Raw genomic sequence first — 132,169 nt, forward strand, 5'->3', positions numbered from 1 at the left:
AAGTTGGACATGTAGATTCTTTAGCTTTGAAATCCACTAGTAATTTAAATAAATAACACTCTCATATTTGAAAATAAATCAAACAAAACATAAACTACCTGGAAATTTGATCAACTATGCAATACAGAGTAGTTCAAATTAACTTCCATGTTTTATAATAACTTTATTTCTCACCACATTAGATATATTGTACTCACATTAGAAAAAATATTGAAGTTTGAACCACACATGATCAAGGAAATGAAAATAGGCATAACGCCATGATCTACAAATGACCAGAGGACCAACTACTATCCAAAATCCCACCATATATCCAAATGTCATACCCACATAAAATAAGTTTAATCCATGCCTATCACTCCCTTTGCCATTCTGAATATAGCTTTTGTCATTGGAGCTGCAACTGATGGATAGTGGTGGGCCACAAAGATTGTTGCCAATAAAGTTGGACGCATCAAAGGTTTGCAACTGAGTTCCTGTTGGAATTTTTCCATTCAAACCATTATAAGACAAGTCTAGCATGCTTAGAAAGCTCAAATTTGAAATAGTTGGAGGGATTTCACCAGAAAGTTCATTCCCTGAAAAATCAATGGACAACAATGATCCCATATTACCAATGTTTTGTGGAATGTGACCACTAAGTTGGTTGTGGGACAAGTTCAAAAACATCAAACCATTTAAATCTGTGACTTCTCTGGGTATTTCTCCTACTAATTTGTTATTTGACAAATCAATGCTTGTTACCAACCCGAGAAAGTTTTTGTATTCATCTCCTCTTCCTTTCAACCAAAGACGAACACTGATTACAATATAATCTGAATATACAAATGTATAGTTTCTAGCAGAAAAATAGATAAGAGCAGTTGTACTTTTGTTCATCTGGGTCATGGTCTTCAAACTATTAAAACAAGTAGGTATGTTTCCAGTCAGATTATTTTGTGCAAGGTCTAACACTTGAAGAAGACTCATATCACATATTTTATTAGGAATGTGACCCGAAAATCTATTTGATCGAAGGATAAGAACCTTCATATCTAAAAATCTTTCTCCAACCCAAGTTGGAATTGTTCCTGAAAAATTATTTTCTCCAAGATCCAACAAAATCAATTTATTGGTCTTTTTCAAAATTGTAGGAAATGTTCCCGAGAGCAAGTTTTTACGGATGCTTAATGATTCTAGCTCTATTAAGGAACTCATGGATTGGGGAATGTTTCCAACAAAATTATTATTTTGTAAATTTACATCCAATAGATATGGCCAGATGTCCCAACAATCTGGTATCTCCCCTGATAAGTTATTCGATGCAAGATTGAGAAATTCTAATTTCATTGGCTTCTCTTTACCTTTACATAAAAAATCATCCATGGATTTGGAGAATGAATTGCTTGAAAGGTCCAAAAATCCCACACCATTTGAAAGTGAAGGAAATTTGCCACTTAACTTATTTGCACTTAGATCAACAGCAATTATAGATATTGGATTCTTTAAAGTAGTCTGAAGCTCACCATGGATATGATTATGAGAGAGATTTAGAAAAGAAGCTTCAGAAAATGTTTTCCAAAACCAATAGGGAATAGAATCCAAAATTCCCGTGTTAGGCATCGCTAAATAATTAAGTTTGTCTTGAGATTGAATCCATGAAGGAAATTTAGGACCTAATTGCCAAGAACTCATATCCAAATAAGTAAGTTGAAAAGTAGGATACCATTTTGAACCCACTTTTAAAGTCAAATTGTTTTCTGGTGCAGAAAACTTATACAAACTCGTAAGATTCGTGAGATGATCCTCTGTGACAACTCCTTCAAAACAATTATAATCAATATCAAGACTTGATAATTTAGAGAGTGATCTAAGACTTTCAAATGGATTTCCACCAAGTTGATTTGAGGACAAAATAAGTACTCTCAATGATGAAAGTTCTCCAAGTGATTTTGTATGTTTTCCATCACCTTTGTTGCCACAATAATCTAGTGTTACATTGCCTGAAAGTTGATTGTGTGATAAATCAAGTCGAACTAGAGAAGTCAACTTTCCTAAAGAAGTTGGAATTGAACCTTCAAGTTTATTGTGTGATAGATCAAGTATGACCAAAGAAGTCACCTTTCCTAAAGAAGTTGGAATTGGACCTTCAAGTTGATTGTATGACAGATCAAGTATAACTAGAGAAGTCATATTTCCTAAGGCATCATAAATATTTCCTTGTAAGTTGTTGCTTGATAGGTCCAAAAACTTGAGATGAGGAAAACTACTATAAAACCAATGAGGTATAGAAGATGAGAATGAATTTGAGTGCAAATCAAGATATTCAAGAAGTGTGAGATTTCGAAGACCATCAGGAATTGGACCTTCAAAGTAGTTAAAAGATGAAACGAGAGAAACAAGTTTCTTCAATCCAAACACCCACTTTGGAACAAACGAGATTCCAGAATGATAAGAAACCTCAGAAAGATCCAAAGTGAGGAGAGACGAGAAGTTAAGAAATGATTGTTGATTGTAGTGGGGAAGTGTACATCTCGACAAATCTAGGTGCACTAAAGAAGAAAGAGCTGGGAGGGAGTGAAGCAAGTGAAATGATTGGGATAGGTTTGCACCTCCTAAATTAAGATATTCAAGCTTTGTAAGACTTGACAACCAGTCAACATTTCCAATAAACAAAGTTTTGTCAATAGAATAACCACTATGAAGATTAAGGTAGAGCAAGTTGGAGAGATTTCCAATTTGAGAGGGAATAGTTCCATTGGCAACATCGCTTAGGTCTAGATACACCAAATTGGAAAGATTACCAATCTGGGGAGGAATGTTGCCCATGAATCTAGAAAAAGAGAGGTCCAAGTGAATTAAGGTGGTCATTGAGCCAAGAAAAGAAGGAATTGGCATACTTGCTTTAAGTGACCAAATGTTGCTCAATGTAAGATAACGAATTTTGGAAAGACTTGATAGCCAATTAATATTTTCAAGAAACAGATATTCTTCATCAGATCCAGTGAGGTGGAGGTGGAGCAAATTGGAGAGACTCCCTATCTGGGGAGGAATTGTTCCGTTGGCAACATAAGATAGGTCAAGATAGACCAAATTGGAGAGATTTCCAATCTGAGAAGGAATATTCCCCATGAATCCAGCATCAGAAAGATTGAGGTGAGTTAAAGAAGTCATTGTTGCAATGAAGGAAGGAATTGGAGTACTTGGAAAATGATTGCCGCTAAGATCCAAGTAATTCAAATGCTTCAAATCAACCAAACAAGGATTTATCTCTCCACCAAATGCTAGTTTATGATAGTCTTCCCATGCTTCTTCGTATGCTTCTAAATGCAATATATAAGGAAGGTTGTCATCGACATCAGGACGTGGAGTGGTGAGGTGAAGCTCTGCAACATGAGATGTAAAGTTGTTGCACACAACTCCATCCCACTCGCAGCAATTGGGATTCACAGAGGCATTCCAAGAAGAAAGCCTATTTGAAGGATCTGTGAGATCATGCTTCAACTTCAACAGTGTCTCTCTCTCACTTCCAATGCACACCGTCTCTCTGCACACACCAAAACTTGACATAAAAAGCGAATAAACAAACACAACCATAAAAAAGGCGGAAGTCATTTTTAACCAGCTATTGTAAAGAAACGAGTGCTTTTTCATTACAAAGAAGTGGTTATGGGTTATGCATACATACTAATACCCTATTTATAGAGAGAGCTGCACCACCTTTTCATAGTTGCTCTATCCGTCTATCAATTTTAATTTCTATGCTAATTTTATAAAATCAAATTCACCTCTCAATATCACTTTCATATTTTATCTTCTTTTTTTTTAGACCTTACAAAAGATCAGTGTTCCTCCTCTTCATCCCCAGCCAAAAAGTTTAAATAGTACTAAAGAAATAAACGATAATCAGATATTTAAATAAACGGTTAACTTTTATTTAACCAAAAATTATTTTTACAATTAAATAACTCTTTAAATCACTTTTAATGTTCTACTTTTTGTTGCTTTATTTCTTCTGACTGAAAGCCAATAATTACTTTTTAAAATTAGTATTCAAATCCATTTTAAAAACGCTCTTCATAAATAGTGAAGTTCTCACTAAATATCTTAACCTATTTATCTGACTGTCTCTATTGTTGGCTCCACCTTCGTTTTCTCTTTGTTTTCTAATCAAGTTCGGAGATGTATAATAATCCAACTTATTGTTTGACATAGTCTTAGCCTTTTCACTCTCATACTCACTAATTCATATATTATGGTAGGAAAGAACAATAAATATACAAGTCATCAAAATATATAACTTAAAAAGATTTTTTCTTCCTTATATTGCTCGACAAAATTATTATTTTTTCTATTTTAAGTGGAATGTTACAGTTTTTTCTTTCACATAATATTAATTAATTATTACGGAGACCTAAAAGAGTGTAAAATACTTGTATAAATTTTACATTTATGGGTTAGTGTGGTTTTTCTTTTTTAAAAAGTTTGGACATATTTTTCACACAAAAATAAAATAGAACATGGAAAAAGTGTTGAATATTTTGAAAAATATTATCCGTCTCCCATCCTTATACTTCATAATCCTCACTTTTAAAACTTTAATTTATTCAGAAAAAGGTAGAATATTATTACAATTTTCTACATGAAAGGAGAAGATCTCTTAACTTTTGTTTGAGTCGTGTAGAAAAAGAATTTTTGTGTAATGTTAAAGACAATGATACTTAATATTAATATTGATGGTGTTCTACCGTGCATTATTACGTGTCACACAAAAAATTTAACATGTGACAACAAAAGTTTTTGCAGAAAATATATTAAAAAATAAAAAAATGGAGATCTAGTTGATTATTTTTTTTTTAAAGTTAGAACATGATTAAAAAATTTTAAAAACAGGAACCAACTTAAAATCGTCTGACCAAAATACAGACAAAACGAATAATTAAACATTTATATTTATAGTAAAATTTGTTGTCATTGCGATTCTTACAAAATTTGATCTCTAATTTTACAAGTTAGTTCCGATTGGATTAAGATTTTAATGATTAGTTTGTAGATAAAGATAACGAAAGGATTTATGTCTCATGTAATTGTAAAAACATGATTCAGTAAATTATACTTGAAAATTTTATAGGAGTAAAAGAAAAAGAATCTAATAAACTTATATTTTGTATTAAATTTTTCATGAACAATAATTAAAAGTAAAAAAATAATTATTTGAGTAATTAAATCCCAAAGAAAGAGACCTAAGTTAGTAATTTTGCTTAAAAATTAGCTAAGATTCTCGATAGTTTTAGATCCTTTATTTAGTTAATTAGAGTTCTTGTGTAACTTTCTTTAAGTACTTAGATAAATAAACTTGGAAATAAAAAAAGTTTTGGGGTACAGAAAAAATGCTTTGGGATGCTTTGAAATTGTGTTATTTTTAATGTTTGGATCAATTAAAATCTTAAAACTGAATTTTTTTGGAAGAATACAAGAGCATGAAGCTACGACATCATTGCAAAAATTAATGTATCGTCTCATCTTAAAATTGTGTTAAATTCTTTTAGAATTCCCTTCAATCACGGAACTGAAACAAATAAAAGTATTGCAGATGAATGACATCATATTGAAAGAAAGAAATAAAAACAAAGTATTGCAAAGACTTAATTAAACTTAGTCTTTCATAGAAACATATTCTTTTTAAAACTATCAATTTAAAGGAGCAGAAGCAACGTAATTTTAGGTGCTAAAAAAAGTATGAAAGGATTGTTTGAATTGTAAGTCTACACAAAATGTTGGCATTTAAAAGTCTATGTCTTTTTGTCATTTGGTTTTCAATATTCTTCTTCCACTCCTTTTCTTGCTTTTCATTCTTTTCATTTGAAGGAATGATTTTGTTTATCGTATTTAAACAGACACCAAAAGTTATATTTAATTAAAGTAATGTTTTATTAACTCTTTTCTACACTTTATATGTGTTTTTAGTTTACATGGGTTTCTTATTCCTCGTCCATATTATAAGTTAGAAAATTAAGCACACTAAAGAAAGAAAAAAATAGAAGTATTCCAACCCATTTTATGAGTTATGAAATTGGGACATGGTGAGAAAAGGAAATGCAGACAATCAAATCAAAAGACTTTTAAAGTCTTATTCATTGTATGGGTTACAAAATTACACACCACACATAAATCATAAAATCAAACCTATTTTAAAGATCCACTTATTTATTTTCGTCATGTAATCTATTATATGAAAATGTTCAAAGAAATAAACGAGAATCATATATTTAAACAAGTTAACTTTTTTCAATCAAAATAATTTTGCAATTAACTAACTTCTTAAATCACTTTTGATGTTATTATTTTATTTGGCTTGATTTCTTCTAATTAATTGACAACAAAGAATTATTTTATAAAATTAATATTGAAATATATTTTAAAGAATCTTTATAAACAGTCACACTAAATGTATTATCGCTGCCCACATTTCTAAAGGTCTCTATTTTTGTTTCTTTCTTTTTTTGCCTTTTTTTTTATTTATAAAATTTGAAAGAGCTTGACTATAAATATCTAATTCATTGTTTGACTCGGTCTTAGCCATTCACTTCACACTCACTCACTCCAATATCAGGCCAAGCCATGAAGCTTTTTTTTTTTCTTATGTGCTGGAATATTCTATGCTGTAGCAAACAAGAAGAAAAATACAAGTCATAAAAAACCCTAACTTGTAAAGATTTTTTTTTTTCTTTTATGCAACTTTTTGTTTTCACTATCAATTATTTGAAAAAGTTATTGGCGTAAAGTGTTGGAAATATCTAATATAATTTATAAAATATATAATTAAAATATTATCTTATAATTATTTATATTCTTTTTAGAATTTTAATTTATGGGTAAATATTATTTATGGTTAATGATTATATTTTTTATTACGAATTAATATTTTATTTAATCAAATTTATTACAATTATTTTGTATTTTTATCTATATTATCTTTTAAGACATTAATGTTCATAAAAAGTTCAGAGATCTTTCACTACACTCGAATTATTGTTGTTTTTTGGGTGAGAAGCACATGTCATGTTTAGACATTGTTGTTTTCTCTAAGCATGTGTCTCATTTACTTGTTATATTTTATTGTTGGGTCTGATTAATATCCTTTCATTCATATACATGTTAGTATTATTATTACTCTAATAATTATTATTACATTATTCATATTTTTATTATTATTAGTTTTATTTGTTTAATCATTTTCTAACATTATTAGAGAGAAAAACTTATTCATTTCTAACATTAAAGACAATATAGAACATTTTCTAACATTATTAGAGAGAAAAACTTATTCATTTCTAACATTAAAGACAATATAGAACAGAAAACCGAAAATATTTTTTTTATATGAAATAATGTGTATTATAGTTATAATTAAATCAGTCTCAACTAAGTCTAAAAAATTATATATAATTGTTTTTATTTACATTGATAACAATAAATGAAACTATGGATAAATTAAATTATGGCTCTGTGATTTTGTTTGTTGTGATGTCTAAAGATAATGTTTTTTCTATTACATTAATCTATACTTTAATATCTTCTACTCTTACAATGGATAAATAGAGATGTTCTAGATCATGAATATATTTCAAGTGTTTTGCATGAAAAACAATTATAAAATAATTTGCCGTACTAAAACTACTATTGAGTTATGAAACTATGTATTTGCAAGAAAAAACGTTTATCTTTATATATATATATATATATATATATGACTGGTAATAATATTTTTATAAGATTTATTAACTTAAAAATATTGTTTATGACATTGAAATTAAAATGAATTATTTTAATTGACATCATGCTTATGATAATGTGTGTGCTAAAAAAAAAAATCATTTTAAAAATTGAGGGGATAGTGAAGTAAAATTAAACTTATCTTCTAAAAGTTATCTGTTCTTTTAATATGAATATCTCATTTTTATGAATTTAGAAACTTTCTTGCTGCTCAACAAGGTTATGAAGTAGTTTTTTTATTACAATGAATTATTATTTCTAAACATGTGATTTGGTTGATAAATGATATATTTGTGATGATTTGTTTGAGTTAGTACCTTTATCTTGTAATAAAATATTTAGTAATTTTTCTTTGATCATTACAAACATAAGTTGTGATATATGATATACTATTATTAGAAATGTTGAGAAGTTTGGTTAGAGATTATTCAAATTATATAATTTTGAGGTACACAATTAATTAAAAAGGAAAGTGATGAATATATGTCTTTAGAAATGAGAATAAATGTCTTTATAAATGAGATTTTGTGTGAAACTCATAATATTATTTCTTAAGTAACATGTGTATAGTACTAATCTAATGGTACTGTGAAAGAAAAAAAATGTTTCAATATGGTTAATGTTATTCTACAAGTTCTAGCATGCTTAAAATGATATAAGATGAAACTTTATATTTTGTTTGTCATATCCTCAAATATTTGTCCTTACAAAAGGTTGTGATAAAACTCTTATGAGTTAAAAAAAAAAAAAGGAACCAGATTTAAAATATTTCAAAGTGTGAAGATATCTTGCAATGGTTAATATACCTCTTAATAAAAATAAATAAAATCTATTTGTTATATATTTTAAAGTGGATGAAAATATATCTCTAGTACTATTTTGTCATCTAGTAATAATATTTTTTGTGATTCTTCTAGTTATGACAATATGTTCAATTTATAGAGATTATTGAAGGATATACTAATGTAAATTACATATTGATTCTTGTGACACAAAATCAATTACTAGTTATGGTTATGTTTTAATCTTGGATAGAGGTCCACTACAGTGAAAATATGTTTAAAAGAAACTATTGCTCTGTCATAATCTATTATGTAAGCATCAATTATTTCTATTTTTAATATATTTGATAATCAAATTGTTATATTTAAAGTTTATATTAAAAATATCAATGAAAAAAATTGACATATAAGAATGGGAGACAAAGTTTAAATATTTTTCATTCTTTGAAGATGTACTAAAGAAATAAACCAGAATCATATATTTAAATATACAGTTAACTTTTATTTAACCAAAATAATTTTTACAATTAACTAACTCCCTAAATCACTTTTAATTTTATATTTTTTGTAGCTTGATTTCTTCTGACTGAAAGCCAAGAATTACTTGAATCCAATTTACAAACTCTCTTCATAAATAGTGAAGGCCTTTGACTCTCATACTCACTAATTCATATATTATGGTTTCTTTTTCAAATTTTATTTACTTATATGCGCTAAGAAAGAGGAATAAATTAATATACAAGTCATCAAAATATCTAACTTACAAATATATATATATATATATATATATATATATATATATATATATATATATATATATTATTTTTTATTTATTTTAATTATTTGGTTTGTCATGAAACTCATTCACATTTCAATTATATTTTTCATCTTATCATAACATTTATGTAATTATGTTAAAAATATGTATGTTAATTAAAATTTTTTATGTCTCACATTTGAATATTTCTATTATTTTTTAATATTTTTATTTAATGTATATTTTTCTTTCACATGAAAATGTTTAATACTCTCAATTTAAGTATTTAATGGCACAAACATTTCGTTTACTAGGTAATATAAAAAAAATCATTTACTTATTATTCTTATTATTAGTTTTTGTTTCATTTGAATAACTTTTCTATTTCACTAAAAAAAGTTTTGTTATTTCTCAACCACTGAGTATATATGTTAATATTTGAAAAGTTTTTTTAGATTTCTAAGATATTTTTCAACTTATCATACCCTTAATTATACATTTGTTTTCCTTTGTGCGATTTTTTTCAATAGTCTCTCAAGTTGTTTGTAAACATTTGTTAATTTTTTAATATTTTTATTTCTTGTTTATTTTCATTATGTAGAATACTATTTCGATATATTTTATCTAATTACTTTTTTTTTTATTTTTTAACTCATTATCAATTATACTGTAATTTTTTCACTATAATTGTATAAATAACTTTTATTTACTACAATATAAAAATTTAATGTAATTGTCATTAATATTTTTTTATCACCATCCAACATAATTGACGTTCAAAAGATACAATATCTATGTTAAAATTTTATTATTATGATTATTATTTGTTCTTTGTATCATTTTGATTAAGTAATGTATTATAACATTTATTAGTGTATAAAAAAGAGATTCATTAGAATTTAAAAGATTGAAGTAAACAAACATTTAAAATATATTTTAATTTGAATTATTTTTTTCCTTTTATATTTTCTTAAAAATATTTTTAAATTTATCAACTAGGTTTCATTAATCTTTGCAAATTTAATAAATGTGTTGGTTCTCATGGAATTTTATTTGGTATTATAATCTAAAATGTAAAAAATTATAATTTATTTTAAAATTTTATTATGATTATTATTTGTTCTTTGTATCATTTTGATCAAATGATGTATTATAACTTTTATTAGTGTATAAAAAAGAGATTCATTAGAATTTAAAAGATTGAAGTAAACAAACATTTAAAATATATTTTAATTTGAATATTTGTTTTTCGTTTATATTTTTAATTTTTTTTTTAAATATTATCAACTAGGTTTCATTAATGTTTGTAAATTTAATAAATGTGTTGGTTCTCATGGGATTTTATTTGGTATTATAATCTAAAATGTAAACAATTATAATTTATTTTAAACTTTTATTATGATTATTATTTGTTCTTTGTATCATTTTGATCAAATGATGTATTATAACTTTTATTAGTGTATAAAAAAAAAATTTATTAAAATTTAAAAGATTGAAGTAAACAAACATTTAAAATATATTTTAATTTAAATATTTGTTTTTCTTTTATTTTTTAAAAAATATTTTAAAATTTTATCAATTATGTTCATAATATTTGCAAATTTAATAATTATTTTAGTTCTCATGAAATTTTATTTGGTATTATAATATAAAATGTAAACAATTATAATTTATTTTAAAATATTTGATATCGAAGAAACAACCATCATTCTAATATCGAATATTTGATAATATTATGTTTCCTTTATCATAATTTTATATTATTTTATAAAAATTAATTAAAATTAATATTGAAGTAGTAAGAAAATGAGTATGGGTATGGGTACAAGATTATACCAGTTACTCGGTGGGATGAAGATGGGTCAAAAGTTTAATACCCGTTGGGTTTGGGTATGGGGATGGGGATGAATTTTTTTTCCGGGGATGGGTATGGGATAGCGAAACTCGTACCCGCCCCGCCCCGTTGTCATCCCTAATCAGGACTCTCCAAAAATTTTTTATTTCATTTTTTTATATATTTTAAAATTATATTTATATATTTATATATTATTTATATTAATTTTCTTAAATATTTTCTTAAAACCTCATGTATATATAGTTCATTCTCTCTTTTTTTTTTTCTTTTGTACTTCTATTAATTTTTCATCTCTCCTTTCCTTTTTTTTTAATTTTCATCTTTAATCTCTTTAATTTTTTAAAATAAAATTACACTACAGTGAGATTGATGAGTTAAAAAACATTTTGAATTAATTAATATTTTTTTGAATAAATTTATTTTACATTTTTTTAATAATTTTCTTCTGGTATGTGATAAATTTGTTTAGTGTGTATCATGGGACAATGATAAATTTCTTTTTCTAAATAGGTGAGAGTTGTTAAATTAATATTAGAAAAATTATAATAAAAAAATAAAAGAATTTTTTTGTGTTGATTAAACTTAAGAAATTTCACGAGAATCCAAGAATTAAAGGCACTAAAAAACAATTATATGAAGTTTTAAAATTATATGTAATGAATTTGAAAAAAAAAATCTAATTTGGAACCTCTAAATTTTTTTCTAAGTTTCGCCACTGCACGTGTCAGTGTCCTATCGCACAATACCAAATGTCATACCAAAGACTTGACATGTGATAATAAATATTTTTACAAAAAATTATATTAAGGAATTAAAAGCAAATTAAGAAAAAAACTACATATATTGATACTACAAGAATTTATAATTTTAATTGGGGTTTATTATCTGGGGTTATAATAACCTCCACTAAAATATATACATAATTGGGGTTTTTTAAACCCTCACTAAGTATAAGGGGTTTTATGACTAATCCCGTTAAAATTATTCTCTTTATTTTGTAATTTTTAAGATTTTTATTTGGGTAAGATTTTTCTCTTTGTGCAGAGACTTTTTCTCTTTCTCGGAGGCTCAAGTAACTATTTTTGCTCTGGAAGAAGGAAGAAGGAAGAAGGTGTTTGCTGGTAGGAAGAAGAAAGAGGCTCATGCTCTTCGCTTAAGGTAAACTGTGGCTTTCAATTTCATTTTCGTTTTTCTGGTTCCTTCTCTTTCGATTTCAATTTCAATTTCGTTTCTTTGCTTATCGTTCGTGTCCAAGGAGGTTGTGGCTTGTGTCTCATGAGGAAGACGTTCTCTCTTTCGAGTCCATCGTTCTCTTTGAAATTAGGTAGTAAACACATATCTCCCTACTTTCAATTTCGTCATTGTTTCGATTTCATTTCCACTGCTTTCAATTTCATCGTTGTTTCGATTTCATTTTCACGACTTTCAATTTCGTCGTTCTTTTGATCCCCATGCTTTTATTTTCGTCTCAATTAATTATGTCTTCTGATCTCAGCGTGTCTCTCACTGTTCTCACCATGAACAAGTTCATTTATTTATAGCAATGTCATAATAATATAAGCTTAACTTTGGGTATTAAAGGGACTTTTCGAAACCCCAAACATTAATGGGGGTTTTCGAACCTCAAGCATTAACGGAATTTTCGAACCCCATGCATTAACAGGGGTTTTCGAACCCCGAGCATTAATGGGGGTTTTTGAACTCCATGCATTAACGGGGGTTTTTGAAATCCCCGGTAAGTTACGCTATTTATAGGAGTTGTTAAAAATCTCCGGTAATCTGTTAGTTACGCTTGTTCTTCTAGGAGAATTGCAAACCCCTGGTAAAATTATTAGTAGGGGTTAAAACCCTAGAAATGTTAAATATAACCCCCCACTAAAAATAATTATTTTTTAGTGTGATGATAGCATGTCCTTAATGTCATGTCATTGGTAATTTTTTTAAAGAATCTAATCAAGACTATTTTTAAAATTTGAGATTTATTTGAAATTTTTTTTTAAAAACAAGACTAACTTGAAATGTTTCAACTAAATTAAAAACCAAATGAGTAATTAAACTTTTTTATTTATAATAACATTTTTATAATGTTGTCTTATAAAATATTATTATTCAAAATTTTAATAACAATTTGAAAATATGTCTCCCTTTTAAAAAATATATATTATTAAAGATTTATAGTAATATTTTGTTAGTTACTTTTTTACTAAAAAGATATTACTAAAGATTTATTTACATTTTGAAAAATGTTGTATTTTCATTAAATAAATATTATCAAAATCATTAGTACCATAGAATATGCTTTAACATTTGATATAATATTACTAAATTATATTAATAAACACAAGTTATAATTTATTAATATTTTTTTATTGTTACTAAACATCGTATATTTTATTCAAAGTAAAAATAATTTATAGCAATTTGTTTTCTTACACGCACTTCACAGATATTTTGTAATGCTCTATTTAATAATTAAACTCAATTAAATGAAAATGTCACACAATATAATATAATGAGCGAAGATTCAAAGTATGACGTCACTTCACATAATTATCCAGAAATGCTAGAAGAAACCAAGGCACACCACAATGCCAAATATAAACAAAATACAAGAACCTGACAGTAGTTATTAGAGTACTAAAGGACAAAATAGTATATGGGCTATTACCAGTGCAGTAAGGGCTTTTGACCCCGGTTGTTTTTGTTATTCTACCTCGGTTTTAGAACCGATACATATTAGGGTGAGGCCAAAAGGTATGACTTTTGGCCTCGGGTGTTAACCGAAGCCATAAAGTGCTTTTTCTGCCTCGGGTAACGTAAGAACCGAGGCCATAGGGGACATTTTTTTGGAACACCACTGCAGTTGTGGTAAGTCGTTCGAGAGCACGATGGAAATCGGCAATATCCAAATTGAATCGGAACAAGAACATAGTTTTCGTCCTCCTCCACACTTCCCTTAACCACACAGGTTGAATCTCCATTCACAATCTCCTCCACACTTCTCGAACACGGTCCTGAAGGAGTATCAGATCGCACTCACCTTCGCCACCGATTACAACGAACTCGACCAACCCACCAATGGCATCTTCCGCCCCGTCTGGAACCTTGCGCAGGTAACACCGGAAGCCATCAAGTGGTTCAAGGAAAAGGCCGGAAGCATGGACGTGGAGGTGGAAGTGTTCATCTCCATCGGCAACCGCAGCAACCGTCACCCCTTCAAATCCCTCGACAGAGAAGCATGGATTGTCAACGCCACCGACTCACTCACGCGCCTTATCCAGGAGGTGAACCTCCAAGTGGACGACATCGACGTGCAGTACGAGGAAATCGAGCCCCCTAGTTTTAGCCCCTCTTCCACTTTGCATTTCAACCAGCCTTTTCAACAAACCCTAAAATGGAGGTGCAGCGAACCAGCGGCGGCAGCAAACCAGCGGCGGCAGCAAACCAGCGGCGGAAGCAAACCAGGGCGGTAGCGAACCAGCGAACAACGAACCAGTGACGGTGGAGGGGTAGGTTGCAGAACCAGTGACGGTGGAGGGGTAGGTTGCAGGGAGAGAGAAGAGAGAAATAGAGTTATTGAGAGAAATGGAGACTGCGGCGGGGAAGAAGAAAAAGAAAAAAGGGCACGCATTTTGGCACCGTTTATCAATCACCCAAGGCAAAATATGTGAGTTTTTGGCTTCGATTCTCCGCAATCGTGGCATATGCTAGTTTTTGGCACCAATTTTTTATCAACCGAAGCATAACACCGTTTTTGGCTTCGGGTGTTCTGTGAACCGAGGCATAAAAGTTGGGTAGAATTGCAAAATTGCTACCGCGCCATTATATGCTTCGGTTTTTTTGATAACCGAGGCATATAAGGCAAGTTAAAAACAATAATCTGCACTAGTGTATAGCCCTGTGAGAAAGCCCAAAATAGAAGAATCCAACCCAGGTGGGCTACGCAGCGAAACCATTACCTCCCTGTTGACCACGAGTGTTCCTCGCATCTGCTCATATCAATAAATTGATGATCATCGCAAAAAGAGGAAACCACACATACAGGACATACAACAAACAACAGAAGGGTAAGCTAGAGCTGAAAAATAGTTTATCATGCAGTTACATACAATTTCATAGTTCAGGATACATAGGTCAACCCATCATGTTAAGACTTGCAAACAATACACTAAGACTCAGACACTACTCATCTGGATACATATAATTTAGTCAGATTCAGCGGATGCTTGCACTTGCGATGGATTCCCTGCTCTACCGAGCTGCTCACCCCCGACCTAAGTGTTACGATGTCTCAACCCCCACACACAAGGTTAGCCCTTAATGGGTTTCAGGCCTCCTACTACTCTCACCACAAGAGTCAGTCCGCTCTATGTGAGACTAACTGACTCCTTAGAGTGTCAGGATGCAACCTTACCTTGAATCCTTACTAAATTATATAGATGGGGCACCACCATGAACTCCCACTAACATGGATCACTAAGGCACCACCATAAAGTCTCACCTAGAGACTCATGGAATTACGTCCTAACCAAACCAATAACATGTTTCATCCATTAATATAGAATCATATTCCACCAACCAAGTAATATTTGTCATGCATATAAGTCTTATACCAACCTTTATAACCAATCCTCATTCATATTCCATGTCAAATCCATACCAACTCATCATTCTCAATCCATGAAATCAACCATACATGTAGCATGCCCAAATCATATTAAACTCATCCATCGCAGACTATAGATTATCTCATTCATACATAATCACCCAAATTCATACTTTAAAAGCAAGATCAACACAAAAATAGAGCCAACATTTGAGAACAGAGAAACAACAGAGCAAGCCACATTCTCGCCCAGCTTCTCGCTCAAGCAAAAAGGTCTCGCTCAGGCGAGCTCCTTTCGCCTAGGTGAGAGCTCGATAATCAGGAACAATAGCCATCTGCACTAACTCACTTAGGCGATATCTCCTCGCTTGAGCGAGGCATTCTCTCACTCAAAACGAAGATGGCTCGCCTGAGCGATAGCTCGTGCAAAAGGCTTGGGCGAGTCTCTGCCAGTCTCGCTTAGGCGAGACCATCTCGCTTGGGCGAGATTATCAGTTCTCGCCCTTGTTCGTACCTGCAGCAGCCACATTTTTACATCCCAACAATGACACAAGGCATTCCACAATTCAATAACCAACACACAAGCCATAAATCATGAAATATCATCAAAGCAAGCATAAAACAGAGATTTAGCAAAAGCCTAACTTCCCTTACCTGGAAAGTGTTAGCTAAGAGCTTCGACACCCGAACCGTGAAGAACAGTAGCTCAAGGAGTAGCTTCGAGAGCTGAAAAACAGTGGAACTAGTTCAAAATGATCTCACTAAGAAAAACCCTAGTTGGAACCACAAAGAAGAAACTGAATGGAGAAGGAGCATGAGTTGGAACTGACTTACGTGGAGTAGAAAATCTGGTTTGAGCTAGCTTGAAAAGGGCTAAGGGCTAAACCCTAGCAGAGCGTTCTGAAAGGAAGAGGGAGCGCATGAGAAAGGCTTTTTTGCAAAGTGAGAGCTGAATGGGAGACCTGGGCTGCTTTAAGGGTCTTGGCACCCTATGGACTAACCTCTAGGCCTAACAGTGTGGCAGCCCTTAAACATTAGGGCACTAAAATAAAACTGGGCCTTACATATTCTAAGCTTGATAATAATTTTGTAACGAAATTGAAAGGGCGCTTCTCTCTGCACCTCCAAGCCTTCTTCTGTACCCCCAAAATTTACTATTATACCTTTCATTAATTTATAGGTGAAAGTGGGTGAAAACGCTGGAAGAGCAGTAAATGAAATTTACTGCGTCGTCAACTTCTCTGCACCCCCAAATTATTTCATACGTATTTCTTCCCGTTCTGTGTTTCTTCTCCATTCTCATTGTGCCTTCATTTTAATTTTTCTCCGTTTCATTCTCTCGTGGTGGTCCCTATCCGAGGTTTAATTTTATCTGCTTCATTCTCTCGTGGTGGTCCCTGGTTCGAGGTTTGTGTCACTTTCATTCATTTTATTTTTGAAAGCTCTCTTCTTTATTCTCTGTCATTGTCCTTCTGTGCTTGAAGGTTCTGTGCTTGAAGGTGGTACTGTGAGTTCCCTGTGCTTGAAGTCCTCCATTCTCTCCTCTTATCTTCTCTCCAAGTTAGCCTTCGGAGTTGGAATGTTAATATTAGTTTTACTTTATTTTCCTGTTTATTCTGTGAAACGAAATTCATATTCCGTTCTAAAAAGTATGAAACTGATTCCAAATTTCGTTTCAAAAAAAACATGGAAACTTTATGAAATGGATTCTGGAATCTGTTTCACACCTTTTTGAAACGGATCACGTATTTCGTCTTTTGGAAAAATTTAAAAATTTGTGAAACAGAATACGAATTCCGTTTCAGAAAAGTATGTAACAGATTACAGAATCTGTTTCATAAAGTTTCCATTTTTTTTTGAAACGAAATTTGGAATCCGTTTCATACTTTTCTGAAATGGAATTCGTATTTCGTTTCACAAATTTTTAAATTTTTTCAGGAAACGGAATACGTGATCCGTTTCAAAAAAGTATGAAACGGATTTCAAAAGCCATTTCATCAAGTTTCATGTGTTTTTTCCCAAACGGATTTTGGGATCCGTTTCATATATTTCTGAAACGGATCAGGTATTCCGTTTGTGTAATTTTTAAATGCAGTTTTTGAAATTTCTAAATGAAGGGTTCTTATGTTTTATTAATCTTTTGTTTTCGTTATGAAATAGAATAATGTTGTTTATGTGTTTATGTGCGTGTTGACTGTGGATTTAGTGTGTTGGTATTGAATGTGGATTTAGTGTGTAGGTGAGTGACTGCAGTGGTGTGAGTGAGTGTATATTGTGTGATTGGTGAATTTTTTAATGTGAATCATGCAATTAGTTTTGAATATCACCATGCAATCAGTTTTCAATTTGAGTTTTTGAATGTGAATTGATTAAACGTTGTATTCCGTTTCATAACACAAAATAATTTCATACCCATTTTCGCACAGATGGAATGATTACAAAACATATATATAAATAGATACAGATATAGGTTCATTGAAAAAACTTAACTGGAAGAAGAGTGCATGGATTAACTGCAGGAAGGGTGGCTCTCAATGTCGTCACGGACTCGGGTTGGTGCTTGCGAGTTGGTGCTTGCTGCTGCTGCTCGATCGTCTCCAAGAAATGAAGGCAAAGAAGGAGGTAAAGAAGGAGGGAGGAGGAAGCGGATAAAAGAGAACCTCTTTTAAATGTGTTTTTTAGGTCAAAGAATCAAAGAATCTTTAGGGGTGCAGAGATTCGCTAGCTGTGCAGGGGTGCAGGGAGTGTAGTGCAGGTAAGAATTTTTTTAATGCTTTTTCTCTTTTTTGATTTAACTTTTAGTTTGGACAAAATTGGAAATAAAAAAAGTTTTGGGGTACAGGAAAAATGCTTTGGGATGCTTTGAAATTGTGTTATTTTTAATGTTTGGATCAATTAAAATCTTAAAACTGAAATTTTTTGGAAGAATACAAGAGCATGAAGCTACGACATCATTGCAAAAATTAATGTATCGTCTCATCTTAAAATTGTGTTAAATTCTTTTAGAATTCCCTTCAATCACGGAACTGAAACAAATAAAAGTATTGCAGATGAATGACATCATATTGAAAGAAAGAAATAAAAACAAAGTATTGCAAAGACTTAATTAAACTTAGTCTTTCATAGAAACATATTCTTTTTAAAAGTATCAATTTAAAGGAGGAGAAGCAACGTAAACGTAATTTAGGTGCTAAAAAAGTATGAAAGGATTGTTTGAATTGTAAGTCTACACAAAATGTTGGCATTCAAAAGTCTTTGTCTTTTTGTCATTTGGTTTTCAATATTCTTCTTCCACTCCTTTTCTTGCTTTTCATTCTTTTCATTTGAAGGAATGATTTTGTTTATCGTATTTAAACAGACACCAAAAGTTATATTTAATTAAAGTAATGTTTTATTAACTCTTTTCTACACTTTATATGTGTTTTTAGTTTACATGGGTTTCTTATTCCTCGTCCATATTATAAGTTAGAAAATTAAGCACACTAAAAACAATAGAAAGAAGAAAAAAAATGAAGTAGTCCAACCCATTTTATGAGTTATGAAATTGGGACATGGTGAGAAAAGGAAATGCAGACAATCAAATCAAAAGACTTTTAAAGTCTTATTCATTTTATGGATTACAAAATTACGACACCAACCATAAGTCATAAAATCTAAACTATTTTAAAGATCCAGCTATTTATTTTCCTCATCTAATCAATTATTTAAAAATGTGTGAAAGAAATAAACGACAATCATATATTTAAACAAGTTAACTTTGTTCGATCAATTTTTTTTTATCGACAATTATTAGTTATTAATTTTTGTTAGCGAGATAGTTCAACTCAAAACCTCTCGCACTGATTAAAACAATTTTATAATTAACTAATTTCTTAAATCACTTTTGATGTTATTATTTTTAGTGGCGGATCTTGATCAGAAGTGTCGGAGGGGCCAAAGTAATATAATTTTGAGATTATTAGATTCGATCATTAGTATAATGCTTCAAAAAATGACTTCTCTAACTGAACATTTTTTATCATTAGTATAATGCTTCAAAATATGTGAAGAAGTAGAATCTATCTTTTTTTAGTCAATAATTTCCTTTTCATCATTCTTAAACGATTAATTTATTCTCTCATTCTTTATTAATATACATTTTTTGTAAATAATACTAAAAAATAATTGATCATAATCTAATAAAAAATTGACACATAATTATTAAAAAATATATATATTCATTATTATTAATACATAATACACTATTATTTTTTTTTATTTTTATAAAAAAAAGAATATACAAAAAGCTCATGAGATAAAAAATAATATTTTCATTATTAAGTAAGACAAGAGACGGGAAAGGAAGATGATAAATGAGAAATATAATGAGTTTATGTCTAACTTTTTTTTCTTTAAAAACAAAAGGAAGACATATGAGAATGATAGATTATTACAATTTGTGAAAAACTAAAAAGACAATGAAAAGGAAAATAAAAATTATGTTAATAAGTATTTTGTTTAATTACTCTTTTGATTCATGTTTTCGTTTAAAAATGTTAAATTGGTCCTCTAATTTTTTTTAGTCTCAATTTAGTCTTTTGAAAAACTGATGTAATTCGGTCTTTTACAATAGATCTCGTTAAATACCTCGAAACAAATAAATTATCTTTTCATTAAAATTGAGATTCTTAATATGGATGATTTGCTGATGATTTACTTTGTAAGTGTAATTAACTAATGTCAATTTTTAAATAAAAACAGGAACAAAAAAAAAAATTAAACCTGAATATTTTTATTTTTTATTATATTTAATTTTATATTTTATTATGTTTTTACATTAAATGTTATGTTTAAATAAAAGAAATAAAACACTTAAATTTTATTAATTTCTAATATATGTTACTTACAATTTAAAATTTAATAAATTTCAAATATATTTTTATATTATATTATATTATATTATATATATATATATATATATATATATATATATATATATATATATATATATATATATATATATATATATATATATATATAATTAAAATTTTGGGGGCCAGGTCCTACCAAAAAACTCCGCCTCTGATTACTTTATTTAACTTGATTTCTTCTAATTAAAAAGACAACAAAAAATTATTGTTTAAAATTAATACTAAAATCTATATATTTTAAAGACTCTTTATAAACAGTCAATTCTTTTTATCAATTTGAAAGAGCTTGACTATACTAAATATCCGATTCAGTGTTTGACTCAGTCTTAGCCATCACATTTGAACTTTTTTTCTTATGTTAAGCTGTAGCAAAGGAGAATAAATATACAAGTCACAAAAAACCCTAACTTGTGAAGATTTTTTTTTCTTCTTTTATGCAACTTTTTGTTTTCATTATCAATTGTTTTGATAAAGTTAATTGCGTAAAGTGCATGTGTAAATTTTACATTTGTGGTTTACTATGATTATTCTTTTTAAAAGTTTCTATCTATTTTTCACAGATGTTCCATTTCACGCAAAAAATAAAATATAACGACCTTCAGAAAGAGTGTTTTTTTTTCTTTCAAAAAATATTATTTGTCCCTCATCGCCATAATCTCCATTTTAAAAACTTTAATTATCAAACTTTTATTACGTAAAAAAACATTTCATACAATTTTCTATTTGAAAGGAGAAGACCCTCCAATTTTATTTGTGTTGGGTAACAAGATAAAATATTTGAATTTTAATTTGATGATATACGGAGACATGAATAAGTGTCAGATGAAAGTGTGGAAGAAAGAAATAAACTCTGATCTTACATTTAATATATATATATATATATATATATATATATATATATATATATATAGTTGAAATTAAATTTAATCAGAATGGTTTTAGCGTTAATTATTTTAATATTCTACTTCCCAATACTTTTTTGGCGTTCCAAGACGAAATCTTGTGTTAAAGTAAATAACAAAAGTTCTGCATCATTAACTTAATTCTAGCTTTTATTTAATCCAATCTCAATAGATAATTTGTTAAAAAAAAAAAAAAACTAACTTCTATATGTTATTCAAAATAAAGATAATTGACAGTAAATTTGTTACACGCCCTTTACAGAGTTTCTAAGCTTGATAATCTACTGGGGTTTGATAATTTTGTAACAAAAATGAAATTGTGTTATTTTTAATGTTTGGATAAATTAAAATCTTAAAGTTGAAATTTTTTTGGAGAATACAAGAGCATGCAGCTAAGATATCATTACAAAAATGAAGTTATTGTCTGATATTAAAATTGTGTTAAATTCTTTTAGAACTCTCTTCAATCACGGAACTGATTGCTCCCTGAAACAAATAAGAATAATGCAGATGAATGATATCAGATTGAAAGAAGAAGGAATTAGGATAGGAATAAATAGAAATTAAGGAAATCAAGACTAAATTTATTGGATTTTATTTAATTATTAATGGTTAGTGATTTTTAAATTTACTTAGCATAAAAATACAGTATTATTCTATTTTAGGCAATTTCTTTAGATTCTTTTCTTAGGATTTCTCTCTAAACTTATTGTAATATCTATGAGAGGGAAACAACTATTCCATACTAGGAAGGTCATCAACATATATAAACTCTCTTGTATTAAAATTGGATTGAATCTATTATGGTTCTATGTACTGCTACTATTTTATCTATGATATTGTTGTTATTCATTCTTAATGATTTGGTTTGTGCACTTATGTTTGGATGAATTGATAATTCATCTTATTTAACTGATTTGAATCGAGTTGGAAAGCTGATCTTCAATCTAAAGTCCAACTAACTCATCTAATTTGTTTAAATGCTAAGAATATATTTAAATGTTTTATTTGAGTTAAAAGTCTTGCACTTAAAACAAAGGTTTATGCATCAATGTTTGAAAGATCAATATTGTGCTTGAGATCCTTATGGTCTAAACCTAATGAATTGATTTAGATCTATTTAGAACTTTTAGTAGCAATGAATGATTGATCTGTTATTTGATAAAGCCGTAAAAGTATAATTGATGAAGATAGATGATTTTCAATATCAATATTTATCGGTTTAAATACCTTTTTGGTCCCAATTTTCGTGAGTTTTGTTTCCTTTAGTCCTATTTTGTTGAAATGTTTAAAATGGTCTTAATTTTTGTAATTTGTGTTCAATTTGGTCCTTTTTGTAGACGCTGTTTAAATCGTTAACGGAAGTGAACAATAACTGCCACGTGTCACTATGTGATTTTTTAATTTTTTTTTTTGTTTTTAATTTTTTTTAATTTTAAAAAGTTGTCCACGTACCAAATCAGGATTGCCACACGTAACAGTATCTCGTGACTTATATTTAATTTGGTCTCAATTTTCATTAATTTTGTTCAATTTAGTCCTAATAATTAAATATATAAATTTTGACTGTATTATTTTTTTTCTCCTAAAATATAAATTTGGTCCCAACCTCATTATTCTATTATGTTTGATATTGATTAAAGTATTATTTGTTTTACTTTATATTTGACTCTATTTTGATAAAGTATGAATTTAAATTGTATGTAATCGGAGGTTTTGCTATAAAGATTTAAATGTGTGATATTTGATTTAGAATGAATGGTCAATTACATTGAAGTTTATTTATTATGATTATCCACTATAGAGATAATTTTAAATCGATACTTAATCAAATTCAAATAGTGAGTCTGGTTGTATAATATCACTACTTGTGCTATATAATTGCACTATGTGTCATACAAATTATTATCTGATAATTGTTTCACTTACTTGTTAGAGATTTCAAATACATATATATGTCATCCTCATTTGTGATAGAAGTATGTATGACAGTGAATGCAACATTTTAAGGATTGGAGAGTGATATAGCTATTGATGTGGGAAAAAGTAATAAGCGTGAAAGCACAGTCCGTTCAATTCAGAACACACTCTACATTGTGTTTTCTTTTATTTGTCTCTTCTGCACCTTTTTTTTTCTTTTCCTTTACTTTTTCACTTCTTTTGTCGTTTGTACAGAGTCTCACTTTGTTTTGTTTTACGATAAAAAAAGTATTAAAATAAGTTAAATTAAATTTCATAGACAGAGAACGAAGTTATAAATGCCACACCCAACCTTTCCATTGGGAAAGAAAGTACCCTTAAAATTCTCCTTTGAAAAAATATGCTTATAGAAAATTGGAAAAAAATATGTTTCCGTGTGTGTCTAAATGGAAGTACTAAAATTTTAATGTTAAAGTTGAACTGATTCAATCTCAATATATTATCATTTCACTTCCAAAAATAGATAAGACCTAATTAGTAATTTATTTTCTGTATTTAAACTTTTGATTTATTTTGATCTATATATATTTTTAAACTCAATTGGACTCTTATTTCTCTTAAAAATGTAACATCTTTTATTAAAACTGGTATTAACATTATTTGAAAGATGTTAGGTGCCTAAATTTAAGTTATTTCTATTTTTGAACCCCTTCGATTTTTTATTTTATTTTTGATAATTGATGCCTTTTGAATGATTCCGATTTTGACATATTTTCAAACAAAGTTAACATTAATTTGATAGAAAGATCATATTGAGTGTTTAAAAAAAATAACAGTAACTCAATTGAGTAAAAAGAATTATAGAAATCAAAATAAATAAATGACTTATGAAAATCAAGTTACTAATTAAATCAATAAATTAAAATAAAGGAAATATGAATAGAAATAGAAAAGGTGGAAGAGAATTAAAATGGAACAGTTCTTCATCACACCGTCTTTGTATATGAAACTAAATCTTCTTTTACAGCAGAAATCTTGGTTCTGCATATTAAACTCTCTCTATTATATATACTCCGGGCGCAATGCCTTCTTTCTCCATTCTAAACATGTTCACTCTTTTATATCAGTAATTCACTTTAAATTTCCATATCAACAGAGTTCGTAGATTATGAAAAGTCTACACTCATTTTTGTTGGAAGCTTTGTTTTTTGTTTGAACTTTGTTTACTTGAAAAGTCTTCCCATTCAAAGTCTTTGGATAGGTTGTTATGTTGTCTTTCCAATTCAATTTTAAGTTGAACAATACAGTATCATGAAAAATGATCATATTAAAGAAAACATTTTAATCCTTTATTATTAAACATTATTATCCTGCATCTGCTTCCTTTCCATTACTACTTTTCTTTACTCTCTACCTCTTTCATGAATCACTTTTCTTTTATAAGCTTTTATTTATGGCATTCAACATTTACCTTTTAACAATGAAAACTGAAACTAACAATACCAATTAATGAAAGCAGTACTCCTCCGATTAATCCAATGTATGAGAATTTTTTACATATCTTTGATCAAAAGTCTATCAAATGCAGAGCAGACAATTTTGCATATTCAAGATAGACCTTCATACCAGAGTCTCATTTTTCTCCTGTTTATATGTAAAATGTTAAAATAAAATGGACTAAATTTAAAAAGTGAAGAGATAAAGTTAAAAATGCTACGTCCAAAACTAAATGTTCACCAAGAATTTGAATCTTGCTGTTGAGAAAGAAAGTAGTCTTTTATAATGCCTTTGAATCTTGATATTGAGAAAGAAATTATAACCATCTATAAATTTGAATACGAATGCCTTTGAGTATCTAAAACCCAAGCAACTCATTAAATATATTGCTTCAATTCTTTTCAACAAGAGTTCTACATGGTTCAAATTAAGTTCACACTGTCTAGATTTTCTAACAACAGATTGCAATTTGTTAAATTAGCTAGAATTTATCCATAATAAGTTGAACATGTAGATTCTTTAGCTTTGAAATCCAGTAGTAATTTAAATAAATAACACTCTCATATTTGAAAATAAATCAAACAAAACAGAAATTACCTGAAAATTTGATCAACTATGCAATACAGAGTAGTTCAAATTAACTTCCATGTTTTATAATAACTTTATTTTTCACCACATTAGATATATTGTACTCACATTAGAAAAAATATTGAAGTTTGAACCACACATGATCAAGGAAATGAAAATAGGCATAACGCCATGATCTACAAATGACCAGAGGACCAACTACTATCCAAAATCCCACCATATATCCAAATGTCATACCCACATAAAATAAGTTTAATCCATGCCTATCACTCCCTTTGCCATTCTGAATATAGCTTTTGTCATTGGAGCTGCAACTGATGGGTAGTGGTGGGCCACAAAGATTGTTGCCAATAAAGTTGGACGCATCAAAGGTTTGCAACTGAGTTCCTGTTGGAATTTTTCCATTCAAACCATTATAAGACAAGTCTAGCATGCTTAGAAAGCTCAAATTTGAAATAGTTGGAGGGATTTCACCAGAAAGTTCATTCCTTGAAAAATCAATGGACAACAATGATCCCATATTACCAATGTTTTGTGGAACGTGACCACTAAGTTGGTTGTGGGACAAGTTCAAAAACATCAAACCATTTAAATCTGTGACTTCTCTGGGTATTTCTCCTACTAATTTGTTATTTGACAAATCAATGCTTGTTACCAACCCGAGAAAGTTTTTGTATTCATCTCCTCTTCCTTTCAACCAAAGACGAACACTGATTACAATATAATCTGAATATAGAAATGTATAGTTTATAGCAGAAAAATAGATAAGAGCAGTTGTACTTTTGTTCATTTGGGTCATGGTCTTCAAACTATTAAAACAAGTAGGTATGTTTCCAGTCAGATTATTTTGTGCAAGGTCTAACACTTGAAGAAGACTCATATCACATATTTCATTAGGAATATGACCCGAAAATCTATTTGATCGAAGGATAAGAACCTTCATATGTAAAAAACTTTCTCCAACCCAAGTTGGAATTGTTCCTGAAAAATTATTTTCTCCAAGATCCAACAAAATCAATTTATTGGTCTTTTTCAAAATTGTAGGAAATGTTCCCGAGAGCAAGTTTTTACGGATGCTTAATGATTCTAGCTCTATTAAGGAACTCATGGATTGGGGAATGTTTCCAACAAAATTATTATTTTGTAAATTTACATACAATAGATATGGCCAGATGTCCCAACAATCTGGTATCTCCCCTGATAAGTTATTCGATGCAAGATTGAGAAATTCTAATTTCATTGGCTTCTCTTTACCTTTACATAAAAAATCATCCATGGATTTGGAGAATGAATTGCTTGCAAGGTCTAACACTTGAAGAAGACTCATATCACATATTTCATTAGGAATATGACCCGAAAATCTATTTGATCGAAGGATAAGAACCTTCATATCTAAAAAACTTTCTCCAACCCAAGTTGGAATTGTTCCTGAAAAATTATTTTCTCCAAGATCCAACAAAATCAATTTATTGGTCTTTTTCAAAATTGTAGGAAATGTTCCCGAGAGCAAGTTTTTACGGATGCTTAATGATTCTAGCTCTATTAAGGAACTCATGGATTGGGGGATGTTTCCAACAAAATTATTATTTTGTAAATTTACATACAATAGATATGGCCAGATGTCCCAACAATCTGGTATCTCCCCTGATAAGTTATTCGATGCAAGCTTGAGAAATTCTAATTTCATTGGCTTCTCTTTACCTTTACATAAAAAATCATCCATGGATTTGGAGAATGAATTGCTTGAAAGGTCCAAAAATCCCACATCATTTGAAAGTGAAGGAAATTTGCCACTTAACTTATTTGCACTTAGATCAACAGTAATTATAGATACTGGATTCTTTAAAGTAGTCTGAAGCTCACCATGGATATGATTATGAGAGAGATTTAGAAAAGAAGCTTGAGATAATGTTTTCCAAAACGAATAGGGAATAGAATCTAAAATTCTCGTGTTAGACATCGCTAAATAATCAAGTTTGTCTTGTGATTGAATCCATGAAGGAAAGTTGGGACCTAATTGCCAAGAGCTCATATCCAAATAACTAAGTTGAAAAGTAGGATGCCAGTTGGGACCCACTTTTAAAGTCAAATTGTTTCTTGTTGCAAAAAGGTCAGTCAAACTCGTAAGATTCGTGAGATGATCTTCTGTGACAACTCCTTCAAAACGATTATAACCAATATCAAGACTTGATAATTTAGAGAGTGATCTAAGACTTTCAAATGGATTTCCACCAAGTTGATTTGACGACAAAATAAGTACTCTCAATGATGAAAGTTCTCCAAGTGATTTTGTATGTTTTCCATCACCTTTGTTGCCACAATAATCTAGTGTTACATTGCCTGAAAGTTGATTGTGTGATAAATCAAGTCGAACTAGAGAAGTCAACTTTCCTAAAGAAGTTGGAATTGAACCTTCAAGTTTATTGTGTGATAGATCAAGTATGACCAAAGAAGTCACCTTTCCTAAAGAAGTTGGAATTGGACCTTCAAGTTTATTGTATGACAGATCAAGTGTAACTAGAGAAGTCATATTTCCTAAGGCATCAGAAATATTTTCTTGTAAGTTGTTCCTTGATAGGTGCAAGAACTTGAGATGAGGAAAACTACTATAAAACCAATGAGGTATAGAAGATGAAAATGAAGTTTCCTTCAAATCAAGATTTTCAAGAAGTGTGAGGTTTCGAAGACCATCAGGAATTGGACCTTCAAAGTAGTTAAAAGTTGAAACAAGAGAAACAAGTTTCTTTAGTCCAAACACCCACTTTAGAACAAATGAAATTTTTGAATTATAAGAAATGTCAGAAAGATCAAGAGTGAGGAGAGACGAGGAGTTAAGAAATGATGGTTGATTGGAGTAAGGAAGTGTGCATCCTGACAAATGTAGGTGCAACAAAGAAGAAAGAGGTTGGAGGGTGTGAAGCAAGTGAAATGATTGGGATAGGTTTGCACCTCCTAAATCAAGATATTCAAGCTTAGTAAGACTTGACAACCAGTCAACATTTCCAATAAACAAACTTTTGTCAATAGAATCACCACTTCGAAGATCCAGGTAGAGCAAGTTGGAGAGATTTCCAATTTGAGAGGGAAGTGTTCCATTGGCAGCACCGCTTAGGTCTAGATACGCCAAATTGGAAAGATTTCCAATCTGAAGAGGAATGTTGCCCATGAATCCAGAATTAGAGAGGTCCAAGTGAATTAAGGTGGTGATTGTTCCAACAAAAGAAGGAATTGGCATACTTCTTTCAAATGACCAAGTGTTGCTCAAGTCAAGATAACGAAGTTTGGACAGACTTGATAGCCAATCAACATTTTCATGACTTCCAAAATAAAGATAACTGAGATCAAGATAGAGCAAATTGGAGAGATTTCCAATCTGAGAAGGAATATTCCCCATGAATCCAGCATCAGAAAGATTGAGGTGAGTTAAAGAAGTCATTGTTGCAATGAAGGAAGGAATTGGAGTACCTGGAAAATGATTGCCGCTAAGATCCAAGTAATTCAACTGCTTCAAATCAACCAAACAAGGATTTATCTCTCCACCAAAGGCCCGTCTCCTATACTCTTTTAATGCCTCTTCATAAATATCTACATCCAATTGATAAGGAATGCTCTTATAAAAAGAGAAAGAAGGACGTGGAGTGGTGAGGTGAAGCTCTGCAACATGAGATGTAATGTTGTTGCACACAACTCCATCCCACTCGCAGCAATTGGGATTGACAGAGGCATTCCAAGAAGAAAGCCTATTTGAAGGATCTGTGAGATGATGCTTCAACTTCAACAGTGTCTCTCTCTCACTTCCAATGCACACCGTCTCTCTGCACACACCAAAACTTGACATCAAAAGCGAATTAACAAACACAACAATAAAAAAGGAGGAAGTCATTTTTAAACGAGCTATTGTAAAGAAGCAACTGTTTTTTCATTAGAAAGAAGTGGTTATGGGTTATGCTTACATACTAAATACCCTATTTATAGAGAGAGCTGCATCGCCTTTTCATACTTGCGCTATCTGTCTATCAATTTTAATTTCTATGCTAATTTTATAAAATCAAATTCACCTCTCAATATCACTTTCATATTTTATCAGCGTTCCTCCTCTTCATCCCCAGCCAAAAAGTTTAAATAGTACTAAAGAAATAAACGATAATCAGATATTTAAATAAATGGTTAACTTTTATTTAACCAAAAATTATTTTTACAATTAAATAACTCTTTAAATCACTTTTAATGTTCTACTTTTTTTGCTTTATTTCTTCTGACTGAAAGCCAATAATTACTTTTTAAAATTAGTATTCAAATCCATTTTAAAAACGCTCGTCATAAATAGTGAAGTTCTCACTAAATATCTTAACCTATTTATCTGACTGTCTCTATTGTTGGCTGCACCTTCTTTTTCTCTTTGTTTTCTAATCAAGTTCGGAGATGTATAATAATCCAACTTATTGTTTGACATAGTCTTAGCCTTTTCACTCTCATACTCACTAATTCATATATTATGGTAGGAAAGAACAATAAATATACAAGTCATCAAAATATCTAACTTAAAAAGATTTTTTCTTCTTATATTGCTCGACAAAATTATTATTTTTTCTATTTTAAGTGGAATGTTACAGTTTTTTCTTTCACATAATATTAATTAATTATTAGGGAGACGTAAAAGAGTGTAAAATACTTGTATAAATTATACATTTATGGGTTAGTGTGGTTTTTCTTTTTTTAAAAGTTTGGACATATTTTTCACACAAAATAAAATAGAACGATCGAAAAAGTGTTGAATTTTTTGAAAAATATTATCCGTCTCTCATCCTTATACTTCATAATCCTCACTTTTAAAACTTTAATTTATTAAGAAAAAATTGATAGAATATTTAATACAATTTTCTACATGAAAGGAGAAGATCTTTCAAGTTTTGTTTGAGTTGTGTAAAAAAAGATTTTTTGTGTAATGTTAAAAGATAATAAAAAATTGATAGAATATTTAATACAATTTTGTACATGAAAGGAGAAGATCTCTCCAGTTTTGTTTGAGTTGTGTAAAAAAAGATTTTTTGTGTAATGTTAAAAGATAATAATACTTGAGATTGACACTGTCATTTTGTCGTGCACTACAATGTGTCATAAAAAATTTTGACATATAGCAACAAAAACTTTTACAAGAAAAATATTAAAATTAATGGAGATTTAATTGAAATACTTTTTAAAAATTATGACAAAATTGAAAGTTTTTTTAAAAATAGCACCAACTTAAAACTTCCGACCAAAGTAAAGACAAAACAAATAATTAAACATTTATATTTATAATAAAATTTGTTATCATTGCGAATTTTACAAAATTTGACCTCTAATTTTACAAGTTGGTTCCCATTGGATTAAGATTTTAATGATTAGTTTGTAGATTTAGATAACGAAAGGATTTATGTCTCATGCAATTGTAAAAACATAATTAAGTAAATTACACTTGAAAATTTTATAGGAGTAAAAGAGAAAGAATCTAATCAAACTTATATTTTGTATTAAATTTGTCATGAACAATAATTAAAAGTAAAAAAAGAAGAAGAATTATTTGAGTAATTAAATCCCAAAGAAAGAGACCTAAGTTAGTAAGTTTGCCTTAAGATTAGCTAAGATTCTTGATAGTTTTAGATCCCTTTATTTAGTTAATTAGAGTTCTTGTGTAACTTTCTTTAAGTACTTAGATAAATAAACTTTGCCTTTATTTGGGCTCAAACATATTTTTATTAACCATTATTCAGTTATACGCTATCTATTTAACAATTTAAATTTTATACACTAAAATGTTAAAATCAAATGTACTTTTCAAAATGAGTAACATCTTTATCTTTTGTATATTCTTTTTAAAAGTATCTATTTAAAGGACGAGAAGCAACGTAAACGTAATTTAGGTGCTAAAAAAGTATGAAAGGATTGTTTGAATTGTAAGTCTACACAAAATGTTGGCATTCAAAAGTCTTTGTCTTTTTGTCATTTGGTTTTCAATATTCTTCTTCCACTCCTTTTCTTGTTTTTCATTCTTTTCATTTTCGTAGGTATTATGCGGTTTATTTCAATTAGGACATTTTCATTTGGTTTTCATTTGTTTATCGTATTTAAACAGACACCAAAAGTTATATTTAATTAAAGTAATGTTTTATTAACTCTTTTCTACACTTTATATGTGTTTTTAGTTTACATGGATTTCTTATTCCTCGTCCATATTATAAGTTAGAAAATTAAGCACACTAAAGAAAGAAAAAAAATAGAAGTATTCCAACCCATTTTATGAGTTATGAAATTAGGACATCGTGACAAGGAAATTCTGAAAATGAAATCAAAAGACTTTTAAAGTCCTATCCATTATATGGGTTACAAAATTACACACCACACATAAATCATAAAATCAAACCTATTTTAAAGATCCACTTATTTATTTTCGTCATGTAATCTATTATATGAAAATGTACAAAGAAATAAACGAGAATCATATATTTTTTTAAATACATAATGTTTAATGTTTTTCTAAATTTGGTGAAAGTATAAAATGTCTTTAAATGTAATTTTTTCAACTTTTTTACATTTGTTCCTATTTCTATTATTCCATTCGGCACTTTCACTTGCTATACGTCCCGGTCTCGTGCGAACTGCAGTCTTCAGCTCCTTTCAAATGGTTTTGGGGCGTTCAAATAATTTGGGGTTTATCTCCGGAAGACACTTTCATATTTAAAGGCGGTATTATAGTTCAAATAGTTTTCTTCTCAGCTTCCTAACTTTCTTTGCAGTGAATCATGTCAGATCGAAATAAATAAATAAAAGCAAAGTAGTGGAAAGACTTAGGTAAAGTCGGTCTTTCACAGTAATCCATGGGTTAGAAAATTAATCACACTAATTGAATAAATTATTATAGCGCAGACACTTTAAGTTGTTAATTAATCTTTGTTGTTCTGTCCTTTCTATGGGTTAGAAAATTTGGTCAAGAAAGGGGAAAAAATTAAATTTGGTACGAACACTTTAAGCTGCTGATTTCTCTAGTACTGTATATTTTATATATGGATTAGAAAATTAGAGATAGAAACATAGAAAGAAGCGTAAAATATTTGTTTAAACTGTAGATTTATGGTCTGTCGTAATTTTTCAATGTTTGATTTTATTGTGTGTTGTTGGTAGGGATTGAATTTGACACGTTCCCTATTTTCATCAATTACCACTATACAAAATATAAGGTAATGTTTGAATCCGGATTAAGTTCTTATTTTATGATTTAATTAAATTTTAATTATTTTATAAATTTAATTATTGTTTATTAATTTTTTATTAACAAAATATTTAATTAAGTATTCAATTTTCTTTTATCTTATTCAAGGCTTTTGTTTTTTGCTTTGTAGTTAATACGGTGATCATCTATGAAGCATCGGTATTTCAATTTAGAATTTAGATTACGTATATGTATTTGACAAGTGTTCGTATTTAATACTTTTCAATATTTTAAGTTATTTTACTAATACTTATCAATCAAACATATTATTTATAAAGGAACAATAATTTTATGATGAAAATAATTTATAATTTTTTATGTTGACAATTTTAATACCTATGATTTTAATTTGGATGTATGTGATCACAATAACATATATATTTATCATTTTTTAAAATATTATTATACAATTCTCAATATGCATATCTCACGTATCGTATTCTAATATTTTGTAAATAAATATATCGGTATGTCAGATACATGTCGTATCTGATACACGTATCACATCTATGCATAATAGGTGATCATTAGCGATAGAGATGTCAAAATGGGTTTCAACCCGTGAGCCAACCCGGCTCACCACGGGTTCAAGTCGGTTTGGGTTGAGAAAAATTCAACTTTTTCAAAAGTGGGTTGAACTCAACCCGACTCACTTAATCCACGGATTAAACGGGTTCGAGCCGAGTTGAAGATGGGTTGACCCACTTAACCCACCACCATTTTTTTACAATTTTTTTTAATTTTTTTTTAATTTTTTTAATTTTTTTAATAATTATTTACTACTCCTATTATATTTGTTCACAATTTCATATTTTTAAATGCTAGAATGTTGCTTAATTATATTTGAATAGTTTGAATGTTTAATTAATTTGATTATCAAGTTATATATATGTTGATACTTTAATCTTTAACTATAATCTTTATAGTAAATTACTCAAGTAACCGTCTTATAAACGATTTTTTTCTAAATTAGCATGAAAAAAATGTATAGTTTTTTTATTTATATTTTGTTGAATAGCATGACAGAAAATTTGTAATATTAACCATGCTTTCTTAGACTAATGGATACTTTCTTGGAAATAATTCTTCATATATTGGTGGTGAGTATAATCAAAACATTGGTTCTTGATTTTACTATGATTGTCATCCTATGGGTTACTTAAAAATTTATTTAAATATTTGAATACTAAAAAATAATAATTTTTTTAGGTGGGTTGGTGAGCCAATCCACTTAACCCACCAACCCGTGGTGGGTTGAGCCGGGTTCCAAAATTTCCGGCTAACCAGAAAGTGAGCCGGGTTGGGTTCACTCATTTTCAATCCGGCTCGTGGTGAGCCAACCCGTGTGAACCGAGTTGACTCACTTTGACATGTCTAATTAGCGAGATCACTAGTTCTCTTTACGCTCCTTTCCATTTTAAAAGTGAGTTAACCACAAGTTAAAAAATATCGAAGGAATATTAAACAAATAAAAATAAAATAAAACAGAAGTATTCCATTAAACCATATATTAATAAAGATTCAATTGAGAATGCCTAGATATATAAAATTTATATAATTCTGAATTTATCATTCTCACTGTCATATATTTTGAAAAAAAAAGAAGCTAAATTATTACTGAAGGTTGTTAATATTAACAAATTAAATTATTAGTGAAAGATTTTTACTGATAAAAATAAATCTGCAGGGTAAATATAAATTTATCAATTAATTTTATTGATGAATTTTAAAATTTAAATTATTGAAAAATATTTTTTCCGATAATAAACCTGTTGGTAGAATTTGTATCATCGAAAGATATTTTGATCAGTAACATATCCCACAGTCAATTGCATGTTTTATTATCCTTAATATCCATGTTTATTTTTGTGACATTTGTCCCGTATGATAATTTTTTGGTCATTTTGAAATAGAAATTTTATCCATTTCGATTTCTTTCTTTTCTTTCTTACAACTATTTGTTGAGAGACAAATGATGGAATTGACATGCTGGAGCAAGAATTTCAAAAAGAGTTATTTGGCCTCTGTTCTAATGCATTTTCTCTGCCACAAAGTTGACCAAAAACCAGAGAAGAATCGTATTTCTTTTTAGAAGCCTACAGATAAGTGTTTATTTGACGTTGTTTAGATTTTTCCTTTCCTTATTTTCATGCTAATTTGATTATTTATAGAGACATATGAATACGTGTGAAAGAAATAAATTCTGATCATACATATGTAGTTGAAATTATATTTAATCAAAACAAATTTTAGATTTTATTCTTTTAATACTTTTCAACTTTGGCTTTCCTCGCAGAAAGCTTGTGAAAGTAAACAACAAAAGCTCTACATTTTTAACTTAATTTTACTTTCTATCTTATGCACTCTCAATACAATTAATTTTAAAGTATAACTTCTATATATTATTCAAAAAGAAATAGTTTACAACAAATTTGTTTTCTAGACTACAGTAACAGACTTTACAAACTTTTCCAAGCTTGATCCCAACATTTTATAGACCTAGAAAGAAAAATAATATTTGAAGACTTTGGTATGAATATTTTGAAATACAAATATATATATATATATATATATATATATATATATATATATATATATATTTATTTATATATATATATATATATATATATATATATATTATAATGATATAGTTTGTTACATATGCATATTTCCCTTCTCATAAATACACACAAGAAAAATTATATGTGAAAAGGGGTTCAATCACTCTTAACAAAATTTAAATTGTGTTTTTTTTTAATGTTTGGATAAATTAGAAACTTGAAATAAATAAATAAAAACAAAGTAGTGGAAAGACTTAATTAAATTTGGTCTTTGGTCTTTCATAATAATCGGACTATTATGTGCTTGTAACACTTAAAATTTTAAGTTGTTGATTATGGATTAGAAAATTGTTTCACTCATGACACAAGAAAATATAAAAAATAAACTAGTCCAAAAAATTTAAATTGTCGATTATGATAAACAATTTTGTAACAAAATGTTTAAAAATATTGGCGAAGTCAAATAAGTAAATTATTTGTTGTGGATTTTGAAATGTAAACATTTGATTTCTAAAGTCTTTGTCAGAAAAAAAAAATTAATGAAGAATATTTATTTGTATTATTAAATTATATTATGCTCACAAAAATCATCAGAAATTAATACAATAGAATTAATCATGAATATGCCATAACCAACACTATAAAAAATATATAACATCCAATTTTAAAAACAAAAAACAATTATTATAATGATTAATTTAGATACCAATTTATAAATTTAAAATTATTGATATTTAAAATAATTTTTAGGCTTAAATATATATTTGGTCCTGTTTTCGTTGTTTTTATTCAATCTAATCCTCATTTTCGTTTTGCGTTCAATTAAGTTTTCATTTTTCTCAAATTTTGATCAATTGAATCTTTTTGACTAACGTGTTTAAATAATTAACGTTTTTGAACAGTACATACAATGTGTCAGTTCCTAGTTTTATTGTGTTATTAAATTTAATTTAATTTTAATATACTAACATTTACGAAAATATAATCCTTATTCACTAAATAAAACTCATCAACAATATTGGAACATAATACTAAGTTTAACAATCATGACAATATTAACGGATTAAATGTGACTTCAAGTCTTTCAAACAACAAAGTACTACGTAGTTCAAATTAAATTCATATGCTCTATTTTTACAAAAATAGAAGATTATAATTTGTTTATCTAATGATAAAATTAATTAGAACTTATCTACAATAATTTCAACATGCATCTACTAACATAATTTACACAACACAGTATAAAAGTGATGTGAAAATTTGATCAACTACAAATGCAGTGTAAAATTTCATGTTTTTATTACAATTTAATTTTCATTATACTAAATAATGTACTTGCATAAAAAAATAGATCGAAGCTTGAACCACACATGGTCAAGGAAATGAAAATAAGTATAGCGCCATGATCTACAAATGAACAAAGGACCAATCACTGCCCAAAATCCCACAACAAACCCAAATGTCATACTTACAAAAAACCAATTTACCCCATTCCTATCACTACCATTGTCATTATGATGAAAATGGTCCATTTTTGCATTGGAGCTACAATTGATGGGTAGTGGTGGGTCACATAGATAGTTGCCAATAAAATTGGAAGCATCAAAGGTTTGCACTTGAGTTCCGGTTGGAATTTTTCCCTTCAAATGATTATAAGACAAGTTCCGGTTGAAAGGGACTTAATTGAAGTATTTTTTTTTTAAAATTGAGATGTAATTGACATTTTTTTTAAACCGGGTACCTATTTGACACACTAACTCTAAACTGGATACTATACAAGTAATTATACAAAAAAATAATGTTGAAAGTGAAGGTAAAGGAAATTGGAGAGATTCCGAGATTGAGAAGGAATTGGCATACCACTGACATATTTTTTGTTGGAATCCAAGTAAATCAAAGGCTCCCCATTACGCCAACAAGGATCTTTGTGTTCTTCACTCAAGCTCTTATCGGAGAGAGAATGTGAAGTGCTGAGGTCAAGCGCTTCAACGTGGGATGTGATGTAGTTGCAGAGAACTCTATCCCACTCACAACAATCGGGATTGGCAGAAGTATTCCAAGAAGAAAGCCTATTTGAAGGATCTATGAGATGATGCTTCAACTTCAACAATGTATCTCTCTCACTTTCAATACACACCGTCTCTCTGCACATACTAAGAGAAAACCAACAAAGATGAACAAACACAACCATTAAAATGGAGGAATTCATCATCACACAACCTCTCAATACTCCTTATTCATTATGCATATAGAACTTCTTATATTTATACTGTTGCAGAGTCTTATTTTTTCTCCATATACAACTTTAGTCTTCAATACGCGTTGTGCGTGTCTCTCTCTATCCTTACTCTCTTTCCTTTTTCCTTTTGTTTTTGTCTTTTCCATTAATTTCTCATTAATTTCTAGATAATAATACTTTAACTTACTATTCTCATCATCCTTAGATCATCACATCACATCATTACAAAAAATTAAAATAAATAATCTAAGAGTGATGAAAATGATGAATTAAAAATTGGTCAAAAAAAAGTGGGTTAAAATATTATTTTCCTTAATTTCTAAAGCCATGCCAATAACACGTTACATGGAAAATGCAACTGATTAAAAAGGAGATTTTAACTATGATGAGAAATTTCCTTTAACAACTGTTATTAATGGAGTCATGGGCGAAATCTGTGATCTTCAACAACTTCTATTATCGTCGTACTATATCTGTTGGTTAATTATCTGTTGCTTTAATATTATTTATAATCAAATCATAAAATCTACTTAATCATAATGCTGTTGACATGAATGTTTGTTTTCTTCACAGCTTTCTAATTTTGTTTGCAGTGAATCATATCAGAACCGAATAAATAAATAGAAGCAAAGTAGTGGTCTTTCACAGTAATCCATATGGGTTAGAAAATTAATCACACTAGTTGCATAAATTATTATATCATAGACACTTTAAATTGTTCATGAGTCTTTGTTGGTATGTCCTTTCTATGGGTTAGAAAATTTGGTCAAGTAAAGGGGAAAAAAATAATTTGGTACAAACACTTTTAAGTTCTATATATTTTATATATGGGTTAGAAAATTAGAGAAAGACGTACAAAGAAGCAAGCGTAAAGTATATTTTTTTAAACTGTAGATTTATTCTGTCATAGTGTTTCAATGTTTGATTTTGTTGCGTCCTGCTAGGGATTGAAAGAAAAAGATGTTTGAGACGTTCCGACTTTCATCAATTACCATTATACAAAATATAAGGTCAAATTACTCAAGATGCCTTCGGATTAAGTTCATATTTTATGACTTAATTAAATTTTAATTATTTTATAAATTTGTTTTAATTGAAGTTTTATTAAAGGAATTTATTTATTTAAGTGTTCAATTTTCTTTTTTATTTTATTTAAATATCTTCCTTTTTTTATTTGTTGTCAATGAGATGATTGTGATCTTAATTTCAGTTTTTTTCTTCATTTGAGCAATCAACTCACTTTTTTTTTTCTCTAACCATTTTAAACATAATGAATCAATATAAGAATCACTTTAAATCTTTTTAAATCGTGTAATACCACATCTAGTAAAAAAATTAAAAATAAAGAAAAAAATACTAAATCATACTATAAATAATGATAGAGTATTTTAGATTAAAAAAAAATGTTTATAAGATATGAGAGAACAAAGAAGGTAAGGCAGAGTCATGTTAATTTTTTCTTATATTTATTTTAATCAACTTATGTGTGATTTATCGTACTTATATTTATTTTGAATTATATATTATTTTATTTATTTTTAATTGTTATCATCTTTATTTTATTTATCTCATACATTCATTTTATTTATTTTATATAATTTATTTCTAAATATGTATTAGTCTGTCTATTTATTTTATTTAATATATTCTTATTTATAAATTAATCTTACTTATTTATTTTACTTTTATTACATACAGATTTTATTTATTTATTTTATTTAAATTATATTTAGTTATTCCAAATTTTGTTTATTTATTTTATTTAATGTTTTTTATTATATAGCAATCCTATTTATTTATTTTATGTATAGTTATGCATTTGTCTTGTGTATTTACTTACATTCATTTATTTTTAGTTATCTGTTAATCTACATATTTATTTTATTTTATTTATCTTCTATTATAAAATATTTATGTTTATTTATTTTTAGTTACATATTAAGCTTATTTATTTATTTTATTTATAATTATGTTATTTAATGCATTCCAGTTAAGCACTCATCATCTTCGTTAATTTATAATTACGTTATTTTTTTATCTTTAGTTATACACTAATTATTTTTATTAATTTATTTTTTTGTTATTATATTTGTTTATGATATTTTAATTCATATTTAATTATTTATTTAAATATTATTTTTCAAATTACTTTCTTTAATTCTTATTTTATTTTATATTTTAAACATCGTTCTTTTGTAACTCAAAAATATACATAAAATAATAAAATTAAAGTTGAAAGAGTGAATTTGTAAGTTATTCCTCGACGATACTCTTTTGAGTTAAAGACTAAGGAGAATGTAAGAACTCCAGGTCATAATAAAACTAAAGTAAAAAGTAGGAGTTTATGATGCACAAATATGATACGTGTTCGATATGTCCATAAGTTTGTTTTCAATAATAGGACATGATATGTTATAGATACATGATATATGAATCTTGAAAAATGAACAATGATTCTTAAAAACATAATAAATATATGATCATTATTATGTGAATCCAAAATAAAACTATATATACTAAAGTTGTCAACATAAAAAATATAAATTATTGTTATCATAACATACCATTAAAAGAAAATTCTTAAATAATAACCAATTTTAGTAACAAAAAATATGTTAGAGACCAATTTAGAAGCCAACTATTTTAGTAGCCAAAACCTAATTGCTAATGTTAGTGACTAATTTAGAAACCACTTATTTTGGTAGTTAAAATCTTGGTAGCTAATGTTAGTAACCAATTTATAAATCAATTCATAATAAAAACTATTTTAATTATCAATTTAAAGACAAATTTTATGTTTTTGGAACTATTTTAGTTGCTAATAATTTTTAGTTTTTAAATTGGTATCTAAATCAGTCATTATATAGTGACTACTTATTTTTTTCTACTAAAATTAGTCATTATTAAAAAAATTTATTGTAATGTACTACAACTTTATAAATTGAATACTTTATTGACAAATATCGATAAAATATCATAAAGTATCAAGCATGATACGTGTAGGACACAGATACATAATCCAGATTGAAGTGTGGATACATCATAGGTAGGAGTTAATTAACTAACACAAACTGTCTTTGAGTACAATTTTGTTTTTAATTTTTGCATCCGGTGGTTGGATGGTGCTAATTTTTTAATATAGTTTTATTTTGTTTTGAAATAGGTAAAAAGTAACACACTAGACGTCTTTGAATATAGTTTGTGATTTCTAATCAAAGATATGTATATTACATCAGTTACGTTGATGTAATATGTGAAAGACATATTATGAGTTATAAAACAATCCATCTAATACCTGAAACTGAAAAGTCAAAATTAATTAGACACTTGGGAGATGAAAAAGAATAATGATGACCTCGTTGAAAAGAAGATTATGCAAATGTGACAAAACAAAAAAGCTCACGGATGGAAAACGAAAGAGATCAAACAGTTTTGGGTTGTGGATTTTGGATTACATTGGTTCACCACAACTGGTTTAATATCGTATTCTAATAGGTCTATTTTGCACTAATATATAAAATTAAAATTGTGTTCGTTTAGGATTCGATGTTTGTCGAAGTTGTTTCAAAAGTTATAGAAGAAATATATAATACTTACTCTAACGTAAATATGTTTACATAATTGTTGTTGAATTTTATTTCTTGCTTTATGCTCTATCTTAAATTGTTTTTTTTTTTCTAAGGTACTTTCTGTTTAAATTGGGCTAAAATATAGTGTTTGTTTATTTGCGTGTTTACTTTGATTTATATGGTAGTATTTTCGTTGAACATCTTAATGCTCATTTTATTTAAAATACATGTATTTCTATTGTCATTTGTGTGACAAGGTTTATGCATTTACCTTGATTTTTCTGGTAGTATTTTTCATTGAGTTGCTTATGTGCTCACTTTGTTTTAACTAAGGTTGAATAAAATTGTGAGAAACATTAATAGAATACTAATGAAAAACATAATTCCAGAACTGCATAGAGATATTTGATTAAAAAATTAAGGCAAGAGTAACACTTAAAATAATCCATAACTTTGTACAGATATATAGCAGAAAGGAGAACAAAACAGAAAAATAGAAAAGAAACAGAAACACACGCTATGTCTAAAAGATGCGCTTAAAGCATGATAAGAAAAATAGAAACATTCGCTGAGCGTGAAGAAGATCCACTTTTAATCTGCAGAAACAATATCTTCATAATTTTAACACACAGTACAAACAAAACAAAAATCAAAGAAAGGAAAAATGGTCAAAAAGACTCATCAACCTAAATACAATACTAATCAATTAGAATCATTTTAAGTTATGCTAACAATTACCACAAAATAATTCTTATTCATTAAATAGAATACTAATGTTTTAATATAATATTAAGATAAGCATCTGATGTTGGTTCTTGTATTTTCTACCAGAGTGTCAAGTAGTTCAATTTAAATCCATATTCTTTAACGTTTTCCAATAGAGGATTACAATTTTTAACCTTATAACTTCTGTCACAAAATTAACTACAATTTATCTATAATAAATTTAATGTAAATTTTTTCGTTGACATACATATCAGAATTTACATAACCTTTCAAATCTCAAAAATCAAACAAAAACATAAATGAACCAGAAATAAAAGCAACCAAGCTCTCTCATGACAACTTTATTTTTCAACATTATTATACAGTGATATTTCATGCATCAGAAAATAGATTGAAGTTTGAACCTCACATTATCAAGAAAATGAAAATAGGTATGACGCCATGATCTTGAAATGAACAAAGGACCAATTACTATCCAAAATCCCATGACAAAACCAATTGTCATACTGATATAAAACCAATTCACCTCATGCCTATCACTTCCTTTGCCATTGTGATCAAAATTATCAGTAGTTGCATTGGAGGTGCAGTTGATGAGTAGTGGTGGGCCACAGAGATTGTTGCCAATAAAATTGGAGGCAGCAAAGGTTTGCAATTGAGTTCCTGTTGGAATTTTTCCCTTCAAATGATTATAAGATAAGTCTAGCGTGCTCAGAAAGTTCAAATTTGAAAGAGTTTGAGGGATTTCACCAAAAAGTTGATTTCTTGAGAAATCGATGGACAATAATGATCTCATATCACCAATGCTTTGAGGAATATGACCAATTAGTTGGTTGTGAGACAAGTTCAAAAATTCCAATCCAATTAAATTTGTGATTTCTTTTGGTATTTCACCCACTAATTGGTTATTCGACAAATCAATACTCGTTACCAATCCCAGAATGTTTCTGTACTCGTCTTCTCTTCCTTTCAACCAAAGGAGCACACTGATTATACTATCATATGAATACTCAGATGTATAATTAACAGCATTAGAATAGATAAGAGGATTTGTATTCATATGTGTCATGGCCTTCAAGTTATTGAAACAAGTAGGTATGTTTCCAATCAAATTGTTTTGTGCAAGGTCCAAAACCTGAAGAGAACTCATATCGCATATTTTTTGAGGAATGTAACCCAAAAATCTATTTGATCGAAGGATAAGAACTTTCATGTTTATAAGACGTTCTCCAATCCAAGATGGAATTGTTCCTGAAAAATTATTTTCCCCAAGATCTAAACAAGTCAATTTACTTGTATTCTTCAAAATGTTAGGAAATGTTCCAGAGAGTGAGTTGTTACGGAGGCTTAAAGAATTCAGCTCTACCAAGGAACCTATGGATGGGGGCAAGTTCCCAACAAAATTATTGTTTCGTAAATTTATATCCACCAGATATGGCCAAATTCCCCAACAATCGGGTATTTCTCCTGACAAATTACTTGATGCAAGATGGAGAAATGATAATTTCATTGACCAATGTTGTTTTTGGCATAAAAAATCATCCATGGATTGTGAGAATGAATTGCTCGAAAGATCTAGTGATCCCACAATATTTGAAAGAAAGGGTAATTTGCCACTTAAATTATTTGCACTTAAATCAACAACAATGACAGATATTGGATTTCTTAACGTAGCCTCAAGCTCACCATAGATATGATTATGAGAAAGGTTTAGAAAAGAAAGTTGAGAAAATGTTTCCCAAAACCCAGTGGGAAAAGAACCTAAAATCCCTGTGTTAGACATTGCTAAATAACGAAGTTTGTTTTGTGACTGAATCCATGATGGAAAGTTAGGACCTAATTGCCAAGAGTTCATATCCAAACGGGTAAGTTGAAAAGTAGGATGCCAACTTGGATCCACTGTTAAAGTTAAATTGTTTCTTGATGCACGAAATTCAATCAAGCTGGTAAGATTTGCAAGATGATCTTCTGTGACAACTCCTTCAAAATGATTGTGACTAATGTCAAGGTATGACAATTTAGAAAGTGATCTTAGACTTTCAAATGGATGTCCACTAAATTGATTTTGGAATAGACCAAGAAATCTCAATGATGAAAGTTTTCCAAATGATCTTGGAAGTTCACCACTAATTTTGTTCTCTTGCAAATATAGTGTGACAATACTTTTAAAACCATTGAATTGATCTGTCAAATGGCCTGAAAGTTGAGAACCTCTGACTTTAAGTGTTGTGAGTCCATGAGAAATACAAGGAGTAAGAATATCCAAAATTTCATTAGCTTGTTGGTTTAGTTTGAGATATGAGAAATCTATCTTCCTTAAGTTGCAGAGATTACTTAAAGAAGTTGGAAGTGGACCTTCAAGTTGATTGTGTGACAAATCAAGTTCAACCAAAGAAGTCATATTTCCCAAGGCATCAGAAATAGTATCATGCCACTTGTTATCCCTTAAGTACAAGAACATGAGATGACGAAAATTACCATAAAACCAATCAGGTATAGATGAGAATGAATTACCAGACAAGTCTAGATTTTCAAGAAGTGTGAGGTTTTGAAAACCATTGGGAATTGGGCCTTCAAATTCGTTATAACTTAAAGTAAGAGAAACAAGTTTCTTTAGTCCAAACACCCACTCTGGGACAAAAGAACTTAAAGGATAATAGTTCGTTTGAGAAAGATCAAGAGTTAGGAGAGATGAGTTAAGAAAGGATGGTTGATTATAATGAGGAAGTGTACATAATCTTAAATGTAGATTTGTCAAAGAAGGAAGAGTTTCGAGAGTGTGAAGCCAATCAACTGTTTGGTCTAGTTTTGCCCCTTCCAAATGAAGATATTTAAGTTTTGAAAGATTTGATAGCCAATCAATATTTTCAATAAACACATTCGTAAGGCCAAGGTAAATCAAATTGGAAAGATTTCCCACCTGAGAAGGAATTGTTCCGCCGGCGACATAACTCAAATCAAGAATGAGCAAATTAGAGAGATTCCCGATCTGAGGAGGAATGTCCCACATGAATCCAGCACGAGAAAGGTTGAGATAAGTTAAAGAAGTCATTTTTGTAATGAAGGAAGGAATTGGGGTATTTTGAAAATCATTGCCGCTGAGATCCAAGTAATTCAAATGCTTCAAATCAACCAAACAAGGATTTATCTCTCCACCAAATTGAGATGCAGTAAACTCTTCTTTTGCTTGTACATAAGCTTCATTGAATGCATAACCAAAGCCCTCATCGAAAGTAGGAAGTGGAGTATAAAGGTGAAGCTCTGCAACGTGAGATGTAATGTTGTTGCAGACAACTCCATCCCATTGGCAACAATTGGGATTTGAAGTAGCATTCCAAGAAGAAAGCCTGTTTGTAAGATCTGTGAGATCATCCTTCAACTTCAACAATGTCTCTCTCTCACTTCCAATGCACATGGTCTCTCTGCAAACACCCAAAGTTGACAAAAAAAGTGAAAGCCAACAAAGGTGAACAAACACTATATTCAAAATGGAGGAATTCATCCTCACACAAAGTCTTTTAATAGAAATAAATGTTTTTTTATCAGAGAGAAGTGGTTATTGGTTAAGCATGCTGAATAGCCTATATATGGTGATGCAGTGTCTTCTTATATTTTCGTTATCTCTCTAACAATGTACTTCTCTATACTAAATTTACAAAAAGAAATTGACATTTGTAATGAGTAGAATAGTAATATTTTGACAATTAAATATTAATAATTTTTTCTTATAATCTGAAATGATTTTTTTTAATATTTGTGAAATATAAAAAAATATAAAAAAATAAAAAACCATTTAAAAAATATCAGATTATAAAAAAAAGTTATCAAAAATTTAGTTATTAAAATTTATTTTTCTAACATATTTATTTCAAAATTTGTCTACTTAATTAACAAGGAACAAACTTTAGATGCTAAAAACCAATTAAAAGGACTAAAAAGAAGTGTGAAAGGCCTTCAAATTCTACGTCCACACACAATGTTCACATTCAAAAGTATTTGCCTTGGGTCTGCATTTGGTTTGAAGACTTAAAGTCTTAAGATTTTTTAAGAAAGAGATATTACTTGAGTTATGCTATTCAAGAAAGAGATATATGTCTTCACATCGGTGATAATTTTTTCTTATAATATGAGATGTTATTTTTTAAATGATTTTTGAATACTAAAAAGAAAATAAATAAAAAACTACTTAAAAAATAACACTTAAAATTATAAAAAAATTATTAAAATTTAATAATCAAAAAATATTTTTCATTCCCATTACTCCCCGAAGCTCGGTGAGCGGTGAAGTATCAATTAAGTTTTAATTAAAAAAACCTATTAAGCATTTTTTTTCTTTTTTTTTTTGGCTTAAAAGTTTTATTGTACTTATCGTCAACGAAATGATATGGATGTTATCTTCGTTTTTTCTATCTTCTACTCGTCTGCTATTTAAAGGGTCCTCCCTAAAATAATGTTTTATTACATTTTAAAGATATCATAGGAAAAAAAAATACTTTGAGGGATTGAACCTGTATAGATAGCATAGAAGAAGACATGTGATTTTATCACTGTCACTATTTGTATTATGGAAAGACGATCTATTATTCACCCTGATTTTATATAATTCTAAATTATAAATGTTTGGTAGCTTAAAAATATGATTGACAAAACTAAACATGTTTACATTATACTTTTATATGAATTAATTTTTTATTAATAAAATATGTTTTGAGAGTATTTCTAAATTAAGTAAATGTTTACACGAAAAAATGTGAATTAATATTAAAAGTTGAAAATAAGAATTTGAGGTTTTAAAAAATGTTACTTTTAATAGGGTTACCAAACACTAATAACAGAGCACACAAGCTTTTTTCAAAATAAAATAAAATAGAAAATAGCTTAAACAAGTAAAACATTGTCTTCTTCTTTTTTCCTCAATGATAAAAATAAGTGGATTAAAATTTACATGAACTTATAACTCGATCCATTTTTATGGGTTGGAAAATTAAGCACATTAATGACATAAAAAGGAAACATTTTGAAGTTACTCCAAAGACTTTGATCTTTCAAGTCCTACCCTTTTATGAGTTAAAAAGTTAGGTCATCCATCACAAACAAGTAGGAAAAAACAATCAATGCTAAAAGACTTAGTCATGGATCATTAAAGTCTTAGGCATTCTTTATGTGGGTTTGAAAATTAGAACACCACACACAAAAAAGATAAAGGCAAAACTATTTCAAAGATTGAGTTATTGATTTTCTTCATGTAATCCATTATATGAAAATGTATGAAAGAAATAAATAAGGACCATATATTTAAATAAATAGTTAACTTTTATTTAAGAAACTTAATTTTTCAATTAACTAACTCCTTAAATAATTTCTAATTTTCTTTTATTTTTAACTTGATTTATCCTAACTAAAAGCCAAGAATTTTCTAAATTATTATTGAAATTCATTTAAAATACTCCCTTCATAAATAGTCAATTCCTCACTAAATGTATCATCTCTACCTATATTTCTAGACGACTCTGTTTTTTGGGCTCCACTTTCTTTTTTTTCTTTGTATTTGTTAATTTTCTATTAAATTTGTAAGGACTTAGTCAAGTTTTGAGGTCTAATTATTAATCGACTCTCACACTCACCTATTTATATATTTGGGCCACCCGGTGAGTTGGGCCACCTGGTGAGGTGTGGTACGGTTCATTGTATATTAGTCACTTAGTGAGTAAATTTACTCTGCGACATTTATTAGTAAGTCTAAAAAATTTGAATTCAATTCGACTCCATTACGAATTATTGAGTTAAATGGATTAACTCACTTAATTAAAAAAATTATAAATTTTTTTCTTCAAACTAACATTTTCTTTAATATGTAACCAAAATCCAAAAAAGTCCAAACCTATTTTAAAAATTTACTATTTTTAATTTAGAATAAAAATAAATCATTCATCCCGGAAAATAAATCATAGTTATACCTTACTATCTTAGGAAAAAAATGACTAATAAGAAATAAAGGTAGAATGAATGAAGTGTCATGAACATGGATCTCTCTTCTCCAAAATTTCAAAAAAAAGTTTGCTTGCATTTTGAACTGGACACTTAAGTTAAGAGTGAGGTGGGTTTTTTTTTTTTTTTTTATGTTCTCAACCGGGCTCACCGCGTGTTCAACCCGAGTAAGCCGAATTGGACCGAATTGGTGAGACGGATTGTTTTAACCCAATCCAGCTCAAACACGTAATGGACCGAATTGGCTTATGGGTTTAATTCATTTTGATAACTCTACTTATTTATATATCATTGTTAGACCAAGTCATTACATTTGAAGTTTTTTTTTTCCCAAATATAGTTTACTTATATAATGGAATATTCTAAACAGTAGGAAACTAGAATAAATATACAAGTCATCAAAATATTTATACATATATTTTTTTTTCTGTAATACAATATTGCTTGAAAACGATTATTATTTCGTCTATTTTAATTTTGAATTAAAGGTTGAAAATATTAGTATTCTTCACATAAAATTAATAATTTGGGATACTAAAACAAAAGTGTAAAATATTGGTGTAAATTTTACATTTATGATTTACCATTTTCCTTTTAAAAGTTTGATCCGATTTTCATATATGGTGTTGATAAGTGTTTAGAATAACTAAATTTTTCATTTGAAATTGACATTTATCATGTATCAAGTGGTGTTCTTTGTGTATAAATAAAAACATCCTTAAGCTTAAAATACAAAATGAGGTATTGAGAAATAGAGTTTTATTAATTGTAATGATACTTTGTTATTTTGCAGTGAATATAAGAAAACTAACAAGTATGCATATAAGTCAAAGTCACTTGTGTTGAGCCATGAAAATAAAAAAGATAGGACATATTTTAATTTTTTGGTTTAGTACAACAAATGGAGCTGAATTTCATGAAAAAATTTTATTTGCAAGGAAACCTGGAACACAAATCTATGAGAAGAGAATCTTGCACATTAAAACAAGGATTCATTCTATCAAGAGTTGAAAAATCACACTATTTATTTTCTTCTCATATTTCTAACTTTCTTTGCAAGTTACAAATATGATGCTCTGAATCATATCAAATCCAAATAAATAAATAAAAGAAAAGAAGTGGAAATACTTAGGTAAAGTTGTGTTTCACACTAATCCATGGGTTAGAAAATTAATTACATAATTGCCTAAGCTATTATAGCATAGACACTTTAAATTGTTAATTAGTTGTTTTTCTATCCTTTCCATGGGTTAGAAAATTTGGTCAAGAAAAGGGGAAAAATTAAATTTAGTAGAAAGAATTTGTTGCATATTAACATCAATTATTTCATAACAGAGATCAAGACGAATCATAATAAAATCGTGATATTTGGATTATTATATTCTTACGCTCAAGTAAAGAATATAGTTTTTGGTTTGTGACAAGTACAAAGAGAGTCAGACAGAAGTATAAAATATTTGTTTAAACTGTAGATTTATGGTCTGTCATAATTATTCTATGTTTGATTTTGTTGTGTGGTGGTAGGCATTGAAAGACAAAGTGTTTGACAGGTTCCCATTTTTATCAATTACCACTGTATATACAAAATGGAAGGTGAAATTATTCAAGAGATCACTCCGGATTAAGTTGTTATTTTACGACTTAATTAAATTTTAACTATTTTATAAAGTAAAACATTTTTTAATTGAAATTTTTATTAAAAGAATTTATTTAATTAAGTATTTATTTTTACTTTTTTTTATTTAGATATCCTGTTTTCTAAATATAAGGATCACTTAAGTTTTTTCTAAATCATGTAATACGACATTTAGTAAAAATATAAATAAAAAATTGAATAATTAATCGCTTTGAGTTTTTTTAAATCATATAATATCACATTTAGTAAAAAATAAATAAAAAAAAGACATTGAATCATTATGGATGTTGCAGTATTTTGTAACATATTTGCTGTTTAAATGCTCTATCAGCGGTAGAGTTAGGTTGTTTCTGAGATCTCCGCAGTATGAACTAGCAAGTGAAGTTTCCTTTGTGAAACCATCACATTTCTTCTTTTTTATGTGTAAGGTGACTGCACGTTTGGAAGATGTGTGACTTATGGACGAGACTATCGTCTATATATCATAATATATCAGTTTTCAGTTTGAATTCGGTATGAATAAAAATTACAACAAAGTGTGACTCTGTACGTGGCTGGTCATTATATAGTACATTTGAAATAAAGAGAACAATATTATTTTTAAAGATACAAAAGATCAATGATAATGAAGTGTTCAGTCTAACTCAATTTAAATCATGATTTTAGATAATATATAAAAATTCTAAAGATTTTTTTATATTCTTATTATTGTTTATGTCTAATCACATGTTTATAATAATCGTTATTTGGTAAGTGTCTCTAGTCCATTATTTTAATCATTTTATATTATTTAATTGATGTATATATATTTGTATTAGTTCTAGTTCTTAATTTTAATATTTTATTATTTTTATTTGGTTGATAATAAGTATAACTACACCTATATATATATATATTTAAAAATGTAATAATTATTAAATTCTAATTTCTTATAATAATTATAAAATTCATATATATAGTATGATTCCTTACTATATGCGCACATGTTGATGTGAAAGTCTTGTGGGTAATTCCTGCAACATGGAGTGGAAAGACTTAGGTTTGGTCTTTCACAGTAATCCATGGGTTAGAAAATTAATCATACTAATTGCATAAATTATTATATCATAGACACTTTAAATTGTTAATGAGTCTTTATTGTTCTCTCCTTTCTATGGATTAGAAAATTTGGTCAAGTAAAGGGAAAAAAAAAATTGGTACAAACACTTTAAGTTCTGTATATTTTATATATGGGTTAGAAAACTAGAGAAAGACGTACAAAGAAGCCTAAATTTTTTTTTTTTTTAACTGAGTATGTATATCTAAAAAAAGACCCCATTAAATCAGATCACATTCTTCCTAATACTAATATTTCAAATGTTTTAACGTGTCCTCCAAGTATTTTAAACAAAAGTATATTATACGTAGTTCAAATTAAATTCATATACTTGAATTTTTTTAATTAAATTATAATTTCTTGATCTAATAACCCAAATGAAAAATTTAACTAGAATTTATCTACAATAAGTTCAACATATGTAGTATTTTAGTTGACATCTACTAAGATAATTTACACAACACTATCAAATTTGAAAAATAAAAATCAAACAAGACATAAATAATATGAGAAATGGTTTGAAAATTTTATCAACTGGCAATGTAGTGTAAATAGAATTAATTTCCATGTTTTATTACAATTTATTTTTCATTATACTATATAGAGTACTTGCATCAAAAAAGAGATTGAAGTTTAAACCAAACATGGTTAAGGAAATGAAAATAGGTATAACACCATGATCTACAATGAGCAAAGGACCAATCACTATCCAAAATCCCACAACAAATCCAAATGTCATACTCACAAAAGACCAGTTTATCCCATGTTTATCACTACCTTTTTCGATGTGATCAAAATTATCAACTTTTGTATTGGAGCTGCAATTGATGGGTAGTGGTGAGTCGCATAGATCATTCCCAATGAAGTCGGAGGCATCAAACGTTTGCAATTGAGTTCCTGTTGGAATTTTCCCCTTTAAATGATTATAAGACAAATTTAGCAAACTTAGAAAGCTCAAATCTGAAATGGTTTGAGGGATTTCACCAGAAAGTTGATTCTTTGAGAAATCGATGGACAATAACGATCCCATGTTACCGATGCTTCTTGGAATATGACCAATTAGTTGGTTGTGGGACAAGTTCAAAAATATCAAACCATTTAAATATGTTATTTCAATTGGTACTTCTCCGGTCAATTGATTATTTGACAAATCAATACTTGTTACCAATCCCAGAATGTTTTTGTGCTCAACTATTCTTCCCTTTAGCAAAAGAAGCACACCAACGGTACCAATAACGGAAGAATAATCTGTCAATGTCGGTGAATATTCTATAATAGAATTTGTACTTTTATTCATTAGTGTCATGGCACTAAATTTATTGAAACAAGTAGGTATACCACCGGATAAATTATTTTGTGCAAGGTCTAAAACTTGAAGGAGACTCATTTTGCATATTTCATTTGGGATATGACCAGAAAAAATGTTTGAACTTAGGCAAAGGATTCTCATATTTAAGAACTTTTCTCCAACCCACTTTGGAATAGTTCCTACGAGTTTATTTCCTCTCATGTCCAAAAGTGTCAATAATTCATTCTCCATCAAACTTGTAGGAAACGTTCCTGAGAGTGAATTGTTACCAAGTTGTAAAAACTCCATTGATTCCAAGGCACCCATGGATGGAGGTAAGTTACCGACAAAATTGTTGCTCTGCAAATTTATATACACTAAATTTGGCCAAAACATCCAACAATTAGGTATTTCTCCCCACAAATTATTAGAAGCAAGATTGAGAAACCACATTATATTATCATCATTATTACATAAAAATTTATCCATGGATTTGTAGAATGAATTGCTTGAAAGATCTAAAAAGGCCACGCCACGTGAAATAGGGGGCAATTGACCACACAAGTTATTTGCACTTAGATCAACAACATCCATAGATATTGGAATCGTTAATGTAGCCCCAAGGTTACCATGGATGTAATTGTGAGATAGGTTCACAAAAGAAACTTGAGAAAATGTTTCCCAAAACCAAGATGGAATAGAATCTAAAATCCCTGTATTAGACATAGATAAATGGTGAAGGTTGCTTTGTGAGTGAATCCATGATGGAAAGTTGGGACCTAATTTCCCGGTGCTCATATCTAAGTCAGTAAGTTGAAAAGTGGGATTCCAATTGGGATCTACTTTTAAAGTCAAATAGTTTCCTGATGCATAAAACTCACTCAAGCTTGTAAGATTTGAAAGATGATCTTCCATGACCACTCCTTCAAAACGATTATCACCAATATCAAGGAATGACAATTCGGAGAGCGATCTAAGATTTTCAAATGGATTTTCACTAAGTTGATTATTGGATAGAGTAAGATATCTCAACGATGAAAGTTTTCCAATTGATCTTGGAATTTTTCCACCAATTTTGTTGCTACAAAAATTTATTGTGATAATACTTTTATAAACCTCAAATTGATTTGTCAGACTTGAAAGTCTATTGTACGAGAGATCAAGTACAATCAAAGAAGTCACATTTCTTGAAAATGTTAGAATTGGACCTTCAAGTTCATTGTGTGACAAATCAAGTGTAAACAAAGGGGGGCTTCTCCCTGCACCTCCAAAGAAAACTCCTGTACCCCCAAAACGTATTTTATTTCCAACGTTGCCCTTGGTTAAAAATAATTTTACTGTCTCTTTTTTCAATTTCACCGCACTGCACCCCCAAATACCTGCACCCCTCACAGCCCTCACGTCAGCTGCACCCCCAAAACCCCTCCACCGCACCCCAATAAAAAGCAGATTCCCTCTGCACTGCACCACGTCTTTGGGAATCTTTGACCTAGCCTCCTTCTCCCCTTCTCCCCCACACTGCAGCAAGCTCCCTTCTCCCCTTCTCCCCCGCAAGCCTCCTTCTCCCCTTCTCCCCTTCTCCCCCGCAAGCCTCCTTCTCCCCTTCTCCCCCACCTGCAGCGCAAGCCTCATTCTCCCTCTTCTCCCACAAACCATTCTCCCCACGCCATCCTTTTGTCCTTTTGTCCTCCACACACAATTCTTCTCCCCACCGTGGACAACCATCTTTCAGCCTTTCCCGCGGCGGCTTCTCAATTTTTGCAGGTAAGTTATACTGCTTTTTTAATATTAGACATCATATATTTTTATTTTAATGCATATGTAAATTTTAATTTTAATTGATTTTATACGTAGGTTAGGTTTGTATACGTAGGTTTTTGTTAAAACTGGAAACGTGTGTTGCGTTGAGGAAGGGGTGTAATCCGTTTCGGAAACTTTTTTTTTTTTTCATATTGTGTAATCCGTTTTTCGGTTTTTTTTTCCTGAAACGGATTGTGTAATCCGTTTCAGTCTTTTATTTATTTTTTTTTTCCTGAAACGGATTGTGTAATCCGTTTCAGTCTTTTATTTTTATTTTTTTTCCTGAAACGGATTGTGTAATCCGTTTCAGTCATTTTTTTTTTCCTGAAACGGATTGTGTAATCCGTTTCAGTCTTTTATTTTTTTTTCCTGAAACGGATTGTGTAATCCGTTTCAGTCTTTTTTTTTTTTCCTGAAACGGATTGTGTAATCCGTTTCATTGTTTTTTTTTTCTTTTTTTCCTGAAACGGATTGTGTAATCCGTTTCAGTATTTTTTTTTTTAAACGGATTGTGTAATCCGTTTCTTTGTTTTTATTATTTTTTTTTTTGTAACGGATTGTGTAATCCGTTTCTTTGTTTTTTCTGTGCTTTTAAATTTTTTTTTCACAACGAATGTGAGATCCGTTTCCCCTTTTTATTTATTATGTATTAACTTGTATTTAATTTTATTACAGATATGGTTAGGACCAGAGGAAATATATCTAGACGTGGTTCAAATGATGCACCTGAGAGTTCTAGACAGGGTGCGGCACGAAAGAGACCGACAGCATCGGCTCGTAGAAGGGGTCAGCATGAGGCTAATCTTGTTGAGGATGACATTGTTGAGAATGAGGTTCCTGACGTTCCTCGGGAGGACGAGCAGGTCATTGATAACGATGGTGGAGGATTTCCTGGTGGGCCGTATGATACATCTTTATTGACGCAGTACCAGGATCATGTTGCACGCATGATATGGGATGGCCAGGTGAGTAAGAAGTTTTTATATAGGTTTAATTTTTTGTTGTTGTTAAGTATTTTTATTGTTGTTTGTTTCTTGTGATAGGATCGAGTTGTGAAAGTGGTCTCCCATATTAAAAAAGTTAAGAAATTAGGACGTCCTCACCCTGCTGTTGCACCTTTTGTGTTAGCTTCGGGATTATCGCCTTTGTGCGACATATTATATGAATATATGGACCTTGGGTTAGTATTGGGTTTCGTGGAGAGATGGCATCCCGAGACTAACAGTTTTCATTTACCCATTGGGGAGATGACCATCACTTTGGATGACGTATCGTCACTTCTCCATCTTTCCATTAGTGGAAACTTTTGCTCCACTGAAAATCTGGAATATGAAGATTCTGTTCAGATTTTGACGACACTTCTCGGTGTTGACCGGGCCATGGCATGTGTGGAGCTGAATCAAAGTCGGGGTGCATAGGTCCGACTGAGCTGGTTGAGAGACTTGTATCACAGCTGTTGTGAAAACGAGCTATGGGAGTTTGCTGCACGTGCATATCTTTTGCACCTTGTAGGATGCACCATATTTGCTAACAAAAGCGCCACGTATGTTCGTACACATTATCTGGACCTATTTAGAGATCTTTCCACATGTCGTACATATGGTTGGGGAGTTGCTGCTCTTGTCCACTTATATGAGCAGCTAGGAGATGCCAGCTTTGCAAATACAAAGCAATTAGCTGGATATCTACCTCTTCTGCAGGTACCCATTTATATAACATTTTATTCTTTATTTCACTTGTTTTTAGTTTTATATGATAATGGTTAAATGAAATATTATTTGATACAGGCTTGGATATACGAGCACTTCCCTACATTGGGAAGGAAGCAAGTACGGGATACATATGTGGAGACCGAACCCCGTGCTCTACGTTATGTCACTGGACGCGCCATTTCCGCTATAGCTGATGTTAGAGTCCAGTTGGATGGCTTGACATATGATGGGATGATTTGGAACCCATATGTAGCACACAGAGCTGCACGACAACTGGTAACACATAGCATGTTTTCTGGCTTCCTGAGGGTTGGGACCGTCGTACAACGTCATTTGCCTGAGCGTGTGTTGCGACAATTTGGGTTCATCCAGCCTATTCCACGACCGCCTAGTTCGGTTCCCATGATGGACTTTGAGGCTATTGATGATCGGTGGAAAAAGCACGAGCAGTTTGTTGTACATCAAGTGGTCCAAGCACCAGCTCCCTTTTCATGTTCGGATGGATATTTGCAGTGGTTTAGGAGAGTCTCCCATCCATACATTTTACGTGGAGCTGAGGCCGACCGACCCAGCCTTGTGCTTGTGCCCCGACTTCGTCGGAATTTGCCAGATGACATAACAATTCAGAGGACGTCACCGTCATCATCTTCCAGTGGTTTATTGGTATGTCACACATTTACTTGTTAATATTATTAGTAACTATTAATATTTGACATTAATTTGTTATTATGACAGGGTCTCGTGAAACGCATTGTAGGTGGTCTTCAGCGAATGATAGACTGCAGAGATGTTACTGAGGGCACAGTTGCCTGGGATCGCACTCATAAGTTATTTAATGTTAGCAATGAGGCCAAAATATATCCGTCCCTTGGCCAAAGGAGTTAGAATTTTATATATTGGTAAAATAATTACAAACTACAACAGTGAAATACTTAAATACAATCAACAAATATCAGTCTTCCATAAGATCTACATAACTACGATCCACTATGTGTAAATCTAGGAATGCTTGCATCCTATCTCTATAAAATGATGCCCACCCTTTTGCCTTTGGGTAACAATTGCTAGATGATATGATATCCACTGTCGGTAATGGACAGCCTTCTTGTAGACGAACCTGTAAATACGCAATTAGTCAATAGAGAAATAAAGTTATTTATAAAAATAATATACATATATATATATATATATATAAACATATATACCTGAACAAAATGAGAATTGTAAACATGTCCGATACAAATTAGTCGATGTTGACTTTGCGAAGTAGGTGGGGATGTACGAAGTGGGAATATAGTCAAATTCTGAACTGATGACAAGCACACGAGAATTACATTATACCGATTAGCAATCGCATACCCCATGTCTGGTATAGTCATCCACTTGTCTCGATTAGCCTGTATATAATTAATTAGATTATAATAAAACAAAATCATAAAAAACTTGTAATACATAAATTTGAACAGTGGTGTATAGAAGTTGTACCCCTGATGGTGATTGAACTAGCAAAGACTTTCTCAGTTCTTCCAGACGATCATAGCCTCCAACTAACGTTGCATATTCATCTCGCCATTGGCTAAGTTCTTTGTATAGATCATGTCTAATTAGAGGCCACGACTCCTCACCCATACCCAACAATGCAGCAATGCATCTATATCCACAATGACCGTCCGCCACAACATCGACAACATCGAGTATATATGGATGAAAAACAGGATTGAACTGTTCTAGCATGGGTATTACTTTCTCTTCAATTACACGTTTGCTCTTCGCCTTGTTTTCTGTTTTTGCAACAAATGTGTCTTGTCTTGAGGACTCTATGAAGGCGTCCACATGCTCAAAATAGGAGGGATCACGTTTGGTTGACTTCTTTGATCTATGACTCTTAGCTGCACCTTTCGTCTTAACTTTACTCGGTGGTGGTAACATCGATGTCATGCAAGGGCTAACTATGTCAAGTAATTTATGTTTTATGGTCACTTTTCCTGCAATATCAACTTCTTTGAAAAGATTAAGCAGTAGATCAACCTCCCTCTGAATAGATAATTGCCCTTCAGATTGTGAAGACGAGACATTGGAGAAGCTCAACCTAGTCCACATGACATGAATTTCTTGGAGAGGAATAATCCCAGGATCATATCGTGCTAATTCACACGCACATGGTAGACCATAAGTTTGTCTGAGAATGCAGCCACAACGACTACTATCGAATCCAATCTTCTTTACTCTTTCCAACTCTGGAGCAAGGAGTTCTAAGGCACATCTAGAAATATTACCCACTAATCTTCTATAACTCAATGCCTTGTAAGAGTCACTGATCAGATTTATACTTCTTTCAAAAGACGCCTTAATTTCGTTGTGTTGCAAGATAATAACGTTGTGAATTCCATCCCAACACGAACAAAGGTCTCCCATACTACTTCCAAGAACTTTCTTCAGACTCCAGTGAGCAGACTCAACCCTAGTACAATTTATACAAGGAAATCATATAAACCATTAATAAAAAAAAATTAATTAATAGCAAAATACAAACATACCTGTTTGATGTTGTATTCCCCAAATGCATAACTTTGTTCGTCCATGCCTTCACAAAGAATTTCTTATAAGGAATGATCCACGAGTCGTTAACATATTCAAAGAATACAGGCCATGGCTGGCAAACAAGCTGAAGACGATGAACACACTCGTTGAACTTTAATTCATCTTCACAGTCCATGACATTCTCCCAGGCTTGAAGTACAACATCCCATGCGTCAACAGAATTTACTAACATTTTGCACTTTGCCTGCACATTTTTTTGAATGTGGAAACGGCATAGAAGATGATAACACTGAGGGAACACCATGCCAACAGCATTCATTAGAGCAAGATCCCTATCAGTTACAATGACTTGTGGACCACCCTCGGACGTCATAAACAGACCTCTTAGCCTTTCAAGAGCCCAAATGAAGTTATTTTGCTTCTCACTAGATAAAAATGCAAAAGCGGCTGAGAAAGTTAATCCTGTTGAGGTCACACCAACAATCTCAAGTAATGGCAACCGATATTTGTTGGTTTTATAGGTACTATCCATTAAGAACACAATATTGAATGAATTTAACAACTTGACAGCATCAGGATGGGTCCAGAACAAATCGCTAACCACATCTGATTCATCAACACATCTACTAAAATGGATGTAGTGATCACGTTCCAACATCAACATTAACTGTTGTAACTCAGTTCTAGAACCTCTTATTGAACGTTTGTACCTATATCTTGCATTATACACTTGCTTCATGGTTGTAACATTAAACTCATCTTTTTCTTTCAGGGTGAGAAGTATATTTGCAGGTTTGACTTGACTTTTAGTCATATCAACAAGCAATGAGTGTTCAGTAGACTTCAACCTACCAGCATAGGGGTGACCAACTAGAGTACATGACACATCGTGATTATGGTAACCACATTTTACGTTCAACACCCATCCCTCCCCTTGAGAGATGGGTCTCCCTCTCAATCTAAATGGACAATCACATTTTCTTGTCCCAGATAGACTCGGTTCTGCATCAGACTTGTATTTTCTATATTTTCCACCTCTTTCACAACCTAATAATACATGGGTTTTTCTTCCTGGTTGTCCATTATATTTATCTGATCTTAAAATAATGACAACAAATCCAAGATTATAAGCAACCCCTCTAACCCACTTAATCAAATCTTCACGTGTTGGGAAAATATCATCGGTTGTAAAATGAGATGTATAATCTTGTTCGCAGATATCATGAACAAAATCAGAAAAGTCTGACATGAGACTACAATTTACTTGAGAATCCGCTTGAGAATCCAAAAAACTCAAATAACTAAATTCATGATCTTCCATGATGAACTACAATAAAAATAAAGTATTTTAATACGTAAATTACTCACATAAGAATATTAAAAATAAATGCAATTAAAAGAAATGCATAAAGAATGAAAGACGAATCACATAAGAGAAAAACACTGAATGCAACATGTATTAAAATTGGAAAATGCTCATATTCATATCTGATTGCATAATTTAGGTTATAACTGATTGCATAATTTAGATTACAAAATTCACCCGTATAAATTCACTCAGATTAAAAATTCACCAATAACACAACATACATGTATCAACATTCAATACAGTTTCCATTTCATATATTTCTCAAAAGGATTCGGAAACGGCATACACTTTCCATATCAAATCCATTTCAAAAATTTGTGAAAAAGAATCCTCTCTTAAATTAACAACTTAGAGCATCCCACAACGAACATTTAAAACGGATTACACAATCCGTTTCAGAGTATAATGAGACGGATTGTGTAATCCGTTTCATAAAAAAATTTGCAAATATGGCTGATGGGGAAGTAGGATTATATGGCTGGATCTAACATGTTTCGTCAATATTAGACTCTTATGTAATATTATTCTGCTATATTGAGTACTGGGGAACAAAAAATATGTCATTTAATTTACCAGAATCATGCGGACGAGAGCCTATAGTTTCTGGAAAATGGGCAAGAGGAGGCTGTTCTTGATAGACTACACTTACGTATGCTCCGGGGGTCTTTCTTAGAAGGATCTTACTCATGCGTACTTACTAGTATATTAAGACAGTTGTCTACTCCCATCCTAAGGAAATTAAAAGCTCTTTATTCCATGATTTATGTTAAAAGCTTTCTGTTAAAACTGTAAATTCACTTGTGCCACACCTTAGCTAGAACCGGAACAGTTGTCTTTGCGAGGTGGTATATATGGGCCCTAGATGTGACGCGGTAAGGCCCAAGGGGCAGTAAGTCGACACTGTGGGACACCTGAGACCGAAGTAAAGACAGATGAACTTGAACTCTGGACTAAGGTAATGTTGTAAAGTTTAAATTTTGTTAAAATCAAAATTAATTTTGCTAGCTGAAAGTTTGACTGGATACATCAAACACTGCGCGTATCTTAGACTATATTGCTTGTAGTGGGCATATAGTTTTGAGGTATATTCTAGAGGAGTGCCTCGGCACTTGGGGTCGAAAGATCCCCTTGGCTCGCAGTTGGTGCTTACACGAAGGTCAAATGATTAGTTAGTCGGTTAATTAAAAACAAAACAAAAAATTATAAAACTCAACAAAATCCCCATGTATTCTATTAATAGCTATGAATACTATTATTTGATAGTCTTTTGTTGAATATGCATGTTATATTTGTCCATATCCTGCTACTGAACTAGATGAAGGCGATGATACTAGGATTTTAAATTAATTGTTTGCACTCACTCTCCTCTGCTCTTCTCTCCCTCTCTTCTTTACCCTTCTACTCCCTTCTCATCATGTTGAACTCCCTCCTCTCTAAGCTTTCTTTCAAATCATCCCAACCGGGATCCTCATCGCTCCAAGAGCACCAACCCAGATCTACCTCAAACGTTTTCGATGAAGAATTTTGCTTCGAAAACCACAATCAGGAGCTTGACGATTGGCAGCTCCCAAAAATCTCAAACAATGAGATTTACAAACTCGATGGTAGTTGGTTTAAACAAGCCGATTACATCATCAAAACAACTGAAAAACAAATCCCTCTTACTTCTGAGGAAGAAGAGTTCCATCTTTTAGATGAACAAACCCTTAGGAATCAAGCCAAAAAATACAACTATCTCCACATAGGCTGTATTCAAGTAGCTATAAAACCTCTAGGAATAGAAGGTTTAGATTCCTCTATCTTATGCTGTCTTAGGGATATCCGTCACTACAGATTCGATCAATCCCTCATAGGCACCATAGAATCATCCTTAGCTAAAGGACCAATCTTTTTCAATTGTTTTCCCAATCGGACTATTAGTCTTAAAGATAGAAACATCCGAGATGCACTCTATCTCCAAATCCAAACTAAGGGTCTCCAAATGAAACCTGGATCAATCCCCTTAGCCTTGATCTATAGAATTCAATATAAGGTCATGAATTCTATTAGTTCCAAAGTTTACAAATCTCCGGAAATAGGTTCAACCACCCTTTTTCTTACTGACTTTAGTAAGGCTAACGTAGTGGTTCCCACTTCCGTCAGTTGGGATGAAGTATCCCTTCCTGAATCCTGGACTGTGACCAAATCAGTTACATCCGCTCCTAGACCAACCCCTGAGATTAGGGAAATCAATCAAGACCCAGCTGGTGAAGTTACTATAACCTTTAATAGGAGTAGTTCCTTTACAACCACTAGGTCATTAGGATCCAACTCTGTTAGATCTGCAAACTTTAGGACGGCTAGAAGATCTTTCTCTTATGTCCCTTCATCTGTTCGTCTCGCTGGGATTGAAACTGTTTCTCAAATCCCTCGAACCATCTATTCCAATCTGGAGGATGAACCTAAAACAGAAATTCACTCTCCAACCCAATCTGAAATGCAATATGGTTATCATGAATAGGTACACCATAGACAAGCCTACCCTTCAACGTGAATTCTTTTCTGAGGAATGGACAGCTCAGAGAAATTGGTTCGTTGAAAATTTTAAGGGTCAAAAAACTAAAATCGTAGAACTTTTCTACAAATTCCTTAAAGACGTCCAATGTCATGTCTGTTTCTTTGATTGGTTTAATGTTTATTTGTTAACAAATAATATTGAACCTCCTTGGAACATTACAATCTCTCAGGATTCTGAGATCAACACAATCACTGTCTGGCATAGGAAAAATGGTGAGTTAGTTAAGTCTAGACTCCCTCCTTCCAGTAGTTTTTTCATCCCAGGTTTAGGAGATAAATATCTTGCATCTCCTTTCAAATACAAATCTGATGACACCGTAGGCGCCCAAGACATCAAGGCCCTTATGGAACAAAACAACTACACTAACCAATATCTCCAGACCATAGGAGAAAAGCTTAGTGAAGTCAAACCTATCCCTGAAACTAAAACTAAGGACTCCTCTGAATCTGATCCCTTAGCTCAAACTCAGGTTAAACCTTTATTTAAACCTTCCAATCTAACTGAACAAACTAGGCAGAAACTTAGACTTGTTCACCTTGACTGGAAAAAATCTATAGGAGAATCCATCAGTTCTAGAACAGAATCTAGACTTCCTCCTGTAATCGAAGACACTCCACCTGGCAGTAGTACTAGACCAGTTACTCGGAGTACTTCTCAAAAAGAACAAAATCTTAGGATTAACAAATTAGGAACATCTTCCGTAGGTTCAGATGCGGAAAGCCAACCTAATTCTGATTCTAAATCTGTTCTGAGTCTTAATCCTGTAATCAACAAGGCAGCTAATTGGAAGCAGCCTTCCAAACTCTACTACAATCGTGCTACAGCTCCAGACTTGTTACTGGAAGAAAAGAATGGTCAAAGTTTCCGATCATTCAGTGCAAACAACATCTATGAATGGAACATAGATGGTCAATCCGAGTATAACATACTCAACACCCTTCAACACATGACTATGGTCTCAACTGCCTACCAAGCCTCCTTGGATAGCTCTGACCAAACCATTGTCGAAATCTTGACCTCAGGCTTCTCAGGTCAACTTAAGGGGTGGTGGGATAGCTACCTCTCTGATGAACAAAAAGACCAAATTCTCAATGCGGTCAAAACCGATGCTGACGGAAATATCATCACTAACAGGGGCGAACCTGCTCCTGATGCCGTCAACACTCTCATCATGTCAATCGTTCAACATTTCATAGGAGATCCTAATATCTGGCGAGATCGTTCAGGTGACCTCCTATCCAAACTTAGGTGTAAAACCTTAGGTGGCTTTAGGTATTACAAAGATACCTTCCTCACTAGAGTTTTCACCCGAGATGATTGCCAACAACCTTTCTGGAAAGAAACCTTCCTAGCAGGACTTCCTAAATCTTTAGGAGACAAAGTTAGGGAAAAGATTCGAACCCAGTTTAATGGCGAAATCCCTTACAATCAGCTTAGTTATGGCCAGCTCATAGCTTACATCCAAAAGGTAGGTTTTAAGATTTGCCAAGACGAGAAGATCCAAAACCAATTGGCCAGAGAAAAAGCCCAGAACCGTAAGGATCTAGGTAGTTTTTGCCAACAATTTGGACTTCCTTGTTCAGACAAACCTTCTGGATCTAGGACTAAATCCAGAAAAACCCAGAGGTTCCATAGGTCCAGAACCCAGGATAATCATCCGGTTAAACCTCATAGGTCTGGCCAACAATCCCGGACTAGAACTAAACGATCTAGTAACCGCCAAACTCAATCCAGATCTGCTAGACCCTCGAAATCAAAGTCTACGCATATCTCCAACCAATCCTTTGACAAGTCTAAAGAAAATAGGACTTGTTTCAAATGTGGTCGGCAAGGTCATCTTGCCAAACATTGTCGTATCGTCTCTTCCATTGAAGAACTCAATCTCGAAAAGTCAAAAACAGAGGAACTTCTGCAACTCTGTTATAATCTCTCTGAAGAAGATTGCGATGAATCTTCTGGAGAAATCCAAGCTGATGATGATCTTTCATCATCCTCTGATGAGAGTTCCGACTCTCCTACAATCAATGTTCTTCATAATGATGAACAAAATCTACTTATCGATACAATCAAATCCATTCAAGATCCTCATGACCTGGAAGAGTATCTTGATAAACTTAAGATGATTCTTAAAAGATCTGATCCTAGCAAGCCTAATTCAAGTAATAGGTTCGTTAGTAATAAGTTTGACCTTACCCAAACTCTAAGACGTTTAGAAAAATCTACAGCCAAGCCTGTAACGATCCAAGATCTTCAAACTGAAATTCATCATTTAAAAGATGAAGTTCGAAACCTCAAAAATCAGCAACAATTACATCAAAATGTAACTACCCAAATCACCGAAATCCTCTCTGATCATACTACTGATAATGATCATATCAAAACTACTAGTTCCAATCCTAGTAGTGATTCTGAACCTGTTAATCTGTTTGCAGCGCTTATCAACCGTTGCACAATCCAAAAATTCTACATTCCAATCCATATTCAAATCGGAAGTTTTTCCCTCCAAACTGTCGCACTTTTCGATACTGGTGCTGACTCCAATTGTATTCTCGAAGGACTCGTACCGACGAAATACTTCCATAAATCTTCTGAAAAACTTCGAACGGCTGATGGATCACGCCTGAAGATTCAGTACAAACTCCCCTCGGCCATAATAAAGAATGATGGTCTCCGGGTTGAAACCCCATTCCTCTTGGTCAAAAATCTTTCGAATGAAGTTATCCTAGGAACTCCATTCATCAAAACTATTTTTCCAATCACCATTACCAATCAAGGTATCTCTACCCAGTATTTGGGTAAAACCATCCTGTTCAAATTCTTGAACAATCCAATTCATCGAAGCCTCAATCCCATAGAGGCCAAACAGAAACAAATCAACTTCTTAAAAGATGATCTTTCTTTTGAGACAATCAAGAGCCATTTAGCAAAATCTTCCATCCAAACGAAGATTTCTAATCTTCATTCTCGAATTCAGAACACAGTTTGTTCTGAGCTCCCTAACGCTTTCTGGGAAAGAAAGAAGCATATGGTTGATCTCCCTTATGAAAAGGATTTCAACGATAGGCTTATCCCAACCAAAGCCCGTCCAATCCAGATGAGTCTTGAACTCGTCAAACACTGTCAATCTGAGATTAATGACCTTCTGGCAAAGGGATTAATCCAAAAATCTAAAAGCCCTTGGTCTTGTGCAGCATTTTATGTTAACAAGGCTTCTGAAATCGAACGAGGATCTCCTCGCCTCGTCATTAATTACAAACCACTTAACCAAGCTCTCCAATGGATTCGATATCCAATCCCAAACAAAAAAGATCTTCTTGGACGACTCCATTCTGCAAAGATCTTTTCCAAGTTTGACATGAAATCTGGTTTCTGGCAAATTCAGATTAATCCCAGTGATCGTTATAAAACGGCGTTCACTGTCCCGTTTGGTCAATTCGAATGGACCGTCATGCCTTTTGGGCTCAAAAACGCGCCATCCGAATTTCAAAAAATCATGAACGACATCTTCAATCCCTACTCCAATTTTTGCATTGTCTATATTGATGATGTCCTCATCTACTCTCAATCGCTAGATCAACATTTCAAACATCTTGAGATTTTTCTCAAAACCGTCCAAAGAAATGGACTTGCCATTTCAAAGACTAAAATCAATCTATTTCAAACCAAGATTCGTTTCCTTGGTCACAACATTCATCAAGGAACTATTGAACCTATCAATCGGGTCATCGAATTTGCTGACAAATTCCCCAATCAAATCCTTGACAAAACTCAACTCCAGAGGTTTCTGGGTTGCTTAAACTATGTGGCTGACTTCTTCCCTCAGCTCAACAATGTCATTAAGCCTCTCCATGATAGGCTTAAGAAAAATCCTCCTCCATGGACTGATGTCCATACCAACATCATCAGACAAATCAAAATCCAAGTTAAAGACCTTCCCTGTCTTTATCTTCCCAATCCAAACCTCCCAAAAATTGTCGAAACTGATGCCTCAGACATAGGTTATGGTGGCATTCTCAAACAGCGTCTGCATAATTCTGAAAATTGCATCGCTTTTACATCAAAACATTGGAACAAGGCACAACAGAACTACTCAACTATCAAAAAAGAAGTTCTGGCCATTGTCCTATGTATTTCAAAATTTCAATCTGATTTACTCAATCAAAAGTTTTTAATCAGAGTTGATTGCAAATCTGCTAAAGACATTTTATTAAAAGATGTTAAAAATTTAGCTTCAAAACAAATTTTTGCCCGATGGCAAGCAATCCTAAGTGTTTTTGATTTTGAAATTGAATTTATCAAAGGCACTTCAAATTCTCTTCCTGATTTTCTTACCCGAGAGTACCTTCAGGGAAATTTTCAGGTAAAACACCCATTATGGGACCAAAAGTCAGATTAAAGCCTAAAGGCAAAGCAAAGGTCAAAACCACTGACCAAACATCTCCTTCCTCGAAGAAGGACCAATCCGGGCTTTCAGCCCAAAAATCTGGGTCTCAAACCCAAGCTGAGTCATCAACTCAGAAATCCCCAGCGGAGCCTTCAACTCAGCTAATAATCTCTGGAACCACCCAGAAAACCTATCCATCAGATTATGCTATGGCCATCCCCACTCTTCTTGCCTTCCAAGATCAGGGTCTGACCAAGCTCCCCAGCCAAAGCTGGAAACAAATCTTCGGAGAAGAACCTGATGATCTTCCCAAAAATCTGAAGGACATAATATCTTCTTTAGCCCAGTCTAAAGTTACCCTTCACCCCAGACAATCGGGAAAACAAATAGTTTCCCAAACCCAACCAATTTCTCAGAAAAAACCCTCCATTTATCATGTGAAAGACTCGTTCCTTCCCACTGTTCAAATGGAACCTGAGTTCTGGGATTCGAATCCCTCAAAAGTTTGTTCAAAAGTCTTTCCATCCGGATTTTTGTTCAAACCCAATCATATAAATAAAACCCAAAGGTTTTATGAATTTATCTTGGTAGACTCTAAGTCTGTTGAGATAAAACATCATATTGATAAGTCGGATAGTGAGAATATCACCCATTCGACTATCCAAATTTTAAAATTTTTGTCTTTCAAGGATTTTAAAAACAATCAAATTTTGAAATTTTCCCAGCCTTTTGACCCGATCGGTTACAACTACTGGGATTATCAAGCAGCCTGGACTAATGTCTTTTGGCTTTCAAACAAGACTGGTAAACATTCTTGGTTGATTTATTTCAAAAAGAATGTTCGCTATTCTTTTCCCCAATGGTTCTCTAACTGGTGGGACTCATGTGGGCCAATCCAAAAAATCCTTCCTGACCCAGTTCTCGAAGGTTTTAATCAGTTCAAAACTCGATTTGGAAATGAGACACCCTTCCATGTTTCACTCCATTTCTTTTCAAAATTCTCGCTTGCCTGGATTTTCGCCTGGCAACACCAATTTCGGAAAGATCAATCCTCCAAGTTACTCCCAGTACTTGGAAAACAACTATCCGTCAAATGGTGGGATAATTTTGACGCCACCCATGCAAATGCTCAAGGGGTTTCATCTTGGTTCAAGAAGAACCCTAAGGCCCTCAAGCTTGCCGATCCAGAAACCAGCCAGTTTCTCAACCGGAAAGCCCAGATTGCCGCGGCAATAGCAGCATCAGCTAATGATGAAACATTAGCACAGAATCTCCATCAAATCCTTGGTCTCCTTCAGACTGATTCAGAAGGAAGCTCTTCCAAAGGCAAAACCAAGAAGACATCCAAAGCATCCTCGTCATCTTCATCAGGATCTTATTTCCAGAACGAAGACATGTGCTTCGGCATGGACCTAGAAGGCTCTGGAGAAGAGGCAGTCTCAGAGTAACCAAAACAAGTATTATACAGTATTTTACTGTTCAAAAATACGGTATATACGGTTACTATTCAATCCTGCGGATACGGTACTGTTGCTGTAGCGGAACTGCGGATACGGCACTGTTATTGTAGCGGAAAATCTCATTTTACTGTTGTAATAGTAACTTACTGTTGTAATAGTAAAATTTTGTCTATTTATTCAATCACTCACCTATTGTAGAGGTGTGCAATTTTTGAGAGAGAGTTTTAGAGAGAGAAGCTCCAACTCTTCCCCCCCTCTTGTAAGATCCTCTCTCCTTCAATCAATACAACTTTTTTGTATTATTTTTTTTTTTTTTTTTTAATTAATCTTTCTCTTCTCAACCCAGTCTGCCCTCTCAGTTGGCTCTGCCGCGGTTGGGCTTTAACTAAGTTTATGTTTTAAGCTTTTATTTCCTAGTCTTTATTTTGTTTTATTGTATAAACATTTTGCATGTTTATACTCTCCGCCTTCCGATGATCCACCCATATATATATATATATATATATATATATATATATATATATATATATATATATGCATAGGCCTTTTTTTCTGATGAGATTAGGTTATAATTAATAAATGTTGAAAAATACACACTTGATGTAAGGCCCCATTTTTCCTGCCCCAAAAGTTAGTGGGCTGCCCTACAATATTGGGCCTAAAGGCCGGCCCATAGTATATAAGCCTTAGGTCTGCCCTAAACCTAGGGTACCCTACACTTTCAGAAAAGTTGCCCTTGCCTTGAGTTGCAGCCGCCACCCATCTTCTGCTAGGGTTCCATTGCCGGGAAGTTCTGTTACTCCATGTAAGTGACTCTCGAGTTCGTGCTAGTTCCCTTTTTGTAACCTTTTCGTGATCTGTTGTAAGAGCCCTGGCTAACCCACCTGTCTGGTCCTGTCCCACTCTCACCGCAGCCCTATAGCGCATCCTCGGAGCTGCCGTGCTCGTGGTCACGTAGTAGAGGTCTTCGCTATGTTTTCCAGGTACGGGAAGCTAGAGTTTCAAGTTGAGTCATCATTTGGTCTGTGTATGAGTTTATAGTTGGTTGTACGGTTAGATCCTTCGTTTTGTTGCGTGTGAATAGCTTGCATGTGTTGTTTGGCCGGAAAACATGGCTGTGCAGTGAAGAACAGTGGCGAGACCTGTTAATCTCGCCCAAGCGAGTCAATCTCGCCTAGGCGAGATGAAACGGGGAGCTCGCCTAGGTTTTTTGCGCGAAAAGTCGCCCGGGCGGCTCGCTCAACTTTTGAGCGAGCAGGCAACTCGCCCAAGCGAGAGGGATCTCGCTTAACGTGTTGCCCAGGCCCTGGTTTTCCTTGAGCCCTCGCCTAGGCGAAGGGGGGCTCGCCTGAGCGAGCCTGTCTCGCCTGAGCGAGACCCTTCAGCCTGAGCGAGGGGTTTGGGCGAGACAGCGTGGTATTGGGTTGCATATTTGCTCTCTTGTGCTTGGACTTGTTTGGGTATGACTGCTATGATGAGATGCATGTACTGATGTATGAATATATGCCTAATGGGTTGCTATATGTGCGTGACATGATTCATGAATGATGAATGATGAGTGATATATGTATATATAATGGGGCATGAGGTATGTTTGGCATGATTCATGAATTGCGTACGATGGTTTGGGTATGTTATTGGCATGTGAAATGAATGAGAGGTTCGGTACTAAAGGAACCTGGTATTAATGTGAGACGCAGCCCTGGACTCATTGGGGTGGTGATGATCAGAGGCACAGATTTGAGATGTGATTGATATGAGGATTAAACTTCAAGGGTTGACATGGGATTGGAAAATATAATTTAATATTCTCTTATTGCTGATTCATGAACGTTGGTCCGTGTCAGCGTGTAATTCCTTGGGGTCTCTAGGTGAGACCTCCGGGGTCGCGCTTCAGTGGTCGGGACGTAATTCCATGGCCCCTGCTAGTGGGTGTTCATGGTGGTGCCCCATCAGTATAACTAGGTAAGGATTCAAGGTAAGGTTGCATCCTGACGCTCCGAGGAGCCAGTTAGTCTCACTTAGAGCGGACTGACTCTTGTGGTGGGAGTAGCAGGAGGCCTGAAACTCATTAAGGGCTAACCTAGTGGTGGGAGAGATTTTTGATTCATCGTAACACTGGTAACACATGGCTCAGGATCGAGCAGCTCAGGGTCGAGCAGAGGTATCCACCACAAGTGCAAGCATCCGCTGAATCCGACCGAGTTATACGTATCTGGATGAGTCGAGTCGAGTCGTAGTGTATTGAATGAAGAGTCATAACATGTCTGGTTGCTATGTGGATATGAGATGATGAAAATATATTTGATTGCATGACGAATATGTTGTTGGCTCTAGCTTACCCGTTTCGTTGCATGGTTGTGTTGTATGTGGCTGTTTTCCTTGCGATGATCATCAACTTGGTTGATGGGAGCAGATGGGCGAGGCTCTCATGGTCAACAAGCGAAGGGTGATTCCGCTACTTAGCCATCTGGGCTGGAGTTTTCCTTGTGTCTTATTTAGGGTTGTGGCCCATGTATCTCTTTCTGTATTTCTACGCTACACTCTATGTTGTATTCGTATTCAGCTTTCCTTTGGCATCGTGGTGTGCCCGAGTTTTGTCGGGGTGGTGTTAAAGACCCCAGGACTACGCTACTGTACTTATATTGTGTGACGTTTTCCTTTAATTTCGCTTAATAATTAAATGGGACGTTACACTTGATGTGATATGCAAACCCATGCAACTCTTCCATTAATATTTTATTTCTTTAATTTATTTGATTTTGTTAAACTATGGACTTAATGCTCACTACTAGATATATGAATTTTAATAACATTTAAAAAATGTTGCTAAAACCTAAAAAAATGTTACCATTTGCAAAGGTAACATTTATACACATGTTGTGTATAGTACATGTTACAAAAAGGCTTTAGCAACATTTTTATGTATATTTAGTATCATTTTAAAAATGTTACTAATTAGTGTCTTTACCAACATTAGAAAAATGTTACAAATTTAGTTTTTTGTAACACTTGGAAAATGTTACCAATACATCTTCTAGCATTTAAAAAAAATGTTACCTCTATATATATTCTAACATTTCAATAAATGTTACCAATAATCTTGTTTTGTAACCATTAAAAAATGTTACAAATTGTCTTTTTGTAACAATTAAAAAATGTTACAAATTATCTTTTTGTAACATTTTAAAATTGTTACTAATTTATCTACTTGCTACACATAAGGAAAATTCAGCAATCTAATCTATTTTGCTATTTATTTTTTATAAAATTATGTTAAAACATAGAAATACTAGTAATGTATTGTATTTCTCAAAAGCAAAGCAAGAAAGGTAATTCAAAATATCTGCTCAAGCAAGAAAGGTAAAAGAAGAAATTCAGCACAGATAAAGAACAAAAATCAAACACTTCTATAGCTGACGAAGGATATCAATATCGATAGCCCTAATGATTTATTCTTTATAAACATCTTTCAGAACATTGTATATACAACAACATGCAGAAAAAAAAAAAACATAAAAGCATCAAAAGAAATTCCCTTCGAAACCAATTCTAGCACTCAAAACTAAGGATGACAACAGCAACTAGAAATTCAGAATCGGACACCACATCAACAAGTATAAGAACGATAATCATAAGCAATAGCCAGAAACAAAAGGTTAGAGAAAACAAAAACAGTGTTGTGGCATGAGGGGAATATATATAAAAAGTATGATAAAAATTGAAGAAAGACATAGAAAAAGAGATCATACAACTGGCCATATGCATCTTAATGAGCTTAAAATCCTCCAGTGTGATACCTTTTTCCTTGTCAAGTGTATTCACCATATCCACATCTTCCTGGTCCAGAAGATGCTTGCTGCAAGGTTCATAACCCCAAGAATACCAAATTACAACACAGATGCACACAGAGAGAAAGAAGGAATCTTGGGGAGGAGATGAAACATACTAATGAGATGATGTCCAGAAATTGGCAGCCATATTTCTTCAGAGATGAGCGAACACAGCCAAAGAGAAACCAGAAAACGGTGGACAATCACAGTGCAACTGCAGAGTGAAGCAACCCTGTTTAGAAGAGGAACCCCATTAAAGATTGATCCAAGATTAAATGTTCTACCTTTCAACGAAGAATGAAAAATGAACGAGAATTACACAAAACATGTAATATGTTCTATTAAGCACCTCACCCTGAATAAAAATTTAGACTTTAGCTTTGAGTATACAAAAGAGAATTTCAAGATAGAAACTAGTTTTATATTTAAAAAAAAAAAGAGAGCTTGAAATGCTGAAAATGATTTCGTGAAAACATTCCAGAAGGTCAAGGGACCAAAATCTTTTAGTCTAAATAAACAACTGAAAATTGTGAATGAGATGAGACCCCTAAATGAGACACCGGTTCAGAAAATTTTTTATCATTGAAATTAAATAAGATGCGGGAATTCGTGAAAACCTATTTTACTCTTAAAATTATGAATTGTAACTGTATAAATATCAAAATGGACTTGTATTAATTAAGTGGCATACAAAATATGTAAATAAAGACAAATATTACTATCACTGCTCGTGATATGTAAATAAATAAACTGACGAAGATTGAGGCATAGATTGATATGTAAATAAATAAACTGACGAAGATTGAGGCATAGATACTTCCCGTGAACCTTCTGGAAGTTTTGATTGAGAGCCCAAAGGATGTTCTGGTTTAGCCTTGGGAATGTTGGCATATGAAACAGGCTTCACATTGTTTTGTTGAGTTAATCCAGCTGCATTAGCTTTCAGATTCCTGCCCAAAACAATCATAGCCTTTTAAGGTAAGTTCATTTTGGAGTGGGGATAAGATGTAAGAGAGGTTGTGAAATACAAAGGGAAACAAGCCATTATATTTTAAAGAAATATTTAAATCAGCACTTATCTTAATTATTAAAGGAGAGGTAAAGTGATAAGATACTTTTGAAAAAGTAACTTGTCATAATCATGTGACATTCAGGTGATCTTTCAATCTATTGCAGTGTACATGAAATCTGCTGAACACTATTCATCCAATCCTCTCACAATGTACTCATCCACTAATCATCACATCCAAATTGCACAAATTATCACACCACAAATTTTTATTTCATCTCTTCCTACAAGGCCTAATCCTCACAAAACCCACCCAGAGCCATGGAACTTCCACAAACAGTGGATCAGTGGAAAATTACTTTCAGGTTGAATCAAATTACTTGGATTAATTGGCTCCAGCTATTCTTTCTTTTCTATACAATGTAACTCCAAGAACCTGCAACTGCAATGACATTGAATCTCTTAAATCTTCCCCCTTATATCTACACCAAGTCACAAAGCAGTCTAGTTTGTTGATGAGACGAGTGATGAAAAAGACATCACAATGATTGAGCTGAATTTACTCTCCGAAGTTTTTTTCTGGGTTTAGGCATCACTTCAACTGGAATGATGTACTCCATGAGCTACATGAAATGAAATTAAAGAACATAGAGATCAGATTGATAATCATCATATAAAAAAAAGATAACACTTGTTATATCAGTACACATAAGGTTTCAAACTTGGTTATATCATTTTTCTGCTATTACTACTTCTTGAGGCCATTCTTGGTATATAAATTATATAGATCTGTTTCTTCAAAAAAGAAATAAGAAACTATTAGGCTAGCAAAACATGAAGATAAGAGACTATTTCATCACAAGAGATGTTATATAGAAATTCTGCTAGTGAAGATTATAAAATCTAGGCACCGAGTTCATGAAAAAACAACACTTCACTAGAAGTTATACAAAGATTCCCGTAGATATCATAAACAGCAGATTCAATACATTGGTATGTATAAAGTGTAAGTTAAGAATATATGAAAGTGTAGTGCAAGTAAGGTAGATTCATTCAATAGGTATCATAGTAGGGACAATGTAGATGACATCACATTTTATTTTATGCTCTGTACAATAGAATTCATGGACACTAGTATCGTAGAGTTTAGTTGATAAGGGCAAGTAAATAAGTTCAAGCAGCAGAAAAGAATGACTACAGACAAAACTAATCCCAAAAGAGAGTATAGATTGCAATTAAAACACGGTTTAGTATAATTCTTATCTCAAACTAAACTTCTGTCTAAGGTTGTCTAAGGTTGAATCCATGTTTCTAAGAGGAAAAAAATAAATAAATATAAGTTCTATTCTTTAATGAATACATGTCAATTCAATACAGTTTCAAGTATATCAGATAAAACACTAAAGAGCATACTTGCTTTTTCCTCTGCCTTCTCATTTCAGCCTGCATTCAAGACCCAATATTTCAAAATCCAATAGAACAATTGAGATTGAAGACACAAAAATGTAAAAAATCTTCAACCACAAAACAAAGGTTTACAACAGACAGGACTCAAATTCACAAATAGGGTTTATTAACCTAAGGGAAGTTTCAAACTTTCATCAGTCAAGCTGGATGAACATTATATTCTTTGGCAAAAACAAAAGGAACAATTCCCTGAGGTAGAGCTGCCTGCCACATGCAAGATCATGATCATGCAAACTATTTACCTTTAAATGACCTGAAAAGTAGAAAAAAAAATAAAAAAAATATTAAAGGGAAAATGACCTGAACAATTGTGACTTTGAACAGTGTGCATCTTAATCCTATCAGAAGAGAAGCCACTGTCATGAGACCCACATGCTATCATGCTCGATTGTGATGCCATAAACACACCTGATACCAATCTCCATCAACAAATATACAAAATTTATACCCTTTAATGCAATTTTAGAATTGCATTTTGGATTTTCTCAGTTCTTTTCAAAACTCATCACATCAAATTAGTACTTTATAACCAGAAACCATGGATTTTTGCTTTTACCTGAATGTAGACATCAAAACTACAAAAGTTTGAGATAATTTACCTGAATGTAGACATCAAATATGCGCCTTCCTAGGCTGTTATATGTTTGATCTTCAGTAAACATGACCTCTGCAAAATGTAGATTCACTTTTATTAAATAGTATTTTAAGGTTTTCCATCTCCATGAACGTGTTTTCATAAAATTCTATTGTTCCTTCATTCTCAGAAAGGTTACAATCTATATATATCCTTACAATAGTATGGCTTGACCTCAACACTAGAAATCCAGGTCCTCCTCGGGAATTTCAACATCCATAGATTCCTCTGGTAGAAGAGGCATAACCTCAACACTAGAAAAATTAGGCATAACCTCATTAACAAACTAAAAACACAACTAATTGATGTTAGATGTGATGAATTTACCTTTCAACAAGCTTCTTTTGAGCCTTTTCCTCCTTCCGCTTTTTCTTCCTATGAGAGTTAATTTTGTCCTAAATTTGAAGAGAAAAAATGAAACAAATTTACAAGGATGCATATATTTACAATAAACGAACAAACAGTGACCTAAAATGATGTTGTATAAAACCATACCTTCATATCTCTTTCATTTATATTTGGATTCCACATGCTAGAAAATTCTGGAATTGCTACTGTTGGAAAGCATGTCTGCAGCTGAGCCAAAAATGTTTTAAAACCAGTAAACATTTCAGTTTTGATGGCTTCCACTTGTTCTTGTAATTTTACTTGCATCTCCTCTTGCATCTCTACTCTAGCATTCCTTTTGACTTCATCTATTATTTTCTGGATTTCAATTGTAGACTTAGTTCCCCATAAATCTGTAGGTGCAACCCCTTTTCCATATGTGCGTACAGAGCCAGGTCTCTCTTTACCCAAGACTTGGGAAAATAAATCATCCTGAGTTGTGCTTTCCTCTGCTTCTGGGTGTAAAGTAATGGCCTCCTCAAGCTCTGACTGAAAATCAAAGCACATCTACTTAATTTGAAAGAATTATAAGTGTCAAACAAAATTAAGTATAAATGATAGAGATGTTCATACAACAATTCTACTTGTTCCATCCTTTGTCTTATTTCCATCCTTTGGCTTATGTGTCAAAAGGAACATTTCTACACGGGAGGGCTCTTTAGCATCAACATTCTTCATCCTCTATTAAAATTAAAATATGTAAGATTAGTTCAACCAATCTTCCTACAAAAGCACAAGAAAATTGTCCTTAACTAGTTTTCTTACCTCTTCTTCACGAATTTCTGCAAAAGTTTTTGATCCAGTGGTATGGACAAATGTATACTGTGCTCTGCTAATTTTATTCTTCTCACTACGTTCCTTTAAAATAAAAACACCACATTAGCAAAGGAAAATTTTTATCACAAAGTAAGAAAGTAACCCAGCTAAAAGGTAGAAAAAAATATCAAATTTGTACAATTCAACATCTAATTAATATGAGAATTAACATCCAATACCAACAAACAGAAAAAAAATAGCACCTCTATCGCATAAGGAGGAAATAACATAGCTAAAAATAAACTATAAATTACTATTACCTTAGCCATGTTAGATTTCCAAAACTTAAGAAGTATTTTCCACTGTTCAAGTGGAATAATGGATGGTCGATTCTTTAAATTGTACTCCTCCTTCATGTTTGGCTTAAAGAACTTCTTTTTCAAGCGACATTTGTGAGTCCTCCAACTTGAACCAATACTTTGCAAGACCCACTTTTTACCACGTTCTTCTATATCAAACTTTGACTACACCAAAACATATTTGAATTAACATTAATATCAATTCAGAAATAACTTGTGTGTTCAAAATAAAAAAATAGAAAGCAAGTATAAGTTGCTTTGTCTTCATCATAAAAAAATAAATAATGTTATCTTATCTTGAAAATGATCCAAAAATAGTGACAAATTTGTATAGCTCTTAACACTAATATATTGACATTTAATGTTTAATCTTCGTCCAAAATCAATTCATAAATAAATAGAAAGCATATATCAATGATAAGAAAAAAAAATGATACCTTGACTGTTTGCCACATATCCTCCCAATTATCTTTCAACTCTCTCCAAGTTGTGTATGTCAAAGGAGCAATGTGTGCATTCCTAGCCAATGTTCCCAAATAAGAGCTCAAGGCAGCCCTATATTGACCAATAGGTTGGCCAAGAATATTCAGTCTAACTTGAATGCGATCTTCATGACTCAAACCATGAGTCTTAAGACACTTTGTTGAACCCCTTTTCTTCTTGATAACAAGACCTGTTTTAATAAATGACAAAAGAATAATCTTGTTTTTGTATTTTTTTTCTAAAGAATATATATTATCAAGTACTTTACACTTACTATCATCGTTAATCAAATAGGGCGCCAGGGGTGTTAGGCAAGGACTTGATGCTGTCTCCTCTAGCTCATTAAGAATTTCAGTCATTGATCCACTTGGCCATGAAGCCTTACGCTTTTTGGTGTATGTTTGAACTTCTTGATCATTAAGGGTATCTTCCATTGAGCTGGCAGCCCATGAAACTTTACCTCTTGCCCTTATTGTACCACTGTAAAAAAAATAAAAACATAAACAATTTAAATACTAAACTCAATCATCAAGGGACTCTTGTCTAGGTTCTTCTCTTGTTTCTTCTTCATCTATTAAACTTGCATCAATGGTTGTTCCAGGTACATCGTCCCTAAACCAAATATTTTCATCTTCATTAACCGTAAATTGATCAAACATTGGACTTCTTAATTGATCATCCAAGTGCTTTTCCACATCTTCATTCTCTAGATCACCATATATATCAAACAAATCTCTAGGGGTGGTGTTAGTAACAACATGCCAATCATCATTTGGATCCTTTGTATAATACACTTGCTTTACTTGAGATGCAAATACAAAAGGATCATTTTCATAGATCAACCTCTGAAAATTTATGAGTACCAATCCAAAACCATCTTGTTTAATTTGAAACCAATGACATTTGAACAACACAAACTTGAAATGTCCGTAGTAATCCAATTCAATTATGTCTTTCAAAACTCCATAGTAGGTAACATTTTCTACCAACGGATTTTCATCTTTCTTGCTTCTAAACTTGACTGTAGATGAAACAACCATAACCCCTGAATTTTGTGTTTTTCTTTCACGACTTTCAATGACAAACTTGTAGCCATTTATTGCATATGCAGAAAATCTTCTCGCAACTGTATTTGGCCCTTTAGACAACCATTTAACATCTTCACTAACATCTAAATTCCTTACTCGATCTTCAAACCATTCATGAAAAGTAAGACATTGATCGTTAGCCTTATTCCATTTTCTTGTTGAACCTTGACGATTGTGACTGAAAACAAATTCTTCATGTTGCCTACATAAAAAAATTGAATATGCTATATATGTTAAGTAAACTATAATAAAGTGTACTAATAATATGTATTCTCGAGTATGCATATCTTCTTACTTGAGAAATGGTTTGATAGCTTCTGAATTGAATAACACATATCGATGAGCTTGCTCCCATGTAAGAGGATCCAAACTTGTCATGACTCCATCTCCTACAGGACCATCTAAACTCCTTGCTGGTTTATTGAATTTTGTTTGGATATCGTCATCTAAGTACCTTGAACAAAATGTCAAACATTCATCTGCTATATAGCCTTCTGCAATAGAACCCTCTGGATAACGTCTATTACGCACATAGTTCTTTAACTTAAGAAGAAACCTATAAGCATAAAAGTATAAAACTTAAGTACAAATATAAGAAGAAACCTGCAAAATCAAAAAACTATAAATCAAATTACCTCTCAATTGGATACATCCAACGGTAATGCACGGGTCCTGCAATTCTAGCTTCGTATGCTAAATGTATTGATAGATGAACCATTATAACAAAAAAAGATGGAGGAAAAATTCTTTCCAATTCGCAAAGAATCAATGCAATTTCAACATCCAAACATTCAAATAATTCAACATTGATAACTTTGGAGCATAAAATCTTGAAGAATGAGCTTAACTTAATTAAAACTCTTGCGACTTCTTTTGGTAAAACTCTTCGTACTGCTATTTTAAGTAAGTCTTGCATCAGAATATGAAAATCATGACTTTTAAGCCCAAGAAGTTTTTGCTGCTCAAGTTGAACACAATTAGAAATATTAGACCCATAATTTTCTGGAAGCTTCACTCCTTTCAAGATGCCACAAAAGATATCCTTTTCTTTTGATGAAAGAGTAAATCGTGCAGGTGGTAACAAATATTAGACCCATGGATCAACATTATTTCTTTTCCTCTTTTGAGGATTTCCAAATAAATTCTCTTTTTCGCCAATTTTTTCCAATATAGTAGAACCTAATAATGGAACTGGAGCAACTCTAAATTCTTCATAGCCATCAAAACACTTCTTATTTTTCCGCCATTTGTGATTGGAGTCCAAAAATCTACGATGACCCATGTAGCACATCTTTTTACTTTTCGGCAAGTACTTGGACCATGTATCATAGTTACACACAGGGCACGCCAACTTTCCACTAGTACGCCAACCTGATAGCATAGCATAGGCAGGGAAATCACTCACAGTCCAAAGTAATGCAGCTCGAACATTAAAATATTGCTTACTAGAGGCATCATAGGTTTCAAATCCTTTCTCCCATAACTCCTTTAGCTCATCAACTAGAGGTTTTAAATAGACATCTATGCTACTTTTAGGGGAAGAAGGACCTGGAATAAGTAAAGATAACATCAAATAAGGTTGCTTCATGCAGGCCCATGGAGGTAGGTTGTATGACATCAGAACAACCAGCCAAATACTATATTTGCTACTCATTGTCTTATATGGATTAAATCCATCACTTGCTAACCCAAGCCTCACATTTCGTGGATCCAATGCAAAATCAGGATGTAGTGAATCAAAAGTTTTCCAAGCAAGTGAATCTGCAGGATGCCTTAATTTTCCATCATTAGTACGACCCCTCTCATGCCATTTCATTGAATCAGCAGTTTTTTATGACATATATAACTTCTTGATCCTCGGTTTAAGAGGAAAATACCTCAACACTTTGGCTGGAACCGGGGGAGAAACTACCTTGCAAGAAACTTTCTTCTTAAGATTTAGACACCCTCTCTCTTTATATCTTGAAGCACCACACTTGGGGCATTTATCTTCATTCTCATGCTCTTTCCAAAATAGGATACAGTCATTAGGACAAGCATGGATTTTTTCATAACTACAACCTAACTCTTTGATTATGTATTTGCAATCTTGGAATGTTACTGGCAAAGAAGAGTTTTCAGGAAGCAATTCTTTGAGCAATAGTAGTAACGCACTAAATGATACATCGCTCCACCCATAAAGGTTCTTAATATGGAGTAAACGAACAATGATTGATAGTTTTGAGAATTTTTTACAACCCGGGTATGCTTCTTGACGAGCATCACGTACTAAATTGTAAATCCTCACCATTTCTACATCAAACTCTTCGTCTTCATCCAATATGTCATCAAAATCACACTCAGGCATCATGAAAGTATCCTCTAAAAGTTCATCCAAATTATCATGCATATTAGTCTTTCCTTTATCCACTTTTGAAGATCCACCTTCCCCATGAAAAATCCATTTATCATATCTTTTATCAAATCCATCACAAATTAAGTGTTCATACACTTCTGCTCGGTTACTCCAACAACAATTATTACAATTCTTGCATGGACACAAAATTTGATCACCTTGTGCTGCATTACTAAATGCAAAGTCGAGAAACTTGTTTAAACCATCTAAGTACCTGCCAGAAGATCTTGGTTGACACATCCAACTTTTGTCCATGACTCTGGTTTTCTCGTTAATTTTCCTTGATAATATTGTTTCAGCTACTGTTAAGATAATTGCTGTAAAAGACATAATTGAATTAGATAATTGTTTCAACTTTGTGGTCCAAAAAATATATCACTCAAAAAATCAATATAAGAAAGAATTAGTACTATCTTCAACTTAAAACAAACATAAGAAAATCAATTTATAAATTTTATTCTTTATATATTATTCAATTTTTTTATTTTATTTAATATGACACTTAAAATTACATCTAAATTTTGAACAAAATATAATAAACAAAGAAGAAAAAAATCATTGACAATTTTTGGACATCATAAAACGGTCTTCTTATGTGATTGTAGAATAACAAATATGAATTTCTTTTATATAATATAACTTCTTGTGGCTAAGAGAAACTAACGAATAAAGATAATATGAAATCTAAGTTAGCCAAAAGTTAAAACTACAGAAAGAATATAAAGAAAAACTGAGCTTCACAATAAATAATAAGACCATGTTTGGAAAAAGCATCATCCACACTCTGTTTTTTACCATTGATCTATTATATATATATATATATATATATATATATATATATATATATATATATATATATATATATTAAAGACTTAGAAAATATTTTGACACAAGATTTACACCCTTGTCTTGTACCAGGGACTTTTAACGTTGTCCCATTTTGTTCAAGCTATGTGGTTTCTATTTCACCATCACCTCACTTCACTTCACTTCACTTCAGATTTTAAGACTCTGTTTTTTCACATCAACTTTGGTACACAATACTTTAATTTTGCATGATTCAGAGGAACATATAAAGATAGGAGTGGTGGGATGTGTGTTTTTATTTTATTCCATAGTTCATTATCCAAAAGAAAACAACGAAAGGATAGGATTGTATAAAAAAATAATATATAGATGAAGTAATTGTAAAACTTTGGTATGTTCAGTTCTCTTTTTGCAGAGTTTTCTCTCTTCTCTACTCGTTGCCCCACCATTACGTCCTACATTAGGAAAACTTCATTTCTTTGGATTCTTCCTATTTCCACAATGAAAAAATTTATTATTGTGTAGAAAATGATAAAAAAATGACCATTAACTTTATGCCAGTGCATGATGTAATGTAATAAGAACACAAAAAATTAACCAAGTGGGGTTTAATGGAATAAACAAAAATTAACCATGCAACAACGAGGTGATTGAAGATTGGAAAATGAAAGTGGTGGTCCTCTTCAAGAGAAAGATCCCAGTGTTGATATATTTGGGAAGTACACCAAATCGGAAAAAGTAACAAACAAACAATAGGATACACAACTATTCCATTGCTATCTTCCAATCTATTAATTCACACCTTTTATTCAGAAAGATAAACTTCTATATCATGTGTGTTTTAATTACTAAGACACCTTTCAAGCTCTTTTTCAAATTATTAACAGATTAAATTCTAATTGTTATTGTTAATCATTTGCCTTCAGCTGAGAACTAGTACAGTTAGTTGAATTTCTAATCTCGTGATACTTATACAATGTTCATTTATTTTGAACTTCTTTTTGTTATGTGGTCCAGGCTAGTAAAACACTAAGTGCAAGATAGTGGCATGCTACATTTACTCAAGAAGGGTATCTAGATATAGGCAAGACTCTAAGCCGAATCTACCGTGGGGTAATTGTTTTTTATAGTTAAAATGCTGGTTCAATATGTTTGAGGATATGGAAATTAGTCTCTCCTACATTCCGTAATGGTGTACTGAGTGCCATGGGGAACTCTGGCTAGCTGGAAAACATAAGGCTGTCTGTTTTGTACGGTTGAACTGACTCTTGGAATCTAACAACTTTTTGGTATGGGTATAATTTGGTTCTCTTTAAAGCATGAGATTCCATTATCATGGCTGAGATTGAAGTACAGACAACTAATTATCAAAAATAAATCAAGCTGGCCAAGTTCTGCCAACTGCAGTTTTCAAGATATTGTTGATTGGGATAAAATTGAAATTCCTTTTTCCACATATTCTCATATGCATTCTTCTTGTGAAACATCTTCCTCCTTTTTTTCCTGAGTTGAGCATTGATGGTTGTTTTATTAAAATTTTTGAATCAGGGAGTCCATCTATTAGGGGAGAAGTTTGGGAATTTCTACTTGGTTGCTATGATCCCAAGAGTACATTTGAAGAAAGAGAACAAATAAGACACCACAGAAGGTTACAAGCACCAATTCACGCTATGGACTACAAGCCCATACTCAAAGAGAAGCAACAAAATAGCAATCTATAATTCTATACTCATAATGGCAGATCTCAACGTCTGAACCACCAACAAAGAAAGTCATAAATTGCTTTACCGATTGCAGAGATTTACTAACCTTCACAAAATCTTCAAAAATGCAGAGAAATCCCTCCTATTTTGGGATGCTTCACCGATTTGTGCTGATGTGAAGAGAAATTAAAATAGTGAATCAATAATTTCTTAATAATAAAGAGATATATTGAAATTAGAGGAAAAGAATATGAAAAATTTGGAAGATCCATTAGGTTTCGCGAAATTGAAAGAGGTGTATGGGAAGAAGATTTTGAATACCAGAAGATGGAAATGGAAGTCAATGCCTTCAAGAAGCAGGTTGCGAAGGACGAGCAACGATGAAGATGACTCAAGCACTATTAAGGACAGTTTGAAGAAAAATCGTTGAAGATGTTTCGAGCAACACGGGAAGATGTTTCGAGCAACACAGGAGATGTTTTGGTAACACTACGTACGGAAGGTTTGGTTTGAAAAGAAATATACGAGACTTTAGATTGTTAGGTATCGTTACTTTTGATAACTACAGGAATTCTTTTTTAAAAAGTATGACTAAATATACATAACTACAGGAATTCTTTTTTAAAAAGTATGACTAAGTATAGATAGGATAACATTTTTAAGAAAAGTAAAAAAACGTTGTTAAAACTATTAAATTTATGTTAAATGAATTAAAATATTAATTTAAAAGATTTGAAACCACGTAGAATTTAAATATTTAAAAAGGAAATGAAAAATGAAAAATATTTAAATATTTAAAATTTTAAAATTAAGGTAAAAAAATGAAAATTATTTATTTATTTATAGTAACATTTATTTAAAAATGTTACAATATCATAGTAACATTTTTAATTACTTAGGATAACATTTTCTAAAAGTATTACTATAACTATTGATAAGGTAACATTTTTAATTACTTAGGATAACATTTTCTAAAAGTATTACTATAACTATTCATAAGGTAACATTTAAGATAAATGTAATAGAAAAATGTTACTAAATCTAATAATTCCTGTAGTGGCTGTTGAGCTCATAAGATTTAAATATACAATTTTTTATGTCATGTTAGATATTGTAAGTTTTTTTAACATTTCTTATTAGTTTGCTATGTTTTAATTTTTTATTTTATTTTTCATTTCAATTATTTATTTTATCAGCATAATATTTGTAGCTTAACCCCATTGATTTTAAACAAATAAAGAAAACCATTTTTTTTTCATAATTGAACCAAATACAAGGAGTAATTATATTTAGAAGAATAGTCCACACTTCTTGTTGGTCCTCCAAACGGAAATTTAGATCTAGACTTTTCAAATGAAAAACTAGTGTAAATCACAAACAATAAACAATACGAGAAAAATTATGTAGAAAGAACGAAAGAGAAAAACAATTAATTTTCAGAACAAATCACTCTCCATTCAGTGATCATAAATTATAGATTAATTTGGAATTTATTAAATACGTTCTAGGAGCTAATTCCCAAACACCTTACTCTTATGGTTCTTGAAATTAGATTCAAAAGATGACCAGTTTTGAAAAAAAAAAATATTACAAAAACAGGGAGAGGTGTCCTTAAAAATATTGCAGACACAGAAAATCTTTAATGTCAAAAGAAGACTATCATGTATGAAACAGAATTGAGCACCTTTCATTTCTCAATACATAGATGGAATTGGTCTTTCATAGAGGGCACAATAGATTATAGTTTTCAATGTTTCTCAAATGTTCACAATGTAATGATTTCAATGGTTTTTTTTTTTTTTTTTATAGATATTAAGCACTTTCTCAATCCATTTATAAATTATAGAGGACAACACAAATCAATCAAACTAACCTATTTTATCCTGCATCTGCTTCCTTTCCATTACTACTTTTCTTTACTCTCTACCTCTTTCATGAATCACTTTTCTTTTATAAGCTTTTATTTACGGCATTCAACATTTACCTTTTAACAATGAAAACTGAAACTAACAATACCAATTAATGAAAGCAGTACTCCTCCGATTAATCCAATGTATGAGAATTTTTTACATATCTTTGATCAAAAGTCTATCAAATGCAGAGAACACAATTTTGCATATTCAACACAGAGTTCCAATGGGTGTCATTAGACCTTTATATCAGAGTCTCATTTTTCTCCTGTTTATATGTAAAATGTTAAAATAAAATGGACTAAATTTAAAAAATAAGAGATAAAGTTAAAAATGCTACATCCAAAACTAAACGTTCACAAAGTATTTGAATCTTGCTGTTGAGAAAGAAAGTAGTCTTTTATAATGCCTTTGAATCTTGCTATTGAGAAAGAAATTATAACCATCTATAAATTTGAATACGAATGCCTTTGAGTATCTAAAACCCAAGCAACTCATTAAATATATTGCTTCAATTCTTTTCAACAAGAGTTCTACATGGTTCAAATTAAGTTCACACTGTCTAAATTTTCTAACAACAGATTGCAATTTGTTAAATTAGCTAGAATTTATCCATAATAAGTTGGACATGTAGATTCTTTAGCTTTGAAATCCACTAGTAATTTAAATAAATAACACTCTCATATTTGAAAATAAATCAAACAAAACATAAATTACCTGGAAATTTGATCAACTATGCAATACAGAGTAGTTCAAATTAACTTCCATGTTTTATAATAACTTTATTTTTCACCACATTAGATATATTGTACTGACATTAGAAAAAATATTGAAGTTTGAACCACACATGATCAAGGAAATGAAAATAGGCATAACGCCATGATCTACAAATGATCAAAGGACCAACTACTATCCAAAATCCCACCACAAATCCAAATGTCATGCCCACATAAAATAAGTTCACTCCATGTCTATCACTCCCTTTGCCATTGTGATCATAGCTTTTGTCATTGGAGCTGCAACTGATGGGTAGTGGTGGGCCACAAAGATTGTTGCCAATAAAGTTTGAGGCATCAAAGGTTTGCAACTGAGTTCCTGTTGGAATTTTGCCATTCAACCCATTATAAGACAAGTCTAGCATGCTTAGAAAGCTCAAATTTGAAATGGTTGGAGGAATTTCACCAGAAAGTTTATTCCTTGAGAAATCCATGGACATCAATGATCCCATATTACCAATATTTTGTGGAATGTGACCAATAAGTTGGTTGTGGGACAAGTTCAAAAATATCAAACCATTTAAATATGTGATTTCTCTCGGTATTTCTCCTACTAATTTGTTATTTGACAAATCAATGCTTGTTACCAGCCCCAGAAAGTTTTTGTACTCATCTCCTCTTCCTTTCAACCAAAGAAGAACGCTGACTATAGTATAAGATGAATACTCAGATGTAGAGTTTACAGCTTCACAATAGATAAGAGCTTTTGTACTTTTGTTCATCTGTGTCATGGTCTTCAAACTATTAAAACAAGTAGGTATGTTTCCAGTCAGATTATTTTGTGCAAGGTCTAACACTTGAAGAAGACTCATATCACATATTTTATTAGGAATGTGACCCGAAAATCTATTTGATCGAAGGATAAGAACCTTCATATCTAAAAATCTTTCTCCAACCCAAGTTGGAATTGTTCCTGAAAAATTATTTTCTCCAAGATCCAACAAAATCAATTTATTGGTCTTTTTCAAAATTGTAGGAAATGTTCCCGAGAGCAAGTTTTTACGGATGCTTAATGATTCTAGCTCTATTAAGGAACTCATGGATTGGGGAATGTTTCCAACAAAATTATTATTTTGTAAATTTACATCCAATAGATATGGCCAGATGTCCCAACAATCTGGTATCTCCCCTGATAAGTTATTCGATGCAAGATTGAGAAATTCTAATTTCATTGGCTTCTCTTTACCTTTACATAAAAAATCATCCATGGATTTGGAGAATGAATTGCTTGAAAGGTCCAAAAATCCCACACCATTTGAAAGTGAAGGAAATTTGCCACTTAACTTATTTGCACTTAGATCAACAGCAATTATAGATATTGGATTCTTTAAAGTAGTCTGAAGCTCACCATGGATATGATTATGAGAGAGATTTAGAAAAGAAGCTTGAGAAAATGTTTTCCAAAACCAATAGGGAATAGAATCCAAAATTCCCGTGTTAGGCATCGCTAAATAATTAAGTTTGTCTTGAGATTGAATCCATGAAGGAAATTTAGGACCTAATTGCCAAGAACTCATATCCAAATAAGTAAGTTGAAAAGTAGGATACCATTTTGAACCCACTTTTAAAGTCAAATTGTTTTCTGGTGCAGAAAACTTATACAAACTCGTAAGATTCGTGAGATGATCCTCTGTGACAACTCCTTCAAAACAATTATAATCAATATCAAGACTTGATAATTTAGAGAGTGATCTAAGACTTTCAAATGGATTTCCACCAAGTTGATTTGAGGACAAAATAAGTACTCTCAATGATGAAAGTTCTCCAAGTGATTTTGTATGTTTTCCATCACCTTTGTTGCCACAATAATCTAGTGTTACATTGCCTGAAAGTTGATTGTGTGATAAATCAAGTCGAACTAGAGAAGTCAACTTTCCTAAAGAAGTTGGAATTGAACCTTCAAGTTTATTGTGTGATAGATCAAGTATGACCAAAGAAGTCACCTTTCCTAAAGAAGTTGGAATTGGACCTTCAAGTTGATTGTATGACAGATCAAGTGTAACTAGAGAAGTCATATTTCCTAAGGCATCATAAATATTTCCTTGTAAGTTGTTGCCTGATAGGTCCAAAAACTTGAGATGAGGAAAACTACTATAAAACCAATGAGGTATAGAAGATGAGAATGAATTTGAGTGCAAATCAAGATATTCAAGAAGTGTGAGATTTCGAAGACCATCAGGAATTGGACCTTCAAAGTAGTTAAAAGATGAAACGAGAGAAACAAGTTTCTTCAATCCAAACACCCACTTTGGAACAAACGAGATTCCAGAATGATAAGAAACCCCAAAAAGATCCAAAGTGAGGAGAGACGAGAAGTTAAGAAATGATTGTTGATTGTAGTGGGGAAGTGTACAACTCGACAAATCTAGGTGCACTAAAGAAGAAAGAGCTGGGAGGGAGTGAAGCAAGTGAAATGATTGGGATAGGTTTGCACCTCCTAAATTAAGATATTCAAGCTTTGTAAGACTTGACAACCAGTCAACATTTCCAATAAACAAAGTTTTGTCAATAGAATTACCACTATGAAGATTAAGGTAGAGCAAGTTGGAGAGATTTCCAATTTGAGAGGGAATAGTTCCATTGGCAACATCGCTTAGGTCTAGATACACCAAATTGGAAAGATTACAAATCTGGGGAGGAATGTTGCCCATGAATCTAGAAAAAGAGAGGTCCAAGTGAATTAAGGTGGTCATTGAGCCAAGAAAAGAAGGAATTGGCATACTTGCTTTAAGTGACCAAATGTTGCTCAATGTAAGATAACGAATTTTGGAAAGACTTGATAGCCAATTAATATTTTCAAGAAACAAAGATTCTTCATAATATCTTTCTCTGAGGTGGAGGTGGAGCAAATTGGAGAGACTCCCTATCTGGGGAGGAATTGTTCCGTTGGCAACATAAGAGAGGTCAAGATAGACCAAATTGGAGAGATTTCCAATCTGAGAAGGAATATTCCCCATGAATCCAGCATCAGAAAGATTGAGGTGAGTTAAAGAAGTCATTGTTGCAATGAAGGAAGGAATTGGAGTACCTGGAAAATGATTGCCGCTAAGATCCAAGTAATTCAAATGCTTCAAATCAACCAAACAAGGATTTATCTCTCCACCCAATGCCACTCTATTATACTCTTCCCATGCTTCTTCGTAATCTGCTTCATATAATGGATCAGGAAGGTTGTAATCGACATCCGGAAGTGAAGTGGTGAGGTGAAGCTCTGCAACATGAGATGTAATGTTGTTGCAGACAACTCCATCCCAATGGCAGCAATTGGGATTGACAGAGGCATTCCAAGAAGAAAGCCTATTTGAAGGATCTGTGAGATTATGCTTCAACTTCAACAGTGTCTCTCTCTCACTTCCAATGCACACCGTCTCTCTGCACACACCAAAACTTGACATAAAAAGCAAATAAGCAAACACAACCATAAAAAAGGAGGAAGTCATTTTTAACAATTACAAAGAAACGAGTGCTTTTTCATTAGAAAGAAGTGGTTATGGGTTATGCTTACATACTAAATACCCTATTTATAGAGAGAGCTGCACCACCTTTTCATAGTTGCTCTACCCGTCTATCAATTTTAATTTCTATGTAAATTTTATAAAATCAAATTCACCTCTCAATATTTTATCTTCTTTTTATGAGACCTTACAAAAGATCATCATTCCTCCTCTTCATTCTCTGAGGATGTACTAAAGAAATAAACCACAATCATATACTTAAATAAACAGTTAACTTTTATTTAATAAAAATAATTTTTACAATTAACTAACTCCATAAATCACTTTTAATGTTCTACTTTTTGTAGCTTTATTTCTTCTAACTGAAAGCCAATAATTACTTTTCAAAATTAGTATTGAAATCCATTTTAAAAACTCTCTTCATAAATAGTGAAGGTTTTACCAAATATCTCACCTATATTTCTGAATGTCTCTATTGTTGGCTCCACTTTCTTTTTCTCTTTGTTTTGTAATAAACTTCTAAGATGTATAATATTAATAACCCAACTTCTTGTTTGACATAGTCTTTAACATGTGACAACAAAAGTTTTTGCAGAAAATATATTAAAAAATATAAAAAATGGAGATCTAGTTGATTATCTTTTTTAAAAGTTAGAACATGATTAAAATTTTTTAAAAAACAGGAACCAACTTAAAATCGTCCAACCAAAATACAGACAAAACAAATAATTAAACATTTATATTTATAGTAAAATTTGTTGTCATTGCGATTCTTACAAAATTTGATCTCTAATCTTACAAGTTAGTTCCGATTGGATTAAGATTTTAATGATTAGTTTGTAGATAAAGATAACGAAAGGATTTATGTATCCTGTAATTGTAAAAACATGATTCAGTTAATTATACTTGAAAATTTTATAGGAGTAAAAGAAAAAGAATCTAATAAACTTATATTTTGTATTAAATTTTTCATGAACAATAATTAAAAGTAAAAAAATAATTATTTGAGTAATTAAATCTCAAAGAAAGAGACCTAAGTTAGTAATTTTGCCTAAAGATTAGCTAAGATTCTCGATAGTTTTAGATCCCTTTATTTAGGTAATTAGAGTTCTTGTGTATCTTTCTTGAAATACTTAGATAAATAAACTTACTTTGCCTTTATTTGGGCTCAAACGTATTTTTATTAACCATTATTCAGTTATACGCTATCTATTTAACAATTTAAATTTTATACACTAAAATGTTACAATCAATTTGACTTTTCAAAAAATGAGTAACATCTTTTATTTTGTATATTCCTTTTAAAAGTATCAATTTAAAGGACGAGAAGAGAAGCAAAGTAAACGTAATTTAGGTGCTAAAAAAGTATGAAAGGATTGTTTGAATTGTAAGTCTACACAAAATGTTGGCATTCCAAAGTCTCTGTCTTTTTGTCATTTGGTTTTCAATATTCTTCTTCCACTCCTTTTCTTGTTTTTCATTCTTTTCATTTTCGTAGGTATTACTGTTTATTTCAATTAGGACATCGTGACAGGGAAATTCTGAAAATGAAATCAAAAGACTTTTAAAGTCCTATCCATTATATGGGTTACAAAATTACACACCACACATAAATCATAAAATCAAACCTATTTTAAAATCCACTTATTTATTTTCGTCATGTAATCTATTATATGAAAATCTACAAAGAAATAAACCAGAATCATATATTTAAACAAGTTAACTTTTTTCAATCAAAATAATTTTGCAATTAACTAACTTCTTAAATCACTTTTGATGTTATTATTTTATTTAGCTTGATTTCTTCTAATTAATTGACAACAAAGAATTATTTTATGAAATTAATATTCAAATATATTTAAAGAATCTTTATAAACCGTCACACTAAATGTATTATCGCTGCCACATTTCTAAAAGTCTCTCTTTTTGTTTCTTTCTCTTTTTACTTTTTTTTTTTATTTATAAAATTTGAAAGAGCTTGACTATAAATATCTAATTCATTGTTTGACTCAGTCTTAGCCATTCACTTCACACTCACTCACTCCAATATCAGGCCAAGCCATGAAGCTTTTTTTTCTTTCTTATGTGCTGGAATATTCTATGCCGTAGCAAACAAGAAGAAAAATACAAGTCATAAAAAACCCTAACTTGTAAAGATTTTTTATTTTTTTTCTTTTATTCAACTTTTTGTTTTCACTATCAATTATTTGAAAAAGTTATTGGCGTAAAGTGTTGGAAATATCTAATATAATTTATAAAATATATAATTAAAATATTATCTTATAATTATTTATATTTTTTTAGAATTTTAATTTTACGGATAAATATTATTTATGGTTAATGATTATATTTTTTATTACGAATTAATATTTTATTTAATCAAATTTATTACAATTGTTTTGTATTTTTATCTATATTATCTTTTAAGACATTGATGTTCATAAAAGATTTAGAGAAGTACATGTCATGTGCAGTAGACATTTTTCTTTAAGGACAACGCTCTGCGTGTCTCAACCCATGATATTTTTATTTCCTTTCCTCATTTACTTGTTATATCTTATTGTTGTAAGAATTGTTGGGTTCGATTAATATTCTTTCATTCATATACATGTCAGTATTATTATTGCTCTAATAATTATTATTACATTATTCATATTTTTATTATTATTAGTATTATTTGTATAATCATTTTCTAACATTATTAGGGAGAAAAACTTATTCATTTCTAACATTAAAGACAATATAGAATAGAAGACTGAAAATATATTTTTATATGAAATAATGTGTGTTATAGTTATAACTAAATCAGTCTCAACTAAGCCTAAAAAATTATATATAATTGTTTTTATTTATATTGATAACAATAAATGAAACTATAGATAAATTAAATTTTGGCTCAGTGATTTTGTTTGTTGTGATGTCTACAGATAATTTTTTTTCTATTATATTAATCTATACTTTAATATCTTCTACTCTTACAATGGATAAATACAGATGTTCTAGCTCATGAATATATTTCAAGTGTTTTGTATGAAAACAATTATAAAATAATTTGCCGTACTAAAATTACTATTGAGTTATGAAACTATGCATTTGCAAGAAAAAAAGTTTATATTAATATATATATATATATATATATATATATATATATATATATATATATATATATATATATATATATATGACTGATAATAATATTTTTATAAGATTTATTAACTTAAAAATATTGTTTATGACATTGAAATTAAAATGAATTATTTTAATTGACAACATGTTTATGATCATGTGTGTGCTGAAAAAAAAAATTCATTTTAAAAATTGAGGTGATGGTCAAGTAAAATTAAAATTGTCTTCTAAAAGTCATCTGTTTTTTTAAAATGAAAATCTCATTTTTATGAATTTAGAAACTTTTTTACCGCTCAACAAGGTTATAAAGTGGTTTTTTTATTACAATGAATTATTATTTCTAGACATGTGATTTAGTTGGTAAATGATATATTTGTGATGATTTATTTGAGTTAGTACTTTTATCTTGTAATAAAATATTTAGTAATTTTTCTTTGATCATTACAAACATAAGTTGTGATATATATATATATATATATATATATATATATATATATATATATATATATATATATATATATATATATATATATATATACACTATTATTAGAAATGTTGAGAAGATTGGTTAGAGATTATTCAAATTATATAATTTTGAGGTACAAAATTAATTAAAACGGAAAGTGATGAATATATGTCTTTAGAAATGAGAATACATGTCTTTATAAATGAGATTTTGTGTGAAACTCATAATATTATTTCTTAAGTAACATCTTTATATAGTGTATAGTACTAATCTAATGATACTACGAAAGAAAAAAAAATGTTTTAATATGGTTAATGTTATTCTACAAGTTCTAGCATGCTTAAAATGATATAAGATGAAACTTTATATTTTGTTTGTCATATCCTCAAATATATTTCCTTACAAAAGGTTGTGATAAAACTCTTATGAATTAAAAAAAAAATGGAGAACCAGATTTAAAATAATTCAATGTATGGAAATATCTTGCAATGATTAATATACCTCTTAATAAAAATAAATAAAATCTATTCGTTATATATTCTAAAGTAGATAAAAATATACCTCTAGTACTATTTTGTCATCTAGTAATAATATTTTTTGTGATTCTTCTAGTTATGACAATATGTTCAATTTATAAAGATTATTGAAGGATATATTAATGTAAATTACATATTGATTCTGGTGACACAAAATTAATTACTAGTTATGGTTATGTTTTAATCTTGGACAGAGGTCCACTATAATGAGAATATGTTTAAAAGAAACTGTTACTCTATCGTAATCTATTATATAAGTATCAATTATTCCTATTTTCAATATATTTGATAATCAAATTATTATATTTAAAGTTTATATTAAAAATGTCAATGAAAAGAATTGACAAATAAGAATGGGAGACAAAGTTTAAATATTATTCATTCTTTGAAGATGTACTAAAGAAATAAACCATAATCATATATTTAAATAAACAGTTAACTTTTATTTAACCAAAATAATTTTTACAATTAACTAACTCCCTAAATCACTTTTACTTTTCTACTTTTTGTAGCTTGATTTCTTCTTACCCAAAGCCAATAATTACTTGAATCCAATTTACAAACACTCTTCATAAATAGTGTGTCAGGTTTTACAGAGGGGGTTTCACTAGGGAGACAACACCAATGAGACCTGAGCCTAACCACATAAGATACTGACACCACTCTCAACCCAAAACCTTAAGGCAATGGGTTTATGGGTCTTTATTCTTATATAGTGCTCTACTTTCTCATTTCTGGTCAATGTGGGACTTAGACTCACACTTGGATTCCTAACATAGTGAACTCAATGGCGGATTTTAATAGGGCAGGGAGGTGCCCCGCCCCTCCAAAATTTTAATTTTTTTAATTTATAATATATATATATATATATATATATATATATATTTAAAATTTATTAAATTATAGGTAATATATTTTAGAAATTGATGAAAATTAAATTGTGTATTTTTTCATTTATTTTATAAAGCACAAAATTTAGTGTTAATAAATAATAAAACATAAAATTAAATTTAAAAAAGAATAAAAATATTTAAGCTTAATTTTTTTTGGTTCCTCTTTTTGTCAAAAATTGATCATACGATAATGTTAATTACACCAACAAAGCAAACCATATATTAAGAGTTTCAATTTTAATAAAAAAAAGTCATTGATCTATTTTAAAAAATTTAACGAAATTTATCGTAAAAGATCAAATTATATCAATTTTTCAATAATTGGGACCAAATTAAAACTAAAAAAACTGGAGGATCAATTTAACATTTTAAAACCAAAACATGAATCAAAAGAGTAATTAAACCAAATATTTTTTAAGATAATTTTTATTTTCTTTCTCATTATCTTTTTAGTTCTTCACAATTTGTAATAATTTCTCACTATAATATTATAATCATTTCTTACTCTCATATGTTTTCTTTATGTTCTTGAAGAAAAAAAAAGTTAGATACAAACTCATTATTTTTGCTCTCGTTTCTCATTTATCACATCCCTTTCTTGTCTCTTGTCTCAATAACGAAAAAAACATTACTTTTTATCTCATGAGCTTTTTTGTATATTCATTTTTTTTATGAATATAGAAGAAAAATAAATAATGTATTATGTGTTTTTTCATAACCGATTTTTCATTATGATTTGATTATAATATATTTTTCTTTTAATAATTATGTGTCTCAATTATAAAAAAAATACCATGATAAATTATTTTTTAATGTTATTTACAAAAGACAAGTATATTGATAAAAAATAAAAGAATAAATTAATTTTTTAAATGTTATAAAAAAGAAACTATTGATGAAAAGAAGATAAACTCTATTTCTATACATATTTTGAAGCATTAGACTAATTATCAATTCAGTTAGAGAATTCATTTCTTACAACATTATACTAATGATCGAATCTAATAATCTCAAAATTATATTATTTTAGCCCCTCCAACATTTTTTGTCAAGATCGCGTCTCATTGATATCTTACCTATATTTCTGAATGTCTCTATTGTTGGCTCCACTTTCTTTTTCTCTTTGTTTTCTAATTAACTTATCATATGTACAATATTAATAACCCAACTTATTGTTTGACATAGTCTTAGCCTTTCACTCTCATACTCACTAATTCATATATTATGGTTTCTTTTTCAAATTTTGTTTACTTATATGCGCTGGGAATGAGGAATAAATTAATATACAAGTCATCAAAATATCTAACTTACAATTTTTTTTTCTTTTATACATTATACAAGTCATATTACTCGACAAAGTTATTGTTTAGTCTATTTTAAGAGCAATGTTACAATTTTTTTTCACATAATATTAATTATTAGGGAGACCAAAAAAGTGTAAAATACTTGTCTAAATTTTACATTTATGGCTTAGTTTGATTTTTTTCTTTTTAAAGTTTGGACATATTTTTCACACATGCCACATTTCACACAAAAATAAAATAGAACGATCGGAAAAGTATTGAATATTTTCAAAAATATTATCCGTCTCTCATCCTTATACTCATAATCGTCACTTTTAAAACTTTAATTTATTAAGAAAAAAATGGTAGAATATTTCATACAATTTTTTACATGAAAGGAGAACATTTCTCCACTTTTGTTTGAACTGTGTAGTAAAAGAATTTTTTGTATAATGTTAAAAGAATGACACTTGACGTTAATAATAACACGTGTCCATAGGCGGACCTTTTTGTTGACACTGGAGTCCATGGGTATTGCCTGAACCCGTTCCCGTTTTGACGGGGAATCCCCACATTGACTGGGTATAGATATGGCTATGGGGAATCCCCGATTTTTTCAATTGGGAATGGAGATGGGTATGGGGATGTACATATCCCCACCATATTACCCGTCCCGTTTAAATTATTAAAATATTCCTAATTAATTAAATAACCATATATATATATATATATATATATATATATATATATATATTATTTTTTATTTATTTTAACTATTTGGTTTGTCATGAAACTCATTCACATTTCAATTATATTTTTCATCTTATCATAACCTTTATGTAATTATGTTAAAAATATGTATGTTAATTAAAATTTTTTATATCTCACATTTGAATATTTCTATTATTTTTTAATATTTTTATTTAATGTATATTTTTCTTTCACATGAAAATGTTTAATACTCTCAATTTAAGTATTTAATGGCACAAACATTTCATTTACTAGGTAATATATAAAAAAATCATTTACTTATTATTCTTATTATTAGTTTTTGTTTCATTTGAATAACTTTTTTATTTCACTAAAAAAAAATTTGTTATTTCTCAACCACTAAGTATATATGTTAATATTTGAAAAGTTTTTTTAGATTTCTAAGATATTTTTCAACTTATCATACCCTTAATTATACATTTGTTTTCCTTTGTACGATTTTTTTCAATAGTCTCTCAAGTTGTTTGTAAACATTTGTTAATTTTTTAATATTTTTATTTCTTGTTTATTTTCATTATGTAGAATACTATTTCGATATATTTTATCTAATTACTTTTTATTTTTTTATTTTTTAACTCATTATCAATTATACTGTAATTTTTTTACTATAATTGTATAAATAACTTTTATTTACTACAATATAAAAATTTAATGTAATTGTCATTAATATTTTTTATCACCATCCAACATAATTGAAGTTCAAAAGATACAATATCTATGTTAAAATTTTATTATTATGATTATTATTTGTTCTTTGTATCATTTTGATTAAGTAATGTATATAAAAAAGAGATTCATTAGAATTTAAAAGATTGAAGTAAACAAACATTTAAAATATATTTTAATTTGAATATTTGTTTTCCTTTTATTTTTTCTTAAAAATATTTTTAAATTTATCAACTAGGTTCCATTAATCTTTGCAAATTTAATAAATGTGTTGGTTCTCATGGAATTTTATTTGGTTTTATAATCTAAAATGTAAAAAATTATAATTTATTTTAAAATTTTATTATGATTATTATTTGTTCTTTGTATCATTTTGATCAAATGATGTATTATAACTTTTATTAGTGTATAAAAAAGAGATTCATTAGAATTTAAAAGATTGAAGTAAACAAACATTTAAAATATATTTTAATTTGAATATTTGTTTTTCGTTTATATTTTTTAAAAAATATTTTTAAATATTATCAACTAGGTTTCATTACTGTTTGTAAAGTTAATAAATGTGTTGGTTCTCATGGGATTTTATTTGGTATTATAATCTAAAATGTAAACAATTATAATTTATTTTAAACTTTTATTATGATTATTATTTGTTCTTTGTATCATTTTGATCAAATGATGTATTATAACTTTTATTAATGTACAAAAAAGAAATTTATTAAAATTTAAAAGATTGAAGTAAACAAACATTTAAAATATATTTTAATTTGAATATTTGTTTTTCTTTTATTTTTTTAAAAATATTTTAAAATTTTATCAATTATGTTCATAATATTTGCAAATTTAATAATTATTTTAGTTCTCATGAAATTTTATTTGGTATTATAATATAAAATGTAAACAATTATAATTTATTTTAAAATATTTGATATCGAAGAAACAACCATCATTCTAGTATTGAATATTTGATAATATTACGTTTCCTTTATCATAATTTTTTATTATTTTATAAAAATTAATTAAAATTAATATTGAAGTAGTAAGAAAATGAGTATGGGTATGAGTACAAGATTATACCCGTTACCCGGTGGGATGGAGATGGGTCAAAAGTTTAATACCAGTTGGGTTTGGGTATGGGGATGGGGATGAATTTTTTTTTCGGGGATGGGTATGGGATAGCGAAACTTGTACCCGCCCCGTTGCCATACCTAATCAGGACTCTCCAAAATTTTTTTATTTCATTTTTTTATATATTTTAAAATTATATTTATATATTATTTATATTAATTTTCTTAAATATTTTCTTAAAACCTCATGTATATATAGTTCATTCTCTCCTTTTTTTTCTTTTGTACTTCTATTACTTTTTCATCTCTCCTTTCCTTTTTTTTAATTTTCATCTTTAATCTCTTTAACTTTTTAAAATAAAATTACACTACAGTGAGATTGATGAGTTAAAAAACATTTTGAATTAATTAATTTTTTTTTTGAATAAATTTATTTTACATTTTTTTAATAATTTTCTTCTTGTATGTGATAAATTTGTTTAGTGTGTATCATGGGACAATGATAAATTTCTTTTTCTAAATAGGTGAGAGTTGTTAAATTAATATTAGAAAAATTATAATAAAAAATAAAAGAATTTGTGTTGATTAAACTTAAGAAATTTCACGAGAATCCAAGAATTAAAGACACTAAAAAACAATTATATGAAGTTTTAAAATTATATGTAATGAATTTGAAAAAAAAAATCTAATTTGGCACCTATAAATTTTTTTCTAAGTTTCGCCACTACACGTGTCAGTGTCCTATCGCACAATACCAAATGTCATACCAAAGACTTGACATGTGATAATAATTTTTTTTTACAAAAAATTATATTAAGGAATTAAAAGCAAATTAAGAAAAAAACTACATATATTAACACTACAAGAATTTATAATTTTAATTGGGGTTTATTATCTGGGGTTATAATAACCTCCACTAAAATATATACATAATTGGGGTTTTTTAAACCCTCACTAAGTATAAGGGGTTTTGTGACTAACCCCATTAAAATTATTCTCTTTATTTTGTAATTTTTAAGATTTTAATTTGGGTAAGATTTTTCTCTTTGTGCAGAGACTTTTTCTCTTTCTCGGAGGCTCAAGTAACTATTTTTGCTCTGGAAGAAGGAAGAAGGAAGAAGGTGCTTGCCGGTAGGAAGAAGAAAGAGGCTCATGCTCTTCGCTTAAGGTAAACTGTGGCTTTCAATTTCATTTTCGTTTTTCTGGTTCCATCTCTTTCGATTTCGATTTCAATTTTGTTTCTTTGCTTATCGTTCGTGTCCAAGGAGGTTGTGGCTTGTGTCTCATGAGGAAGACGTTCTCTCTTTCGAGTCCATCGTTCTCTCTGAAATTAGGTAGTAAACACATATCTCCCTACTTTCAATTTCGTCGTTGTTTCAATTTCATTTCCACTACTTTCAATTTCATCGTTGTTTCGATTTCATTTCCACGACTTTCAATTTCGTCGTTCTTTTGATCCCCATACTTTTATTTTCGTCTCAATTAATTATGTCTTCTGATCTCAGCGTGTCTCTCACTATTCTCACCACGAACAAGTTCGTTTATTTATAGCAATGTCATAATAATATAAGCTTAACTTTGGATATTAACAGGACTTTTCGAAACCCCAAACATTAACGGGGGTTTTCGAACCTCAAGCATTAACAGAGTTTTTGAACCCCATGCATTAACAGGGGTTTTCGAACCCCGAGCATTAATGGGGGTTTTTGAACTCCATGCATTAACGGGGGTTTTTGAAATCCCCGGTAAGTTACGCTATTTACAGGGGTTGTTAAAAACCTCCGGTAATCCGTTAGTTACGTTTGCTCTTCTAGGAAAATTACAAACCCCTGGTAAAATTATTAGTAGGGGTTAAAACCCTAGAAATGTTAAATATAACTCCCACTAAAAATAATTATTTTTGTAGTGTGACGATAGCATGTCCTTAATGTCATGTCATTAGTAATTTTTTTAAAGAATCTAATCAAGACTATTTTTAAAATTTGAGATTTATTTGAAATTCTTTTTTAAAAACAGGACCAACTTGAAATGTTTCAACTAAATTAAAAACCAAATGAGTAATTAAACTTTTTTATTTATAGTAGCATTTTTATAATGTTGTCTTATAAAATATTATTATTCAAAATTATAATAACAATTTGAAAATATGTCTCCCTTTAAAAAAATATATATTATTAAAGATTTATAGTAATATTTTGTTAGTTAATTTTTTACTAAAAAGATATTACTAAAGATTTATTTACATTTTGAAAAATGTTGTATTTTCATTAAATAAATATTATCAAAATCTAGTAACATTTTTATAAATGTCTGGATTCATATGTAAAAGTATCCCTAAAAATCATTAGTACCGTAGAATATGCTTTAACATTTGATATAATATTACTAAATTATATTAGTAAAAACAAGTTATAATTTATTAATATTTTTTTATTGTTACTAAACATCATATATTTTATTCAAAGTAAAAATAATTTACGGCAATTTGTTTTCTTACACGCACTTCACAGATATTTTGTAACGCCCTATTTAATAATTAAACTCAATTAAATGAAAATGTCACACAATATAATATAATGAGCGAAGATTCGAAGTATGACGTCACTTCACATAATTATCCAGAAATGCTAGAAGAAACCAAGGCACACCACAATGCCAAATATAAACAAAATACAAGAACATGACAGTAGTTATTAGAGTACTAAAGGACAAAATAGTATATGGGCTATCACCAGTGCAGTAAGGGCTTTTGACCCCGGTTGTTTTTGTTATTCTACCTCGGTTTTAGAACCGAGGCATATTGGGGTGAGGCCAAAAGGTATGACTTTTGGCCTCGGGTGTTAACCGAAGCCATAAAGCGCTTTTTCTGCCTCGGGTAACGTAAGAACCGAGGCCATAAGGGACATTTTTTTGGAACACCACTACAGTTGTGGTAAGTCGTTCGAGAGCACGATGGAAATCGGCAATATCCAAATTGAATCGGAACAGGAACGTAGTTTTTGTCCTCCTCCACACTTCCCTTAACAACACAGGTTGAATCTTCGTTCACAATCTCCTCCACACTTCTCGAACACGGTCCTGAAGGAGTATCAGATCGCACTCACCTTCGCCACTGATTACGACGAACTCGACCAACCCACCAACGGCATCTTCCGCCCCGTCTGGAACCTTGCGCAGGTAACACCGGAAGCCATCAAGGAGAAGGTCGGAAGCATGGACGTGGAGGTGGAAGTGTTCATCTCCATCGGCAACCGCAGCAACCGTCACCCTTTCAAATCCCTCGACAGAGAAGCATGGATTGTCAACGCCATCGACTCACTCACGCGCCTCATCCAGGAGGTGAACCTTCAAGTGGACGGCATCGACGTGCAGTACGAGGAAATCGAGCCCCCTGGTTTTAGCCCCTCTTCCACTTTGCATTTCAGCCACCCTTTTCAACAAACCCTAAAATGGAGGTGCAGCGAACCAACGGCGGCAGCAAACCAGGGCGGTAGCGAACCAGCGAACAACGAACCAGTGACGGTGGAGGGGTAGGTTGCAGAACCAGTGATGGTGTAGGGGTAGGTTGCAGAGAGAGAGAAGAGAGAAATGGAGTTGTTGAGAGAAATGGAGACTGCGGCGGGGAAGAAGAAAAAGAAAAAAGGGCACGCATTTTGGCACCGGTTGTCAATCACCCAAGGCCAAATATGTGAGTTTTTGGCTTCAATTCTCCGCAACCGAGGCATATGCTAGTTTTTGGCACCGATTTTTTATCAACCGAAGCATAACACCATTTTTGGCTTCGGGTGTTCTGTGAACCGAGGCATAAAAGTTGGGTAGAATTGCAAAATTGCCACCGCGTCATTATATGCTTCGGTTTTTTCGATAACCGAGGCATATAAGGCAAGTTAAAAACAATAATCTACACTAGTGTATAGCCCTGTGAGAAAGCCCAAAACAGAAGAATCCAGCCCAGGTGGGCTACGCAGCGAAACCATTACCTCCCTATTGACCATGAGTGTTCCTCGCATCTGCTCACATCAATAAATTGATGATCATCGCAAAAAGAGGAAACCACACATATAGGACATACAACAAACAATAGAAGGGTAAGCTAGAGCTGAAAAATAGTTTATCATGCAGTTACATACAATTTCATAGTTCAAGATACATAGGTCAACCCATCATGTTAAGACTTGCAAACAATACACTAAGACTCAGACACGACTCATCCGGATACATATAATTTAGTCGGATTCAGCGGATGCTTGCACTTGCGGTAGATTCCCTGCTCTCCTGAGCTGCTCACCCTCGAGCTAAGTGTTACGATGTCTCAACCCCCACACACAACGTTAGCCCTTAATGGGTTTCAGGCCTCCTGCTACTCTCACCACAAGAGTCAGTCCGCTCTATGTGAGACTAACTGACTCCTTAGAGTGTCAGGATGCAACCTTACCTTGAATCCTTACTAAATTATATAGATGGGGCATCACCATGAACTCCCACTAACATGGATCACAGAATTACGTCCCGACCAACTGAGGCACCACCATAAAGTCTCACCTAGAGACTCATGGAATTACGTCCTAACCAAACCAATAACATGTTTCATCCATTAATATAGAATCATATTCCACCACCCAAATTCATACTTTAAAAGCAAGATCAACACAAAAATAGAGCCAACATTTGAGAACAGAGAAACAACAGAGCAAGCCACATTCTCGCCCAGCTTCTTGCTTAGGCAAAAAGGTCTCGCTCAAGCGAGCTCCTTTCGCCTAGATGAGAGCTCGACAATCAAAAACAATAGCCATCTGCACTAGCTCGCTTAGGCGATATCTCCTCGCTTGAGCGATGCATTCTCTCACTCAAAACGAAGATGGCTCGCCTGAGCGATAGCTCGCGCAAAAGGCTTGGGCGAGTCTCTGCCAGTCTCGCTTAGGCGAGACCATCTCGCTTGGGCGAGATTATCAGTTCTCGCCCTTGTTCGTACCTGTAGCAGCCACATTTTTACATCCCAACAATGACACAAGGCATTCCACAGTTCAATAACCAACACACAAGCCATAAATCATGAAATATCATCAAAGCAAGCATAAAACAGAGATTTAGCAAAAGCCTAACTTTCCTTACCTGGAAAGTGTTAGCTAAGAGCTTCGACACCCGAACCGTGAAGAACAGTAGCTCAAGGAGTAACTTCGAAGCTGAAAAACAGTGGAACCAGTTCAAAACGAGCTCACTAAGAAAAACCCTAGTTGGAACCACAAAGAAGAAACTGAATGGAGAAGGAGCATGAGTTGGAACTGACTTACGTGGAGTAGAAAATTTGGTTTGAGCTAGCTTGAAGGGGGCTAAGGGCTAAACCCTAGCAGAGCGTTCTGAAAGGAAGAGGGAGCGTATGAGAAAGGCTTTTTTGCAAAGTGAGAGCTGAATGGGAGACCTGGGCTGCTTTAAGGGTCTTGGCACCCTATGGACCAACCTCTAGGCCTAACAGTGTGGCAGCCCTTAAACATTAGGGTACTAAAATAAAACTGGGCCTTACATATTCTAAGCTTGATAATAATTTTGTAACAAAATTGAAAGGGCGCTTCTCCCTGCACCTCCAAGCCTTCTTCTGTACCCCCAAAATTTACTATTATACCCTTCATTAATTTATAGGTGAAAGTGGGTGAAAACGCTGGAAGAGCAGTAAATAAAATTTAATGCGTCGTCAACTTCTCTGCACCCCCAAATTATTTCATACGTATTTCTTCCCGTTCCGTGTTTCTTCTCCATTCTCACTGTGCCTTCATTTTAATTTTTCTCCGTTTCATTCTCTCGTGGTGGTCCCTATCCGAGGTTTAATTTTATCTGCTTCATTCTCTCGTGGTGGTCCCTGGTCCGAGGTTTGTGTCACTTTCATTCATTTTATTTTTGAAAGCTCTCTTCTTTATACTCTGTCATTGTCCTTTTGTGCTTGAAGGTTCTGTGCTTGAAGGTGGTACTGTGAGTTCCCTGTGCTTGAAGTCCTCCATTCTCTCCTCTTATCTTTTCTCCAGGTTAGCCTTTTCGGAGTTGGAATGTTAATATTAGTTTTACTTTTTTTTCCTGTTTATTCTGTGAAACGGAATTCATATTCCGTTCTAAAAAGTATGAAACTGATTCCAAATTCCGTTTCTAAAAAAAACATGGAAACTTTATGAAACGGATTCTGGAATCCGTTTTACACCTTTTTGAAACGGATCACGTATTTCGTCTCCTGGAAAAATTTAAAAATTTGTGAAACAGAATACGAATTCCGTTTCAGAAAAGTATGTAACAGATTACAGAATCCGTTTCATAAAGTTTCCATTTTTTTTTGAAACGGAATTTGGAATCCGTTTCATACTTTTCTGAAATGGAATTCGTATTTCGTTTCACAAATTTTTAAATTTTTTCAAAAAACGGAATACGTGATCCATTTCAAAAAAGTATGAAACGGATTCCAAAAGCCATTTCATCAAGTTTCATGTGTTTTTTCCCAAACAGATTTTGGGATCCGTTTCATATATTTCTGAAACGGATCAGGTATTCCGTTTGTGTAATTTTTAAATGCAGTTTTTGAAATTTCTAAATGAAGGGTTCTTATGTTTTATTAATCTTTTGTTTTCTTTATGAAATAGAATAATGCTGTTTATGTGTTTATGTGCGTGTTGATTGTGGATTTAGTGTGTTGGTATTGAATGTGGATTTAGTGTGTAGGTGAGTGGCTGCAGTGGTGTGAGTGAGTGTATATTGTGTGATTGGTGAATTTTTTAATGTGAATCATGCAATCAGTTTTGAATATCACCGTGCAATCAGTTTTCAATTTGAGTTTTTGAATGTGAATTGATTAAACGTTGTATTCCGTTTCATAACACAAAATAATTTCATACCCATTTTCGCACAGATGGAATGATTACAAAACATATATATAAATAGATACAGATATAGGTTCATTGAGAAAACTTAACTGGAAGAAGAGTGCATGGATTAACTGCAGGAAGGGTGGCTCTCGTGTCGTCACGGACTCGGGTTGGTGCTTGCGAGTTGGTGCTTGCTACTGCTGCTCGATCTTCTCCAAGAAATGAAGGCAAAGAAGGAGGCAAAGAAGGAGGGAGGAGGAAGCGGATAAAAGAGAACCTCTTTTAAATGTGTTTTTTAGGTCAAAGAATCAAAGAATCTTTGAGGGTGCAGAGATTCACTGGCTATGCAGGGGTGAGGGGGTGTAGTGCAGGTAAGAATTTTTTTACTGCTTTTTCTCTTTTTTGATTTAACTTTTAGTTTGGACAAAATTGAAAATAAAAAAAGTTTTGGGTACAGGAAAAATGCTTTGGGGTGCTTTGAAATTGTGTTATTTTTAATGTTTGGATCAATTAAAATCTTAAAACTGAAATTTTTTGGAAGAATACAAGAGCATGAAGCTACGACATCATTGCAAAAATTAATGTATCGTCTCATCTTAAAATTGTGTTAAATTCTTTTAGAATTCCCTTCAATCACGGAACTGAAACAAATAAAAGTATCGCAGATGAATGACATCATATTGAAAGAAAGAAATGAAAACAAAGTATTGCAAAGACTTAATTAAACTTAGTCTTTCATAGAAACATATTCTTTTTAAAAGTATCAATTTAAAGGAGCAGAAGCAACGTAATTTTAGGTGCTAAAAAAAGTATGAAAGGATTGTTTGAATTGTAAGTCTACACAAAATGTTGGCATTTAAAAGTCTATGTCTTTTTGTCATTTGGTTTTCAATATTCTTCTTCCACTCCTTTTCTTGCTTTTCATTATTTCCATTTTCGTAGGTATTATGCTGTTTATTTCAATTAGGACATCGTGACAAGGAAATTCCGAAAATGAAATCAAGAGACTTTTACAGTCCTATCCATTATATGGGTTATAAAATTACGCACCACACATAAATCATAAAATCAAACCTATCTTAAAGATCCACTTATTTATTTTCGTCATGTAATCTAATATATGAAAAATGTACAGAAATAAACGAGAATCATATATTTAAACAAGTTAACAATTATTCAGTTATACGCTATCTATTTAACAATTTAAATTTTATACACTAAAATCTTAGAATCAATTTAAAGGACGAGAAGCAACGTAATTGTAATTTAGGTGCTAAAAAAGTATGAAAGGATTGTTTGAATTGTAAGTCTACACAAAATGTTGGCATTCAAAAGTCTCTGTCTTTTTGTCATTTGGTTTTCAATATTCTTCTTCCACTCCTTTTCTTGCTTTTCATTCTTTTCATTTGAAGGAATGATTTTGTTTATCGTATTTAAACAGACACCAAAAGTTATATTTAATTAAAGTAATGTTTTATTAACTCTTTTCTACACTTTATATGTGTTTTTAGTTTACATGGATTTCTTATTCCTCCTCCATATTATAAGTTAGAAAATTAAGCACACTAAAAACAATAGAAAGAAGAAAAAAAATGAAGTAGTCCAACCCATTTTATGAGTTATGAAATTGGGACATGGTGAGAAAAGGAAATGCAGACAATCAAATCAAAAGACTTTTAAAGTCTTATTCATTTTATGGATTACAAAATTACGACACCAACCATAAGTCATAAAATCTAAACTATTTTAAAGATCCAGCTATTTATTTTCCTCATCTAATCAATTATTTAAAAATGTGTGAAAGAAATAAACGACAATCATATATTTAAACAAGTTAACTTTATTCGATCAATTTTTTTTTATCGACAATTATTAGTTATTAATTTTTGTTAGCGAGATAGTTGAACTCAAAACCTCTCGCACTGATTAAAACAATTTTATAATTAACTAATTTCTTAAATCACTTTTGATGTTATTATTTTCGGTGGCGGATCTTGATCAGAAGTGTCGGAGGGGCTAAAGTAATATAATTTTGAGATTATTAGATTCAATCATTAGTATAATGCTTCAAAAAATGACTTCTCTAACTGAACATTTTTTATCATTAGTATAATGCTTCAAAATATGTGAAGAAGTAGAATCTATCTTTTTTTAGTCAATAATTTCCTTTTCATCATTCTTAAACGATTAATTTATTCTCTCATTCTTTATTAATATACCTTTTTTGTAAATAATACTAAAAAATAATTGATCATAATCTAATAAAAAATTGACACATAATTATTAAAAAAATATATATATTCATTATTATTAACACATAATACACTATTATTTTTTTATTTTTATAAAAAAAAGAATATACAAAAAGCTCATGAGATAAAAAATAATATTTTCATTATCAAGTAAGACAAGAGACGGGAAATGAAGATGATAAATGAGAAATATAATGAGTTTATGTATAACTTTTTTTTCTTTAAAAACAAAAGGAAGACATATGAGAATGAGAGATTATTACAATTTGTGAAAAACTAAAAAGACAATGAAAAGAAAATAAAAATTATGTTAATAAGTATTTTGTTTAATTACTCTTTTGATTCATGTTTTCGTTTAAAAATGTTAAGTTGGTCCTCTAATTTTTTTTAGTCTCAATTTAGTCTTTTGAAAAACTGATGTAATTCGGTCTTTTACAATAGATCTCGTTAAATTCCTCGAAACAAATAAATTATCTTTTCATTAAAATTGAGACTCTTAATATGGATGATTTGCTAATGATTTACTTTTTAGGTGTAATTAACTAATGTCAATTTTTAAATAAAAATAGGAAAAAAAAATTAAACCTGAATATTTTTATTTTTTATTATATTTAATTTTATATTTTATTATGTTTTTACATTAAATGTTATGTTTAAATAAAAGAAATAAAACACTTAACTTTTATTAATTTCTAATATATGTTACTTACAATTTAAAATTTAATAAATTTCAAATATATTTTTATATTATATATATATATATATATATATATATATATATATATATATATATATATATATAAAATTAAAATTTGGGTGGCCAGGTCCCTACCCAAAAAACTCCGCCTCTGATTACTTTATTTAACTTGATTTCTTCTAATTAAAAGACAACAAAAAATTATTGTTTAAAATTAATACTAAAATCTATATATTTTAAAGACTCTTTATAAACAGTCAATTCTTTTTATCAATTTGAAAGAGCTTGACTATAATAAATATCCGATTCAGTGTTTGACTCAGTCTTAGCCATCACATTTGAACTTTTTTTCTTATGTTAAGCTGTAGCAAAGGAGAATAAATATACAAGTCACAAAAAACCCTAACCTGTGAAGATTTTTTTTTCTTCTTTTATGCAACTTTTTGTTTTCATTATCAATTGTTTTGATAAAGTTAATTGCGTAAAGTGCATGTGTAAATTTTACATTTGTGGTTTACTATGATTATTCTTTTTAAAAGTTTCTATCTATTTTTCACAGATGTTCCATTTCACGCAAAAAATAAAATATAACGACCTTCAGAAAGAGTGTTTTTTTTCTTTCAAAAAATATTATTTGTCCCTCATCGCCATAATCTCCATTTTAAAAACTTTAATCATCAAACTTTTATTACGTAAAAAAACATTTCATACAATTTTCTATTTGAAAGGAGAAGACCTCCAATTTTATTTGTGTTGGGTAACAAGATAAAATATTTGAATTTTAATTTGATGATATACGGAGACATGAACAAGTGTCAGATGAAAGTGTGAAAGAAAGAAATAAACTCTGATCTTACATTTAATATATATATAGTTGAAATTAAATTTAATCAGAATAGTTTTAGCGTTAATTATTTTAATATTCTACTTCCCAATACTTTTTTGGCGTTCCAAGACGAAATCTTGTGTTAAAGTAAATAACAAAAGTTCTGCATCATTAACTTAATTCTAGCTTTTATTTAATCCAATCTCAATAGATAATTAGTTAAAAAAAAAAAAAAACTAACTTCTATATGTTATTCAAAATAAAGATAATTGACAGTAAATTTGTTACACGCCCTTCACAGAGTTTCTAAGCTTGATAATCTACTGGGGTTTGATAATTTTGTAACAAAAATGAAATTGTGTTATTTTTAATGTTTGGATAAATTAAAATCTTAAAGTTGAAATTTTTTTGGAGAATACAAGAGCATGCAGCTAAGATATCATTACAAAAATGAAGTTATTGTCTGATCTTAAAATTGTGTTAAATTCTTTTAGAACTCTCTTCAATCACGGAACTGATTGCTCCCTGAAACAAATAAGAATAATGCAGATGAATGAGATCAGATTGAAAGAAAGAAATAAAAACAAAGTATAAGACTTAATTAAACTTAGTCTTTCATAGAAATATATCCCAGGTCAGAGAGGGTTTTGTCACTATTTGCATGTTTACAAAAAAATCATTCTTCTCTATTAAAAAAAAATCTTTTTTTTTTGGTATTATAGTATAAGTAGATTAAGATTATTTACGTGTGCTCTAATTCCAAATTCATTTTAGTTGTTAGAAAATTAAGCGCAGTACTCACATAAAAGAAAAAAGAAATTAGCCTAAAGACTTTAAATGTTAGTCTTTGTAATGTTGTCCGCTTTGTCCATTACAAAATTAGTTCATCAATGAAAATGAAAAGGGGAAAGAGATAAAATTGATAGAGACGCTTTGAGTTGTTGATATTTCTAATAGTGCACCCATTTTATGGGTTAGAAAATAGCTCACTAATAACAAGGAAATAGAAAAAATGTATAACTGTCCAAAATTATTAATCATTCTAATTGTGCCCATTTTATGGAATAGAAAATTAGGTTGTCATATGCAAAGACTAAGCTATTTCAAATATGGAGTTGTTTGTTCCTTATGTAATCCATTTTATGGGCTAAAGCAAAGTGATGGATAGGTACAATATAATAAAGTAAACATAAAAACAACTCAACATACTATCATTCAAAATGTCTATCTTATTTATTTTTCTTTGGAAATTTTAGAAATTAATTTACATATTAGCCTATAAAAATAAGAAGGAATTAGCATAAGAATAAATAGAAATTAAGGAAATCAAGACTAAATTTATTGGATTTTATTTAATTATTAATGGTTAGTGATTTTTAAATTTACTTAGCATAACCACCAACCTTTCCATTATTAGAATGAAAAATGTTGTATGGAAAATTGGTTTAGCGTGAAATTCACATGTTTGTGAAATTAACAAGGAAAAGGCGGTTTAGAACAAGTAAAAAAAATGGTCTGAATAGCCGAAGCAACAAACATGGCATTGAAGTCAAGGACAAATCTTTTGATGAAGAAACTTCAAAGATCGGATTTGGAAAACTCTCGTAGGAAGGAGATCTCGAGGTTGGATTATCAGAGCAAGAAGTTTTAGTTACAAGAAAACCTTGCATAGAAAAGAACTTGCTTCTAAAGCGTTGAGAATAAAGTTGAAGCCTCAAGTGTATTTTGTATAAAAATGTAGTATTATTCTATTTTATGCAATTTCTTTAGATTCTTTTCTTAGGATTTCTCTCTAAACTTATTGTAATATCTTAGGAAAGTATGAGAGGGAAACAACTATTCCATATGCTTGTTAGGAAGGTCATCAACATATGTAAACTCTCTTGTATTAAAATTGGATGTAATCTATTATGGTTCTATGTACTACTACTATTTTATCTATGATATTGTTGTTATTCTTTCTTAATGATTTGGTTTGTGCACTTATGTTTGGATGAATTGATAATTCATCTTATTTAACTGATTTGGATTGAGTTGGAAAGTTGATCTTCAATCTAAAGTCCAACTAACTCATCTAATTTGTTTAAATGCTAGGAGTATATTTAAATGTTTTATTTGAGTTAAAAGTCTTGCACTTAAAACAAAGGTTTATGCATCAATGTTTGAAAGATCAATATTGTGCTTGAGATCCTTATGGTCTAAACCTAATGAATTGATTTAGATCTATTTAGAACTTTTAGTAGCAATGAATGATTGATCTGTTATTTGATAAAGCCGTAAAAGTATAATTGATGAAGATAGATGATTTTCAATATTAATATTTATCGGTTTAAATACCTTTTTGGTCCTAATTTTCGTGAGTTTTGTTTCCTTTAGTCCTATTTTTTTGAAATGTTTAAAATGGTCTTAATTTTTGTAATTTGTGTTCAATTTGATCCTTTTTGTAGACTGATAATGTTAATTTTTACCATTATCCAAGCTATATTTCATTAGCAAAATCATCTCTTCCAAAGCTTTTAACCTACTTAATCCTCAATTTTACCTTACTTTTGTAAATAAATACATTGTGGGTTACATTGATCTAATTATACCACTAATCCCCATTTTTGTGTCTTTTTTTGTAGATGGGAAGCTTTATTCCAAAAATTCAGACTAATGAGTGACCCGGAACAGCAAAGAGAGAAGAAAATTGTCAACAGGAAGCGCCTGGCGACGCGAAGCCAGCGCCAGGCGGAACAGACCGCCAGCCACGCGCCAGTCAAGCGCCAGACAGGCGCTACTGTCAGTACCGCCTAGCGGCACTTAGTCACCGCCGGGCGGTAGCGGGAAAAATTGCCCCCTGTTTGGTGGCTTGCGCCTGGCGGTGAGACCCTTCCGCCAGGCGCCCTTTTTCGCTGATGTGTCAAGTGACCCCTTTTTCTTCTGTTTTCGCGAAGGGAAACTCATCTTGGACATTTTGGAGCTCGAGCAACGCGATTTGGAGAGCTTGGAGGAGTGCTAGGGCTTGTGGGAACAGCTCCATCTTCCTCTTTGTATCTCTTTCTCTTCCATTTTTCCATTTTGTAAGCTTGAGCTCTCCATGACAATGGAGAGCTAAACCCATTTTTGTTGGGGTTAGATGTAGCCACTGAACTTTCATGTATTTTCGAATGGTTTGAATGTATATATGCTTCTTCCATTGATTTCTAGTATCTTTGTTTATGCATTTAAAGCTTGCTTTGTTTTACCCATTCATTGCATGATATTTGGGTCATTAGGTATTGGAAAATATCTCTTGAAACCTTGAATTGGAACAAGATACCTAATGGAACTTGTATCTAGGAATGGAACTTGACCCATTAGTTGTCTTAAACCCTAATTTGTAAAGCGGGTTTGTTTATTTAGGGATTCAAGGAATTGACTCTAAATAAGGAAACCTAGGCTCATTCAACTAAAGAATTAGAGTTTGAGTAAACTTGTGGGTTGACATTAGTAATTAATGGAGAAGAGTTTTATTGTTTAATATACATGAGAGTGAAGTAGGTGAAGTCTAACTCCAACAATATCAATCCATTGCATTTCTAGTCTTTACCATTTTCTAGAGTCTTCAAATATCCAAGTTCAACTTTACTTGTTTATGAAACATTTACTTTATTGCATACAAAAACCCAAATTATGAATTTATTCATTAGTTTAAATTAGTCACTAATTACGCAAATATTTAGTATACACGAGTCTCTTGGGAAACGATATCCCGGTCTTACCGGTTACTACTTGCGCGACTTGGTACACTTGCCAAAGTCTTAACAAGTTTTTGGCGCCGTTGCCGGGGACCCGTGTCTAATACTAGACTTTTGTGTGATTTCTGACTTATTTAGACTTAAATTCTTTTGTGCATATTTACTATTTTTGTTTACTTATATACGCACATTATTTTTTGGCTAACTTGTAGTTCGAGCTTGTTTTTGTTGTTGCTCTATAGTTTATGCAGGGTAGGATCCGTACAAGGAGGACTGCATCTTCAGAACCACTCCTTGTTGATCTCGAGATAGAGAAAACTGCCCGCAGAAACAATAGTGCCACAAGGAGAAGACGAGCTCAAGCACAACAAGTTGCCCATCACTCTTCTGATTCAGACACTCTTCCGTCTACTTCTCAGAATCCTGATCCTTTTCCAGAAGAAGAAATGGCAGATAATCCTCATGGTGATGGTAGAGGTCGTGAAAGACGCACTTTGGAAGATTATGCAGCGTTCACAGGCCATATCAACTTCAACAGTATTGCTAGGCCAACTGTCAATGCCACCAACATGGAGATGAAGCCAGCTCTTATTCATCTGGTGCAGAGTAATCAGTTCAATGGCCTGTCTCATGAGAATCCCTACACTCATCTGGCCACATTCTTGGAGATATGCAATACTGTGAAGATCCATCAAGTTCCTGATGAAGCCATACGACTGAGTCTCTTTCCATTCTCACTAGCAGGACCTGCAAAAGCCTGGTTGAATTCTTTTCCTGAAAATAGCCTCACCAACTGGGATGATGTGGTTGCAAAGTTCTTGAGCAAATATTTTCCCCAGTCCAAGGTTAATAAGGGAAAGCAGGAAATCTCGGCATTTCAACAAGATATGGATGAGTCCTTGGGCCAAGCATGGGATAGATTCAAGGGACTGCTGAGGAAGACCCCCATTCATGGGTTTGATCAACCTACACAGCTTACTCTTTTCTTGGCAGGTCTTAAATCCCAGTCAAAGCTTATGTTGGATACCTCTGCTGGTGGGAGTATCAAGTGGAAGACGCCAGAGGAAGCTTATGAGTTAATAGAGAATATGGCAGCTAATGATAATGAAGCCTATACTGAGAGAGCCCATTCTCAAAAGAAGGGTATTCTAGAGCTGCAATCTCAAGATGCTCTATTGGCTCAAAACAAGATTATGACTCAGCAGCTGGAGACCCTGATGAAGAAACTGTCACAACTTCCTCAAGAGCTTCAAAATGCCTCTGTAGCTCAACTCCAACAAGTGCAAAGTTGTGAGTTATGTGGAGGGAACCATACTAATGGGCAATGTGCTATGCTAAGCACATCTCAAGAGGAAGTTAGTTATATGGGCAATCAAGGCCGACCAGGGAACTATAACCAAGGATGGAGACCTCATCAAAGCATGGGCCAAGCTGGACCTTCCAATAGGCCCCCACATCAACAAACTTACCAACATCCTTCTTTGTCTGATAGAACATCCAAGCTTGAAGACATGATGCAGCAATTCATGCAAATGTCAATTCAGAATCAGAAGAACACCGATGCCTCAATTAAAAACTTGGAGGTGCAAGTGGGGCAATTGGCCAAGCAAGTGGCGAATCAACAAAGTAGTTCATTTTCCGCCAACACCGAAGCCAATCCCAAAGAGCAATGCAAAGCGGTGGTCACAAGAAGTGGTAAAGAAGTGGGGTTGAATGCTAAAGGAAGTGATGAAGCTAAAGCCAAGCCCAATGATAAAGGAGAAGAAAAAGATGAGGAAGAGATAGACGAGGAAATTGTTGTAGAAGAGGAAGAGAATAAAATTGAAAATAGAGAAAATGAGAAAAAGAAGGAAGTGGCATTAAAACCACCACCAGTGAAAATTCTCCCATATCCTCTCAAGCCTTCAAAGAAAGACAAAGAAAGGCAATTTGCAAGGTTTCTGGACATTTTCAAGAGGCTTCAAATCAATATTCCCTTCTCAGAAGCCTTGGAGCAAATGCCAACCTATGCAAAGTTTATGAAGGAAATCCTCACAAAGAAGAGAAGATTTATTGAAGAGGAAACCATAGAACTAGAGGCTGGATGCAGTGCTATCATTCAGAAGATGTTGCCTCCAAAGTTTAAGGATCCTGGCAGCTTTACACTTCCAGTCACAATTGGGAGCCTAGCTGTGGGGAAGGCCTTACTTGATTTGGGTGCTAGCATCAACTTGATGCCTCTTTCTATGCTTAAGAAGATTAGGGAGTTAGAAATCAAGCCCACTCGAATGACATTGCAACTGGCGGATAGGTCAATCAAGTACCCTCACGGAGTAGTGGAGGATGTGCTAGTTAAAGTTGACAAGTTCCTATTCCCAGTGGACTTTGTTATAATGGAGATGGAGGAGGATGTTGAAGTTCCTCTCATATTGGGGAGGCCATTTATGAAGACTGCAAGAGTGCTAATTGATGTTGATGATGGCAAACTCACAGTGAGAGTTCAAGATGAAGAAGTGAACTTCAATGTCTTTGAAGCCATGTCTCACCCAAAAGATATTGGAGGATGCTTCAGAGTTGATATGCTTGATGAGGTGCTCATGAGCTCCAAGAAAGATTTACATGCCTCATCTCCTCTAGAGAAAGCTCTGCTTGATGCCTTTGAGACTCTCAATGATGAGGAGGAGAAAGAGATTGATGAGTGCTTAGCCAATCTTGACGCTTTGAAGGAAATCCCTCCTCATGAGGCGAAGATGGAAGACTTGAAGGGTGAGAATGAAGTCACAGAGCCACAAGTGGAGTTGAAGATGTTGCCCCAACATTTGAAGTATGTGTTTCTTGAAGGGGGTAGCAACAAACCTGTGATTATCAGTAGCTCCTTATCACCCTCAGAAGAAGAAAAGTTGATTGAGGTGTTAAAAGTCAACTCAGGAGCCATTTGTTGGTCCATATCTGATCTGAAGGGAATCAGTCCCTCCTACTGTATGCATAGAATCTTCATGGAGGAGGATTTCAAGCCAGTGGCACAACCTCAGAGAAGGTTGAATCCTGTGATGAAAGAGGAGGTGAGAAAGGAGGTATTGAAACTCCTAGATGCTGGGATTATCTACCCAATCTCTGATAGTGCATGGGTGAGTCCAGTGCAAGTGGTTCCCAAGAAGGGTGGCATGACAGTGGTTCGTAATGACAAGAATGAGTTGATACCCACACGAACCGTGACCGGCTGGAGGATGTGCATAGACTACAGGAAGCTGAACAAGGCCACAAGGAAGGATCACTTCCCCCTTCCTTTCATGGATCAAATGTTAGAGAGACTGGCGGGTCAAGCTTTCTATTGCTTTTTGGATGGCTATTCTGGTTATAACCAGATTGTGGTAGACCCTAAAGACCAAGAGAAGACCGCCTTCACTTGCCCTTTTGGTATCTATGCCTACAGAAAGATGCCATTTGGGCTTTGTAATGCACCAGCCACGTTTCAACGATGCATGTTGGCTATTTTCTCCGACCTTGTGGAGAAGTGCATAGAGGTCTTCATGGATGACTTCTCGGTGTTTGGAAGTTCATTCGATCTTTGCTTGGCAAATCTGGAAGTTGTGCTCAAGAGATGTGTTGAAACCAATCTCATTCTCAATTGGGAGAAATGCCATTTCATGGTGACTGAAGGGATTGTCTTGGGCCACAAAATATCTTCCAAGGGCATTGAAGTGGACAAAGCAAAGGTGGATGTCATTGAGAAACTCCCACCACCAACAAATGTGAAGGGAATCCGGAGCTTTCTTGGACATGCGGGTTTCTACCGACGCTTCATCAAGGATTTCTCCAAGATAGCCAAGCCATTGAGCAACTTGCTCAATAAGGATATTTCCTTTAATTTTGATGCTGAATGTTTAAATGCTTTCAATCTTTTGAAAACCAGCCTAGTCTCCGCACCCATAATCATTGCACCTAATTGGGAACTTGATTTTGAACTTATGTGTGATGCAAGTGATTATGCGGTTGGGGCTGTTTTGGGGCAGAGAAAGAATAAAATTTTTCATTCCATACACTATGCTAGTAAAGTCCTTAATGAACATCAAGTGAATTATGCAACTACTGAAAAGGAGTTACTAGCAATAGTGTATGCCTTGGAAAAATTTCGTTCTTATCTCATTGGTTCTAAAGTAGTGGTTTACACTGATCATGCTGCAATCAAATACTTGCTTACTAAACCTGATTCTAAACCTAGACTCATTAGGTGGATTTTGTTGTTGCAGGAATTTGATCTTGAGATTAAAGATAAGAAGGGTTGTGAAAATCAAGTGGCAGACCATCTGTCAAGACTGGTGAATGAAGAGGTGACCACACTGGAGCAGGAAGTGTTAGAAGAATTCCCTGATGAAAAGCTGCTCCTAGTATCTAATAGACCTTGGTTTGCAGAAATGGCAAACTTTAAGGCTGCTCAAATTGTTCCTGAGGATATGAGTTGGCATCAGCAACAGAAGCTGTTCAGGGAAGCAAAATACTATGTGTGGGATGATCCTCATCTTTTCAAGATTGGGGCAGACAATCTGTTGAGGAGATGTGTGTCTGAAGAGGAGGCAAGAGATATCTTGTGGCACTGCCACAATTCACCCTATGGAGGACACTACAGTGGAGAAAGAACAGCTGCAAAGGTTCTACAATCTGGGTTCTATTGGCCGAGCATTTTCAAGGATTCTCATGCACATGTGAAACACTGTGACAAGTGCCAAAGAACAGGGAGTATCTCAAAAAGGAATGAAATGCCTTTGCAGAACATACTGGAGGTTGAAGTGTTCGACTGTTGGGGTATTGACTTCATTGGCCCCTTGCCTTCCTCATTTTCTAAGGAGTACATCTTGTTGGCTGTGGATTATGTCAGCAAATGGGTGGAAGCTATTGCCACACCCACCAATGATGCTAAGACAGTCATCAAGTTTCTCAAGAAGAACATATTCTCCAGATTTGGTGTCCCAAGAGTCTTGATAAGTGATGGAGGTTCTCACTTTTGCAACACTCAGTTGAAGAAAGTCTTGGAGCACTACAATGTCAGACACAGAGTTGCCTCTCCCTACCATCCTCAGTCAAATGGACAAGCAGAGGTGTCAAATAGAGAAATTAAGAGGATCCTTGAGAAGACAACTTCTTCCTCAAGAAAGGATTGGTCTATTAAGTTAGACGATGCTCTGTGGGCCTATAGGACTGCATTCAAGACTCCAATTGGGTTGACTCCATTCCAATTGGTATATGGGAAGGCTTGTCATCTACCGGTGGAGTTGGAACACAAGGCCTATTGGGCCATGAAGTTCTTGAATTTTGATCCATCCTTGTCAGGGGAGAAGAGGAAGCTACAACTCCATGAGTTGGGAGAGATGCGACTCAATGCCTATGAGTCCTCCAAGAGCTATAAAGAGAAAGTGAAGGCCTACCATGATAGGAAGTTGGTAAAAAGGGATTTCAAACCCGGTCAACAAGTGCTTCTGTTCAACTCAAGATTCAAATTATTCCCAGGGAAGTTGAAATCCAAGTGGTCAGGCCCATTTACCATCAAAGAGGTGAAAGCTTATGGGGCAATTGAAATTGAAGACCCTTCCTCACAAAGGAGTTGGGTAGTGAACGGCCAAAGGCTCAAGCCTTATTTGGGTGGTGAAGTTTTGAGGATGACCACTGTCATGCACCTCAGTGAAGCCTAGAGTCCTTACCCGTCAGGCTCGTGACGTTAAACAAGCGCTTTCTGGGAGGCAACCCAGTGCTCTAAACTCATTCTAGCTTTTAATTTTCGTTTTTAAGATAGCTTTGTGTTTTTATGCATGTGTGAAGTGTGTTAGCATAGATTGTTGTGTTTGAATTGATGTTTGAACTTTGTGCTAATTTTGTTGCATGCATTTGTGAATTTGTGGAAGCATAGTCTTCATGCATAGTTAGTTTTAGGATGTGATAGCATGTGATTGTGTTCAACTTTTGTGCATCATAGAATGTGGTAGTTTAAAATTGGTTGTTTGTGAAAATAGTAGTAGCATAGCTTGTGTAGTGAATTTGTGTTTTAAATTAAGTGTGCATGTGTTATGTGAATTAAATGTTTTTGCTTGAGTGTGAATGCTTGTTTTAAAGTTGGAAAAGCTTGAAAAAGTATGTGTGCAAGAGTGAAAGGTTGGTGGGAGCACAATAGAGTTGAAGCCAACCCAATCATAACCCAAAAACACAAAAAAATCCACTCCTGCAGCTTAACCGCCTGGCGGTTCACTCCCTCCCGCCAGGCGCCATCTGTAAAATCAGCCACTGGAAGCATTCCAGGATCCAACCGCCTGGCGGCTCCCTCTCACCCGCCTGGCGCCACACCAGCAAAATTGGTCCTGGGTCATTTTACTGGTATACCGCCTGGCGGCTCGTGACCTACCGCCAGGCGGTACCACTGCGTCAGCACTACTGGACCTTTTTAAGTGTGTTTTCGACCTGGCCCATTCACTTACCCTAAGTTCTCTCTCGCCTGGCGCCGTTGTCTTCCCCACTCTCACACTTACCAAACCCTACCTCTCTAATCTCCAAACCCTAACTTCAAACCCCAATCCTCTCTTAAATTCACAAATCCTAACCCCCAATTGAACCCACTCTCGCGCCCTAATCTCACTCCCACTCCACTTCCAGCCATACTCTCGCCAGGCGATCGCGAATCTGTCCCTCTCCACGCACAAACCACTCTGCACTCTCATCCCACCAACACTTCTTGCATTCCACCCAAGTAATGTTGTCTTGTTCATTACATTTTCGCACTGTCATGTTTCTTTTGCTTAATAACTCCATTGTTGATGCATTAGTTTAGGGTTTACTTTGCTTTGATTCTCCTTGTTGTTGCTGATGTATGTGTTTACATTTCCTGATTTACTGTACTCTTGTGCTGCCATTGTAATGGTTCCTGTGCTGTCTGGGCTGCGTTTCCCCACAATCCTTCGCTGTCCTGTTTTGTGCCGCCTGGCGGTGGCCATTTTGGCCTGTTTTACCGCCAGGCGGTGGCGCCTAGCAGTGCTCACTGTTGCAAGCTGGCGCCTGGCGGCAGTTTTGGAGGGGCCAGGCGGTGGCCCCTGTTTTTGCCTCTTTCTTTGATTTTCTTGTGATTGTAGCTTGGGTTGTGAGGCACCAATGCTACAAGAGTTTTTGCATATGAATGACTTGACATTTTGTTGTTCTAGTTTAGTCTTTAGATGCAATTAACTCTCTTTTTGATTGAATCTCTCACTTCAATGCTAACTCTAAATTGCCTCTTTGTACCAATGTTTATTTTGCAGATGGCATCCTCCTCAAATCCCAAAAGAATGAAGACCTCCGTTGGGAACCCTTCGAAAGGGCAAAAGCGAAAGGAGAGAATTTACTCTCATCACTTTCTCACAAAGGATAATGAGGACCGCTTCCAAGTGGTCATGCAACGAAAGTTGGTGGCAGAGAGGAAAGTGATTCTTAAGCCTGGGGAGGTCAACGAATTTCAGCTGGAGTTGATCAGGCGTGGCTGGGAAAGGCTGGGTAGCTATCCTAGCACCTTTAGTGTAACCTTGGTGAAGGAATTTTATGCTAATGCCAAGGTTACCACCTCCGCAGCCCCCACTTTTCTCAGTTATGTGCGGGGGAAAAGGGTGCCCTTTGATGCTGACACGATCAACGAGTTCTTGGGCACCCAGCTGGCTAATGATGTGGAGTGCCAGTTTTCAGTGTTGGAAGATGAGGGCGTGGCGCCTGGAGAGCTGCTCCAAGCACTCTGCTTGGCGGGTGAAGGATTTCACAGGGGTACGATTCAGAGAGGTTCCCTTCACCCCTTGGCCCGCTTCTGGTCAGCATTTGTGCACGCCAACATCTCCCCGTGCTCCCATGTGTCTGATCTTACGGAGGGACGCGCCACCATTCTGTATACCATCCTGACAGGTCGGGTGATGGATGTAGGGCAGTTCATTGCCAATGAGATCCACCGGTGTGCTAACGCCGCTGGCAAGGCCGCTCTTGGCCATCCCTCTCTCATCACCCATCTTTGCAGCCTGGTAGGGGTGGATATTTTTGTACCCCCGTTGGAGAAAGCAACGCAGGACCTGGACTTTTCATATTTTCAGAGGTTCTGCTCAGTTGCTCCCAGACCCAGGAGGCGCCATCAGCCACAGCCAGAAGCTGAGCCAGAGCCCGAGCCCGAGGCAACTCCCACCATTGACATGCGGTTGCAGGCTTTGGAGGCCAAGCTCGATCACCTTCAGCTCCTGGAACCCCAGATGCAGGCCTTATACAGGATGGGGATGGCCAATGCTGACATGCTTAGGGGCATCTCCCTAACTATTCCTGAGTTGCACACCCCATCAGCTGAGGAATTTGCTGCCACTGTTGCTTGGCCTGGGGCCCAGGCCACTACTACTGGAGGAGGTGGAGCCTCAGCTGCTGCAGAGGATGAGGAGGAAGATCTAGACGAAGAGGGCGAGGATGACGCCTGAGCATTTGGAGAGAGTGATTCACATTTAGCAGGACTTGTTTTGTTGATAGTCCTGATTTATTTTATGCTTTTAGTTTTTAGTCTTAACTTTCTTTTGATAGTATTGAACTTTTAGCTTAGTGTAGAACTTTGTGACTTGGTTGTGGTGAACTAATCTTTTGCGTTGAATTAGTACTTTTCAAGATCATCTTTTGTGCTTTTTATGAAATGATGTTGAATTGGCTTGTGAGCATGAGCTTGTGGTTGTTCTCATTTTGATATTGTGATGCTTGAGTTTAATTGTGATTAATGATTTTGGCATATGTTGACAATTGTGGAACCCAAATACCCTGTGAGAGGTTGTGCCCCAGAGTTGATTTGTGTGAATGCTATCACTGTGAACTCATAATTGACTTTGCTTGAGTTCAATTGTTATTCATTTACTTGCATGCTATAGGTGATCAAGGCCATCTTTCTTTTTCTTTACATAATTGAGCCAATCCTTTTTAAGTTGATTTCTTGTGCAAATCCTTTGAGTCTTATTTGAGCCTTAAAGATAATATGTACCATTCCTTGAACCTTGAGCATAGTGAAGATATTGACTACCTTACTTTGAGCTTGAGAGAGCAAATGATTGTTAGTCATGAGTATGGTTCAAGTTTGGGGGAATTATTGCTAATGCAAGGGAGCATGAGAAAATTTGTAAAGTTTTTGGTTCATTCAATTCATAAAAAAAAAAAAAAAAGAGAAAAAGAAAAGAAAAGGAAATTGGTGAAAGCAGGTTGGGAATTGGTTTCATTGGTTCAATAGAGAAGGGAGAAAAATACTTTCATGATTTGATTAGTTGCTCTCTTAGCTCAAGGTACTTTTGTTATCCTGAAAAACCAAATTTCCTTCTTAGCCTAGCCACGATACAAGCCATAAAAGACCTTGTGATGATAGCATGCTTGTGAAAGTCTTAGACATTTTGAACAAAAAGCAAAGTTAAATTGTGTGACATTGTGATGGTAGAGAGAATGTTGTTTATATCCATACACTAGTGGGCTTGAGTGAAACACTTGTTCTTGTGAGAAGTGGTTCCCATTGATCAAGGAAACATTTTGCCATGATTGTTGATCCCTTATAAACTCTTGCATGCACTTGTGATATTTTTGTTTTGTGAACACCATAGCTTTAGTTTGCCTTGCTAATGAAACACATGTGCTACACAATCTTTCAAATAAGAGCAGGCACAATTGACATTTGTTTTCTTGATTTGCTAGATCATTGCAATTGTGTTGTTCATCTAGGCCAAGTTACCTTTTTGCCTGAGGACAAGCAAGGTTTTAAGTTTGGGGGAGTTGATAATGTTAATTTTTACCATTATCCAAGCTATATTTCATTAGCAAAATCATCTCTTCCAAAGCTTTTAACCTACTTAATCCTCAATTTTACCTTACTTTTGTAAATAAATACATTGTGGGTTACATTGATCTAATTATACCACTAATCCCCATTTTTGTGTCTTTTTTGTAGATGGGAAGCTTTATTCCAAAAATTCAGACTAATGAGTGACCCGGAACAGCAAAGAGAGAAGAAAATTGTCAACAGGAAGCGCCTGGCGACGCGAAGCCAGCGCCAGGCGGAACAGACCGCCAGCCACGCGCCAGTCAAGCGCCAGACAGGCGCTACTGTCAGTACCGCCTGGCGGCACTTAGTCACCGCCGGGCGGTAGCGGGAAAAATTGCCCCCTGTTTGGTGGCTTGCGCCTGGCGGTGAGACCCTTCCGCCAGGCGCCCTTTTTCGCTGATGTGTCAAGTGACCCCTTTTTCTTCTGTTTTCGCGAAGGGAAACTCATCTTGGACATTTTGGAGCTCGAGCAACGCGATTTGGAGAGCTTGGAGGAGTGCTAGGGCTTGTGGGAACAGCTCCATCTTCCTCTTTGTATCTCTTTCTCTTCCATTTTTCCATTTTGTAAGCTTGAGCTCTCCATGACAATGGAGAGCTAAACCCATTTTTGTTGGGGTTAGATGTAGCCACTGAACTTTCATGTATTTTCGAATGGTTTGAATGTATATATGCTTCTTCCATTGATTTCTAGTATCTTTGTTTATGCATTTAAAGCTTGCTTTGTTTTACCCATTCATTGCATGATATTTGGGTCATTAGGTATTGGAAAATATCTCTTGAAACCTTGAATTGGAACAAGATACCTAATGGAACTTGTATCTAGGAATGGAACTTGACCCATTAGTTGTCTTAAACCCTAATTTGTAAAGCGGGTTTGTTTATTTAGGGATTCAAGGAATTGACTCTAAATAAGGAAACCTAGGCTCATTCAACTAAAGAATTAGAGTTTGAGTAAACTTGTGGGTTGACATTAGTAATTAATGGAGAAGAATTTTATTGTTTAATATACATGAGAGTGAAGTAGGTGAAGTCTAACTCCAACAATATCAATCCATTGCATTTCTAGTCTTTACCATTTTCTAGAGTCTTCAAATATCCAAGTTCAACTTTACTTGTTTATGAAACATTTACTTTATTGCATACAAAAACCCAAATTATGAATTTATTCATTAGTTTAAATTAGTCACTAATTACGCAAATATTTAGTATACACGAGTCTCTTGGGAAACGATATCCCGGTCTTACCGGTTACTACTTGCGCGACTTGGTACACTTGCCAAAGTCTTTAACATAGACGCTGTTTAAATCGTTTACGGAAGTGAACAATAACTGCCACGTGTCACTCTGTGGTTTTTTAATTTTTTTTTGTTTTTAATTTTTTTTAATTTTTTTAATTTTAAAAAGTTGTCCACGTACCAAGTCAGGATTGTGACACGTGACAGTATCTCGTGGCTTATATTTAATTTGGTCTCAATTTTCGTTAATTTTGTTCAATTTAGTTCTAATAATTAAATATATAAATTTTGACTGTATTATTTTTTTTCTCCTAAAATATAAATTTGGTCCCAACCTCATTATTCTATTATGTTTGATATTGATTAAAGTATTATTTGTTTTACTTTATATTTGACTCTATTTTGATAAAGTATGAATTTAAATTGTATGTAATCGGAGGTTTTGCTATAAAGATTTAAATGTGTGATATTTGATTTAGAATGAATGGTCAATTACATTGAAGTTTATTTATTATGATTATCCACTATAGAGATAATTTTAAATCGATACTTAATCAAATTCAAATAGTGAGTCTGGTTGTATAATATCACTACTTGTGCTATATAATTGCACTATGTGATATTAGCTTACGAAGATGAGTTGCTCAGCTAAGAAAATTAAGTACTGAAGGAAGCTGTCCGAATAAAGATCAACTGATAAAAAATTGAATTCTTTTAATTCAGAAATCAATTGATAGCAAAGTATGTGTTTCTAGAAGTTCTCTATCGAGGATTCAGCATAACTGATGTTAACTAGTGTGAAACTGAGCCATTGAAGATGCAGCAGAATTGATATCAGCTAGTGTGAAATTGGGTCACTAGGATTCAGCATAGTTGTTCAGCTAGCACGAGATCGGACTAATTTTTTGCTGAATACAAGATCAACTGAAGGCGAACAAAGTCAAAATGGCAGTTTACATAATTAGTTGAATGAGGAACATTCGACTATTGAAAGTCTTAGCAGAATTAGAGGTAATCAATGCAGAATTTAGCTATATGCCAGTATAAAAAAATTAGCTGAATGGTTGCATACAAAAAATGGTTGAAATAGTTCAAATTTCATTTGATAAAAGATAAGATAATATCTTTCACCAGTTTCTTACCTTCAAGAGGCTCATAGGTGTTAAAAGCTTTTGAATGATATTGCCCCTTAAAAATAGGAAGGCAAACTTTGTGTATAAATTATAGAGGACATCACAAATCAAGCAAACTAACCTATTTTATCCTACATTTTCTTCCTTTCCATTACTACTTTTCTTTACTCTCCACCTCTTTCATGAATCACTTTTCTTTTATAAGCTTTTATTTATGGCATTCAACATTTACCTTTTAACAATGAAAACTGAAACTAACAATACCAATTAATGAAAGCAGTACTCCTCCCATTAATACAATGTATGAGAATTTTTTACATATCTTTGATCAAAAGTCTATCAAATGCAGAGAACACAATTTTGCATATTCAACATAGAGTTCCAATGGGTGTCATTAGACCTTTATACCAGAGTCTCATTTTTCTCCTGTTTATATGTAAAATGTTAAAATAAAATGGACTAAATTTTAAAAAATGAAGAGATAAAGTTAAAAATGCTACATCCAAAACTAAATGTTCACAAAGTACTTGAATCTTGCTGATGACAAAGAAAGTAGTCTTTTATAATGCCTTCAAATCTTGCTATTGAGAAAGAAATTATAACCATCTATGAATTTGAATACGAATGCCTTTGAGTATCTAAAACCCAAGCAACTCATTAAATATATTGCCTCAATTCTTTTCAACAAGAGTTTTACATGGTTCAAATTAAGTTCACACTGTCTAAATTTTCTAACAATAGATTGCAATTTGTTAAATTATCTAGAATTTATCCATAATAAGTTGGACATGTAGATTCTTTAGCTTTCAAATCCACTAGTAATTTAAATAAATAACACTCTCATATTTGAAAATAAATCAAACAAAACATAAATTACCTGGAAATTTGATCAACTATGCAATACAGAGTAGTTCAAATTAACTTCCATGTTTTATAATAACTTTATTTTTCACCACATTAGATATATTGTACTCACATTAGAAAAAATATTGAAGTTTGAACCACACATGATCAAGGAAACGAAAATAGGCATAACGCCATGACCTACAAATGATCAAAGGACCAACTACTATCCAAAATCCCACCACAAATCCAAATGTCATGCCCACATAAAATAAGTTCACTCCATGCCTATCATCACTCCCTTTGCCATTCTAATTCCAAATTGATTTTACGTGTTAGAAAATTAAACACACTACTCACATAAAAGAAAAAAGAAATTAGCCTAAAGACTTTAAAATGTTAGTCTTTGTAATGTTGTCCGCTTTGTCGATTACAAAATTAGTTCAACAATGAAAACGAAAAGGGGAAAGAGATAAAATTATATTTCTAATAGTGCACCCATTTTATGGGTTAGAAAATAGCTCACTAATAACAAGGAAATAGAAAAAATGTATAACTGTCCAAAATTATTAATCTTTCTAATTGTGCCCATTTTATGGAATAGAAAATTAGGTTGTCATATGCAAAGACTAAGCTATTTCAAATATGGAGTTGTTTGTTCTTCATGTAATCCATTTTATGGGCTAAAGAAAAGTGATGGATACATTACAATAAAAATCACTTTAGACAATGACATAAAATTATGATCTAAATTATAAAAATCATAATCTAAAGATTAAATTATAGTGTTTTAGACATGGTATAGGTGAGTGTAACTATAGGTAATAGACAACGGTTTTTAGTATGAAAATACTTTTAAAATCGTTACTTAAAATCATCATAATAAACAATAGTTTTTCAGGTTGATTTTAGACCTCACCTATATTTTTAGACTATATTTTGATTAGTTTTGCCCACATAATTTAAAGCAACAATTCTATTATCACAAGCTTTTATGATATTTATACAACATTTATAAAAATATTGTTTATTATATGTTTAGGCCACATTTATTTAATTGTTGTCTAATTTAGTGTGGTCTAAATTACAAAATATTGTAGTGATAGGTACAATATAATAAAGTAAAAATAAAAACAACTCAACATACTATATCATTCAAAATGTCTATCTTATTTATTTTTCTTTGGAAATTTTAGAAATTAATTTACATATTAGCCTATAAAAAGAAGAAGGAATTAGCATAAGAATAAATAGAAATTAAGGAAATCAAGACTAAATTTATTGGATTTTATTTAATTATTAATGGTTAGTGATTTTTAAATTTACTTAGCATAACCACCAACCTTTCCATTATTAGAATGAAAAATGTTGTATGGAAAATTGGTTTAGCGTGAAATTCACATGTTTGTGAAATTAACATGTTTAGCGTGAAATTAACATGGAAAAGGCAGTTTAGAACAAGTAAAAAAATGGTCTGAATAGCTGAAGCAATAAACATGGCATTGAAGCTAAGGAGGAATCCTTTGATGAAGAAACTTCAAAGATCTGATTTGGAGAGCTCGAACTTCATCAATAAAAGTTGCAACCCAAAGAAAACTCTCGTAGGAAGGAAATATCAAGATTGGATTATTAGAGCAAGAAGTTTTAGTCACAAGAAAACCTCGCATAGATGGAAAACTTCTAAAGCGTTGAGAATAAAGTTGAAGCCACAAGTGTATTTTCTATAAAAATATAGTATTATTCTATTTTAGGCAATTTCTTTAGATTCTTTTCTTAGGATTTCTCTCTAAACTTATTGTAATATCTTAGGAAAGTATGAGAAGGAAACAACTATTCCATATGCTTGTTAGGAACGTCATCAACATGAGTAATTAAACTCTCTTATATTAAAATTGGATGTAATCTATTATGGTTCTATGTATTGCTATTATTTATCTATGATATTTTCTGTTATTCATCGTTAATGATTTGGTCTGTGTTCTTATGTTTGGATGAATTGATCATTCATCTTATTTAAGTGATTTGGATTGAGTTATAAAACTAATCTTTAATCTAAGTCCAACCAAGTCATCTAATTTGTTTAGATGCTAGGAGTATATTTAAATGTTTTATTTGAGTTAAAAGTTTTGCAGTTAAAGCAAAGGTTTATGCATCAACATTTGAGGAATAAATATTGTGCTTGAGATCCTTAGGGTCTAAACTTAATGAATTGATTTAGACATACCTTAGAACTTTTAGTAGCAATGAATGATTGTTCCACTATTTGATAAAACAGTAAAATTACAATTAATGAAGATAGATGAATTTCAATCTCAATATTTATCTATTGATTACTTTCAATCTTTTACTATCTGTCGTAACCGAAATTGCGACGGGACGACAACCAAAAAGAAACGGGTTTGAAAAGAGATTTGTGAGTCGCCACCATAGTTATTATGGAAAACTATGGAAAACCATCAAAATAAGACATGTCTGCGAACAAAACAGATTTTGAATCCGAGAGTTGGTTACGCATAGGGAAGGTATTAGCACCATATCGCGCTCGCCCACCCGAGGGCGGTACCTTTAATTAAAAATGCAAAGTTAATGTGATTTTTCAAAATGTTAATTTTCCCCAAAAATAATGAGACCAAAAATACTAAAAAGAAACAAAAATATTATTTTATTTTTTTTGGGCCCGACAAGGATTGACCTTAGTCTTACGTATTCTCATTCAAAATGAGAAATCAGGAATATGTAGTTCTTTAAAAGATATATGGAAGACAAAGAAAATGATTTGATTTTTTGAAGGTGAACCTGACAAGGACTGACCTCTCTCCTACATATCTCATGGAGAATCAAGGATAACGTAGTTCTTAAAAGGCTTGTTTGTTTGAAAATGTTGATGTTTTTTATATTTTGGAATTTTACATTTTTGTTTGTATTTTTGAATTACTTGAAAATATGTGTCACACGACACACGAGCGGTCGAACAGACACTAAAAGAGAAAGAAAACTATTTTTGATATTTTTAGAAAATAAGTGTCACACGGTGCGAGCGACCAGACATACACAATGAAGTAAAAGAAAACATTTTTATTTTTTGATTTTTTCTATTTTTTGCAATTTTTTATAATTTTCAAATATTTTGTTTTTTAAATAATAAAAATAAATAAATAAATAAATAAAAGGATGAAATTATTTAAGAAGGATAAAAGTGAAAAATAAAATATGAGAGTGCATGAGCAATTAGTGAGAGGTACATGAAGTAAATGAGGTGTGTTTATTAAAAGGTGGGGATACAACAAGTAAAAGCTGAAAATAGAGTAAAAGCTGAAAATAGATTAAAAAAAAGAAATGTGTGAAATTTGGGGGTGCAAACAGCAAACACAATTAGATCCAAAACAAACGGTGCGAGATCAGCAACTATGGAGGTGCACAAAGGAGTTTCCAAAGCAAAGGAGGGTGAGAGAAATGAGTTAAAGGTGCGGGAAGTAAAGAAAGAAAAGAAGCCCAAAAATGACAATAAAACGTGGGGAGTAAGATCAGTAAAACAGGATGCTGCACAAAGAAAGAGGAAATACACATCAGGCCACACATAAAAGTAAGGTGCAAAGATTAAAAAATAGGAGTGTGTAGAGCAGAAACGTTCAGCCCAAGTCCTTCATGTGTGCAAAGACTCCAACTCCCGTGGGTATTCATCTTCTTCACGAACAGAAACCTACAGGGGTTTCTTCCCTTCTCCTACATGTGCTCGGACCAACAATATCACCCTCCATTCACGGCAGCCTCTCCTTCTCGACACCACCACAACTCCAACCCCTGTCACCGTTCACCTCTGTCTCTGCTTCACCGCGCCACCACCACAACTCCAAACCCTGGGACCGCGTCTGCATTTTAGCCGCCACCAACGACCTCCGCCGGAGGCTCGACGTCTTCGTTCTCGCGCACCACAGAACCAGTTGGCTACTGCGTCTTTCGCGGCTCTGACGACCAACCAACGTCGCTGCCACCACCTCCGTTTCACACCGGAGCCGTCGCCGTACCGGCCACCGTGATTGGGACACACGAGCACCATGGAAACCCAACCCCTGGCCTTCGCGACCCAGATCGCCTCCGCTGCGCCCCAAGCCTCTCATTCTTCTTCTTACGCGAGTCACCAAGGTTTGGAATCCGCATCACAGAACCCCACTACAGTGCTCCCAACCGTGACGGAGCTGCCATCATTCAGCCCATTCAATGTCCGACTCGCCGGGGGCAATGCCGCCAGCGATTTCTCTTTCTTCTCTGTTTCTCTGTTCTGGAATTTGGATTTTTGGGTTTTGAGACGCGAGGGTTTGGTGTGTTATGAAAACGTTGGAGCGGGGGCTAACGATGGAGGATAGTTAATCTGCTTTTTATTTGGTTTTTTATGCAGGTGAATGTGAAAATGATGATGGAAGAATCGTGTGTTTGTGTTGAGTGCGACGGGAAGAAGGTGGTGATAAGTTTTCTGGTGTATTAATGATCCAAACTGTGTTAGGATGAACGAGTAAAAATGGTGAGAATCTGTTTGGTTATGTGGTGAAGAATGATGGTGAAACAGAGAGGATGATGGGGTAGTGGATGAAACTGGTTTGGGTGTTACGCTTGCACAGGTGAAGAGAGAGAATGAAGCGTGTAAAGTATGAAGGTGGTGTTCAGACGTATTCTCCTTCCCCGCACTTAAGTAACAACTATGAGCAATATATGCATGCATAGATAAACAGATAATGCCACGCACACAGATACATCATCTCATCTTCATTCATGGCATTCAAGGATTTTAACGAAACATGACACCTAACACACCTACATCATGCTCACTCAAGTATTGGAGGTGCAGGACTTACCTCGGAGCTTTTTAGCTTGTGTTGTAGCCCCAAATCTTTCTTTGTTCGAGCTGCTTCTTTCCCTCCCTTCCTTGTTGCCTTTTTCTTCTTCATCTTATTATCTCCCTCTGTGTTCTCCCCTTTCAAACGGTTCTCCCCCCTTTTTCTTTCATACCCTGTATTTTTGAAATAGCCAAAAATTTCAGCCGTTGCCTCCCAACCACCCTACGTTGCTATCTGCATGCCATGACGTCGCAGTGATAAGTTGTCATCTAAACACTTCCTTTTTCATGTCAAAGACCCAAAATAGGGAAAAGTATGGAAACTGACAACTTCAGTCCCGTTGACTTCAATCCGTTCATCATTTATTTTTTTATATTATTATTATTTTTTTCTTCTTTTTAAAAAAAGGTAAAACGAAAATAATAAAAAAGAAATAAAATAAGATAAGATAAAAATTCAAAATGTGATAAAATGAATGTAAAGTAAAATAAGATGAAAAATAATAATAATAAATAAATAAATAAATAAAAGTAAATAAAATAGATAAACAAATAAAAAATATGTACGTATATATAAATAAGAAATACAAATAATGATAAGATAAAAATAAAATTAAAGTTAAAATAAAATAGAAAGTAAAAATAAAAATATATGTTTATACATACTCTATGTTCACTTTTTTTTTCTATTTTTTTTTCTTAATTATTATCAAAGTCAAAAATTTATTTTTTATCCAGACAAAATTAGGTATTGACACTATATTGATTAAGTCACTCACAATATTATCAACAAAACCGTAACAAATCAAAACAGAGTTAAATTACTTAGATATATGTACAAGTCTTTATGACACTTGTGTATATTATAATTGATCCGGTGCATTTATTGGGATTAGAAGAAAGAGGTCAACACATACTAAAACAAAATGAAAGAACTTATGTAAGCTTCACCTAAGTATAGTAGTAAATAAAAGGATGAAAATGGGAACCACAAAAAGATAAAGTAATTCCTCACATGCATTTAGAACTCTAATAATAGTACATCGTATGATAATACATTTTTCTAGCATAAGCATACCAATAAGTAGAAGTAGAAACAAAAGCTTAACATAAGAGGTTTAATATCTCGAGACTTACACCTAATGATACTCAACAAAAATATTATTATTCAATATGTAATTTTTTTTTGACTAAAATTACAAATCTTCTAATGACGTATACCGAAGTCCTCCATAAACTCAAGACACTTATTAAATTGTGATAACTAACATTTAAATTTACTCTTCATAATTATAATAGTTTTCTCCCTTTTTCCTTCTTCATATTTATTAATACGAGGCTTTAACGAATACCCAGTTGAGAATTGTGGAAAATGACTCTGTCTCCCAAGTTTCACCAGCTTAAGTCTCCACCCATTACCCTTACACTACATACATAAATGGAGTCCACAGAATACAAAACTATAATTTGGAAACTTGGAATTTGAGAAGAGAGTGTTTCTACAAATGACCTTTCAAACAGGGCAAAATACATCGTAGTTTTCAATTATTCATGTGAGATGTTCAAAATGTAATGTTTTCAATGTTTTATAGGTATTGAATAATTTCTCCTGCGCAAACAATTTTTGTCTATATTAATTCTGAAACTTAGGACTTCCTCAGTTCTGCTCCAAAGACAGCTAATTCTAGGAAGCTCTCTGTGAAATACTCTTACACTTGGATGGAAATGGATGCAAATAATGAGGGAATACTAAAAGTTCGTTTAAAGTAAGTTGAAAGCATGAAGGAATCGATTTCAAAGAGATAAACTTACAAACAACAAGAGATACGATGATGAGTTGTGACAGGAGAGGATGGAAAAACTACAAACCATTTCAAAGTAAAAGTCTGTAGATCATATGTCTCTTGCTACAAAGTTTTCACATACCAAATAATAAACACATTACCATAAAAATGCATTTATGCATATTTTAAAGAGAATATAAATTATCCAGATTTCTTAAACCATCAGTACAAGAATTTTTCAATTTTTTTGAATCTTTTCCCGCATATTTTTTGCATGAAAATCATGAATTAAAAAATATGTTTTCTGAGAATTTTCGCATGAATTTTGAAAGTTTTATAAAATATTTGCAAGAAAAGTATCAAAAAGTATAAATATTTTCAGTAATAGAGTAATAAAGATGACATAGCCGCATAAGAAGAAGAGTAAAGATAAAGGAGCTATTGAGCTGAAACAAGTTTTTGCACTCTAATTTGGAGGCTAGAAAGGCCCAATAGAAGAACAAAATGATAGTTTGATATCACTCTGCTTTCAGTGATTTTAAATTATAGGTTATAACATGCAGACAATCTTCGATGTCAAAATTCCTA

General features: G+C 32.1%; 7 protein-coding genes and 1 pseudogene across 21 annotated transcripts; 1 reads left to right on the forward strand and 7 right to left on the reverse strand.

The window, feature by feature from the left end:
- Window positions 1-178: 178 nt before the first annotated feature.
- LOC114180872 (receptor-like protein EIX2) lies at window positions 179-3,626 on the reverse strand. Its single transcript, XM_028067164.2, has one exon. It carries the CDS (start codon window positions 3,592-3,594, stop codon window positions 199-201), a length of 3,396 nt encoding a protein of 1,131 aa, XP_027922965.1. The 5' UTR covers window positions 3,595-3,626; the 3' UTR covers window positions 179-198.
- Window positions 3,627-25,661: 22,035 nt separating this feature from the next.
- On the reverse strand, window positions 25,662-29,488 carry LOC114180873 (receptor-like protein EIX2). Its single transcript, XM_085672194.1, has one exon. It carries the CDS (start codon window positions 29,453-29,455, stop codon window positions 25,682-25,684), a length of 3,774 nt encoding a protein of 1,257 aa, XP_085528320.1. The 5' UTR covers window positions 29,456-29,488; the 3' UTR covers window positions 25,662-25,681.
- Window positions 29,489-42,251: 12,763 nt separating this feature from the next.
- LOC114181733 (receptor-like protein EIX1) lies at window positions 42,252-45,418 on the reverse strand. Its single transcript, XM_028068269.2, has one exon. It carries the CDS (start codon window positions 45,416-45,418, stop codon window positions 42,296-42,298), a length of 3,123 nt encoding a protein of 1,040 aa, XP_027924070.1. The 3' UTR covers window positions 42,252-42,295.
- Window positions 45,419-51,177: 5,759 nt separating this feature from the next.
- On the reverse strand, window positions 51,178-52,953 carry LOC114180874 (receptor-like protein EIX2; annotated as a pseudogene).
- Window positions 52,954-56,281: 3,328 nt separating this feature from the next.
- Window positions 56,282-72,454, reverse strand: LOC114181823 (uncharacterized). Its single transcript, XM_028068400.2, has 6 exons — window positions 71,697-72,454; window positions 71,500-71,587; window positions 57,974-59,304; window positions 56,922-57,897; window positions 56,642-56,833; window positions 56,282-56,553 (listed from the first exon to the last, which is right to left on the reverse strand). The coding sequence occupies exons 3-6, from the start codon at window positions 59,296-59,298 to the stop codon at window positions 56,389-56,391; spliced, it is 2,658 nt and encodes an 885-aa protein (XP_027924201.1). The 5' UTR covers window positions 59,299-59,304; window positions 71,500-71,587; window positions 71,697-72,454; the 3' UTR covers window positions 56,282-56,388.
- Window positions 72,455-72,695: 241 nt separating this feature from the next.
- Window positions 72,696-83,215, reverse strand: LOC114181824 (uncharacterized). Of its 15 annotated transcripts, none has more exons than XM_085672670.1 (15): window positions 82,990-83,208; window positions 82,775-82,838; window positions 80,373-80,475; window positions 76,950-77,155; window positions 76,630-76,865; window positions 76,154-76,357; window positions 75,843-75,935; window positions 75,651-75,758; window positions 75,186-75,566; window positions 75,018-75,085; window positions 74,849-74,937; window positions 74,656-74,723; window positions 74,357-74,464; window positions 74,003-74,032; window positions 72,696-73,212 (listed from the first exon to the last, which is right to left on the reverse strand). In XM_085672670.1, coding segments are annotated over exons 3-12 (1,428 nt in total). In that variant the 5' UTR covers window positions 80,414-80,475; window positions 82,775-82,838; window positions 82,990-83,208; the 3' UTR covers window positions 72,696-73,212; window positions 74,003-74,032; window positions 74,357-74,464; window positions 74,656-74,721. The 15 variants fall into 15 exon arrangements, with proteins under 15 accessions (XP_085528796.1, XP_085528802.1, XP_027924209.1 ...); XM_085672676.1 differs by having other exon boundaries at window positions 74,849-74,918; window positions 82,990-83,207; XM_028068408.2 differs by having other exon boundaries at window positions 74,849-74,944; window positions 82,990-83,207.
- Window positions 83,216-85,326: 2,111 nt separating this feature from the next.
- Window positions 85,327-88,828, reverse strand: LOC114181734 (receptor-like protein EIX2). Its single transcript, XM_028068270.2, has one exon. The coding sequence runs from the start codon at window positions 88,792-88,794 to the stop codon at window positions 85,396-85,398; it is 3,399 nt and encodes a 1,132-aa protein (XP_027924071.1). The 5' UTR covers window positions 88,795-88,828; the 3' UTR covers window positions 85,327-85,395.
- A 23,370-nt stretch (window positions 88,829-112,198) lies between these two features.
- On the forward strand, window positions 112,199-117,619 carry LOC146887276 (uncharacterized). Its single transcript, XM_085672082.1, has 2 exons — window positions 112,199-114,618; window positions 117,169-117,619. Exons 1-2 carry the CDS (start codon window positions 112,199-112,201, stop codon window positions 117,617-117,619), a joined length of 2,871 nt encoding a protein of 956 aa, XP_085528208.1.
- The last annotated feature ends 14,550 nt before the right edge of the window (window positions 117,620-132,169 follow it).

Source organism: Vigna unguiculata, chromosome 4, assembly GCF_037176805.1.
Source record: "Vigna unguiculata cultivar grain cowpea cultivar isolate G323 ecotype 2 chromosome 4, ASM3717680v1, whole genome shotgun sequence".
Lineage (NCBI taxonomy): Eukaryota > Viridiplantae > Streptophyta > Magnoliopsida > Fabales > Fabaceae > Vigna > Vigna unguiculata.

Bases quoted from the DNA above. Each gene is read 5' to 3' on its own strand.
- LOC114181734 (XM_028068270.2), bottom strand. From the start codon at position 88,794: ATGACTTCCTCCTTTTTTATGGTTGTGTTTGCTTATTTGCTTTTTATG.
- LOC114181823 (XM_028068400.2), bottom strand. From the start codon at position 59,298: ATGGAAGATCATGAATTTAGTTATTTGAGTTTTTTGGATTCTCAAGCG. The intron at 57,898-57,973 runs GTATGTTTGTAT...AAATTGTACTAG, and splicing joins GGGAATACAACATCAAACAG to GGTTGAGTCTGCTCACTGGA. The intron at 56,834-56,921 runs GTACAACTTCTA...AATTATATACAG, and splicing joins TAGTTCAATCACCATCAGGG to GCTAATCGAGACAAGTGGAT.
- LOC114181733 (XM_028068269.2), bottom strand. From the start codon at position 45,418: ATGAATTCCTCCATTTTGAATATAGTGTTTGTTCACCTTTGTTGGCTT.
- LOC114180873 (XM_085672194.1), bottom strand. From the start codon at position 29,455: ATGACTTCCTCCTTTTTTATTGTTGTGTTTGTTAATTCGCTTTTGATG.
- LOC114180872 (XM_028067164.2), bottom strand. From the start codon at position 3,594: ATGACTTCCGCCTTTTTTATGGTTGTGTTTGTTTATTCGCTTTTTATG.
- LOC146887276 (XM_085672082.1), top strand. From the start codon at position 112,199: ATGCAGGGTAGGATCCGTACAAGGAGGACTGCATCTTCAGAACCACTC. The intron at 114,619-117,168 runs AGAGATTGATGA...TCCATTCCAATT, and splicing joins CTCAATGATGAGGAGGAGAA to GGTATATGGGAAGGCTTGTC.
- LOC114181824 (XM_085672672.1), bottom strand. From the start codon at position 80,413: ATGGACAAAAGTTGGATGTGTCAACCAAGATCTTCTGGCAG. The intron at 77,156-80,372 runs GTACTTAGATGG...TTTTTTTTACAG, and splicing joins CAACCAAGATCTTCTGGCAG to TGGTACAATAAGGGCAAGAG. The intron at 75,936-76,153 runs GTAATAGTAATT...TTTATTTTAAAG, and splicing joins GGAAATCTAACATGGCTAAG to GAACGTAGTGAGAAGAATAA.